General features: G+C 36.2%; 1 protein-coding gene, 1 non-coding gene and 1 pseudogene across 3 annotated transcripts; 1 reads left to right on the top strand and 2 right to left on the bottom strand.

The window, feature by feature from the left end:
• Positions 1-20,772: 20,772 nt before the first annotated feature.
• LOC129245694 (chitin synthase chs-2) lies at positions 20,773-99,080 on the top strand. Of its 2 annotated transcripts, none has more exons than XM_054884045.1 (12): positions 20,773-21,205; positions 73,723-73,976; positions 84,997-85,240; positions 85,318-86,547; positions 86,604-86,874; positions 86,996-88,920; positions 89,887-90,063; positions 95,565-95,765; positions 95,844-96,054; positions 96,116-96,267; positions 97,715-97,816; positions 97,880-99,080. In XM_054884045.1, the coding sequence occupies exons 2-12, from the start codon at positions 73,864-73,866 to the stop codon at positions 98,030-98,032; spliced, it is 4,779 nt and encodes a 1,592-aa protein (XP_054740020.1). In that variant the 5' UTR covers positions 20,773-21,205; positions 73,723-73,863; the 3' UTR covers positions 98,033-99,080. The 2 variants fall into 2 exon arrangements, with proteins under 2 accessions (XP_054740020.1, XP_054740011.1); XM_054884036.1 differs by lacking the exon at positions 89,887-90,063 and adding an exon at positions 89,178-89,354.
• Trnar-ucg (transfer RNA arginine (anticodon UCG)) lies at positions 51,261-51,334 on the bottom strand. The gene has a single exon. It is a non-coding gene; the product is annotated as a tRNA-Arg (tRNA).
• Positions 70,650-71,963, bottom strand: LOC129245710 (tigger transposable element-derived protein 4-like; annotated as a pseudogene).
• Positions 99,081-101,413: the final 2,333 nt, after the last annotated feature.

Here is a 101,413-nt window from a genome sequence, read left to right as displayed (position 1 = left end):
AGAAAAAAGATATAACGTAGAGGAAAAGGAGAGAGAGAGCTATACCTTATGTACATCTTAGATACACTTTAGGCTATTTTTCCTGAGTTTTTCCTTGTGGTTGTTAATTTCTAGTGAGAAATAACACTGCGCTTGTGTGTTGGTGCAAACTTGTAGGAAATATATTTTCGGTGCCTACTTTTTGGCGTTATATTTCCTTGGTGCCTAATGTTTAGGGCGCTTTTTGTTCCCAATTTTTTTGGTGCCTACTTTTTAGCGCTTATTTCCGTTTCCTGGCTAGTGCTTGTGCGTACTATAAAGTGCTATCCATTCCGGCGTCGGATTTATTGGTATTGTCTTGCAATAATTTGCGCCGTTGCTGCGGTCCTGGAATCGCTGCGTTTGTGCGGATGATAAACGCTCGGAGTAGTGCGCGTTGTTGCCACGGTTTGTGTCCGGCGTTTACCTACACCGTTCGACCCTTCTCAGTTTTTTGTAAATTTTGTCTATTTGTATTCTCTGCAAATGTTGTGAATTTATTTAGATGTATATTCTTTCTCTCTCTCTCTTCTCTCATTCTCTCTCGGGGCTCTCCCTCTTTCTTTGTCTGCATTGAAAGTTTCACTTCTGTTATGTGTACTACGCCACATGCACTTTTTTTATATTTACATTATTAAATAAAACTAACTTCATTAAAAAAAAAAAAAGAGGTTGTCTGTAAAGTCGGTTTACTGACGATAGTTTAACGTGATAACATCATAAGAAAATACTAATTGAATGGTTGCATTTTTCAAAAGAAAATTTTAATTTTATTTGTTTGATAGATATTTTGTATGGATATAGAGAATGAGTTAACATTAACATAACATAACATAACATAACATAACATAACATAACATAACATAACATAACATAACAAGGAAAAAAAAAAAAAAAAAAAAAAAAAAAAAACATAACATAACATAACATAACATAACATAACATAACATAACATAACATAACATAACATAACATAACATAACATAACATAACATAACATAACATAACATAACATAACATAACATAACATAACATAACATAACATAACATAACATAACATAACATATCATAACATAACATAATCACGTCAAAAAATAATAATAACATTAAAACAACAGGTATTATTAACAAACTTGGTTTTATTTTAAATTCTTCAAGTAAATCAAATTAATAATAATCAATAAGAAGGCATTTGCAAATACAAATACGTGAATTTATATATGCACATATGCGCATATACATACACATATACGCTCACTTAAGTAGGAGAGAGCAAGATGTCGAACGTTGCCGTTCGTTTGCTTTGTTTGCTTTGTCGTTCGTTCCGCGCTTTCGCTTGCAGTTCATTCAAGGGAACGGCAATGCGCAAGGTAACGACATATGAGCAAGGTAACGGCAATGAGCAAGGTAACACTAATGAGCAAGGTAACGGCAATGAGCAAGGTAACGACACATTTTTTCGTGCGTGCAGCCTGTTAAATCGAATTATAAGACATTATCTATAACGGGCTTAACTTGCGACAAAACTTATGACAGGACCAAGTATATATCTAGTTATATTAAATATATAATTTGTAGAAGTGTTGAGTTTTTCTTGATCTATTCCCATACGAAATTCCCAACATTTTCACAGGGCGTATAGGAATATATTCGTAACGTCGCGTATAATTAGAGGAAATTTTTTTCGAGAAAACAAGAGTCTATAATGTTACGTTATTTGCTTCAAACATGGTCATACTCGGATAGCGTGAATCGTAACAATCAAACTCAATAATCAGCACGAGCGATATGGATGCTTGCCTTGCATATATTGCGTTTACATATTGGCCAAGTATGTAATCACATCAGGCAGCAACTTACACAACAATTTAAACATATCAAGTCAAGCGACGATCGAATTCTTTCATATATGGTTAAAATGACATCAAACTCATACGACGAACATTATCCATACATGCATCATACATACATACATCTAGACATACAAAATTTCACAAGCACGTTCACACATTTTGATCAAACAATTTGCACATGTAAACTTCTAATAACCCTGTATTTTTCTAACTTACGTTTAAAACAATATACATCGCGTATGTCCCACTTAAAACCGAGTAATGGCAACTCCGCACATATGTCAAATACAACATCACAGTGAAGTAAATATACACCATGAGGTAGCTTCACAATTAGAGAGTTTTGTTGTTGTTGGGGATTTAAATTGGTGTCGGCTTAGAAACATCGTATTTTAAGTAATTAGCCGTTACATATATAATACATATGTCACATGTACACAAATGACAAAATCCCCGTATTGGCAAGATATTGTTAAAGTATTTTCCATAAAGCAAAAGATACATATTGAATTGGTGTATTCAGAGGGCTTTTCATACGCACTTTTGGACAAATAAGATGCGGCGTAAACACAATAGCTAATGTGTTGAAACGAAAAGCGAATTTCGTGAAATGGCTTAATGTCATCGTTAAACTTCGGCCCAAGAATTTCGCTGATTTTTTTTTTTATTTTTATTTTTATTTCCCTTTTTAAATTACAATCTGTTAAATTTAAACAATAAGTAATTATTTTTAAAGTAGTATTGGAATTCTTTGTTCTCTAACCAATGCTAGATAAACATTCAATTTTGCTTCAGATTATGCTACATTATATTATTTTCTAAGTGCTATAATTATTATTATTATTATTAATTATTTTTTTGTTTCTTTATTGTTGTGTTAAATTGTGAGTTCTGTTGGAGTTAATCGTTTTAATCTTCGTTTTCCCGCTTTCTCCGATTGTGGTAGATTGCGCATTTGTTCATTTTGATGATTTGTTAGACGTTGTATAGAGTAACTGCGGGTATTGTGGTATACCCATTTTATTTTCGTCTATAAAATCGTTAAATTTTATTTGATTTGAATGAAAATTTATCAATAATATGCTACCGTTATTAAGTTCAAATAAACCGAGCTTCAAAAGCCTTAGAGCCGCGAGTTTCAGAAATATTTAAGAAAGTACTGCAAAAGACGGAAACAAGCCCTTGAAGAAATTGGCGGGTAATGTGGTATACCTTATTCTGGTAATGTGGTATAGTATACCACATTACCCGCATATGAGGCCTTTAATAATAAGTCAGTTACTTTTGATTGATAACTAAAATTTTATTGCGAACCATTTAAAAAAGGATTATGAACTGAATTAAAACATATTGAACAAAAATATTTTAAGCTTCAATTGACAAAAAACGCAACAATAAAATTCATAACACTTGTAAGAGTATTACTTACCAGAATCGCAAAGAAAAATAGCACTTCGATTGGGAATACACTTTTCGTGGGCCCAAATTTGTTCGCTTTGCAGACAAGAGGTCCAAGGCTTCATTATTATATCCTCCCCATAAATTTTGCCACAGTAGTTGCAAGAGGATTCTTTTGTTGGTGGAACATCTGGAAACTCCTATTCACTGTCACTTGAATGCGAGTCAACAAACGATTTGGTAGAAATATTTTTTTTATTAGAGGGTTTTGGTTAGCATTGCGTTTTCTGTTAATGCTTTCAATGCTCTGTAATAAATTACACTTATAAGGCGAAGTTGTTAAAACAGTTGCCTTTGTTTTCCGGCCTTTCCGATTAGGTGGAGGATCTCGTAGCTTTGGTGGTGGAGATATTTCCCAGGGAGTAACGAGTCCTCGGCTTGTGCTTGCTTCTATAAACAAATTAAGTAGCGTTCCTAAAATTTCCATAGATTTTATTGCGAAACTTACGAATTTTAGGCTCAATTTCCATGGTTGATGCGCTTGGGGTTTCTTCTGTCGTTGAATTTATAGTTTCAACTGGATCCTCTGAGAAGACAATATATCTAGCAAGATTTTTTATATTTAAAACTGAATTGTACCTGATGATGATGAGTTTCCAGCTATAAAATCTGCATCTGTGAAAATATGTTTGTCAAACGGATAAATCCCCGTGGCTTTAAAGCCATTTATTGCAATTTGTCCAGTTTGAACCCTCAAATAAGCCTTAGTAAATAGTCCTGCGATATCAAAATGTGTAACTTTTCTGCCCTATTCACGCATAACTCGTCTTATTTCGTCATTATAGTACTTCTTAAAAGGTCCCATAAAAGCCTTATCCAACGGTTGAAGTTTGTGTGTTGAATGGGGTGCCAAAGAAAGTATAGTCACATTGTGTTCGCGAGCTAGATCAATAACTTCTATATTGCGTGTGTGGCTATAATGCCCATCTAATATAAGAAGCAGAGGTTCAGACGGAGATGGTTTCGTTACGCTTAAAAAATGCCTGATACATTTCGTGAAGATGGGAATCTGAACCCATCCAGACAAGTGGCACGCCGAGTTTGAGCCAGGGGAGCGTCTTTCATTAGAAGAGGGTTATGGTTTTTTCGTGGAAAGATGAAAAATGGTGGTACGAAACCACCTCCTGCGCTCATGCAAGTGATGACTGTAACAAGCGATCCTCGCTCAGCTGAAGTCATTGTTCCAATCTGTTTTTTCCTTTCCGAGCGATTATTTGTGCCTGCTGCGAAGGAACTACTGATATTCCGGTTTCGTCAACGTTCCAGATACGAGTAGGTGGAAAATTATGTTTTGCGTTTTCTTCTTCCAGCAATTTCCACGTGCACGGTCGATGCTTGTTCCACTTGGATTTCGAAAACTCAGAACATTTCGCTGTCGGTTATAGAAGCCTTTTAATCAATCCTTGCCAGCATACTCTTTAATAACGGAGAACTTATTGGGAATGTTGTTTTTTGTGGCAATTTGATAACATAATGACCGCACGTCTGCGCGTGTTAGTCCCCAGTACCTTGACTCCATTTCTAGTAAATATTTAACTAAGTAATTTTCAATTTCCGCTGTTAAAATCGGAGCCCGGCCAAGTTTAGTTGTCAACAGCTCCTCGATGGATTTCTCGCTTCTTGACATGCGCTGCAGAGTGGTATGGGGGACACTAAATGTCTTGGAAGCCAAGAAAATACCCATTTCACCTTTTCTAACCGCTTGGATAGCTTTTTTCATATCCTCTGCTTTCCATTTTCGTATTTCACCTTTCTTCGGGATTTTTTTGATCGAGAGGGTAATATGGTACACTATACCACAATAGCCGCATTAGAGTTTGAACAAATTAATTTTGAATAATTAAATAACGATCAAATACACAAAAATATTGCTTATATGCTTCACTAGTATTAAACTCACTTATTACTTCCCGATGAATAAATGCAGTTTAAAGCACAGGATTTTAATTTGCCAGAAATTTTCCACTGAGCACAACAAAATGCCAACCACACGACCACGCGATTTTTTTACAACTGACTCACTGTATGCCTTGCAAAACACAAATCAAATCACGCTTTCTTAAGATTCTGAGAATGCCGAAATATCTAACTTGGTCCCGTTATTTTCACGTCTTTAGTCTTCGAATAAAGCTGGTATACCACATTACCCGCTTATACCACAATACCCGCAGTTACTCTATGCTTGATGCTGTGTTTTCTAATTGTGTCATCTATTGTGTCGATATTGAGGTCGCTGTGGATCACGTCGTTTGGTATATTATATACCAGCCTGCTTTTGTTATTGTTCGAAGTATTTTAGATTGGGTCCTTTGAATTATTTTGATATTGGATTTTTTTGCTGTGCCCCAGATTTCTATCCCATATTTCCAAATGGGTGAGATTATAGATTTATATAACACTACTTTGTTGTTAAGGCTTAGTTTTGAATTTTTAGCCAACAGCCAATATAATTGTCTGAACTTGTTTTTGATTTCATTTCGCTTGTTTTCTATATGTCGTTTGCAATTTAGTTTTTCATCTATAGTTATGCCAAGGTACTTTGCACTAGGGTGGATTTTTATTTTATTGCTTTTTATTGTTAGTTAGTGTTTCTTAGGCTTTCTATTTGTATAAATTACTTGTACCTCTATTCCCTATTTATCGAGCCATGATACAGTGTCATTTATTGTTTGTTGAAGAATGTCAGTAGCTTTTTTTCTATTTTGTCTGATGCCATTAAAACCGTGTCATCCGCGAATGTGGCTATCATGCAATTTTTTGTTGTTGGGATCGGTACAATAAATATCAGGTACAATAGAGGGCCTAGGACACTACCTTGGGGCACACCTGCTGTCATTTGCATCATGCTTGAGAATTTGTCTTCAAACTTTATAAAAAAATGTCGGTTTTTCAGATAAATTTTGAGAATGGTGAAATGATTCCGTGGCAATATTTCGCTTAGCTTATGCCACACCCTGTCAAAAGCTCTTGCAATATCTAGGTAGACAGCTTTGCAGAACCTTTTATTATCCATATCATCTAGTATTTTGTTTATAACTCTGTGGACTTGTTGCACAGTTGAATGCTGTCGTCTAAATCCATAGCTGGGAAGGGGAGTCTACGAAGGAAGATGAGATGGAATTCAGGTCGGAAGATTTGGAAAATAGGAGAAGGTCATCAGCATATAGCTGAAATAGAACTAATTTCGTCGAATGCTATTGTGAACAAAAGAACTGATAACGGAGATCCCTAATTTAATTAATTGTCTTAGAACCACGTGTATGCCAACACGATCAAACACGCCTTTTCAAAATCAAGCGAGAAAAGGGAAACGTGGTTTTTGTTAGATAGAGCATCACAAATGAAGTGAAGCTTTGGCCTTTTTTAAAAGCAACCTGATTAGAGTGAATGAGCTTATTAAATTGGAGGAACCAGGAAAGTCTTGTAGCAACAATTTTTTCTAAGAGTTTTCCTAGGTAAGGAAGAAGAGAAATAGGACAATAGCTGGTAACTTCGCAGGAAGATTTCCCCGGTTTTAAATTGAATTGATGGTGCTGGTTTTCCAGACTTGAGGGATGATGGAGATTTGAAAAATATTGTTGTAATGTTTAAGGAGTCTATTGAGGAGAAGAGGGGGTAGGTGTTTGATGATGGGATAGGAAATTTTATCTAAGCCAGGAGTTTTACCTTTCACAGAAGACAGGGCAAGATTGAGTTCAATTAAAGACAAGTCAGACTCGAAATATTTGGCTGAATGTGATAAGAGAGGGGGTAAGTAACTATTGGAAAGAATAGATTTCTTGTTAGAAGAGTATACAGGTGAGAAATTATAGTCAGAGGAGATGTTAGAAAAATAAGTGGCGAACTCTAAGGCTATATCCTGAGGATATAGTAGAGTGCCCTGTGGGGAGTTGAGGGAGGTGATAGAAGAGGAAGTTAGGTTACCACATAATCTTTTTATGTTTCTCCAAATCATTTTGGGATCAGAAGAGGATTTTATGCTGGAGGTGAGAATCTGAAAAGATTTAATTTTTGCTAACTTAGCTTTTCTTCTAAAAATTGCATTCGCTTTTTTATATGCTACAAGATTTGATGGCGAGCGATTATATTTGAAATGATGCCAAGTTTGTTGTTTGTGAAGTCTAAGCGAGGAAAGTTCATTATCCCACCAAGGAGGGTTTTTATTGCGGGGCTTAGGAGAGGTTTGTGGAATGGATTGGTTGGCTTCAGATCTTATAATTTTTTGAATCCTGGAAGTTTCTTGATTAATATTATTAGAAGGAGGAAGTGTATCTGAGTATTTCAAACAAAATTCTTCAAACTTAGGCCAATCAGCTGAAGAGGTTTTGAAGAATATTCTAGGTTTAGTAAAAGTTAAATTATGGTGGGAAATGTTAGCTTTGATAGGAAAATGATCGCTTCCATGAAGATCATCAATACGATGCCAATCAACTTTGGGGGATAGTGAAGTAGAACAGAATGTGAGGGCAATATGAGTGAAAGTGAAATGAGTGGAAAAATGGGTAGGGGAACCATCGTTACGTACGAAACAGTCGGAGCTAAGTAGAGCGTCTTCAATTGCACGGTCTTTGGTATTAATTGAGAGACATCCCCAAAGAGGACACCAGGCATTGAAATTACCAGCAAGTAAGAAAAGAGAGGAGGAAAGAGGGAGAAGGTTCAGGAAATCGAATGAAGTAAATGTTTGCTAAGGTGGGGAGTAGGCACAAATTAGAATGATTTTAAAGGGGGAGGAAATTTCAAAGGAAATGGACGAGATGTTAGAAGGAGATGTAGGGAGAATGCTTTGAGGGATGTTTCTTCTAATCAGGATTGCTTGCTTGATGTGTTAGACGGAAGGTTATAGAAGTGACCAATGTAGGATTTTGGAGTATAAGCTGTTAAATTGTTTGCCATATGGGTTTCATTTAATAATATAACAGAGGGGTTGTGTTGTTTAATTAATATTTCAAGTTCAAAGTAGTTATTTATGTAACCGTTAATGTCCCATTGAAGGACATCATGATTCTTCTTCTTAATTGGTGCGATAATCGCTTACGCGATTTTGGCCGAGTTTAACAAAGCGCGCCAGTCGTTTCTTTCTCGTGCTAACCGGCGCCAATTGGACACACCAAGTGAAGCCAAGCCCTTCTCCACCTGATCTTTCCAACGCAGAGGAGGCCTTCCTCTTCCCCACCTCCCCACAGAGGTGGGAGGCAAATTAATGGCAGGAGATGAAGATACGGAGAGAGGAGAGAAAGGAGGGGAAGGAGAGTTATTTAAGGAAGATACTGAGGGGGATGGAGTATCAGAGCAGTCTGTAGAGATTGTATGGATGTTGGTATTAGATACGGTGTTGTGGCTTGAAGTATTAACTATAATATTGAGGTTTAGCTTGTTTTGATTTTTGTTGAAATTTGTATTTAAAGAATCGATGTTACTGGTAGCAGTTACATTTACGTAAGAAAATGGTGAAGGAGTAGTTGGAGTTTGAGACTTATATAGACTGATGGCTTCTTTCATGGAGCAATTGTGAATAGTTTTAATTTTGAGTAATTCTTTAGATAGAACAAATTTTGCACAGTCATTAGAAGAAGAAGGGTGTTCACCACTGCAATTAGCACAATTCACTCTAGTACAATCAGAGGGGGAGGCATGGGTAGAGGGAAGATTGCAGATCACGCAAGATGGGTTGTTGTTGCAGTGTTTGGTCGTGTGACCTAACAACTGGCAATTTCTGCATCGCATGGGATTAGGATAATAAGGACGGATATCTAGTGTTCGCCAGGCCACCTCAATACGACTAAGCAAAGTGTATTTATCGAATGTCAGTAGTAAAGCGCCAGAATTTGTAAACCGCAGTAACGCCTTGATCTTTAAGGGGGTGGTAGGGTTAAGCGCTAAAAAAAAACACTTTTTTTGAATTTTTTACAGAAATATGGCTTAAGATACTTTAATAAAATCAGTTGCATGTTATTGTACATCTTTTCAATAAGTTTTTAAAAAATATTAATAATAAAATATTGACAAATAAGCCCATGACAGAGTTTTTTTGGAGATATGTTTTTCGAGAGGTGCTCTGCGGTGCCAATCGGCATTCGTCGTAGAATCATCTGAAACCAAAAAAGTCGAATTTTTCAGTTAAAGTATGACATAATGCTCCCCCCCCACATTAATAAATTTTTTTTTTTTCATTTTTGTAGTTTTGGTGGCAAAAAAACGTAAAACGAGCATTTTTGGCGAAAAATTTCGCCATATTTGTAAGTGAAAAACAACCTTAAAAAAAAAAAATAAAAAAAAACAGTGTGGGGGGGAGGTATTTTTGATTTAGAAAACGTGTGCCAAATTTGAAAAGAATCGGTTGAATAGTTTCGGAGTTGTGATTGGCACCGACTTTTAAGAAGTCGTTTCGGGAAAAACGCGTTTGAAAAAATGACTCTGAAAAATTATCGATGCTCCGCATTCGAGGTAGAGTGCCTACAAAGGCTATAACTTTGAGAGTTCTGCTCCGATCCACTTAAAATTTTGACACAACATTCTTGAAATGATTTACTATAAGATGAGTGAAGAAAAAAAATTTCGATTTTGTGACCCTACCCCCCTTATTTCCTAATCAGCAAGTTGGCATATGAATGGAGCATATATCGTCCCCTTTTACTGAATTAAGAGAGTCATGGAGTGAAAATACAACAGCACCAGCGCCAGGAAGATACATATATAGTTGACAAAAAATTTTTTTTTTTTTTTACAAGTACTAGTAGACTACCATCTCGAAGAGCAGCGATTTTGTTAACGTCTTTACTAATTGTTTGAATACCTTTGTAGACAGCGAAACAAGATGTGGATGCGATCGGTTTAGTGTCGTCCTGAGATTTTAAAACCAGATACTTAGGCTCATCCTTCTTAGTTATAGGTAATTCCGGGAACACATCAAGAGTTGAGGTTGTTGGTTTTTTCCTTTTGCTTTTGAGAGATGAGGATTAAGGTGCAAGTCTATTATCCCCCAGCTTGTTGCAAAAACTTTAAAAAGCAAACTTAGGTTAGTTAGCCCAGACAGAAAGTATCGAGTATAAAGCACAAACGAATTAAATGCGATCGTACGCTTTGACAGTTCGGTAGCGAATGTAACTTGCTACTATATAAAACCGCTTATATGAGACATGTATAATTTCGTTTCCTTGCTCCTTATGAGTTTTTTGGTCAAAGCGGCCCTGGAATTAATGCATTTAAAGCACAAAGGAACCAATTTGTTCCATATTTAGAATATATATTAATTAGTTGAGTGAAAATATGCTTCCAAAAACTGGGACCACTAAGAGGCTCCGAGATTCTTATATGTTTGTGAAAAAGTAAATTTCAAGGACAAATCGAGCTGGAGTAAACGAAGTGCAAATGCAGTGATTAGTCCAAGTTTGGAAAAGTCTGAAAAAGTTTTTACACACAAACATATACTACTGTGGGCAAAAAGTAAGGTGAATTTATTTGTCAAACTTCGCGGGACTAAAATTTCGCTCTAGTTATTTTTTTCATGAGTTGGTAGCACTGTTAATAACATCTGGACCAACTTTCATGTGAATGTCATTATCAGTAATATATTTACGCTTGTGTTTACCAAACGACCAAGAGTGCATTTTTCGATTTTTACAATGTCTGATTTGATTGAGCAGAGAAGTGCCATCAAATTTTGTTTGCGGAATGAAATTACGGCTGCGGAAATGTTTAGCATGTTGCAGAAGACATTTGGTGATTCGACCATGTCGCAGAAAAATGTTTATAAGTGGTACAAAGGCCTCAAAGAGGGTCGAGAACGTGTTGATGACTTGGAGCGCTCTGGACGACCATCGACGTCAACAGATGACCAACACGTCAATAAAGTGAAGGAGTTAGTGCTCAAAAATCGTCGGTTGACTGTTAAAGACCTTACTGATATGATCGGAATATCAGAAGGATCTGTGAAAACCATTTTGAAAGACCATTTGGGCCTACAAAAAGTCACCGAAAACTCTCAATTTCTTGGAAAAAAGTCGTCGCGTTGATGTGTGTGAAACAATGCTTTCAGACTATCAGGACAAGCTCAAATGCATCATTACGGGAGATGAGACTTGGATTTATGCTTACGACCCTGAAACAAGCGACCAATCGTTCCGCAACCACCGTATTCGCCTGATTTGGCTCCGTGTGACTTCTGGCTATTCCCAAAACTCAAGAGACCACTCCGGGAAACGCGTTTCGAGTCGATTGAGGAGATAAAAGCTGAATCGAAGAAGGTGCTGATGGCTATACCGGAAATGGACTATTTGGCATGTTTCGGGGATTGGAAAAATCCTTGGCATAAGTATATTTCATCGAGAGGGGATTATTTTGAAGGGGATGAAATTGATTTACAAGAATAAAAAAAGATTTTTCATTTTACAACCAAATTCACCTTACTTTTTGCCCACAGTAGTATTATATGAAAAAGAGCCAGTCAAACATTCATAAACCCCATTTAAAGGAATTGGCAATATTCAAATTAAAAAACTAGATGGTAATGTAAGGCTTGGGGGAGGATCAAGTCGTTTGGTTTGTGCCCCACTATAAGGCACTTTCTCATTCTCGAAGAACTGAACAAAACCTTTTAATATACACCTGATATGGCTCCGACTGACTTTTTTCTCTTTTCAATCCACTTCCAAATATCCGTGATCTGACATGATCACGGAATTCTCCCACAATTCTCTCTCAAAATTCGGAAAATCAGTATTATTAATTTCGAATGAATCGCAGCTTTAACAGTTTTTCGTAGCAAAATTATATTATATGTATGCTTTACTTTGTCGGCGAAGACTTCAATTAAATAAAAATAATGAAAGCCTGTCATTGTTTAAAATGAACAAAAATGTAAGGAAAATGATTTATTGGGAAATAAAAGGGCCATGATAAATTGAAATTAATTAATTGATTTAAATAAAAATAAATAAATAATTGGCGCGTACACTTCTGTTAGGTGTTTGGCCGAGCTCCTCCTCCTATTTGTGGTGTGCCTCTTGATGTTGTTCCACAAATGGAGGGACCTACAGTTTCAAGCCGACTCCGAACGGCAGATATTTTTATGAGGAGCTTTTTGATGGCAGAAATACACTCGAAGGTTTGTCATTGCCTGCCGAGGGGCGACCGCTTTAGAAAAATGTTTTTCTTAATTTTGGTGTTTCACCGAGATTCGAACCAACGACCTCTCTGTGAATTCCGAATGGTAATCACGCACCAACCCATTCGGCACGGCTGAATTTTATTTACACTTTTAAAATTCAATTAATTAAAATAAATTTTGTACAAGTACAAGCTTACTGAAATGAAATGAATTAAAATTAATTTATTTATGTATATGTATACTCTTACAAAACAAATGATGAGATTGATAGCTGCATAGTTACACATCAAGTGCATACAAGGTGTCCTACGTCAATTATATAGGGTGGGCCATGTAAAATTTGCTTTTTGAATCGGCTATAAAAAAAAAACTAATCAATATTTTTTCAAACTTTTTTTTTTTTATTTTGAAGATTGAACATTGTGATTTATGAATGAAAAATAATATCGTTCAAATGACTGCCACGACTGGCTTTACAGTAGGCCATTCGATCAACCCAATTTTTAAGCACATTTTCGATTGTTTCAATTTCCAATTTCATGAATGGGAACTTCGATTTCGTGTTTTAAAGCATCAATCGTCTCTGGATGGTTCGCATAGCATTTGTCCATAACGGCTCCCCACAAAAAATAGTTCAACGGGCTTAAATCACAGCTCCGAGGCGGCCAATTGATATCGGAATTCAAAAACGGTAGCCAAAAGTTCGAGTGTAACTTTGGCAGTGTGACAAGTTGCACCGTCCTGTTGAAACCAAGTGTCGTCCATGTCATCCTCTTCAATTTTTGGAAACAAAAACTCGGTGAGCATGTCACGGTAACGCTCGCCATTTACTGTAACCGCGGAAGAAGAAGAAGACTCACCACTTTGGAAATGGGTTTTCAATATTTCCCAATTTTTTTCAAGCGTATAGCGTCCCATTTCGTAAATGTCAAACCTTTAAGTAAATTATGAACACATTTGACATGTCATTTGTGTTACCATTCTCAAAAAAATAGGTGGTTCATAAAGCAAACGCTATATGGCCCACCCTGTATTTGACACATGTAAACTAGACAGCTGCAGTATAAAACAGGTAAGCAATGGAAGGCTAAAGGTCAAAATAAGGATTTGCATCACCCAAAATCATTGTTTTCTATTTGGTAGAAAAGTTGTTCAAAAACCAAATTGGATGATTAATTTTGAGCCACCATGAATTTAAAGGCACCTTTTGAGTCACCATAGCCAAGTCAGTTTGTGTGTGGTTAGCATTCCATTGGTATCAAGTTGAATGACGACTGTGGGCATAAACTATTAAAAGATGCAACAATTTTTTTGTTAGTGGCCGCTTTTAGGAAGGCAATGTCAAATCTTCGAGTGCATTTCTGCAATAAAAACGCTTCTGAAGAAAATCATCTACCGTTCGGAAGGGTCCCTGTGGGTCCCTCTACGCAAAATCCATTTTCTGAAGCTTTAAGAAGCTTCAGGCCAACTTTTTAGTTTTAAGTTCGCAGCTTGTAACAGCTCTGACCAAAAGCTATAGGAAATATTTATCATACCGCGATAAAGAAATTGGATTGTGGTTTACATAAAAGCGAGTTTTAACACTCCCTGCTAAAAAAGTGATTGCTTTTATTTGCAGGCCGCAAATAACAAGATATACACTCGAGCATTTACACGTATTAACAAGAACTCAAACAGCCCAACTAAAAACAGCAACTAATGCTCGTAATTATGCCAAACAGCTGAGTTGGCTCAAAGACCGCCAGGGCAATGTGTCCACTTAATTTGCGCTTAAGCTGCATTTTTTAGTGAAGAAACTGGAATGGTCACTCACAGCAACATGTAACCATAAAAGAATCGAAAAAAGAGGGAGCAATATATGTGAAAATAAAAACAAAAGGTGGAAACAAAACCAAACGACCTCGACAAAACTCGCATAGTGAGTCTATTACACATGCCGCTTTTCTGAATATACGTATAAATAACCAATAGCACCTAATAGCCACAACCAGTATGAGCACACATGTACATATTTTATGTGTGTGTATTTTGGTCTCTATGTGGATTAAAGAGTTTCAACTGCTAATGCGTAAAGAAGAAGAAAAAGAAGTATGGCGAAGAAGTAAAAGCTAGACAGTGACTAAAATTGTGAAACAAATTGAAAAGTAATCGGTTTTTGATGTAAAAAAACCTTAATTTTTTCATAAAATAAATCATTTGTATCAATTTACACAAAGCAACATTAATTTTCATCCTAAGCTAACATTTTCTTTTCTTATGTAGTTCCGTCTCCAAATTAGGAAACCTGTAAACAAAAAATGTATGGTATTCACATTTTTCCTTTAGTTTTTTTTATTTTTGTTCGTTTTTTAAGGAAGTAGCTCATATACATATGTAAGTAAATGTTCGTATTTTGACGGTTCTACGACTCGGATTGAAGTTCGGCCAATGACTGTCTTCAGCGGATTTAACCACAAATGTTTGGGGATTGTTTTGTGCTGCAACAACAAACGGTTGCGTTGATCGATAGAAACAGTAATAACCTTTAATAATTTCGCACGAACAGTGGCTAAAATTCCTGACATGAAGAATGTCTTACCAGTTCCACCAGGAGCATTAAGGAAATATAAACCACCATTTCCATCATCAATTGCCTTCATTAATGTATCATAAACTTCTTTTTGTTGGCGATTCAACAGTGGTACATTCGTTTGAACTACTAAATCTACTTGTTGATCTCTGTTATTCGCTCGACGATTTCGCATTGCCAACCGAGCCGTTTCACGGGCTGCCTCGCTTTGCTCTTGTAATTGAGAAGCACGAAGTCGAGCCATACTAACAAGGCGCTCTTCACAGGCAAATCCTTGTGCTGCTTCAGTCGTTTCATTCGCAATGTTTCGTATCCTTCTCGCATTATGGCATTGTCGGGAAAGATTCGATCGTCTTGGTCGCGGCATTGATAATGATGATTCAAAGAGAATACAAATTACTGTGATTATATATTTCTGACAAAATTTATATTATCAAATTTTCTACTAACCATAGACAAAATTACGTTTAGCTGTCATTCGCGTTCGAATGAGATAAAAAGTATCCTATGTCCGTCTCCTGGCCCTAAGCTACCTCTCCACCAATTTTCAGCCAAATCGGTTCAGCCGTTCCCGAGTTATAAATAGTGTAACTAACATGACTTTCTTTTATATATATAGATATACTCAATAATAATATCGGAACCTCTACACTCGCACACATTTGTCTACGCGAATTAAAATTTTGCCTTTGAAATCAGATTGCCATCATGAGCACGAGCTATCAAGTTAAACAATTTTATTAAATACATGATATACTTATCCTTTTCACGAAGAAAATTTAGTCTGAGGCTAAATTAAAATTTTTCTATTTCTATGTAAACTAAATACACTTTACACCAGGGGTGGCCAAACGGTCGATGGCGACTATTAGTCCAGTCGATCGTGGCAAGTCAAAAAAATATAAATACAATATACATACGTGGAACAGACTGCGCAACACTGCTGCACGCATTAAAGGTGGTAAACTATCGACACTATCGATGGTTGAGCACTATCGAGTCGACCTACTATTGATAGTTCTGCACTACTGATAGTGTTCGATAGTGCCACCGACAGTTTTGTTTACATATCACTGAAATAAATTGCGCGTTTATTCATTTGTAGCGTCGCTTGGCTTGTGAAAGTAATTTTGTTGAGTGCAGTGAGAATTGTTTTACTTAAAATTAAACAAAAAAAAGCATCATCTTGTATCATTTTTCAATCGCCGTTCCATCACGTTATTTATCTTCTCTTCTACGCAGTACAGCTCTCTTTTGTTTTCAGCTCGTTATCGCCATTTTCAAGCCCTTAGTTGACGAGGTCTGGTTGACGACAGACTAGCGCGAACCGATATAATTCACGATTAGACTGTATCGCCCCTCATAGGTACCTACGCTATGGATAAGTGGTTGAAAAGAAACGCTGAAGGTTCATCAAATGAAGTAAGATCATATTTTTGATATTTTTACTATTGCAAACGAACCTCTTATAAATCCTACCTATCGATGCCGTTCAAGATAAGGAATTCAGGGAATTTATCTAGAAAATCTAGAAAAAACCCCCTTGCTTATCTGTTTTCAAGGAATTCAAGGTGGCTGCCTTGATGCTGCCTTGAGCGTTCTAGGCCTTGTCGTTGTCTTGACTACATCCTTGATTGTTGTCACAATATTTCTGCTACTGACTGGAAGCGTCCAGTTAAAAGGATAAGTATTGCAAGCTCTTGAGAGCCCTTACTCGCTCTTATACTTTGAACAAATTATAAATAAAATATAAAATTAAATTTATACTTATTAAAGTTTTAATAAATATAATTTTATTTTGAAAAATGTTGTATTAATTATTGTGATTTATTGTGATGCAAAGGTAAAATTAAAAATTTTAATGTTTACGTATAATTTATTAAATCAAGTATAATTTGGTTTAGGTAAATGTCTTAAAACAATGTAAGAGTTAAAATTTAGTACTATTTTCTGAAATTTGTTTGTCTGTGAGGAAAATCAAGAGTAATTTAAATGTGAAATGCATAACATTTAAACAGTAACAGAAATGATGAGTTCTATTGCAGCATTTCAAAGTCAAGCAGCGTCTATGATAATTGACATCGAAAAGAAAAAATTTCAACAATTTGTAAACATCAAGGATTATGTTGAGAAACATACTACTTACAATTTCATTCCTCACAAGTACACGGCAGAAATTAAGGCAGTGGTATCAGACTTCGAAATTCGCTTTAGTGATTTCAAAAAAATTGAGAAGTTGGTCGAATTCATCAGTTATCCGTTTAATAATTCCATTGATCATAGTGATATCTATGAAATAGCTACAAAATTTGCAGATACATTTCAAGTGGACCACATGATACTTCAAAACGAAATTATAACTCTGCGCTGCGACATATTTCTAAAAGCAAGATCATCCTCAGGTCTAGATTTCTGGGCAGTGGTTTCCAACGAAAAATATCCAAATTTGAAGAAATGTGTTGAACAACTGCATTCGTGTTTTGGTTCAACATATTTATGTGAGTCAACATTTTCGTACTTAAAATAAACCAAAAATAAACATCGTTCTCGCTTGACAGACGCTCATACATTGGACTCTTTAAGGTTGGCAATTTCCAACTACAAACCTGATTTTGCTAATCTAGTAGAAGATGCTCAGACCCAGTGCTCACACGAATGCTCAACTAAATAAGTAGTTTTTTAGAGTAATTTTTATGTTTTTCTTCTTAATAAAATAAAAAGATAACATAATTGTGTACTGAACTATGCTGTTTTATTAAGGTTTTCAAGAAGTATGTAATTGGTAGATCCCACAGGGTGTCGTCAGTGAACAGTAGATCTTGGGTCTAAACAAGTTGGCCATCCCTGCTTTACACCATCACACGAGGCACTTCTTTGAAGAAGATTATTTTACTTTGTTTTGAGGCCTCGTGCCATATTAATTCCTCCTTCACAAGAGACCGAAAGACATACAGATTATTATTCTGATTTTTAACTGAAAGGAGTTTATCATGTTGATCTGCCTTTAGTTACTACCTCGATGTCTAGTATTCTCACAGAAACTACAAGGAGTCTAATATATTGGTCTAAGAGACAACAGGGAGGAGGTCCTGACGTCCTCTTCAACCAGACTTCTAGGTCAGTGTTATAAAACGTTATTAGATCTTTCAGCTGATAGAACTTTTTTACCATCTTAATCAACTCACAAGTAAATAATGTGGAAATAAAAATCTCAAATTACTGCAACAAACGAGTCTCCACCTAAAGAGTAGAAGTTAAATTAGAAATTTATAACTCAAAGTTGCATTTTTTATTAAGTAAGTCGCTGTATTGATTTTTAAACTGAGATGGAATAAAATAGTGTAACGAAGTGTGTGAAACTTATTGAGGTTCTCAAAACGCAACATTCGACTTCTTATGGAATTCGAAAGGAGCACCGAGGCATTGGATATACAATCATTATTTCTGAGAAACGTTTCAAGATTTCTGAAAGCGCTGAAGAGATGAGAATAAATTGGAATCTACGAAAGAACTACAAATACCTGATGTATCAATCTTCGTAGAACTGGCCAGACTAAGCACAGTCTAGTCTAAAATACTGTTGAGAAACACCAAAAAATCGGAGTGAAGAACACATAGAAACATAGAAAACATTTTCTCCTGCGTACTATAATGCACCTCTGTAGCCACCGAGTGAAATATTTCTCCCCATCTCACCTGGGGTAACTTATCCTACATGGCAGTATGAGCTACGTATGATTTGGCACCATATAGTTGGATTTCATGTTCTGTAGGTGGAACTGATCGAATTTGCGTCATATTTTCAAATAAATATGGCCGTTTAGGAGTAAACAGAAACTCAATAGTGGCTATTCTGTTTATAAGCAAAGTCATTCTTCACAATTCATTAATTCACAATAAATTAATTTTAAAGATTGAACTTTATTTTGACGCGAAACTTTATTCTGACGCGTCTGAAAACATTTACATAATCTATTACCAAAAATAGAGTTTACATATTCGGGTGAAAAGCTGTGATATTTTTGTCTGCCTACAGTGTAAGGATATTTTGCAAAACATAATTGATGGACTACAGCCAAGCGTTTGTTTGTTTTAAACCGCTTCTTAGAACTTTTCTGCAGCAGTTGTTCCAACAGAATCAAGTTCAAAATAGGTAAAAAATGTAATGTCTGCCTGTGGTAATTGTTCGAATAAATGACCAGTAACTGCGTCATAACCAGGGGTATTTTTTGTGCTCAATTTCCAATTGCTGTTTTGACTTCTCCCTTACAGATTTTCTTTCATTTATTTTTACTGTTTACTTTGGAAAAAGCCTCTTATATGCATAAGGCTTTGACCATTTAAAAAATGAACTGAATGGAAAACTTGAACATAACAAAAATGTATTAGAAACTTGAGTAATTTTTTTTAATAATTATCTTTTTGACAATGGGTCGGACATCAACTGGCAAGTCCCTCCTCTTTTTTTGAGGATATGCTCCATTTTCCGCGTTGCATTTTTTAATGCATCCTTTAACCTACTCTTACGGTTCTTGTATCTGGCCATAGATCTGATGAATGGCAGACGACAAGGAAAGAGTAACCAGAGGTGTGCCTTTATTTGATAATCTGGCCTCGAATTGCTCCCAAAGCAGTACTTTCACTTCACAAATCTCACCAATCTAAGTGGGAACAACATAAGCTGAGGAATCAGAGGTCGTGAGGGTAACTGAAAGCCCTCCAGTTTTAATAGAATTTTGTTCTATAGCTAGTAAGGTGCCTGACTATTATTAAATGACAGGAAGTGATGTTGCCGCTGTATAGGCAAGAGTAAGGCATACGTTGTTCCCCTGGACCCGAATCAATTTGCGGTCTTATCGGGTCTACATCTAAACTAAAGAAGTGTGGGTGAACTCAGAGTGAAGTAAGTAGTAAGCTGCATTGGAGCGTGTATTTGGTTACCCCTTTAGTGGGCATGACGTAAAACATGCATGGCATGGTGGGGAGCTCCCCATCGAGCTCAAATTTAGGCCACCGGGCCACCCCAGTGTTTCCCAAGCAGAGGTAGCCGCAACTAAAGAAGCAGTGGATTGGTTGCTTACTTCGGTAATTACTGTAAGGGAGGTATATATATATCTACTCCGACAGCCAAGCGTTAATTAGGACCCTGGAAAAATTAGTCGGGGAATGTCTGATTGCTCATTGGGTCTTGGGAATGCTTCAAGTCCTTTCTGCCGAATAAATATTTTATATGTGTACGAACTTCCAAACAATACTAATAAATTAATTTTCATTTTCAGAGAGTTCATATAAGCCACTCGAACAGAAGCAGCCAAAATTAAATTTTTGCACATTTCTAGAAAAATATGCAAGTCTCAGCAATAACGATGTTCAGAGTAACCGGTTTACCCAAATACATATTAACACATAACTTTGACTAGTAACAAAAATAAACATAGAGACCAAGCAGCTCACCGCAACGAAGAATCAAAGTTGTGTATGAAAGAAAAATAAAAAGAAGAAGCAGAAATACAACAAACGAAAACAAGAAACAGCAAAATGAGTAATACGAATTCAAAGCGAATATCCAAGAAGACCACAAATCGGAGAAACAACAACAAAGAAGACAAACAGCCAAGTACACAGCCAGTTAACCACCTAGTGATCCAGCGTTCCAGTGCGGTGGTACCGAGTCAGCAAATTGACAATTGGTGGGCCAGCTATAGTAAGCTAGCCAGCCAACAAGACAAACGAAAGACTTCAATTTAGTTTGGCGAAGACAACGAACTCGAACAGAGCTGTGCACTAACGGTGAAGCGGAACGTAAAACAGAGTTTAAGAGTTTAAGCGTCTAAGCTAGTAAAACGAAGCCGAACATATGGAATAAGGCGAAAAAAATTAGAAGAATAAAGAAATCAAATAAATTGTCGCTAAATGCGGCCAAAACGTTGACGGGAACTTTGGCGTAAGTGAAGGGGCGGGCTCAAACAAAATACACAAATACATGCAAGAATATGCAGTGAATTGCAAAGTGAAGTGAATTGAATTGAAAGTAAAAATTCCAAATTTTCATTTGGATCTCGATTATTTGGGATAAAAGTGTTGTATTGGATTGACTTTGCAGTGCAAAAACGCGATTTAGTGGAGGCGACCAGCAGGGTGCGTGCGTGTGTGCGTCTGTGTGTGGAGTGACGACAGCAACGACAACTTTGAAGCGAGGTGAGCTGAGCACTAAAATATATTTGACCAGTAGCTAGGTGCTGCTTTAGTTTGCGGATGCTCTGTATGAGGCGATGTTTGTGTGTATATGTGTGCTGAATATTTATGGAGACAAAAGTAGCAAATATAAACTAATATCAAACTAATTAAAATATACGCGCACACACACGATATGTAATGTCCATATACATACCCACAGACACCCTCAAAATTGTTTGTAATTGTATGACCAGGGTGTATGAAGAGCCAAATGTGGGCTGCGCATGCGCAAATCGTTTGTCGAAAAAATACAAAGCAAAAGCAAACGAAAAGCATTGGAAGTTGATTTAATACAAAAATCTAAAAACATAGCAGTCAACTAACAACAATAACAATGATGGTAGTAAGTACGTATGTTTGAGAAGTCAAACTCATGCAAACTTTTCGAAATGAAAGTAAAATTTTCGCTCTTGTAGAAAATCTAACAGTGAAAATAAAAGTTCCATACAAAAGCAAAGCGCAAATACAAAGAAAAAAACAAAAGTAACCACTTTTTAAGTGTGTGTGTGTGTATGTGAAGCTATGTATATGTGTGCTAGGCGCGAGTGTGTTGTATGTATGAAATGATACAAAAAAAATTATAAATTTGGAATTATGAAATCGTTACCAACCAATAGTTTGAGTGAATGAAATTTTACTGACAAACAATAACAATAACAACGAGTAATGAATAAAGATATAACTTCAAATTAAAAACTTGAAATAAATAAAAGAGGTTAGCAGTTGATTATGAATTCTCATTGATGTATACACTGATTGGATACATTCCGGCAGAAAAGCACCCGGAACTGGTCAATAAAACGCAAAATATGTTTATTGATTGTGCATTAAAATTTATTAAATTACCTCCAAAGCAGGCAAAGTAACATACTCACACCAAAATTGACCGGGAATAATTTATGCTGTTACAAAAACAGAAACAACAAAACTCTTAACAAACAAAACTATTTTCAAACACATTTTCTTCAACTGACTTATTAGAATGAAAATGGGTTTCTCGTAGTGGTAATTTTGGGTGCGTGGAAAAAGGTAGACATGTGACATATCACGTGAAAATAAGTTGGATCTTCGAAGAAATAGTTCTTGCCCAGAAATTCATGCAAAATGGCTGCGTTGTACGTTGGTGCATTGCCGTTGGAATTTTACAGCGAGTTTCACTCTCTCGTCACCTAACACCCTGTATGGATACTTTTATTACCGTCTGACCCTCTTTTCTTTAGATTTGGCAATCTCTTTAAAGGGTTGTTTGAGCGTTTAATAAATTTCCGGCACTTTTGTGACAGAATATACAATTAAGTTTTTTGCTGAATATTCGCTTATGTATAAATATATATATAATTGGTGTTTGGCGGAGAGTCGAACCTACATTCTCCGAATGGGGGTCACGCACTTACCCATTTGGGACGGCGGCCGCTTACGATAAGCAAATTGAGTAGCAGCACCAAAGAGTTATAATTACTATCTTCACATCGGTTATCTTCTGTTGTAGTTACTGAGTTTCCAAAGTATTTCACCAAATTAGCCTCTCAATTTTGGTCTCTAAATTTGTTGGTTGCATTCCATTCCGTTTCCTTATCGTGTATAAAATCCTACCTTTTCTTTGGTTGCTAATTGTGCAGTTGTTGTTGCTTTTTCATGCCTGCAAGTGTTTGAAAAAAAATAAATAAAATACAATCTAAAAGTCTGGCCGCAAAGTTTAGTGAAGCACTCCTCTCTAATGTTGCTCATACCACCTGTGGGGCGGCAGCGAAATCAAATCAAAGCAATCTAAAGACTTTTCTTCAATAGTTATTTATTTAAATTTACTTTGCAACTATGCAGCACTTTCTTTTTCGAATTTACCGCAAACATCTTCTTCTTCTTTTTCACGAATTAATTTTTGTATGAACTGATTGAAAGTGTGAATGTTTGTTTGGCTTTTGTTTACTCGCGTGTAATCATAACTCACACGCACACACCTATTCACTCACATATACATATTATACAAAAGCATATGCATGTGTAGGCTCAATGAATAATGTGAAAGTTAACAACAGTTAGTCGCTACCGCTAGACCTGCGTTTGCCAAATTTTCTGTTTCGATATTGTTGCTTTCAATCGCAAGCCTTTTGCCTCCTTTAGAAAAACTTTTAGTTTCAAGCTCATATGTATGAATGCCCCTCATGAAATAATAGCTGAAAATCTTTTTTCGAAAAATCCCGATTTTTATTGGCACTTAAGAAATTGCAGTTAAACTTGTATTGCTTGGCTTATTAAGCCACGTACAAGAATTTTACATTCATGTGCATTGATGCCGTAGGAAATTATGACTTCGTTCATATATAGTAATGGTTTTGCTCAAAAGTCTAACGGATTAGCAGGCCAATATCTATGTATGATATGTATGATATGCAAGTCGACTTGCCGTCTCTACTCATCAAGCACAAAGTGACAAAAAATTAAGCAAGATAAAGTTTTCTTTATCAAAATTCCTCAGCTACGCAAAAATATACTTGAATAGAAAGCTCGGAATGTCTGCCCGCAAAATAACACTCAATTAAAATTTTAAATATTTAAACAAAACTTTGTTCATGATAGCTTTAAAATGGTATTGAAAATGGGCCAAATCGACTAAAAACCAAACTCGTATCCACGTGACGGCAATTTTGGAAATTGCCAAAAAATGGGAATTTAAAAAAATGCCGAAATAATAAATAAGTTCACAGAACAATTATGTCAAAAATTTTAAAAATTGTGTAAGCAAATTTTTGAAAAAATTTAAAAAATGTTGCATACTTCTGAAAATTTCTAGTAAATATAGTATACTTCCATCAAATTCAGCCAAACCTGGTGCTGAGTCATTTTCAATTTGGGAATTGTTGAAATCGAACAAAATCTTGTACAATAAAGTATGAAAGTAGTTTGATAGATATTTAAGAAAAAAAGCTTAATCGGTCACTTTCAATTGATTTGTCAGAGGTCATTTGCCTATGTCTATGACTATGACTCTGTCTTTTTTGCGAATATATCCATTTCAATGACTATGTCTGTGACTATAACTGGATATGATTATGATTAAAACCGTGGCTAAGACTATGACCATAAATTTTACAAAAAACATGTGCTGGGTTTAACCACTGTTTTACTTATAAAAACTCGTTTATTTCTTCGTTTGTCATTTCGATCATTCGAGCGCTTTCTCATGCATTGTCTTAGGCTAATAAAATTAATTAAAAGAAACAAAAAGTAATGCGAAAACCAGAGCAAACATGAAATAAGAAGTAAATAAGCAAAGACGTTGTGGAATTGGTGAGCCAAGTACTGCTATTTTAATAAAAAAAACTCGTTTTCAGAGTAACTTAAATGTGCTCGTGTTTATTTCAAAGCATTGAAACTCTGGTAATGTAGATTTTTTTTGTATCCATTAAAGTTGAAAACTAAATGCCTAAGCACAATATTAGATATTTGTATTTGAACAATGGTAAATTCTGTGGAATATGTAAATTGTTTACACAGCAGTGAGCCATAACATATTTTGATCATATAAAAATTATTGTATTATTATTTCACTTTTAAGTAAGAAAAATTTCTTAACATTGTTGTAAGGTTAAAAAATAATTATAAAGTTAATTCGTTCCTATAATCGTTATTAACAGTGCATGTAAAAATCGAGTTGTTCCGGGCTTCGGGTGGCATAAAGAGCAAACATCACCTGTCCCTCCGTAAACACTCAATTTTGACTTATGGCTGTGCGACTATACCAATTAAGTCATCAGAATCATTTACAAGGCGTAATTCTTCGCGCTGTAATTCCTCTAGCACTAACAGTACTAACGAATCAGCGCAGGCGATGCCACGAACTTCACAATCAAAAATGTAGGTTAGCCAATGCAGATGCTATAGCAACAAACCTAATGTTATTGGCTCGAACCAGCGTATGGTCCTTTTGTTAAAAGAAAATCAACTGTCTAAAATCTCACAATATTTTGCCGAAGATGGCTTTGTGAGTTTTGAGGCTGAGGTTTGAAAATGTACCATACATACTGGCTTTTCTGAAGCGATTGATAAAATCTCACATAAAATATTGATCACTAAATTAACTTACTTAGGGTTTTATTCAAAGCTCCTTGAGTGGATTAACTTTTATCTGCGCGATAGTTACTACAATATTGCACTTGAAAATACGTTTTTCCGTTTATTTCATGCAAGCTCTGGAGTCTCTCGGGGTAGTGTCCTTGGCCCAATTTCTTGACAAAATTTCTAATGTATGTGGGTGACCTCAACGTATATTTTGTTATAAAAAATATTACAATTCCAATTCACTCTAATCAGATCTTAGTGTAAGAGAAACCATCTTAGTGTGAATTTCAATAAATGTGTTCAATGTTTATTACATAATACCGATTCTGCACGAGCGTTATTCATATCAGATCCCCTTCTTACCAGTTCATCTGCTTTTTCGTTAACTTCAATGTTCCAATGTCCCGAGACCCGGATTAAGGTAACTTCATGGTTTTCGCTCAAGGTGGAAAGGCTATTTCCTACTTTGTTCTACCACCATAGAGGTTGTCGTAGCTAAGTCCAGTGCCTGGATTGCAGCTTGGCTATCCGAAAGAATAGCGATAGTTATTGCACAGGCAGATCTTTGTATTCTGCCGAGCAATTTAGTGTTGTAATCTCTCCCTAGAGCTTTCCACCAGACTACCAAGCCATACGATCAAATTGGCAACCATAATGTATGCTTAGGTTAAAGACCCCATCTTCTTCCAAGCATACGTTTGCAGGCATATAAAGCAATATCTGCTTCCCTTACCCGTTCTTTGACATTTAGTTTCCAACTAAGTTTGGGGTCCAAAGAGAGAGGGTTTGTCCGTTAATATTTGGTAGGGTAAAGATTGGTACCTTATATCTGGTGATAAAAAGCATAAACTTGTGCCCCAAGAGTTAAGCTCGCCTAATGCCCTTTGAATGATCCTACTAATCGTATCAGGGCACAGTCCCCGTATTAGCTTTGATGATCCTGGTTTCTAGCATAGAGATTATCCAATTGCTGATACAATTTTCCACCCCTAAGTCTATTAACGTCCTTTGAATAGCATCAGTGCTAACGTTATTAAATGCGCCTTCTACGTCTAGAAAAGCTGCCATGGTCTACTGTTTGTTTACTAGAGACACCTCTATTGTTCAGATTACCTCGTGAAGCGCTGTCTCTGTAGATTTGCCTTTGAGACAAGCGAGTTGTGCAACTGATATACTAATGTGTATGTCTAACGGCCGTTCAAAAGTTTTTAAAAGGACGGATAAAAGACTAATTGGCCTAAAGCCCTTCGCTAATTCATGCCCCCTTCTACCTTCCTTTGGTATGAAGACGACTCTAACAAGTTTCCAACTATTTGGGATTTGATTGTCCATGCAACCTTCTCATTCTTAAGGGGTTACATGGGTTTCGTTGGTTCAAAGAATTGATTTATGTTTTTTTTGCTTATTAATTTCTACAACATCTCAAGAATATTATCCTAAATTTTCAAGTCGATCCGATTAATAAATTCGGAAATACAGCCTTTGGAATGCGTGCGCTCCAAGCCACTTTTATTGTTACTCAAAACTTTAAACGCGTTTTTCTCGGAACCGTGTTTTCAAAGTCGGTTGTCAAATGTTCTCGAAAACTACTCAACCGATCTTGATGAAATTTTACACGCGTGTTCGAAATACAATTTACTCATGCTTGAACGAAGGATTTTTTTTTTTTTCAATTAAAACTATTTAAAAAAAACAAAATGCCAAGCAAATTTGACCGAAATTTTCATTTTTTTCGGAAAAATGTCTGCCAAAATTCCAATTATTACTTTTCTTTTCTTTCCTTCGTTCAAGCTCGAGTTTATGGCCTTAACTAAAGCACTTATTTTTGTTTTTCCTTTTTTTATGAGCCTGTCAGGAGTTATGCTGACAACGCGGACGCACCTTTTTTTCGAGGGGTCACCGGAAATGACGTCACAGTGGAGGAGTTTTAATTTTTTGTTTTGTTGAAAATTTCAGAAATTATTCTTTAAATATGTATCTATAAGACAGAAAAAAGTTTGAATTAAATAAATATTTTTTTACATAGAAAAAAAATATTGAAAATAGGCCTTTTTTTACCCGACGAAACCCATGTAACCCCTTAACTATTACATCGACAAGATGTTAGATGTTATTACGTTAGTTGAGTGACATTTTCACCATCTTGTTAAAACTAAACATTGTCAATATCCATATTATCAGCAAAAGGCTCAAAATGCATTGTTAACAAATCTTGATATCGCATTAAAGGGACGGACACTAAACAGACTCTGCTGTTTTCGAAATTGGGTAATAATTTTCATAGACTTATTTTGACAAATTGTAGCATCTGTAAAAGCAACTGCCATTGAGCTGTGACAGCTCTCAAAGGCAAACACACTAATAAAAGACTCGAACTTGTAAGGCCCTGTGTATACAAATAAAGTAAAAAATCAAGGAATATTATTTTTAATATCGTTCTCTTACACCAAACTTTTTCCTCTGCTTATCTCTTGCCATATTTGCCTACATTGTCATGCACCGTTCGACGTCGAACTTCTCTTTTTGTTCTCCCTTGCTGTTTTTGCATTGTTTCTTCTTTACTTCGTTTACATACATATATTTGTATTTAGCCGAAATTTTTCGTGGTGCATTGAAATTCCGTTCTCATCAAACCTGCCAAGCATAAATAAGCACGCGAGTACACAATCGTAATTCACTGCCGGCTGTCTCGTTACCCTTCCTTCCCAGTGCTCCACCAACTTCTTCATTTATTCATTTGTTTATTTTCTACGAAAAGCGTACGCGCAATCGCAACTTGCATACTACACTTGTAAGTCCTTCCCCTTCTTGCTTCACACTCTCTGCTACCATACAATATAACTGTCTGCGTGGCTGTCTGGTTCATTGGCTGCCAGAGTAACTTCTGTGGCTGCCAATTTTCGTCACTCACTTAATGAGCCATTCAATTAGTCAGTTCGTGAGCAGTCTTCTTACTCGCGTACACTAAAAATACTCGCCGCAGGGAAATTAGGTTGTCTAACTGTTCAAGCCGCAATATTCTCGATATTAGCATGCGAAATTCTCCCACATGCCGAGGAAGAACACGCTATTACTTTGTTTTTGTTATAGATTACAATTGATTTTATTGTTCGCTGAGGTTAATACGAACCAACTAAAGTTTTGAAAATGCCCAGCAGAAAAATGTATTAGTACCCCCCGATCCTTGCCTTCTTCATCGAAGTTTAACTGTGTTTTATACAGGACGATCCGCCAAGGACTGTCAATTGTCACCTGCCATATCCGTTTTCGATAGTTTGGTATTAATAAACATTAAACAGATGAGTACAATAAATAACCTACTTCCTTTTTTCGATAGTTTCGAACCGGTGTTAAATTTAACGAACTACAAATATATCCATTGGACAATAAACTGTGTCTTAGCTTACGTTGGTGCTGCTGTTTCAATAGTCAATAAAGAAGAGCATTGGCTTACCATTCAGCAAGTCTCAGGGTTGATTCTTGGGAGTGGCAAACCAATTGTCGGTTTTTATTTTTTCGATTATTATATATAACTGTACTCATTAACAAAACCACATTTTCTTCCGACCCCACTCGAACCAATCATGTATGGTAAGATCGGCGCTCGTTTACATTTACTCTTCTGCCAAGAATGATAGAAAACAAAACTAAACAGATTGAGGGGAAAAAGGAGAATAATTTTGCTGTGACATCATTGTAGATGAGGTGTCTGAGAGAGCTAAGAAGGGAGTGTCAAAATAGTCAGCTTCCGTTACAGAAATGAAAAATTTTGTTTTGGTTTATGTAAACAAGGAAGATAATACAAAAAAAATTATTTGTGAACGAAATTATCTGTTCAACAGCTGATTCTGTCAAAATATTAACAGCCGAGTAACGGAATGCGGAATGCGCTATATTCTCCCAGCCATGCTTTTCTGTTTTGGCACTGTCATACTTCTGAAGATAGAAGCCATTTCTTGCAAGTTGAGTAGCGTAGTGGTTCATAATTGAGAATATCGTAATACTACTGTGGGCAAAAAGTAAGGTGAATTTGGTTGTAAAATGAAAAATCTTTATTTATTCTTGTAAATCAATTTCACCCCCTTCAAAATGATTCCCTCTCGATGAAATACACTTATGCCAACGATTTTTCCAATCCCCGAAACATGATCGTGATGCAAAAACCAGGAGTTGTTGGCCCATAATTCTGGTCTTTTTAGACGAATTGCTTCACGTAAACGACGCATAACGCTCAAATAATATTCCTTATTAACAGTTTGGCCAGGTGGAAAGAATTCATAGTGCACCACACCACGAAAATCGAAAAAAACTATCATAATGACCTTTATTTTTGAACGACTTTGACGTGCTCTTTTCGGTCTGGCCTCGCCTTTATCACGATATACGCTTGATTGGTCGGTTGTTTCAGGGCCGTAAGCATAAATCCAAGTCTCATCTCTCGTAATGATGCATTTGAGCTTGTCCTGATAGTCTGAAAGCATTGTTTCACACACATCAACGCGACGACTTTTTTCCAAGAAATTGAGAGTTTTCGGTACCAGACGAGATTTGAATGCCTTCTGCAACATGCCAAACGTTTCCGCAGCCGAAATTTCATTCCGCAAACAAAATTTTATGGCACTTCTCAGCTCAATCAAATCAGACATTGTAAAAATCGTAAAATGCACTCTTGGTCGTTTGGTAAACACAAGCGTAAATATATTACTGATAATGACATTCACATGAAAGTTGGCCCAGATGTTATTAACAGTGCTGCCAACTCATGAAAAAAATAACTAGAGCGAAATTTTAATCTCGCGAAGTTTGACAAATAAATTCACCTTACTTCTTGCCCACAGAGTTATGTTAGTTATAGCATTTTTTTTTTACTAGTACAGGTTTTCCCTGCAGGTTATATGTTATTGCGTTAACAAATGCACGACTAGCTACAAATGTTAAGGTGCATATTTTACGACTCAAAGGAATAAAACTAAAAGGCACCCCTAATAAATTTACGCCAAATTTCACATAATTTATAAGTCACATTTAAGGAATTCTTTATCAATCACTGCAATGATTCCTCCTGAAGTTTCACGTACAACCTTCTTTGACACTTCATGTCTAAGAAAACAATTTTTTCAGCAAAACCATCCTGATTTTTTTGAACGAATTCAATGAATTGAGGGCACTGCCAATGGTGGTATGGATTTTAATTATTCTTGTACGATTCTCGAACGAAATCAAACCCATTTTAGTTAATTTGAAATTTTCCTCTAAAATCTGTGAAGGGAGGCATCATAGACTTATCACAGCGTGCAGAAAAAGTAAGTAATACATATCCATATATTCACAGGGAGAAAAACAAAAGATTATCTTCCACATTACGAAGCTTTTTCTTTTCACCTGCAATTGATACGGACGCAGCCAACCAGCAGCAAAGCAAGCCATTGCAATGCATACATAAATACAACTCGCCGCCAACTAATGCATCCGGTGTCGAATTTCGTTCACAGCAACGCATCAACTCTGCATCTCTCTTGGGGGAAAAAAGCTCATTGCTCACCATGGTGAGCTGCCATCCATCCACAGCTTCTTTGCATATGCTTCAATTCTCATTACCTTGGCATACCAACATGAGCAGCAATCAAGTTTTCCATTGTTGTTGCTGGCACTAATGTCTCACAGTCCAGATTTTTAAATGATTCCACAATATATGGCCGGTATGCCCCGCTTTGCTGTAGGTTTTACCAATAAACCTTTGAACCATACGTGGAGTCACCTTCATTTAACGGTGTTTGCAATTAATTCTTTTACCATTCAAGTGACTCAACACTTGAAGTGATGACTCACAATGGTGTTAAAAATTCTGCATGTATATGTCAACATGTGTGTATGTATGCAAGTTTGATAGCGATGATGATGAACAATAGCTTTGAGCCGACTGGAGCCTGTACCAACGACCTTCTTCGGCACTTAAATACGTATTTCGAATTGATTTTCAGTAATACTGTGAAATCGAATTTCAGTTGAAATGACGAATATGGACTGCGCATTTTGCAATACAACGTTTTTTTATATTTTTCAAGTTCCTTTTTTTAAATTTTGCAGTGTCTCGACTTGAATAAATATGCGCTTGAATCGGGTTTTGAAGCTCAAATAAACCAAAACTGAGGAAACAAATAGGCGCCTGCGAGACCAAATATTTTCTTTTTTATTTTTACAATATAAATAGAAACAGAGAGAGTTCTTTAAATCATGTGTATGACGAAGCAAATTAATATTGTACCCTGTACGAAAACAAGCACTTACTTAAAAAACTTTAAAAGAAATATCAAAAGAAATTTACCACTTATCGAAACGTTCCCGGAATATGTATATTCAGAAAGTTCAAAATACAAGTTTATTCCTCAAAATTGATGTAATCGCCCTCAAAATACGCCCCATCAACTGCAAGGTACTAATGCCAGCGTTTGATCGAGCTCTCGAAACATATGTTCGCCTTCGGTTTTTCCATTACTTTTTTTCGGCTTTTTCCCCGTAGTGGGTTTTTGACTCCATTAAACAGAAAAAAATGGTAGGCAGCCATATCAGACGAATGGTGAATCCAATGACTGTTGGGCGGTATTCGTTTCGTTCCTGGTCAAAAATTCACGGATAATGATTGTGGTGACGAACCGATTCACGTAGACGTCTTATAACGCCCAAGTATTAGTCTTCATTAACTGTCAGACCTTCTGCCGAAAACTCGCGGTGAAAAATATCGTAGTAATCCGATAGTAACCGTGAGCATCGCTTTCTTTTTTGACTGAAAACGACGTGGTTTTAGTCTTGCTTCATTCGCAGCTCTCCACTCACTTGTCTGATGTCTGAATTGCGTGTCGTGCTCATAAACCCACGTCTCATCTCCAGTAGTGATGCATTTGTCGAATGTTGGGTCCGTTTTTTGCATGCGATTCAGGTCCTTTGAGACCAGCTTTGTAGCAACACGGCGCAAACCCACATCGTTAACAAAAATGTCCTCAACGAATTCATAAACAATGTTCATATCATCTGTCAGCTCCCTGATGGTTAGTTTGCGGTTATTATTTTCTCTCACTTTATTGATGTTTTCTTCAGTTGTCGATGTCGGCGACCTACCAGTACGTTCGTTATCCTCGATGGACTCAGGATCTCTTGTGAAACGTTCATGCTACTCATAAACGGTTGTTTTCTTAACGAAAGCAACGAAACAATTTCCCAACATTTCTATGGTTATCCAGCACTTTTCAAGAAAACACAACTTTAATTGCTATTAGATCCGTATATGAATCTTTGGTGTACCTCCATTTGAAACAGACGCTTAAAAGTATTTTCGTAGAAATAGAAAAACTGCATTTTCGTGGGCTCATTACCACCACGCAAGCCAAACAAACGCTTAGCTTAAAGATAATTTATAAACGACTGGAAATAACCATCATTTTTTACTCAGTTCCAGTGCGATTGCACCAGCACAAATGCAACCATCTTTATCATTCAGTTAAGTAGACATGGTAAATATAGTAAAGTGAATGAAATTAGACTATCGGCATGGGGAAAAGTACCAGCTTGAGGAGGTTTCAAGCTTACCGCAAGGATCAGTGATTTCAGTTCTCTATAAATATTGGATGTGAAAATGTAATTTGCATGAAGAGTGTCGCTTTTCCTCATAATTGACAACTATCACAATCGCTTTACGACTTCAAAAGAGTGTATGACGATGTTCAATAGCAGTCCAAATAAGTTTTTTGGTCGTTTTATAACCGTGGATGAAATGTGGATTCATTATCACGCCACAACGAACAAGCGGCAAGACAGTTAACTTTACGTGTTGACTCGAAGCCGAAGAGGAGGGAGGTGGGTCTTTTTAACACACTTTTATTTCACATAGATTAAAGTAAAGCATATTATGCAGAAAGCATAAAAAGCAAAGCATATATGCAGAATGGTTTCCAAATATTTTGTAAGATTTGGTGCGAATGAAGAAGTCGTCAATGAAATAGGTGCCTTGTTTAGATCACTCGAGCAATCATATTATTACTTAGCGGGTATAAAAAATTGCAGAAACGTGTGATAAAGTAGAAAAATAAATTTTTTCTTTGCCGGATAAGATGTTATTGGTTTTAATTTGGCTTATTGTTGCACTCTCGTACTAAGGAATAATTGTAAGCTGCGTCGTAACTAAATGCTTACGAATTCTTGACTACAAAAAATAAAAGCCTTTGACTCATTAAAATACCACTTATCGTAAAAATGTATGTATGTATGCATTTCCTGGGGTTTTAATGAATTTGTTTGCAAAACCGAAAATCAAAATATGGTATTTCAGTGTATGGAGATTTTCCAAGTGAACGGTAAACAATTATTTTCATATAATTTTTTTTTGCTTACTTATGAATACAAAATTGTAAATGCATGCACACATACTTTGAAAGATGTAACTTGCGGGTATGCATGCGTTCGTACGAAAAAAGTCACGCAGAGGATATGCAGCTTATTCTGCTTGCATTTATCCCTATGCATAGTAGTGAGCAAATAATTGGCACACCCCTTCAGTATCAATAGGATTCATATGTATATTAATAATAGCGGAGAGATTTTTTAAATTTACGCCTAAGCATTTACGCAAAATCACCTCATTTAATTAAGAAGCTAGGCCACTGTAGCGGCGGAGCAAATAAGTACTTATACATTTTGGGGACAATTAAGCATATTTTGGGAGTTTTTTCAGAACACAATCAAATGCATAAATTTAAATTCTGAATAAATATCCTTCATTGTACATGTTATAAATGTTATAAAAGGCAATGGAGGCTGCATAGCTTTTCTTCGAAGACAGATTTACTATACTTGAAAGTTCTAATTTGAACTAAGCAAACAAAGGATCTTGGCTTATGTGCTTATAAAATACAGCTCGTGCAAGAATTGAAGCCAAATGACCATCGTTTGCGTCACATTTTTGCTAATCGGGCTCATTTAGAATTACCATTCAGATTTATTGGAAAAAGTAGTTTAAAATTGGACTGATACAATGATCCATGCCATAGCCGCGATGAACATATGCCACATATCATATTCAAAAAATAATCGCCATGAAATTATCTACCAGATTATAATAAAAAAAATTATTCCTAAAATATTTCAGTTTTGTGTTATAATTTTAAATTCTCAAACTCTTAAAAAACACACTTTATATATGAATAGCTTGAAAAAAAAGGAGTTTTGATATCTCGATGTTTGCAAAAATGGTGGGTATAAAAAAATAATATAGTTTAAAATTTTCTAAAAACAAAACACAAAAATTATTAAATTGTTTAAAAATTGTTTATGAAAGAAATCTTAAATACAAAGAAAGAAATCTTTCGCACGGAATATAAATGTTTTGCTTGTATGTCAAGATTTATTCGAGTTATGAATCCGACTAACTTGAAAAATATAATTTTGGAAACAACGAACTTATAGTTTTCGTCTCGATACGTATCGGGCCGAGAGGAGCTACGCCAAACTTGAAACTAATTATTATTATTTTTTGTTTTGTGAGTTTTTTCGTTTGAATTATTCTTAAGCGTATTCTTTAATTAAAAAAAACATTTTTTGAAATTCCGATAAAAGCACGATTAAAGGTTTTGCATCGCCTCGTAATAGAGGATTTTAGAAATGTTACTCCATTTCAATGTTTTTACAATATTTTTTTTTTGCATGCCACGTTCGCGGACGTGAATGCTATAGCATTCATTTTTATAGTGATGCAAAATGGCGGGAATGCTTAATTAATATACATTTCAAAGTAATGACCACTTGATTCATTAATTACTTTCATATACATAACAGTTAAAATACGATGTTCTGACTACTCTTATAATATATGTATGTATAATCAGCTCCCTGAAATTTTTAGTGTCTGCGAATGTGTTAAGGTATTATTGTTTTTGTTTTTAAGAATTTTTGAATTTTTATACTAAGCTTCATTCTTGTACTACTAATTTGTAGTAATTAGCTGACCGTTACTGTACTTGCTACACGTAAGTATGCCATGCTTAAATGCATGTAGGCATATGGTATGTGTATGTGTGTGTTTCGCCATTGCAAATAGCAAGTCATTTGTCGTTTCTTGTAATTCTCTTCCTCTGCGGGCAATTGCTTAGCTGTTTAAGCAGCTTATCGCATTTTTCATAAAATTTATTTTTTACATTTTTTGAATTATACTGGGTAGTTACATTGCAATCGAGTTATTGGCTCTCCTTATTCGGCAAACGTCGAACGATAAATCCAATCACTTTAACCATTTCATGCGATAATTGCGTTCGCTTGACTCAACCATTGCGTGATTATTTATGTATTTATATACGAGCACCAACAATCATATACATACATACACGCAGAGTTATATACGTCCATGTACTCGCTTTTTGTCGGCTTTTTAACCGTCTACTAGTTGCACTCCATTGGTGGGTTTAATGGATACGTAGTCGTCGCTACTGTCGCTTCGTTTTATAGCCGAACTACGGCTTCTCAAATGTTCAAGCAACAGCTTTTAAGCTTTGACTTTATGCTTGTGCTTGGTTTCACGTTTCAGTTCCGCTCTGCAGCGCTGTCTCAATATTTACTTTCACTTTTTATTTTCCGCTATGTAGCCCGACGAACTAACTGAGTCGACTTGTGGGCATTGTGTTGCGCTGCACACACATTTTTCATACATACTCGGATATACATACATATGAATAAGTATGTTTGTACGCAATACAATGAAAATTCGACTAGTGGATATTTTTATTAGGGCAAGGCCTGCCTTGGAGGTACGAATTTCCTTAAACAACCTTTTTAGGAGGGCCAACAAATCAGGGCCTTTCTTTTGTGAACAGTTTACGGGCCGATCCCGAGTAAGCATTTTTGTTAAGTTTACAAAACAAAGCTCTTCTATTTATACGGGAACTCCTTATCGAGAAATTCAATAATTTCTCTTGGCCTCCATATAAAAAAATGCGCAAAAATATAAAGAAAAAATATGACTGCATATAACTGTGAAGCTGTGAACTCCTCGTAAAATAATTTTCGCATTCAAAATAAATTTTAACAAATAACAAGCCGCTCACAAGCGGTTATAATTTCTAGAATATAACTTTTTTTTTTAAGTGAGCCAGTTCAAAGCACGGAAACGAATACCTAATGGAACAGAAAACTTTTGGCCGTCAAGGTTTTCCAATTGCTGAATAAGCTACTAGCAAAGTATTTTAGTGAAACGAAAATTCTAAATAAAGGCAATCAGTGAATACCAAATGGACTACGGTGTGGTGCAATTCCCTTAAAAGCCTTCTTTGTTCCAGCTACTCCTCTCATTTAGCTAATATAATGCCGCAAGCATGCAATGTAGGTGCATTAGCATATACAGTATAATATATACATATGTATATAATTGACGTGTACACCCTTTTTGGGTGTTAGGCCGAGCTCCTCCTCCCATGTGTGGCGTGCGTCTTGAAGCTGTCCCACCTACAGGTTTAAGCGCACTCCGAACGGCAAATATTTCAACCTAGAGGACTTCCTATTCGCTCCACCAAAGCAACTCGCCCCCTAGTTGAGCTTCAGAGGCTTTGCGAATCTGGGCGAATGTGAAGTGCTCACTTGACAAGAGAGAGTCACCTCGCCGGGTGCACTAGACAAGCATCCAAGTGCGTGGAGCTGTGAATCACGCGCAACATCTAAATAAAAAAATAAATAAAAAATAAAAAAAATCTAATTAATATATTACATACATGCATATATACAGTAGGTTCTGTTTTTATGCGGCTTTTTTTTATGCGGTTTTGAAATAGTGCGGTTTTTTTTTAAATTACAAAATGCATGTCGACCTATCGGGAATTGTACATATAAACAAGATTCTAAACCAGCTAAGCAAAAACTCATCACAGATTCATGCGGTCTATGGAACGTATCTATAGTTATAATATGGGACTAGTGCCCTTTTTTATGCGATTTTATTGCATTATTTCAGATTTATGCGGTTTTAGCATTTGAAACGTATCTATAGTTTTACTATAGAACTAGTAGCTTTTTTATGCTGTTTTTTTTTATGCTGTTTCTTGTATTCATATATTTGTATTTTTCTATAATATTGTATATGGTTTACTTTTTAACGCATTTATCCCAAAAATCAAAAAACAATAAAAGACAATCATTAACCCAAAAATGCCAATTTCTTCATTTGATGAACAATTAATTGGTGCGTTTGATTGACTTTTGTTTATTTTTAATGATCGATTTTTGTTTTTTTTTTTTCCTCTTTGAAGCGATAGGCAAGCCAAATACGTTTAAGGAATTACAAGTACCAGTTGCTGCTTAAACTAAAAAAATACACTTCAAACGCAGTATGAAGGAAAATTATGCCATAACAACAACAAAGCACTTGCCAACAATATCATTAAAAACAGTTTACTTGGCGACTGATACAGTTGCCCATTGACAAGCTTATTAACACTTTGCCATGAAGGTCTTTGGCGACTTTAAATTCGATTGCATTGCTAAAATTGTCAAATAAATTGTATGCATGTAGATATACCCCCCGGTGTGTGGGTGTTGCTTGTGTGGGTGAAGTAGCACAAATTTCTTATAAGTGCAACTCTGCGAAATTTTGATTACATAAACTGTGACCGGTCCTAAATCGCTGCAGGTTCAACTGACGTAGCAGCGAAAGGCCCCTTAGTGCACGTGTACTCGTATAAGTGATTGGGTACAAGTAAATATTTCTGAATAGTAAATGATTAGTTTCGCATTCTCACTGATATTGTTGTTTTATTGTTTTATTTTCTTGCGCAAAATCGAGCACATACATTTCGCTTAACTGCTACAAATAAAAGCCTGCAGCTGGATTATTTTGACTATTATTATATTTCTTAATGAATATACTTTGTGCATATACACATAAAAACATAGTGTATGTATATGTATATACACATTTTTATAACAATTTTTTTTGCATTGAATTCGATTAGTTGCCGATCGAGTTTGGCTCGCGCTGTCTAAAGAGACGGAACGACTGGGCTCTATTATTTGGGCATAAGTACATATATACATACTTATATATACAATATGGGGTAATTTTATATGTGCAAGTGAATACCCTGCAAAAGAAATCAGAATATCATAAGTGGACTAGTGTTAGATTAACCAGTTGAAAATAAAAATTCCAATATAGCAGTGAACAATTTGATGCCTAACAGATCTAAATTAATAAAATTGTATAATAGTCAAATTAGTTCCTGGTCCTTAAGATCCTTTCACTTAAGATAAAATCAAGATTTATTTTTCATTCTACCGAGTTCACCAAAACGCACAAGCAATAGAATAAGAAACACCAAGTATGTATCCATTCAGATTCCGCCCACTGGTGTTCGAGCTGGCTTGCTTTAGTTGCTTGAGTCGGAGAGACGAATCTAGGCTAGAAAATTAAACAGGATTTTTACTATAAGCTAGAGAGCCATTGGGTTCTCTTAATCTCGCAATATTTCGTATAAATTCACTTATTTAAGTAAGTATGGATGGAATGGAATATATGTAGAATTGCGGATGGCCGGAAATTTACCAAGCACTCGTGCAATACTACTCGTTGTACTTAAGGTCAAGAGGTTAGGAAGAGTCAGGGGAGGTGGCGACTGCTGAGGGCAAGAGAGTGTAACTCGTCAATTCTCAATATATCCGACCTAAACATGCTCCATCTAAGTCTGGCAAAAGCCGGACAGTGGCAGAGAAAATACTCTGTACTATTCTCGACGATGCTTGTGGTGGCCACATGTTGTCCCCATGGATGGTGCTTCATAATTAGAGCTCATAGCTTAGTCCCCCTCTGTTTGAAAAAAATTTTGCGACTTTTTCAGGAAACACTTGGTTCTGATGCAGGTGTTAATACTACTGATGTATCTGAATGTTCCCGCTGCGTCTAGTTGAACGCTCCAATGAGCTGCAGTTCGCCAATTCGGCAGACGGTGATGGTGGAGGGGGTGTTGTCTGAGTGATACAGCCCAGACCCAATAAGCACAAAAGAAGCCATTTTTATACACCACTTGTAGAACCGCTCTTTATTTGACTATGAACCTGCCTATATCGCCTATTTTCTTTTCCACAATTGCTTTCAAGTTAACCATCCAGAATTCTCCCAACATTCTATGTCGTGGAGCACCCAGACTTGGGCACTCAAACAGATAGTAAAAGACTGTTTCCTTAGACTACTTTTTGATTGCAACTATCGATGTACGGTCACCCCATATGCCTCGCATGGTCTCCCAAAGGTTAGTAGCCGGTTATTGTTGTCGTAATTCTGCATATGTTTGCACGGGGTTTTCTTAATAATTCGTCAGTTCTGGATTTGTTGAAATTGGACCCCTTTTGTTTGGTTATTTTGCAGATGGTACGCTCCCTTTAATGCACATACAAGTTCAAGCTCATTCCACATTCGAATAGAGTTTAGCCTCAACTTAGACACCTGGATTATTTTTTAAGAGCTGTGAGCGGTTTCTTAGGCCTTTAGAGCAGCTTGGCTATAACTGTCGAACACGAGTATGCTTTGTTTTAGTTTCGCCAGAATTAACTTAAGAAGTGCACTCATGAAGTAAGTGCAGCAATGTATTTCAAGCCGAGTTTCAGAATTGACTTGATTAGTTCAGTCATAGGTTAGGTTAGGGAGATTACTGCCCTCAAGGAGCTCACTTATACAGTTAAATAACGAAACTGTCCAAAGTGATAGCATTAAAAATATAAGTGAGAGTAAGAAAAAGAAGGCTTTGTTTGAACGGTTATTATTAAAAATTATGGATGGATCGCTGCGTGCTGATAACAAAGTTCTGAAGGGGGCAACTATCCAAGCTCGATAGTTTCCCTGGCATATGAAAAATTACAGCAAAGGTACCTTGATTTTGGACTCGCCAAAGAAGGCTTGTTAAAATGATCCATCCCGAATCAACCTCTATGCAGCTACTGCAGAAGGGACTCCAAGTTATGTAAAGACTCACCACTAGTATTGACCGATGGAAATCCTAGATGAAAAGTTTGTTTAAAATACCCATCACTAATGATAGGCTATTCAGTAGCCATCCCTTAAAAGTCTGGCGTATAATTTATGCTGCTACTTTAAGAACAACAAAACCACGACAGGATTAGCTTTCTTTATGAAATGCTAACTTTCATTTGGTTTGTTTTCCTTCATCATAAGATATGTAAATATTATTTTTTAGAGGTTTTCCTTATAGCAGGTATGCTATTGTATGGTTCAAATATTAGCCACATTTTCGCACGGCGAAGTTGTTGTAAAGTAATGGTCTGAGTTATATTGACTTTCAAGGCATGAATTGATTGTGTCTTGTTGACATAGACTTGCAATTTCAGTAACCTCCACAAATCACACTTGGTAGCCAATTCACATCAGCTCCACGAGTTATAATAAGCCCTGAAATCGTTCATAATAAAGTTGTACTCGTATCATTTGGTTGTGCTTCTCGATTGTGTAGCTTGTCATGGTGATTTGGCCATTTGGCACCAGTCACTGAATAAGACAAAACCGATTTGACAAGCGGAGCCACAGCTCGTCCACTTCGAAAGGTCCCTATAAGACCTATACAAGTAAGAAAGATGTGTTATTTATGTCAATATTTTTATGAGCACTTTTCATGCTCTAAACACGCTTGGATATAAAATATTTTGATATGCTTGAAAGGCATACAAATTTTATGTGTTAAATTTGTTTGCCAAAACTCTTTTTTCCTTTGCCAAAAACTTGCTGTTTCTGTGTTTTATTGTTTTTAGTTCGTTCTTTGCTTTTTGCTAATTTTACTTCTTTGTCGAACCGGTTCAACGACTGGCCAGAGCAACGCCTGCGCCTGAGGCTGTTGCCGCACAATGGTCGCCGACGCTTATCTGGCACGTTCAGATCAAAAGCGCAGATACGAAAAGTGTCGCAATGCCCTAACTGTTATATGCTGTGTAAATATATATGTATATATCTGTGTGTGCTAACAGCAGCTGCAAAATGTAAAACGAATTCTAAGTCAAAATTTTTTATATTTGCACGACGTTACGTGGCTTAAAGCTCAGAAAATGTATAAAAAAGTAGCCTTCAGCTACAAAGGTGTGCTTGAATCTGTATGTTTGTGTATCGTATAATGAGTACATGCATACATATAAACAAACCAAAGCAAATATTTTGAAATGAAACAAAAATACAAGTACTATGGTATTAGGGAATTTCCCCAATCGGAGCTAAACTTTTTTCTTCTTTATGTTATTGTTGGTGATCGTGTAGGCGTTGTACTGTTGCATGAATTCGTAATTAAGGAGTTTTATGTAAATAAATCTGTACTTTTAGTTTTTGTTCTCTATGCACTAACTGAGTAATAAAGCCTCACAAGAAGCAGCTATTCACGAGAACGACATCAGTCCAAATCGATTTCGGCGACTTTGCCGCAGAGGTCAAAATTAGTATGCCGAACATGAATGTCGTGTTACTCACGCGTTTACTGTTAACTCAGCACAGACACACTCACAAATATAAACGATCATATATGTACATGCCTATACTCGTATAACCACTTGTGAAGGGATTTTTACCCTGCAGTCAAACCTACCAGTTATGCGGTGGCTCACTTTAAGTTTGCTTTGCAGCTAAAATTGTTCGTCTTCTATTACTTTTCAATGCTAGCAACTGGTATTTTTACCACCTTGTAGCGCTGTGTGCCATGCATCAGCATCATATCGGTTATCGAAGTAATATGCAACTGCAACACATTGTACTAGTTCATATTGGACGAAGAAAGCAGATGATTCTACCCATGACTCCATCAATATTTATATTCTCTTGTATCTTGACATTTGAATCTCTCCTATTTATAGTAATAGAAGCGCACGACCCTGATCAAGAAATTTCCAGAATATCTTCAGAAAATTCAAAATACAAGTTTTTTCCTCAAAATTGATGTAATCGCCTTCAAAGTACTCCCCATCAACTGCAACGCACTTATTCCAGCATTTGATCCAGCTGTGGAAGGATTTCTGGAAGTCTATTTTCGGTATACCCATCAGAACGTCTTCTATTTTTTTATTACTTCTTGTCGGCTGATAAAACGCGTTCCCCGTAGTGGTTTCTTGACTCGAATAAACAGTAAAAACTTCCAGGGAGCCATATCAGGTGAATTATATGGCTGTTGGATGGTATTTCTTTCGTTCTTGGTCAACTTTTCTCGGATAATGAAGGCACTGTGAGACGGAGCGTTATCAGTGTACAAGATCCATGAGTGATTATTAACTGTCTGACCTTCTGCAAAAACTTTTGATATACAATACAGTTGTAACCCATAAAACCGTGAGCATTGCTTTCTTTTTTGACTGAAAACAACGTTGTTCTTAGGCTTGGTACATTCGACGCCCTCCACTCATTACCCTGATATCTGGATTGCATGTCGTACTGATAAACTCACGTCTCGTGTCCAGTAGTGGTAGGATTCAACCTTAGAAATCATGTATTCGTAACGGCGCAAACTCAAACTACAATATCCTGAACGAATCCATAACCAATGTGCAAGTCCCCTGCCAGCTCCTGCAATGATTCTGAGTTAGTCTTCTCACTGCAAAAAATGAGCATACATGCATATTAGGAAGGCCCAAAAACAGAGTCACGCTTTTTTAATTTTTTAAATTTTTATTTAATATTTCCCCTTGTCGCCATGCTTTGTAAATTACCATTATATTTCAATGCACTTTTCCTTAAATTCGGTATAAAATGTTTACGAGTTGGGTACACAATTTAAATAAAATAAAAGAAGGCATATCATTTGCTTGGTCACAGAACACATTTAAAGGGTACATCTAGAAAACCAATTTTTTTCGGGCCATGCTAATGCATTAAATGCATAAGCCTGTATACATTTAAGCGATTAATTTCCTATGCGCTTTTGCATGCGCACTCAAGCTGAAATAAAATAGGCTTCAACAATTACCGAAATTGATTTATTGAGTCAGTAAGTTTTTTAAAGACTCAACCTCACTTTCAGACCAACAAAATAATTAATTAATTTTCATGAAAATCAAATTACCCTCTCCTAAGTAACACTTCATTAATTATTGCATAATTCATAATTTTCGAGATACCCGAACAATACTTCAGTGGCGCAAAAAATGGTCAAACGCACCGTTTTGCGCACCAAAATCTCATAACGGCCTTCAATTAAGACTTTTTATGAAATTGCTTTTGAATAGATTTTAAATTGGCTGCTACACATATACATACATACATATGTATAACAAATAATATATATAACCAATACATTTGTACGAATTTTAGGTGCGGCCCCAAAAGCGCACATTCAAAGTTATTGAAGTGTTACTAATTAGAAATTGCAAAAATTTTATTTCAACATATAAAATTTAATAACAAATAAACCAAAATAAATTAACGGGATTTATAGCTGAGTTATATGGCGCAATTAGTGCTATATTCCAGTAGTGGGTATTCCAGTGCAACAATACATCCGTACAGTAATAAAATTGATAAAGAAGAGACTAAGCTCGGGCGGAGCTAAGCTTTTGCACAGAGGGATATTTTCGGTGCAGGTTCGTAGTCAAAATCATATAAGGATCACCATTAGTAACTTAAGTTGCCTTCAGATGTCAACTCAACTAATTTCATTTGGACCCGAACTGGTCCCTAGTGTTGTCAAGCGGTTGTATGTAGGAGTAGGCCTTATATCGTACTTACAATGTACTATACCACAAGTTCTACTAAATGATTAAGCCTCTGGTTCTCAAGGGGTATTTGCAATTTTACGATTGTTTAAAATGTGTAGAAAATTGTAGTACATATTTTTTATTACACGCATTCCGGCACATTAAATTAAATCGTGCAATTATTTTTTAAAGCAATTACCGTTACATAGATGTTGGTACACATATCATCTCCTTGTCGATATCAAAGTCATTTTCGACACTACAGAAAGGAAGTGTCTATATGCTGTGATATCTGTGGGCAAAAAGTAAAGTGAATTTATTTGTCAAACTTCGCGGGATTAAAATTTCGCTCTAGTTATTTTTTTCATGAGTTGGCAGCACTGTTAAAACATCTGGGCCAACTTTCATGTGAATGTCATTATCAATAATATATTTACGCTTGTGTTTACCAAACGACCAAGAGTGCAGTTTTCGATTTTTACAATGTCTGATTTGATTGAGCAGAGAAGTGCCATCAAATTTTGTTTGCGGAATGATATTTCGGCTGCGGAAACGTTTGGCATGTTGCAGAAGGCATTTGGTGATTCGACCATGTCGCAGAAAAATTTTTATAAGTGTTACAAAGACTTCAAAGAGGGTCGAGAACGTGTTGATGATTTGGAGCGCTCCGGACGACCATCGACGTCAACAGATGACCAACACGTCAATAAAGTGAAGGAGTTAGTACTCAAAAATCGTCGGTTGACTGTTAAAGACCTTATCGATATGATCGGAATATCAGAAGGATCTGTGAAAACCAATTTGGAAGACCATTTGGGCCTACGAAAAGTCAAATCTCGTTTGGTACCGAAAACTCTCAATTTCTTGGAAAAAAGTCGTCGCGTTGCTGTGTGTGAAACAATGCTTTCAGACTATCAGGACATGCTCAAATGCATCATTACGGGAGATGAAACTTGGATTTATGCTTACGACCCTGAAACAATCGACCAATCAAGCGAATATCGTGCTAAAGGCGAGGCCAGACCGAAAAGAGCACGTCAAAGTCGTTCAAAAATAAAGGTCATGGTGACAGTTTTTTTCGATTTTCGTGGTGTGGTGCATTATGTATTCTTTCCACCTGGCCAAACTGTTAATAAGGAATATTATTTTAGCGCTATGCGTCGTTTACGTGAAGCAATTCGTCTAAAAAGACCAGAATTATGGGCCAACAACTCCTGGTTTTTGCATCACGATAATGCACCGTCTCACACTGCACTCGTTCTTCGTGACCATTTCGCCAAAAATTCGACGCATATCGTTCCGCAACCACCGTATTCGTCTGATTTGGCTCCGTGTGACTTCTGGCTATTCCCAAAACTCAAGAGACCACTCCGGGGAACGCGTTTCGAGTCGATTGAGGAGATAAAAGCTGAATCGAAGAAGGTGCTGATGGCTATACCGGAAATGGACTATTTGGCATGATTCGGGGATTGGAAAAATCGTTGGCATAAGTATATTTCATCGAGAGGGGATTATTTTGAAGGTGGTGAAATTGATTTACAAGAATAAATAAAGATTTTTCATTTTACAACCAAATTCCCCTTACTTTTTGCCCAATACTGCTATCTAAAACGACTTAGCAATACCAGCAGCTCCATCAGATTTGGTATGTGTATGAAGATTTCTAACAGGGTGATTCGCTATCCTGTGATTTCTTTTGAAAAATTAGAGAATTTTAGTTAGCGTACACCGAAAATATTGGTGTCAAAGACTTCAATAACCACACCTGGTACTATTTCAGACTTTTCTAAATTATCTAATGAAGCAAAGCGAATGGATCTGGTCGTGAATGAAGACAAATGTAACCAAATAAACACTCAGTGCACACGCGATTCCGTTATGTTTATGTCTATCGCTAGGTAGCTTGGCATATATAATGGACGAAAAAGCTTGGCATATATAATGACCTTTTTCTTATTCCTCTTTATAAGCGCAGTAACTCCTAAGTGATTTTGGCTCAGCACAATGGTGTGCGCTAACCGACGCTATTCGCATACACCAAGTAAAGTCAAATGCGGCTCGCCAGTTACATATTTCCTTGCCGATGAAGGGTTTTACATAAAGCAGTTTTTTCCATTGATAATGATGAAAATTAAAAGTTTACTGCACAGGCTTTGGGCGTAGTTCAATTGATTAACTTTCAAAATCGCACTTAATGAAATCAAACGAAATGAGTGTACTAAATTTAGTACAGTTTATTAAAAGACCACTTACTAGACATGGCACCACAGATCCAGAATTTTTGAAAATTCCTATATGTGGTATATCTTGATGGCACAGGAACTGTCTGAGCAGGTCATAAGTCTCTTATTATGAAAATTCACCAGGTAGCAGTGTTATGGAAATATGTCTAAAACAATTATTAGCTAGGGGTAAAAACTAATTCTCCAGAAACCATGTATTGGGCTCTCGGATCGAGGATTTTAAAAAAATACGATTTCCACTCCGTCCTAGTTTACAGTCATCTATATAAAAAGAAATCTACCTGTTTAATGGTACAAATTAGAAGGCATCCGGTTAAAAATATTTCATAAAATTTAATTTATAGTTCGTTGAGTGTCCAGCAAAAATAGGTCATAATACAGAAAAACTTGCAGAAACTTGCAGATGGAGCCAGTTGCATCTCGGGGAATAAGGGCAAATGCGAGAGTGTTAAAATTTCATGTTTATGACCTTCAAAAAAAGGGTGTGCGGTGTAATAGTTGTTAAGCGCCCAATCTTGACTCAATTGCACTCAGTGGTACACAAGGAGAAATACAATAGATACGAGTATGTAAAGAAAATAGCCAATTATTCCATTTGTTCAGAAATGAATATTTATCCATTTACAGAGTGAAAGCTTTCCAAGTGCAAATTTACCTGTGCTGTGTCTATTTTTATTACAAACAGTGACAAGAACCATTTAGTCTTGTTCAACAGCAAAAAATTCGAACCGTTCAAACCACAAAATCAATTTTTGGACCATTGAATTTCAAAAATCTATCTAATGATGCAGTTTTAGAGAGAAGTGTTTGACTAATTAAAATTCACAAACGTCTATGTAGCTGAAATACACAAAAATTTATTGAATATAAAAAGATATTGAAAAAGTGGCTAACATAGTAAGCACTGCCAAGGCAAACCGAATAATTGATTTTTTGAATTTACATATTGTTTTAGTTAGTCGCTTATAATAAAGCTGTGAAGTAACTCGTTGCGTTTAATTCTCGGCTCTGTTAAAAGGATTCACTGTAGATCGTTTAGGTCGCCTCATATTAATAATAATAAAATTCACAATCTTGTCGCAGGACATTTTTAGTTCAGCTAGTAAAAGATTGTACAACAAAAACAGATGACATTTTTGATGCTCTATATTTCTGACGCCCTATGCTCCACAAGGGGTTACAGGAAAACATATACACTATGAAGCAAAAGTGATCACAAAATTACAATTCAGCTGTATTATAATCAATTTCAGCGCTATGCATGGTTTTTTATTAAAACTGGTACCACCTTTTTTGGAATTAGTGTGTTACACAATACTAGGAAACAAAAACAACAATTTCTGTTGCGTTGTGGTTTCCATTCGTTAAGGTTCATTTTGTGAGTAAAATTTATATTTTGTGAAAAATGCGAAATATTAATAATGAGAAAGTGGTAAAAGCTGGAGAATTAATTTTAGAAGGCAAATAAACGAGACAAATTGCTTCTGAGCTACGAATATCTCAAGCTATGGTGATGAAAATTAAAAAAAAAAAAAATTTGAAAGGGCCAAGTGCAAAAAATGGCTGCCCTCGTATCCTATCTGACCAAGATGCAAGGCACATGGCCAGAAGTTGAATGGCTGGAAAAACCAAAACACCAAAAAAAAGCTGCTGAAAGCATAGGAAATAAGGCTACTGTTTGGACCGCGCATCGGGCACTAAAAAAAGTTAGATGTTTTGCCGCCAAAAAGCCAAAACTTTCTGTCAAAAACAGAAAGGCTCGAATGTCATTTGCCTTAGCTCATCAGCATTGGACTATAGAAGACTGGAAACGAGTGATATGGTCTGATAAATGCAAAATTAATCGGATTAACTCAGATGGCATACGATATTTTTGGTCTGACACAGGAAGAGCCTCCCAGAGTCATCAGGTAATAGAAACGGTTAAACATGGTGGCGGATCACTGATGGTCTGGGGATGTTTTTCCTATTTTGGAGTACGACCGATAGAGCTTATTAGAGGAATCATGACGAAAGAGGTGTATCATCAAATTCTGTACGAAAATATGCCGGTAGCTTTGGGTCAAATGGAATTTCCAGAGAATGAAGTAATTTTCCAACAGGACAATGACCCCAAGCATTTCTCAAAGCTCGTCCGCAATTTTCTAAAAACCCAGAATTACGAGACAATTGAGTGACCATCTCAAAGCCCTGACCTCAATCTTATAGAAAACTTGTGGTCTATAGTGAAACGACGGTTAGGTAACTTTGACGAGGCCCCAAATAGCATTCATGAACTGTGGGAATGAGTTCAAATAAGTTGGGAAGAAATACCGGTAGAAACATGTCAAAACTTAATAGCAAGCATGCCGAAACGTGTGAGTGCAACAATAAAGGCAAAAGGAGGAATAAGGAGTTATTAAAATTTTAACTATTTATATTTAAATTCGAATTTCGAAGCGAGTGCAAAACTGAAAACATGTCCTTTTTTGGTTTTTATTAATTAATAATATAGAATTTAATGTTAAGTTTATAAGTATAATGTAATCAAGTTCCTGCACCTAAGTATAGTAATATAAAAAATAAATAATGCTAAGAACTTAAAAGCGGTATTAAAATTTCTGCTGAATCTTTTTAAATACCTTTTTTGTGCTCACTTTTGCTCCATAGTGTATATATTTTTTTTAACAAAATTTTATTTTACTACAAATAAATTAAATAGTCCGGTTAATGTGTGCATGTTATGACACTTGCAACTCTTTACTTCGTTATATCTTAGAAACGGTGGTATTTAGGGAAAAAATCATTGAAACCTTTATTGATCTACAATTTTTGTCTGAGTTAATTTTGCGATAAAACTGACCGTTTTCGAGAAATTCCTGAAAACCCCATTTTTTTAACCTTTGACCTCGAGTCAATTTTTTCCCCCGGCCGGATCGATTGGGAGCTTTAAAATTTTATTTTTACATATGTTTTGAACAATTTCATCTGTTTTCAACTTGTTATGAAATTTAGTAGCTTCACCCTTACGTTTTGGCCTAATTTGACCGGACTAAAAGGGGGAAAATCTGTTCTTTTGATTTACATAAAAAATTCATCGTCTCTCAGCGGTCGCTGAACAAACTTACACATTTTCTGATAACGGTCAAGAAAATTTGTATTAAAATACTTTACATACTTTGCGGCTTATAATTTTTTATTGAACATTTTTTGTAGATAGATTTGGAGCAAGACGAAAAAAGTGTGTAACGGAAACAAATCAAATGATTTAATAAGCGCCGTCAACTGAATTTATAGTTCAGTGTAGAAAAAAGTAGAGCAGCAACCTTAAGAGTAATTATTAAAATGAGATCTTTCCTATGATTTAAGGGAGGAAATTGTTAGATGTGGTATAAATCATGAAATAAATATAGTGATATGCCATGCCGTCATATTCTGCTCGTCTCATGCTTTTAAGTCTCAAGTCCTTAGAAATTCGTAGGTCTATACTGTATCTGTCTTTTACTCATAATATTATTACTAGAGTAATTGATTGTGCCTACTTGTTGGAAAGGATTCGATTTAATGTTTCCCAGCGATCTCTTAGGAACTTCTACCCTTTTTATGGGGAAAACTTTAAAACTAAGTATGCCAGTAATGCTCCCAATACTCGTGCCTTACGGGCATAATGATGTTGCTCTCGATTTTTCGCTTTCAAGAGTAGCACTTTTAAATCTCCTGAATTCTATATTATAGTTGTTTTTAAAAACATGTACATATATCTGTAGTTTAGTCTAAGCGACTTTTGTATCATAGTCTGTAAGGATTGTAATTCATAGACTTAAATAAATAAATAAAGGCATATTCAAAATAAATTCCTTCAGCCACGCTGGTAAACGCTGTATTGGAAGAACAGCCACTATGTTTCGTCAGTTATCTTACTGCACATACCATACATACAGACAGTTTCAATTGAAAATTGAAGCAGAGGAGATTTTCATTCAGAAATCTCAGAAAAGCGACATATGTATCAGTGTGAGCTATGGCATGAATTACAAATTAAATTCAAAAAAAGCACTAAGCACAACTCAGAGCAAAATATCATATATATGTAGGTATGTCCATACATACGTACGTGTGGCTTTCGCAACACATACCCAAACTTGAATTGCGATGATTGGTTGTTAATTTCAAATGAAATTTGCAACTGTCATTACCCTAACGGTTTAAAGCAATATAAAAACCACGTCTAATATAAAATCGGTATTCAACCTCATTTATTTGCGAAGTTGAAATGGTAATATTCTTTTGTGAGTAATTTGCAACAACACTCAAGGCATCGCAACTGCAGTCAAGGTATTGCTTAGCAAAACTCCCGTGGAAGGCGCTAGAAGGGAGGACGACAATATTTGACATTTGACTTGAAGTCAGAAAGCGAATTTATTGGCAATGCTTTTTGGCAAAGCTATTAGCGCAAAGATTTTATGATTTGCCTTTTAAATGAATCGAATATGAAATTAAGTAATTTGTTTTAATTTTTGAGAAAACTGGTTTTTTTGCAGCAACGAAGTTCATAGATAGATGCTTCAATGCGATAACAAGTAAATAATATGAAATATGGTATGATGCAAGATACATAAATAGACCAAAAAAGATTATATAAAATAAAAATGTCGCTGAATAACAAAAAGTCTGAAACAAGAAGCACAATCACCTAATAGTGATTCATTAGCCAACTACGAAGTACAAAATAAAATTAATATAAAAATTGCTGTTGCTCCTACTTCATTGGCAAATAAAAATTACGTAAAATCACAGCTTACAGTTGCTAGTTAACGCTTGCTTACAAATATGCCAATAATTGAAAGTTTGAGTAACAGTACTTAATTAGCATAATTATATTTCCACATTTATAAAAAAATATTTATTCAAAAGTTGTGTGCAGTTTAAAAATGCAAAAAATGTTAATAGCAAAATAATGAATGCATAACAATAAACTTATGTATGTGTTTTTAATAATTTCTGTTAAAAAAATACTTTGGAAAAAAAACTTCCTTCGGCCGTGACAGGACTCGAACCTGCAATCTTCGGATTCGAAGTCCGACGCCTTATCCATTAGGCCACACGGTCCTTGTTGATAGTAACTTTCATTCAGCTTATAAGAAGGACGAAAATGTTCCTTTTTCCTGCGTGTGCATATGTATATGTGCATGCGCGCAACACACGACGAATCCTAACATCATCATAACGGGGTGGATGCTCTCTATATGTATGTACATGGTCAGCCAACCCACGCAGCGGTGAGAAAACAACCCTTACTATCATTTTTTCTGGGCTTTGCCGCCACCCCAACGAAGCTAGTGAAGCTGAGCATGCAGGCCTGGTGATGTGAGTATGGTAACCCAGCAGAGAAATCTACTAATACTGAACTGCATACCTTACAAGCGGTTTGCTTTGCAGCTAAAGCAGTTCGTCTTCTGTCTGCTTTCAATACCAATGTAACATGGCAATTTCTTACGAAATGTCTATTGTTAGCCTCTGCATTAAAATTATATCAAGTAATTAACGAGTTTATTGTAGGTCCAAAAAATTGTAGGTTCATTTGCGGTCAAATTAACCACTTTTTACTAGTTGGAAAAGTAAATTGATTAATGAAATTTCAAAAATATTTTATTATAAGTTAAGAGATTACGCGAAATTGTTTCTTATCTTTACATTTTTTTCTCCGGCTCAACTACAATACATTTTATTTTTAAAATCACATTTCTAAAAAAATTATTTATTTTGAGCCTAAATGAAGTAACTTCAAATAAAAATTATTAAATAGTGCTATTTAAAAGCATAACTGCAGTTAAATATAGAAGGATATTTGTTTTGCACGCACCTGTAATTTGTCATTTAGCAACCGGTACAATTCCTCCATCGAATACCAGCTCATTAACTACTCGTATCACACATCGAATGCTAGCTAAGTGGTTTGGCTTTTCGCTACATGAACATACCTTTACAGAGAACACTGTGGCTGCGAACAATAATAAAACCGAATGCGTCACTCGGGTGCAATATTTTGTTCGTGTGTGTATGTGTATAAAGCACCTTTCGCCATAACGTATTTTCATAAATCAGCTCGAGATGCGGTATATGAATATTCACCACTGTGGGTGTTTCATCTCGTTTACAAGGATGGAGAATGAATTGAGGTGAATTTATTTTCCATCTAAAACTTTGATAGCATCTTAGAAACGACTATGAGTTAATGGAATGTATTAGCAGCATTAATAGAGGAAGGTTTCTAGCTCAAAGATTCTTCTGATATAGTACAATATTATAGGTACAATTTACTCTCACAATCAAACCGGCATTAAATTTCTAGAATTGATTAGTTAGCACCTTTTCGTCTATTCAAAGTTGTCAGTTTAATGTGCGAGCGGAGATAAAAAAGTTCACGAAATGTACCGCAAGGTTTAGAATGGGAATGGTTTTATTTTATTTATTTTATTTATTGAAAAGAGTAATAATTATAAATAATTATACCACTTAAAAGGTAAGAAAAAAAGGAACAAGCACTGGCTGCTAAGGTCTTCGGCTATTGATTTAAAATGTTAATAATATATATAAAGGATTTTCCAATAACCGGTGCTATCTATCGCTATCGAAAGATAATTAACGATTTTTTATGGCCGGAATTTGATGGTATTGATCTGGACGTTCACTTTCAACAAGACGGCGCTACGTGCCGCACAAGCAACGAAACCATTGATATTTTACGGAAAAAGTTCCCGGACCGCGTTATCTATCGAAGAGGTGATCACAATTGGCCACCGAGATCTTGTGATTTAATACCTTGTGACTTTTTTCTTTGGGGCCACAAGAAAGAGAAGGTCTACGCCAACAGCCCAGGGTCGATTCAAGACCTCAAAGACGGAATTCGTGAGGATATCGAGGACATAGGGCAGCCACTTTGCAATTCAGTTATGGAAAATTTCATGAAAAGGATATTGTCCTGTAAGCGTGGCGTCGTGCAAATATGATGTTATTTTCTACTATTAACCGCATACCTTCTCTTTATAAAGAAATAAACATCGGATAATTTATATAAAAAAATAGCATTTTTCTTTTTATATCAAAATGATACCTCTTGTTTGAAAACCCTTTAGGTAAAGAAGGAAAAAAAGAAATAACTATATTGTACTAAGTTTACTAGATGATATTATTCCTTTACTGGAGAAGATGGAGATAGTACAATCGAAGGTATGTGGATGTAACCAGTACTATATCGTCCCCTTAGTATAAAAATAGCCTATGTGCTCATAGGCTATTATTTTTTTATTGAATTTTTGGATTCTCCATCGTCGATTTTATATGTGGTCAAAATTGTATCAAATTCTAGTTCCACAAAGTGGGTCAAAACGTCAGTCAAAAATAAATAATAAATATTTACAGACATAACGAGATTTGAGTGAGAGCTACTTTCGACAAAAAGTTTGAAATTCATTTTCTCAAAACATCAAAAAATTTATAGGCTATTTTAATACTAAGGGGACGATATATACCAGGTAATATAGAAGCCTATGAAGTTAAATTTTTAATTTACAGCGAGATACAAATTGATTTATGAAACTAATATTATAGTCCGTTGTCTGCTTCAGAAGTTCAGATGGTTTCATATTTTTAAACACCGATGATCCAACTTCACACTGCTTGTATCTGTAAAACAGCTCATGACATCAACGTCAAAATTGTTCTGATGACAGTTCAATATATTGTTTATAAGCCATCAAAAGCATTTGCGTCTCAGTTTTGTTAAATTTTTTTTTCTGTGATGGAATTCACACGTAATAGTGTGATTGCGTTATATTTGGCTGGAAAATCACAACCAGCCATTGTTCGTGAGTTCAGTCACCTCAAAGTGCATAAAATGTTTATGTATCGCACTATAAAACGTTACAATGATACTGGTAGCATTGCAAAACGCTATGGAGGTGGACCAAAAATAACCGCAACAACGCCAGAAATGGTTCGGAAAGTGAAGGCTCGACTTGAACGAAATCCACGTCGAAGTGGAAGAAAAATGGCCAAAGAACTGAAAATGTCGCAAGACAGCATTCGACGCATATTGAAAAATGAGCTCAAGGTCAAGGCTTACAAGTTCCAAAAAGCACACGATCTTTCACCCCAGCAAAAAAAAGTTCGGTGCGAAAGAGCAAAGGAGTTGTTGCGCTTGCACGAACGTGGCGAATTTCCTAACATTGTGTTTTCTGATAAAAAAAATTTCCCAATTGAGCAGTTCATAAACACTCAAAACGATCGTGTTTACTTGACCGAACGATCCTACGAGAATTTGAGCCTACGTATGGCCACTCGAAGCAATTTTCCATCGCAAGTAATGGTTTGGGCCGCAATGACCGCTGATGGACGCTCTCCAATCGTTTTTATCGAGCCTGGTGTCGAAGTAAATGCGACTAATTATCGGGAAAATATTTTAGAAGCTGCTTTAGAGCCGTGGACACGCAAACATTTCGGTCGTAGACCATGGACGTTCCAACAGGACTAGGCACCGTCTCATAAAGCTCGTGTGAACCAGGAATGGTTAAAAAATCATGTTCCACACTTCATTTCGTCCAAACAATGGCTTTCGAATTCGCCAGACGCAAATCCGATGGACTATTCCATCTGGTCCATTTTGGAGAGCAAAGTGAGGACTAAAAAATATGCCAGTATGGATGCGCTGAAAAAAGCGATTATACGAGAATGGGCCAAAATACCTCAAGATCACATTCGTGCAGTATGCAACTCATTTTTTGACCGTTTGAAGGCTATAGTCAAGGCAAAAGGTGGTCATATCGAGCTAAAGTGAATATATGTTCAAATTGTAATCATCTTTGAACAATTTTGTCTTTGAAATCAATAAAAACTAATTTCACACAAAAAAGTGATGGTGTTTTGAATAGGTAACACTTCATATCGTCCATGAAGTGAGATACGGTGAACTCGCTGAATCCACAAAATGGGCATGGGGGTTTCGGCAAACCATATAGCACGAATGGGTTGAAATTGTATGGCCAATTCTCAGACAAACAACGGTCTTAATATTCCAGGATGATGAATTTTACGGGTATTGGTTCTTGGACCTCGAGAGATTGAAGGACTTTCATAATTGGTACGCCTCACCAGTTTTTTTATATCTTCTGGAAGAGTGTATTCGAACATGTATAATGGCTTTTTGGTTGCCTCCTTAGCTCTACTATCGGCACGTTCGTTACCTTTGATGCCACTGTGGCCCGGAACAAACATAAGTTCGACTGAAACTTTTTGTTGTGTGAACCTGTGGCGCATTTTTGTGATTACTGGGGAGTCAATTCATCAACCTTATTTCTGCAATATAAAACTCTAGGGATACACATCAGCGTGTTATTTGATACCCTTTCCACAAGGCTAGGTAAATCAGCTTCCGCTAAGATGGAATAATGGAAGATGGATATTGAGGGGAAAGTACACTTATCTTTACGGCAAATGTGAAAAGTGAAGCTTTTGTTAATAAACTTACTTGCTCCTGATGATTTCGACTAAAGTTCGAGTTTAGAGAGGATGTCAGTGAATGAGTTTTTGACAGTTGTTAATTCGGTAGTTTTAGAGAAAATCAGCACGTCGTCTGCATAAGCAAAGTGTTCAATATTAGCGTTTAAGGATATGATAGAGCTGACTTCTTTGCAAGCTATTATGAACAAGATTACAGAAAGAGGTGACCCTTGGGGTATTCCGTTGAAAAGTGGGAGAATGTTAGACTCCTAGTTAGGCTCCTCATAAAAAACCATTTGCCGTTCGGTATGAAACTGTAGGGCCATCAATTTGTGGAACAACACTAAAACGCATACCACAAATAGCAGGAGGAGCTCGGTCTGAGCACCTATCAGGAGTGTACGCGCCAATTATTTATTTGCTTTTATTTTTAATTGAGGACTCAACTCAACACTATAATCACTAACTCAGGTAATGGCACAAAGAAGGTGAAGTATCGCCTAAGAAGTTTAAAATGCCGCAATCGTCTGAAAAGATGATGGTTACTATTATTTGGAATGCAGAAGGAAAACAAATCCGTGGATTATAAAGGAAGCGGTGCCAATAATATAAAAAAAGAGGTTGTCTGTAAAGTCGGTTTACTGACGATAGTTTAACGTGACAACGTCATAAGAAAATATTGAGGGAATGGTTGCAATTTTCAAAACAAAATTTTAATTTTATTTGTTTGATAGATATTTTGTATGGATATAGAGGAGAAGGTAAATGAAATTGCAATGGAATAGGTCAAAATGACGAAGCATTTATCAAATTCATGAAAGATATCTTCAATTTCGATTGTGCATCAGACGTTAATAAGTCAACAACACTAAGAGGCATCATCATCGATTTGACTTTCTCAAGACACATTACACTTGAAACACTCCCTTTCATTTCCTGTTTTTCCTATCATCGTTTATTCTCAACAGAGAAATGGTTCATTACCATGCACACAGGAAGAAGGCATATGCAAATACAAATACATATGTGAATTTATGCACAAATGCGCATATACATACATATACATATATGTATATGCTCACTCAAGTACGACAGAGCCAGATGTCGAACGTTGCCGAACGCGGGGACCGATTGTGCTCTTTGTCGTTCGTTCCGCGCTCTCGCTTGCAGTTCAAGCACATTAGCTTACATTTGCTTGCGTACGGAATAGATTCGTATATTTGATATGTCCATATGACTTCTATGCATCTTTACATATAGATTTGTTCTTTTTGAAAATTGCGCGAAATTGTATATGTATATGCATGTTTATATACATATATTAGTATACAACATATCTTATAAATATATGGTAAATATTACCATACATTTTTTCCTCCATATATAATAAAAAAATTAATAATAATAAGATTAAAACAACAGGTATTATTAACAAACTTGGTTTTATTTTAAATTCTTCAAGTAAATCAAACTAATAATAATCAATAAGAAGGCATATGCAAATACAAATACGTGAATTTATATATGTATATTACATATGCGCGTATACATACATATATACGCTCACTTAAGTAGGAGAGAGCAAGATGTCGAACGTTGCCGTTCGTTTGCTTTGTTCGTTCCGCGCTTTCGCTTGCAGTTCATTCAATGCAATGAGCAAGGTAACGGCAATGAGCAAGGTAACGACAAATGAGCAAGGTAACACTAATGAGCAAGGTAACGACACATTTTTTCGTGCGTGCAGCCGGCTAAATCGAATTATAAGACGTTATCACGTCAAAAAGATGTATTTCAAGAAAAGAAAGAGGAAAGATGCGATTCGTTTCAGCAGTCATGCGCCCATTAACAAGAGTCATATAGCGATGGCTGTTCCATACAAATATTGTATGGTTCCAAATAACAATAACCAACCTCCCAATAAATCCCAGATGTACATCTTAAGATTTTACTTTATTCACAAAAATTTAAACAAACAATAACTTCGATGAAAATGTAATTTCTGTTTACTTTTAAGAGCTAGACAAAAAAATTTTGACTAAAAATTGGCACTTGAAAAAACCACATGAGTTAACCACTGGCAATATCACGTGGATTCCGCCGCGCAAATGATAGCATTTCGTATTCCGTCGGCTCAAAACTTAGATTCGTGTAATTGAAGCAAGCGCCATCTAGGTGTGATTTCTGACTTCAAAGGTAAACATATACTTTTACAAAAATATAAATTTTTTTTCAATCGACTCGAATATTTATTTGGGAAATAATAAAGTGGTTTTCCACATTCCTCAAACACCTTCCATCTTTGTCACTTTCGCTTCCATGAACTCTAAAGCACCGGCGCGTAAACAGACCGCAACAGAGGAGGAAGGAAACTTTAGAAAGTCTAAATTTTCTGCGGTAATAATTATTCACATTTTTTTATTATTTTTAAGATTTCGTTTTTTCGTGAATTCAGTAAACTTTGCCAACTAACTACATACATACGTACACATCTCATACTATCGTTGCTTGCATTCTCAGCGTTCAATGGCCCTCAGTTATTCGACGCGCAACCACAAAAATCAGTTTCTTCATGGTTCGCTAGTAAAACAAGAAAACAAAACAACAGGAAAAAACAGAAAAACACGAAGCATGAAGGCATTAAACTCGATTTCGAATTAAAACGCAGCTTAGGAGGCTGCTGCCTTAGTGCGACTAGTAGTATGTATGTATGTATGTATATGCATATATACATATTTAAAACTTATGTACATACATATATTCATATATGTACTCACATATAGAAAATCAGACTTTTGATGGAAAGCCGAAATTTATTTAGTAGTGATTTTTAAGTTTACCAATAAATAGGCATCAGAAGCTACACAAAATGTTAAAAAGAATATGGCAGTAATCGTTGTTGTTATCTGTCATAATAACAAAAACATTAGTCAAATCCTTTAGTCTTAATATTGCCTCATTCATCTTTACATCCTATAAAATAAAGACCCGAAATATCTATTCAGTGTAATAACTTCGCACAGCGTGTTCCGATTGGCAAGGGGTTTTTGTATTTGAAAGCTTAGCTATCCGGCAATTTGGTAAAAAATCACCAACTGTAGCGTTACATCAAACACTAATCGATCTATTGAAACATATCCTTTAGTTTGTTAAACCTTGAAATGTTTACTTTCATTCTACATAAAAAACAGCTAATTATTTTCAACCAAACTTTTTGAAACAAAAGTGAGACTTTTTCACAAAACAAGTTCTTTGTGTGCCAAATATGCCGAACTGCATTCAGTAGGAATCAGCAGGCAAAGCAAAGATGATAAAATGTGCGCCCGCATAGCTACTCATTTGTTTTGTTGCTTAATGCATTTTCGATTTTTTGCATTTGGCAATACGAGTACCACACAATTTTGCTTTTGCATCTCTATTATTTTGATTGTGTCCTGCTTTTTTATCATTACACTAACAAACACATCTCACCATATTAAAAAGCAGTAAGGTCAAATTAAGGGGTTAGGGGTAGTCAGAGGCCCGAAAAAATGATGATTTTCACGAAGTTTTTTTTGCTACTTAATTAATTTATTTAACAAAAATAAAAACATAGCATAAAAACATCATGTTTTAATTTGACTTCACAAAAATTTCAAAAAAAAAAAATTAATAATTGCAAAAGTTATCGCTGTTTGTGTGAAGCCCGTTTCTCCAGAAGTCCCTTGCGGTGAACATCACAAGTCCTTGCAGATTCATCTAAAACCAATCGGACAAGAAAAATTAGTTTTATTAATAGATAATCTTGTGCCTGATCGAAGCTTTTTTTTTTTTCAAAATGAACAAAATGGCGGCCTCAGAAAATTTTTTCCAGATTTTAGAAAAAAAAACCAACAGTTAATTGTTAAAAAAAAATCGAAATTTTTGAAAAAAAAAAATCCTTCGATCAGGCACAAGTTTTTTATGTTTTTCAAAAGCTGTATAAATTTTATTGAAATCTACGTAGCGGTTTTTAAGTTACAGTGTTCACCAGTTTGAAAAACATAGTTTTGAGAAAAACGCATTTAAAGTTTTGCTATCGGCTCCGGAGCGGCCGAGCGCCCTTTGTTAATTGTTGAATAACTTGAAAAGTATTTGTCGGATTCACTTCAAATTTTTACACAATATTTTTAAAACATTATACTTTAAGAAAATGCAAAAAAAAAATCGATTTTTTGAAAATTCTGACTACCCCTAACCCCTTAAATCAAATTGATGAAAAAGTCTTTGAGAATTCCTACTTCCGGAGAAGATAATGCTCACTTTGCGAATAATTTGCTGAAAACAGGTAGCGAACAGCGTCCAACGAGAAGTAGGCACAAGTGCAGTCTAACGAATATTTGCATTATGATTCAAAATATTGAAGATCTGATTGAGAAAATAAACCTTGAAATTTGAAATCTTGCAACGAAGTATTTGGATTGGTTTAAAGAGCGCGCAATATTATCAGCAACCAATAAGCAGGTGGATGCAGTTAATGCCTTAATGCGGAAGCGCAAACTTTCTATCCGATAGACACAGCAGTAGATACTAATGAGGCAGTACATTGCCCAATTGAATTTTTAAATTCTCTGGTAAACTAATTATTAAAGTAGGAGCTTCTGCACTACTACTACATAACCTTAATCCGCCAATACGAGGGGTGCCTTTTATATTTCGGGATTTGGCAACCCTGGTGTTGCAATCTGGAAACTGACAGCTGTATCGTAAAGTTTGACATTTTTTGGCTTTTACGTACTCAGAACGTTTTGAAATACCAGCGCTATTTGTGTTGTTTACAGTAACGTAAAAGATTCATCTCGGTCCAAAAATGGAATTAAATCGTGAACATTTTCGTGCGATTATTTTTTACAACTTTCGACGTGGATTAACTCAGCAACATTGCATGGATGAACTTAATTCATTTTTTGGCGATGAAGCTCCATCAAGGACCAGTATTTATCGATGGTTCGTAGTTCACTCCAAGACGAATTTCGTGAAGGTCGTCCAAAATCAGTTGTTGTTCCGAAAACCATTGATGCTGTGCGCGAACTGATATTGCAAGATCGTCATGTGACCTATCGTGAGATTGAGACAATCTTAGGCATTAGTGAGACCAGCATACATTCAATATTGCATAAACATTTGGCTGTCAAAAAAATTTGTTCGCGTTGGAGCCCACACAATTTGTCAATCGCTCAAACAAAGGCTCGTGCCGATTGGTCGAAGGAAATACTCAAAAAATACGATCGCGGGGCTTCGAAACACGTCTATGACATCGTGACAGGTGATGAATCATGGATTTACGCGTATGAGCCCGAAAGTAAACAGCAGTCGACTGTATGGGTGTTTCAAGATGAGCCAAATCCAACAAAAGTTGTTCGCGCACGAAGTACTTCCAAGCAAATGGTCGCCTGTTTTTTCGGAAAAACTGGACATGTCGCAACCGTAACACTAGAACAACGCAGAACAGTAAATTCTGAGTGGTACACAACCATTTGTTTTCCAGTTGTCTTCCAAGAAATAAGAAAACCAATCGCCAAAGACGGATCACTCTTCACCAGGACAATGGGAGCTCTCACACATGGCTCAAACAACTGCATTTTTGAGCACCCAAAACATCGAATTAATGGGTCATCCGCCATATAGTCCTGACTTGGCACCGAATGACTTCTTCTTATTCCCGTACGTAACAAACAAACTGAGAGGTCAACGTTTTTCGACACTTGAAGAAACGGTTGCGGCATTCAGAATGCATGTTTTGGAGGTACCTCATTCAGAGTGGCAAAAGTGCTTCGACAATTGGTTCAAACGCATGCAAAAGTGTATAGATCTTCATGGAGAATATTTTGAAAAACAATAAAGTGATTTTCGATGATTAAAATTTGTTTTTGTTCTCTAATCCCGACATATAAAAAACTGTGCTATAAAAATTTCTCCCTGCCAAAATAAAATATTTGTTAAGCTGTTTAATCAATCTGGACATTCTGGTAATGAATCCAAACAAGCTCGGATTACCATTTTCTAAGTTTATACTCCGAATATGATCCAAACTAAACTATAATATATTTTTTTTTAACAGGTCGATAGCGTTACCAAAACTCTCGTAGCGGTCCATAGAATATACTTTAAAATTTTGAAATTTCCATTTAATTCATTTGTTTTGCACGCACGATATGAGATTCAAGTTTGTAGAGGAGGTTCCACGCCCCCTCTTTTAATACCTAATAAGTTTCGGTTGGCCGTAGCCGAATGGGTTGGTGCGTGACTACCATTCGGAATTCACAGAGAGAACGTCGGTTCGAATCTCGGTGAAACACCAAAATTAAGAAAAAGATTTTTCTGCCATGAAAAAGCTCCTCATAAAAAATATCTGCCGTTCGGAGTCGGCTTGAAACTGTAGGTCCCTCCATTTGTGGAACAACATCAAGACGCCCACCACAAATAGGAGGAGGAGCTCGGCCAAACACCCAAAAAGGGTGTACGCGCCAATTATATATATATATATATAAGTTTCGGTTGGTCCGTATCTTAATTGGTTTTAGCGATATATTGATTTTCAGATTTTGTTCTAACCTACATGTCAGATGGTTAACATTTCTGCACTAAAGAAAGTTATTTCATTCAAATCAGTGCATATTTCAGTAAAAACGGTACACTCAAAAAAGGGTTAAATATTTAAGTGTGTTTTCAGTACCATTCAAATTGTTCATTTTATTTCAAGATTCATCCTAGCCTGAAAAAACGCTGAATTTTCATAAGCGAAAAAAAAACGTTAATTTAAAAGTTGTGCGTTTAATATTATTATGATAAAAAGAGGTATATACGTATATAAAAGAAATAAAAATAAAATCTCTCTAACCTCGAACATCCATTGCAAGTTAGGCCAATCCTTGATTACCAACATTTTGTCGCAAACAAAGAATTTTATATAAATATTTACAATGATTTCTGTTCTCTTACGCCCTCGGCTACCTATAATCTTAAGTCTGGCAAAAATCACTCATTACCATTTGAAAATTATATATAATTTTATCTTTATTTTTGAAATGAATACTCATGCTGCGGCCTTTCTTACTATGAGTGCTGTTTAATGCGCAAAATGGTCAGTTATATTTGCTTGCACATTTAGTACACACAAACTGGCTTCATTTCAAGTCGAGTCCACTTTAAACTCGTTCGCCGTCATTCTGCTGCTTGTCCATTGCGAAGCCAGTTGACCTTGGGCTAAGAATTTATTCTCGCCTTCACTTTTGCAATACCGATTGAATTTATATACGAGCACAATAATTGCCAGCATAGTTTGCTTAAATAAATAAATGAAGTAGCAGTGGTGATAAATGTATTATAATAAATGCATATATGCGTATGTATATACTAGATATGTGCTCGCATGCGTATGCAAGGGCGATAATTTTAAAAACTTACTATTATACTACATCAATATTAATTAACATGCAGGAATTCAACCACTGACTCTTTTACACATGCGCTTGGCATTTGATTCATACCTTTCCCAGCACTCAGTTATGTGCCAATGTATGTATAGTATATCTGCAACTAATAACAGTCAGATTCATTTAAAGTAAAACTATTAGCATACTTTGTAACCACCATCCACTGTATAAGAGCATTATAAATGTGGTCGTGATCCAGGGAGTGCAAAATGTTAGTCACGTAAAAGTTTAAACAATTCCTGTACACAATGCCAAGAGTTTCCTTTAATAATATATCTTCTATAAGGTTAGATACTGCTTAGAATTGCCTACAATCTCCATATACCTCCCAGTTGGCTGTAAACTCCAAACTCAAAAGCTGTGAGGCAACAAAACTCAAATAAAAACTGGTTGGGAGATATAGCAACAAATTTTCACAAATCCTCTAAGTGTCCTAAGTTGTTCAATATGTAAGTTCTGCAGTTCAATAAGAGAGGGCATTGCTACTAGCCTATGTGAAGTTTCATTTCAATCTGTCAGTGCATTCTTTGTTTACAAGCCTTTAGTAACGACGTGTCACAGTATTATGGATGGAAAAAATCAAATATCAGGCAGTGATTGAATTTTTATTTTTGGAAGGTTTAAAAGCAAAGGAAATTTATGAATGAGTGTTGAAAGTGTATAAGGATTTTTCGCCATCAATTAGTGCAGTTGAAAGATGGATTGCTGAATTTCAGCATAGTCATACAAGCCTTGAAAACGATCCATATCAAGGGCGTCCAAAAACAGAAACAACATGATAAGAGATTTAATAGAAGCCCTAGGCATCTCATTCGGCAGTGTTAGCAATATTTTGACTGAAGTAATAGGTTTTAGAAAGCTGTGCGCACAAATTCATTCGAATGCGTCTTTGCCAGCAACATTTAGAGCATTTTCGAAAGGATAAAGTGGATTTCGCGCATCGATTCATCACTGTGGATGCGACTTGGATCTATTACCATCTATGAATTGTTGGAGAATCCACCGCATTCACCAGATTTGGCCGCTAACGACATCCATCTATTCCCAGACCTAAAAAAATGCATGCCTGAAAAGCGTTGTTCATCAAATGAAAGCTGTGGAGGCGTATTTTGCAGCCCATCCAGGTTTTCATTTCAGGGATGGAATTCATAAATTGAAATATGGAATAAGGAATGAAATGTTTTTCTAATCAAGCCCCAAAACTTATTGAACAACCTAGTACTCATATATGTTAAAGCACACATACATTGGTCATCACATGAGGGATCATCGAAATATTTTCGTGAAAAACATAATAAGTGATCAATTCTGAAATTTTGGGACTACATTGAAAATGTCAAGTAACTTGAAAACTGTTCTACTTTCCTAATATCTGACTTACTATCTGGAAGCAATGCCAAATTTTACATGAGATGACTGTTATCAAATACTACATGCCAAGTAACTTTTTAAATTTGTAAAATTCTTTTATTCAAACATGTTAATATTACTTAAGGAATTATTTTCAGGTTAATCGGTTTTTGGATTTTCATATCAAATGAAAAAGACACCGCTGTCCTAAATAAATTATGCAATCAAATTACACTGTGCAACAAAACAAAGCAAGGGTCCGACAAGGGTCTGGTAGAGGCAACAAAAAAAAAATACACGTTCATTGGCTATTTCTTAGTTTATGTCTGAATTTTATTTTAGTAGAAGTCAAAGTGTTTACCCTCTTGCACATTCTTGTGGTAAATCAATAGATGAGTTTTTTTAGCTCTTTTGCTGTAAAGGGCGAAAAATATTCATAACAAAGGGATATAACGGGTTAAAATGTAGCAGACATCATAAAATTTACTGTGGGCAAAAAGTAAGGTGAATTTATTTGTCAAACTTCGCGGAATTAAAATTTCGCTCTAGTTATTTTTTTCATGAGTTGGCAGCATTGTTAATAACATCTGGGCCAACTTTCATGTGAATGTCATTATCAGTAATATATTTACGCTTGTATTTACCAAACGACCAAGAGTGCATTTTTCGATTTTTACAATGCCTGATTTGATTGGGCAGAGAAGTGCCATCAAATTTTGTTTGCGGCTGCGAAATTTGAAATTTCGGCTGCGGAAACGTTTAGCATGTTGCAGAAGGCATTTGGTGATTCGACCATGTGGCAGAAAAATATTTATAAGTGGTACAAAGACTTCAAAGAGGGTCGAGAACGTGTTGATGACTTGGAGCGCTCCGGACGACCATCGACGTTAACAGATGACCAACACGTCAATAAAGTGAAGGAGTTAGTGCTCAAAAATCGTCGGTTGACTGTTAAAGGTCTTACTGATATGATCGGAATATCAAAAGGATCTGTGAAAACCATTTTGACAGACCATTTGAGCCTACGAAAAGTCAAGTCTCGTTTGGTACCGAAAACTCTCAATTTCTTGGAAAAAAGTCGTCGCGTTGATGTGTGTGAAACAATGCTTTCAGACTATCAGGACAAGCTCAAATGCATCATTACGGGAGATGAGACTTGGATTTATGCTTCCGACCCTGAAACAACCGACCAATCAAGCGAATATCGTGCTAGAGGCGAGGCCAGACCGAAAAGAGAACGTCAAAGTCGTTCAAAAATAAAGGTCATGATGACAGTTTTTTTCGATTTTAGTGGTGTGGTGCACTATGAATTCCTTCCACCTGGCCAAACTGTTAATAAGGAATATTATTTGAGCGTTATGCCTCGTTTACGTGAAGCAATTCGTCTAAAAAGACCAGAATTATGGGCCAACAACTCCTGGTTTTTGCATCACGATAATGCACCGTCTCACACTGCATTCGTTCTTCGTGATCATTTCGCCAAAAATTCCACGCATATCGTTCCACAACCACCGTATTCGCCTGATTTGGCTCCGTGTGACTTCTGGCTATTCCCAAAACTCAAGAGACCACTCCGGGGAACGCGTTTCGAGTCGATTGAGGAGATAAAAGCTGAATCGACGAAAATGCTGATGGCTATACCGGAAATGGACTATTTGGCATTCTTAGGGGATTGGAAAAATCGTTGGCATAAGTGTATTTCATCGAGAGGGGATTATTTTGAAGGTGGTGAAATTGATTTACAAGAATAAATAAAGATTTTTCATTTTACAACCAAATTCACCTTACTTTTTGCCCACAGGTAAGTCTCTTAATATAATACAACAAAGCAGAAAATGCAACTTAAACGCCAGAAATAAGTCAAAATGGAAAATGTTATCTATTTAATGTATTGAAAAAAATGTTTTGATAAAATTTCAATAACTATTCATTATTACTCAATTATTTCAGTTTTAATATATTATACATATTTCACTCAATTTCAGGCTCAAATCTACGAACGAACTTTAAAAATTGTAAAAGACCTCAAAAGGAAAAATTTATAAAATAAAATTGCAAAATTTCGCTGCTTATGAAATTTTAAAATGTTAAACCTTTTTTGCAAGCATTTTGAAGCAATTAAAACCACGCATGCGCAACTAACAATTCGAAAATGTATAACAAATAGTCGTGAAGTCATTACCTAATCAATTGGAAAATTACGAACATTTGCGAATCACTGGAAAATTGCTTAACGTGGTTTGCGGACCATTAGATTTTAATTGCAGCGCTATTACAAAAATTTGCAGTGGTTATGCAAACAAAAAATAAGCTATGAAAAATTTAATTTGAAAAGAAAAAACACTTTTGTTCGAAGACTTATTGAACAATTAAAAAATTATATGATGGAATTTCGAAAAGCGCTGAGGGAGCCTATCCTCGCTGCTTTAACTCTAAATGCCTTAAATCGCCGAAAATTGCACGCTCATTTTGAAAAGAACCAAAAATTAAGAAAAAAGTCAATAAATTAACGCTATTAATAACTGATTTGTGAATGTTTAATAGTTATTAAGTTTACCTAAGCTGAGGTTTATATACTTGGATGCTCGTTTACTAGCGACACACAATAATAAAGATCAGCCAATTGACGCAAGCTCGCAGTTGACTTGATAGATGGAATGCTGATTCCTAAGCGCGAACTGGATTTCGAAAAGATGCCTGCTGGTAATAACTGTGATAATTCACTTTTTTGTTGGTTGGTTATTATAATAATTGGAGATTTCGGCTAAAAATGACTTAAATAGAGCAATTATATTATATTAAAGACTTGTTTTTGAAAAAAATTAAGAAAAATTACCTTAAGGTCAGACTTTGGCTGAATACGAATTTAGTATGTGGCGATATAGCTCACAAATAACCCTGTGCTGAACGAATTATTTTTTTTTTTTCAAATTCATAAAATTCACCCAAATTTCTTTCAGTTGGAGAAATATTCACTTTACAGCCAGAGAAAACATGCTTTAAAACCAATCAAATTACAGGTTATAACAACAGGTTTCACAGTTAAATCACGTCAAAAGGATAAATCTATTTTTTCTGTTGGCAAGAGGTTTAAAAGTTTTACAGTTGAATTTACAAGTGGGCTAAGCTTTCTGTTATTTCTTAACAGTCTCGTTTGTTCTTTTACCAAATATTATATTCCTGTTAAGTTTCAACAAACGCGACTGTTGTTTTACAACAAATTTATGTCAACTACACTTGATTAGAACTGTTAAACTAACAGACAAACGAAATTAACATATGACAATTTATTTAACCGTTCTAGTTGGCAAACCAACTCCAATTTCTGTCAATAATAAATAGTACTGATCTGTTGAATTAACAAATGCATTCAATAGGTTAAAAACAGAAGATACAGGGTGGGCCATATAGCGTTTGCTCTTTGAACCACCTATTTTTTTGAAAATGGTAAGACAAATGACATGTCAAATGTGTTCATAATTTACTTAAAGGTTTGACATTTACGAAATGGGACGCTATACGCTTGAACAAAAGTGGGAAATAGTGAAAACCTATTTCCAAAGTGGTGAGTCTTCTTCTTCTTTTCTGATGAAGCTCATTTTCACATCGGTGGCTACGTCAATAAACAAAATTGTCGGATTTGGGGCTCAGAAAATCCACACGTTGCTGTAGAGAACCAAAGGCATCCACAACGAGTCACTTTTTGGAGCGGTTTTTGGTCTGGCGGCATCATCGGGCCATTTTTTTCGAAAATGAGCGAGAAGTCGCGATTAAAGTAAATGGCGAGCGTTACCGTGACATGCTCAACGAGCTTTTGTTTCCAAAAATTGAAGAGGATGACATGGACGACATTTGGTTTCAACAGGACGGTGCAACTTGTCACACTGCCAAAGTTACACTCGAACTTTTGGCTACCGTTTTTGAAAACCGAATAATCAGCCGAAATTCCGATATCAATTGGCCGCCTCGGAGCTGTGATTAAAGGCCGTTGGACTATTTTTTGTGAGAAACCGTTAAGGAAAAATGCTATGCGAACCATCGAGAGACGATTGATGCTTTAAAACACGAAATCGAAGTTGCCATTCATGAAATTGGAGCCCAAAAAATCGAAAATGTGCTTAAAAATTGGGTTGATCGAATGGCCTACTGTAAAGCCAGTCGTGGCAGTCATTTGAACGATATTATTTTTCATTCATAAATGACAATGTTCAATCTTCAAAATAAAAAAAAAGTTTGAAAAAATATTGATTATTTTTTTTTATATACCGATTCAAAAAGCAATTTTTACATGGCCCACCCTATATTATAGTGCAAATTAACAGAGTGACTATATCAACTGTAATGTCTGGTAATAACAGATCTGTTGAATTAATAGATAATTTTACCAGGTATTTTTGTTAAAGTAAACTGTTTTTAAAATAAGCGGCCGCCGTAGCCGAATGGGTTGCTGGGTGACTACCATTCGGAATTCGAAGGAACATAGGTTCGAATATCCGTGAAACACCAAAATAAAGAAACAGTTTTTTCTAATGGCAGTCGGCCCTCTAATAGCAGTCGCCCCTCGACAGGCAATGGCAAACCTCCGAGTGTATTTCTGCCATGAAAAAGCTTCTCATAAAAAACCATTTGCCGTTCGGAATCGGCTTAAAACTGTAGGTCCCTTCATTTGTGAAACAACATCAAGACGCGCACCACAAATAGGAGGAGGAGCTCGTCCAAATTAAATGATATTACTGCTTTTATTTCTCTGAGTGTACTTGGCGAGGCACCAATATATACACATATGTACATAAAATAGAAATATTTTTTTTATTTACAGGTTCAGGAAGCTAATCTTTCCCTTCCAACTGTGCCTAGACTATCCAGAGTCTCATAATTTGAAAACCCGTATTTCGAAGTCCAGAGCATTACAAAGTTGACAAAAAAAAGTGAATTTTGTGAACCTTATGAACCTTGTTATTTTATTATCTTGATTTTAGATGCCTGGTAATTCATAAATTTTGAAAAATATTTGGTTTTCTGTTGAATATTTTTAACAGATATACTTATGGCATAAAAGTATTAAAGTCTAAGTTTTCAAACTGTAAAAGTTAGAGAACTTTTGATCACCGTCATTTAAAAAAACGATCAATCATCGGTGTATTATATTTCATGAGTATGTATAAGATATACTGAAAAAGAAGCTTAAGCATTGGCTGAGGTTTAATGCCTTCTCTAGGCATATTAAGTGCTTTATTTATTGCAACTACTCAATTTACATTCTTCCACTTTAATTCCATTCTACGTAGGATGTTACATTACACTCGCTAAGTTACATTGACTCTACATAATTATTTTTAGCGGCCAAGGTCAGTACTAACACGGTCGCTGGCTCCACTGATATGCTGGCTGAAACAGCAATTTGTCAAAATGAATCAGCGACTATCTTTTTGAAAGCATACAAAGTGGATGCTGCTCAAGGCATATATACCAATGCACGTACATTATACCATACAATACTCGTATACCATACAAACTCGTAAGAATTTTATCATACTTTACAAAAGAGTTATCAAATCGTCCACAGCCATGCTTTAAAAATAGCGCTCTTGAAATATCCAGTTGCAACAACTTTTTATTTCCAACGATGGGTACTAAAATTTAAATGGCAGAAAAGAGTATTATTACAAAAAGAAAACATAAAAATCCTTTGAAGTTGTAGATAAGCGTGCATGCGTATATTGATGGGTAAATTTGCAGCCAACTTTGATGTGTAGCACTGCTCAATGAAGAGCAAGAAACGAGTTGAAATATTTTAAGTGATCAAGGCAGTGGCTTTGATATCAGAAAACATACGCACCTATGTATGCATATACAGTGAAATTCCTTATAACCGGACACTCACCGTCGCAGTGTTTTTGTCCGGCTATGGGAGATGTCCGCTTATAAGGGATGAAGTCAAAAAATATATACCACACATGTAAATTGTATTGTACATATGTAGTTTATTTAAGAAATTTTTGGAAGTAAAGAATATTTGCATACTTTAGTATTACATATAAATACATATATGTACATATATCGATTATGTACATTGTACAAGTATTTACATTTCAATACTAGTGTTTTAAAACTAAGCTTCTATACAAAGTTTTAAAATTTTGGATTATACCTTGATCAAGGGGTTGGCTAACTGCCGTTGTATTTGGCGGCAAGAAAATAATTTTTATGTTGGTTAAGTTTAATTCCTTTGGATGAGAAGTCGCGTTATCTAAAAACAAGATAATTTTTCGATTCTGGGCTTTCATTCTTCGATTGAACTGCTGCAGCCATTCACTCATTACTTCTTGAGTCATCCATGCTTTTTTATTAGACTTCCAATCCACTAGCAGTTTTGCGATTGGAACATGTTTCAAAGATCGAGGTCGGGCTGCTTTACCTATAACCAAAAGCAGCTCCTTATCTCCAGCCATGTTAGCACAGAACAAAATTGAGAGTCTTTCCTTTGATAGTGTACCGCTCACGCATTTTTCGGATTTAAGAGCGAGGGTTTTGTCAGGTAAGGCACGAAAAAAATTCCACTTTCGTCTGCGTTGTAAATGTCTTAAGGCTTGTAACCGGTCAACAGAGATGGCAGTTTTGTCCTAAACTGTTCGACACCATCCTGGTTTACATCTGCAGCTTCACCAGATACGCATTTGAAAGCAACATTATTCCTTATTCGCCATTTGTTTAACCATCCATCTGAAGCATTAAAATTAGGTACACCCAGTTTGCCTGCAATTTCCATTGGCTTTGCTTTCAAAATGGGACCAGAAATCGGAATGTTTTGACTTCTAGCCTTAGCGAACCAATTAAAACACATCTTGTTTATTTCAGAGCCGCCTTCTTTAAGAAAGCTTCGCTTTTGATGAACATTAACTCCAGACTCCCATTTAGAACGAATTTTTTCTTTATTTTTATTGATTTCAGCAGCTAGTGTTTTGCCAATATTGAACCTTTCAAAGCAAAAGAAACGTGTACTGATAATTTATCTTTTTCGAAAACATTAATAATTTCCATTTTTTCTTTAATAGAAAGTACCTTCTTTTTCGGCGCCATATTATTACGAACTTTGAACGCAACCATTCGCATGCAACTGACTTAACAAACTAAATGGAAAACTACTCTTAATTTAAAACACAGGACTTGAATGTGTGCATACATACATGTTAAAAGGGAAATCATCTATTTCATTTTTATAATGAACAACAAAGCTTGCTTGTGATATTTTTGAATTTTGTCCGTTTATGAGAAATTTTTTTATGAAAATGGTTTGAAATACTTTGTCCGCGTCCGGTTATTAGAGTGTCCGTTTATTAGGATGATATTTGTATGAAAAAATGAATGAAAAACCTGTGTGCCCAAAATTTGTCCGGTTATTGGAGCTGTCCGGTTATAAGGACTGTCCGTAATGGGGAATTTCACTGTAAATACTTTTCGATGTATCGGGTGATATTTCAGCTGCATGAGAAGTATCGATATCGATAACTATTGACCGACCAAATGGAGACCGACCCCTATGAATACTGAAAATAGACATCATGTAGGATGTCAGCGCTTTTGGCAAATCTAAGCAGAGCTGGGAGATCCATTTTTCGGACGTCATCCAGACCCTCAAACAGTGGGCCTCCCAGGTATATCAAACGCGTTTTTAATAATGCCGGACAAACCCACAGAAGGTGTTCTAAAGTTTCCTCAACTTCATCTCGGCATTTCCTGCATCTGTCCGTGTTAGCAATCCCTATCTTGTACGCATGTGCAGCCAATAGATTACGGCCTGCCAGCATACCTATGATAGTTCCGCAATCCTTTCGCGAGAGCGTAAGTGTGAATTGAGTCAGTTTTTTGTCGTTAGTCCTACACATAACTTTTCCTGTTTTGCATATGGTCAGATTAGTCCATCTCGCTTCCAGTCGCTTTTTCGTATAGTCGTTCCCTTGTTCAAATGGTAGTCTAATCTAATTGCTACCTCATCTACTATTTCGCTTACCATAATGCTTTGTGACCAGGTACCCAATAAATATGCAGTCTTCTGTTTGCGGCTGGCCTTTCTATGGCATCCTTACTCCTTTGAACATTTTTGGACTTGAAACAATACGAGCTTATTGCTTTTATTGCTACTTGACTGAAAAAACATTAACTCTCTACCGTTTTAAAAATGGGTCAGTATTGTCTCTTTCAGGAAAAAGAGAAAAAAGAGCTTAAAAAGGTGTGTAAAGACTTGGAATAAATTACAAAAATGTTTTTCTGAATGAAACAAAAGTAGTTACCTAACCACATATCGCCCAGACTGTTATGAAATTATATTTTCTTTCAAACTATTCCGCCTGAATTAAACTATCAAGTATGCATCGAACAAAATTAGAATACACCGTTAAGCGCACTTCTCTACCAATACTTCCCTGCTACAAATTAAGAGTTTTTAATCATTTTTAGTAGAATGTTGAACTTAGAATGGTTTGATCCCGTTGTGGGCTGACCTTTTTGACTAGTATCGTTCTTCTATTCTTTAACTCCTTTTATTCTCCTTTATCGCCTGAATCGTCTCAAAATACTTGTCGCTAGTTAAATGGTGGGGACAGGACAAGTTACACGGCCTTATATCACGTAAATATGGAGCTTTCGGTATGAACGTTGTTGTGAGCCAGTGCATTGTCGCTGCGTAGAAAGTTATTTCTCCATAATTCGGGTCTCTCAGTACACTCACATAATACTCCTTGTATGTACTTTTAGAACAGATGGTATGATTTTGTTATTTAAAAAATATAAACACGAATGTCAGAATTGTGAACGTGGAAATATATTATTTTCGCTTAAATAAAAACGATGAAAAAAAATTTCCAACTGTATTTTATTTTTCTACCGATAACTCCAAATTTCTCTGAATCGAAATTCACGCTTGCTCATAAAATTTTCTTATGAGTTAGTAAGACCCCACTGTATTTGCATGAATGCAAGCACCTTTGGTCACACATACACGCACGTGCCATACGCAAGTTACATACTAAGAAGAATCTTAGGATCATAAGTCAATGCAAAACACAAATCCCAGTTAAATTCAAAAAATGTCTACCTTTAGTCTTTGCTAACACCTGAGATATGTTACGATAAAAGCCATTAGGTTCGACTGAGAAGTTTGTACTAAAATGTATTTTCTTTTGTTTTCACGATATTTCAGCTCCAACAGACTCGTTTAGGAAGCTCACAAGAAAGAGCACTGAAAATTCAACAGCAACAAATCTACTACAAGCATTCGCGGCAACAGCAGCATCTACAAACAGAACAATAATTTTGTGTTCAAATTGTGAAACCGTGGGAGATGTCTGCAGTTAGACATCGGCCCCTAGTACCGCCGGGTAACACCGGCGATAGCGATGACAACTTTACAGACGACGAGAGCACACCATTAACCCAAGATATTTATGGCGGAAGGTAAGCTACACACACACTTTCATGTTAATATTTTTCCCCATATCTACTCTATCCATGTCACGCAAAACTCGCAAGCCCGCACGAGTCGTATCGCGTAATAAATGTTCAGTTCCAAATGCAGTTGCGTCGTGCGCCGATTGTTGCTTGTATGCCGGGCGCAGCCGCCTTAACAACCAGAGCAACAACATGTGTATGCATCGCATTTGCGTAAAATTGCAATTTATGTTAATTACTGAGTAAGTGAACTGATAATGTGAGTGAAATGAAAAGGGGTTAAGTATAGGGTGCCGTTTTCAGGATAAGCAGTGCGGAAAATGAATTTTATGTTATGGGATTAAGATATCTAGAGACAAAATGCTACTTTAATTAATGTCTAAGCGTCATATCACTCATAGGAAAAAGTTATACGAAAATTGAGGATTTCGACACAAAATTTTCCTTTTTTAAAACACTTTCAAAATAAGTGTTCAAAAAAGTTGGGACTTTGGAAAAATTAATAAAAACTTATTGAATGCTTTAAAGGTTTCATAATACAAACAAGTAAGAAAGCTCATAAAAAAAGCCAATATATTCGCAAAGAGTAACAGTTTGGTGCCGATTCAGTAGTGATGGGACCAAAAGTACCGACTTTTTGTGGACAAAACTTTCCGATATTAGCTTGGACGATCTTCAGCTTCAGCAGGATGGTAAACCAAGTCACCCAGCTCAACGAGTCCTTTTGAGCTTGGAGTTAGGTAAGTTGTGTTATACGCCGGTTTTGCGATGTTAGTTGATCGCCTTGGAGCTGTGATTAGATACCGCTAGACTTTTTTGTTCTGATGAAAGACAAGGAATTAAAGAAACGATTCAGCCGAGATGTGCCTGAGATAGAATGAAAATCCGCGCCTTAATGCGGCTTTTAAAAATCGGATTGACATTGTGGGTTACTCTTTTTTACACTTTTTGGAAGATAGATCTCAAGAACACTTGAACTTTCACCGATTTAAATTTCTAACATACGAGTAGAAAAGTATTTTCTTCTTATTTGTTTAGACAAATGCCACTTTTTGAGTTCCGTTGACAAAATTCGTAAACCATTTTTCGCAGATCTTTTAAACTTAAGGGGGGCAGTTCCTACAGCACTTTCAAATTTTCCATTTTTAAGCTTAATAGAAAGTCTAAAAAGCCCTTATAAAGTCAGTGAAGTGATAATCGTCGAACGAAAGATGAATAAAAACGAAAACTGTAATCGCATTTTTCTCGAAATACGTTTTTTTCGCGCTGTCGAATATAACTCAAAAAGTAATCAAGATATCAACTTAAAATTTTACAAGGATATTCTTTAACATATTAGCCTTTGCATGTACCTCAAATTTACTATAGGGTGATCAATTAAGAGGAGTTTTTTTCATTTGCGTTTTTTTTTACAGATCGCGCACGAGTTGTGGCAAACTGTCATCGTGGATTTGTTGAACAGCGTTTGGCATTTCATCATGGAAAGACTCACACCGCAACAACGTCTACAAATTGTTCAACTGTATTATGAAAATCAGCCTTTGAAGAAGATCCGCTGTTTTCGAGCAAAATTTTGTTCAGCGATGAGGCGCATTTCTGGCTCAATGGTTACGTCAATAAGCAAAATTGCCGTATTTGGGATGAAGAGCAACCAGAACAGGTTCAAGAGCTACCTTTACACCCAGAGAAAACAACGGCTGATAAACCAGCTACGATTGAAGCTCTGGAAGCCAACATTACGCGTGTTATTCACGAAATGCTCGAACGAGTGATTGAAAATTGGACCTTCAGAATGGACCACCTTAAGCGTAGTTGCGGCCAACATTTGAATGAAGTCATATTCAAAAAGTAAATGTCAAAGAATGTCCTTTCAAATGATAAATAAAGGTTTTGAACATAATTTACATTTTTGTTTTTTTTTAACTATTGAAAAAAGCACCTCATGATTGATCACCCTATATTAATCATCACTAAAAATATTTCTTCGATGAATTCATTGATAAAAAAGTGTAATTTTTTCCTTTTTTACTTTAAATATTCATTTTTTTCGTTAAAAGTAGGTAAATGCAAAGTGGAGTAACTTATTTTAATTAAAATTTGTGTCTGGTTGATTTCAGTTGATTACAAGAGGCTGTACATTCCACGGCGCAAATTAAAAGGACTCAGCAGCTGCAGCGCCGCCATTTTTTTTTTTATTCTAAAAAAACGTTTGTATATTCATTTAAGCATGAATAATAATATGTAATTTATTTTAAGGTAATAAATACTCTCAGTTTTTCGCAAAAAAAAAATATTAAAAAACTCGTTGCCTGGAGGAGCTGTCCCCCTTAAACTCTTCTATCATCTGAGTATATTTCTTTTGGGAAATATTTTTAAAAATTTATTTTACTTATAAATGCCCCGTTGCTTGCAGGTACATACCGTACCAACTCACGTAAATCCAAATGTTTTTCCAAAATATTTTGGCAAAGTCTTAATATAAATTAAATTTTGTAATTCCGATTGAATTATACCAATTATGTACAAATTTTTTGTATGTATGTATGTAGAGTGGTACATCCTAATGTACATATATTTTATAATCAATCGAACGACTTAAACTTTCCAATGAAGTAGAAACTATTGAAGAATATTTAACAGCTATTTAAAAGCATTTTTTAGAAAGAAACCGACCAGTAGCCCGTATTCTTGTTTGAACGCATTCCCCATAACTCTTAGAGGTTATTCGGCTTCGGAGACCCTATTAAGTCTAAAATAGTTTTAGTAAACATTTTAGTCCCATTTAATGATTTTTTATATGAACTATTTCTATGAACTACCAAAAAATGGGAGCCAATGGGTAATGGTTTACACATTTAATATATGATAGTACAAGAAACTGTTGAAAAGTTTCTTTCTTCTAGGGTAGGTTGTGTTTTCTCATAAAATTATGTATGTGCTGTGCAGTGTAATTGAACCTTATATGCATTATTAGAATGAACTTCCATTCCGTTGGTGGCAGATTCGATGCTCCGTAAACAAAAAGGCATGAAACATGAAATAATAGGAAAGGTTTTTCAATAGCAGACGCACAATTCTGAAAATGGATTCTCTTAAAAATAATCGTAGGGGACACCAAATTAAGGAATGATCAGGACCAAATATTAACCAAGGGCATTTACTCGCATACATACATACATATACGCCAATTTTGTAATTATATATTGTACAAAATTCCGAAGTAAGCCCAAACCAAATTCCTATCGGCTCTCATGCATTGGACCAATAATGTTCTGCCTAGCAGTTGGTGCATGCACCTTGCTATTGTCAAGTAAAAATTTAAAATTTTTAAATCAGAGATTCATTGTTATTCGCATTATTTATTGTGAAGTTAAAATAGCCATGTTTCTATTGAAAATGGCTTCCGTTTGTTTTGTAACTAATAGTTTTTCATATATCGCATGTTTGATTGAATAAAGTTTTCTCTATTGCGTTTTTTTATGTACGTATTATTTTCTCAGTTTTGTATTATTCACACAAGCGCCTGTACATTGCAATGATCTTTTTCCCTACGATGGCAGCGTAGTCGCTTCTTCTAGATTTCTAGATTTAGTAGAATGAGACAGTGCTCTTACTTTTATAGGAACTACCTGCGATCCTGCTCTATTTTATACTCATCAAATTCTTTATTTTATTCGGGAATTTCTCCTGCTCTTTAGCACTCACTAAACGATATTTTTTTTCAAATCTTGATTACTTTCGGGAAAGTTACTTTCAAGTGCTTATTCAAATCCAATAATTACTTCAGTGAAAGTAAGAAAGTGGTGGAATATGAGCTGCCCTTGCTATGCACTTATGTTGAAAAATCTTCTTAGAGAAGGTCAAGGTGCACTGGCGAGCCCCAACCCTTCAGTGTCCAACTTTCTGAGTCGATATTAAGTCCTCGGATCATGATAACGTCTAAAACCCTACAAACATACCCATGCCTACCGTCTATCAGAACGTGGTCGACCTGATTTCGTATTTTTCGACCACGCGAGGGCCTAGTTAATAATTTTTATTGGACGTATGGTAATACTACAGACCACCAAACCAACCTCTTCTATAAAGGTTAGGTTGGGTTAGTATGGTTGCCCAGGGAGTGAGCACACTTGGACGAAGAGACAAGGAAGTGAGGAGAGGGGAAGGACCGATGAGGTGCAGGGAGAGGGCGGGGAGAGGTGGTGATGGGAAGGTTAGGAGCGTGCGGATTATGAACGATGACTATGTTTGCGTCAACCGCTTAATGCTGCTGATGAAACTCGTAGTTATTTATCAGCAGGCGTGGCAAAGAAGTAAGAGCCAAGATGCCTGAATCTTAGCCCCGCCAGGGCAGGGCAGCTAAGGAGAAGGTGCTGAGATGATTCCACCTCATCCTCCATACATCCAGCACAGAAAGGACTCGAGGTGATTCCAAGTCTCACAGCACGCATTCCTCGCGCATTGTGTCCTGTGAGAGAACCCACTAGATTGGAGAGCTGATATTTTGTCAGCCTCAGAAGCTCACCCGAGCGCCTTCGGTCCACACGTGGCCAGAAGGATTTCGCGACTTTGCACGTTTGTGCATTTGCCCAGCGCTCGCTGAGTTTGCGCGATGCCCATCTTTCCAGGAGCAGACCGCCGGTAGTCAGGGGGATTCCAATTTTCTCCCTCCGCGGGGAAATCACCTCACATGTCCCTTGTCTGGCCAGCTCATCCGCCTCACAGTTTCCCGCAATGTCGCTGTGACCGGGAACCCAGATGAGGCTGATGTCAAAGAATTCGGACGCAGTCGAAAGTGGGGTCAAGCATTCCTTGACCAATTCCGAATGCACCGTCATAGACCCGAGGGCCCTTATTGCCGCTAGGCTATCGGAGTAAATATTTACCTTCTTGACTGTTAGTACACATTTGAGCAGCCAATCAGCTGCCTCCTTGATTGCGGCTACCTCTGCCTGGAACACACTGCAGTGGTCCGGTAACCTGAATTTTAGTCTGATGGGGAGCCCTTCGCAAAAGACTCCTCCACCAACGTTTCCTTCCAACTTCGATCCATCCGTGAACAAGTTCACCATGCCCTGCCCCCAGGTGTAGCCCCCCGTCCACTCTCTCGAACTAAAACTCTCCCGATTTTTTAGGAATAAGTGTGTTGGTGTATGAGTTAATATGCGAATACTTCGCGCACACTTGGGTTGAATTGTATCTACATAATATGGGAGATATGTCTTACTACATCCGAACCTTATTGTTTAGCTAGGTAGGTTGTTAAGTAAGGTAGCTGTCGTTATGATACCAGTGAAACTTTTCTTTACACTATGGGTTCCTTTTTGAACCATTCTGTAACTTTCATAAACGAGCAAAGCTTCGTTAGTTTTAGATACCCTATATCCGCTACATCTGTTAAGAATGCACCAGCGAGACATTCTTTTGGCTAACGCTTCACACTCATATAGGAAGTGTCTGATTGTTTCCTCTTCTTCCGTGTTAAGATAGCTTCTACAAAAATCGTAGTATGGAAATCCCAACATTCTGGCGTAGTTATTTATTAAACAATGACAAGTTAATACACCTATCATGTTTCTTGTAACTTATCTATTAAATTTCAACAGGCTTTTTGAGCGATCGCTGTTCTTTTTCGGCCATGTCTGTTTGTTTAGTTCGCATGTAGTGACGTTTTGCCAAATTGTATTTAATATGTCGATGACTTCCCTATCTATTAAAAATTTACAATTGGCTATGGGCATAGGTATCAACGTTTTATCCAGTTGGATATCCAGAGTTGTACCTATTTTAGCAAGTTCATCTGCTTTGCAATTTCCTGCTCTGTTCCTATGGCCCGGCACCCAGATAAAGTTTACTTTATCGTATTGAGGTATGACTATTTTTGACGAGTGTGTTCTGGATTCTAACGCTTTTATAGCTGCTTGACTGTGTGAGTAAACTAACTACTCTCGAGTTTATCACTGTCGCTCTTTTATATTACATTTATCATTTTGACATGCACATTTACATATATCGTAGTTAGGCCAATCGCAGATGGTAAATTACGCTTTCTATCAAACTAAAGGGTGATTTTTTAGCTATTATCTTTTTAAACAGTTGGTTTAAACAGCTGACGCACGTTTCGTGTTCTGTCAAACATCTTCAGTTTCACTGTCAAACATATTCAGTTTGGTTTATAATTTAACCATAATCGTCTTACAAACGAACAACGCTTGCAAATCATTGAATTTTATTATAAAAATGTGTGTTCTGTTAAGAAAGTTTATCGCGCGCTTCTTCCATTTTATGGTCAGTTTAATCGCCCCACTGAAGCGGCTATTCGAGCTATTGTGACTAAATTTAGAACCAAATTTACATTATTGGACATCAAACCACCAAGACGCTTACGTAGAGTACGAACTGAAGAAAATATCGCAGCTGTATCGGCCAGTGTTAATGATGACCATCAATTATTGATTCGTCGCCGTTCGCAGCAATTGGGCCTCTGTTACTCAACAACGTGGAAAATCTTTCAAAAGGGTTTACGTGTGAAGCCTGCAGCTGGTGCAGAATTAAAGCCGAACGACCTACCGCAACGCAGAAATTTTGGTGAATGGGCTCTTGGAAAGTGGGCCGAAGATCCACTTTTTTATTGAAAAATTGTGTTCAGCGACGAAGCTCATTTTTGGATCGATGGGTACGTAAATAAGCAGAAATGTCGATTTTGGAGTGAAGATCAGCCAGAAGAATTGCAAGAGCTACCAATGAATGTACCAGAAAAGGTCACAGTTTGGTGCGGTTTATGGGCTGGAGGTATCATTGGAGCGTACTTCTTCAAAGATGCTGTGAATCGTAACGTAACTGTGAATGGTGAGCGTTATCGTGAAATGATATCCAAGCAAGAGCTTGACTTGCATGACATGTGGTTTCAGCAAGACGGTGGCACATGCCACACAGCACGCGTAACAATGGGCTTGTGTAGAGGCGAGTTCGGTGAACATTTTATTTCACGTTCGGGACCTGTCAATTGGCCACCCAGATCGTGCGATATAACGCCTTTAGATTATTTTTTGTGGGGCTATGGACGACAACATTAAAGCATTTATATGTGAGATACCGGCCGAAACATTGGAAAGAGTATGCCAAAATTGGACTAAGCGGATGGACCATTTGAAACGCAGTCGCGGTCAACATTTGCATGAAATAATCTTCAAACATTAAATTATATGGACTGTCCTATCGATGTAAATAAAAATTTCATGCATTTTTCTGAATTTTACGTGTGTTTTTTGAAAAACTTTCTTATAGCTCTTAAAAAATCACCCTTTACTTCTCATAAGAAAAAAGAAAATGAAAAATGATCAGCCCTAAAAACTTGACCTTCAGCTACCACGAGAGTTAGCAGTGTGGAAAAAACCTGAAGATCATTCTCTAAGATAACAAGAAATTTCAAACCAGCCACCCGGAACTATTTACGTGTACATACACACCAACCTGCAGTTAATTTAACTATCAACAAGCTTCAACTACCTCACCTCTCACATTGTATTGCATATTCCCACCACAACGAAGGCGCGGCTTGCTATTCATAATTAATCACTTTTACTTTCATAACTATAACAAATACGAGTACATGCAAACGCACGTACATTCGTTCTTACTCTACAGCTACAAGCCAATTGAAATGCCGGAATTGATTTTCATTAAACCAAGGTCACGCAGCAATTAACCTTGCCCCACAACTAATTAAATACATTACCTTGAGGGAGGTAGACAAACTTGGTCGATTCACAATGAAGTCACAGCAACTCTACCGTTTCCAGGAGATTGTATGGAATCGTAGGGCTTCAGGTCCTATTTTTGATGTATTATTTCGCGAGTTATAGTAAATTTTTTAACCTTTGATCATCAGACAGTTAAGTATCTACAGATTGTTGTGACAAAAAATTGACTTTAAGGTACCCTTAGTTACTGAGTCAAATTTACAGTGAAATTTTTCTCCAGCAGATAATGTGTCTGTGAGTACACAAACTAAACACTAATCTATATCCTCCTGTTGGGAGCATTACCAGATAAATGTCTAAAATGTCCAGCGCAGTTCTGAAATAACTGAGATTGGGTAGTTGTGTGATAAGTTGACCGATGAGAGGATTGCTCTGGTTTTGTCATCACAACGCACAGTGGTCCGACCAGAAGGCGTTGGCGGACAAAATTCAAAAACTCATTTAATTAAGCTGAAAATATATATTTAGGGGTTTTAAGGATCAGTGATGACGAATCTGACCTTAGTTTTAGCAAATTTTAAATTCATTGAATACTATAAATACATTTTTACTTCATTAATTAGTAATTAGCTGGTAAGTTTATTTTTACATTTTTCACGACCCCAGAGAGTACCACGTGGAGGTTTACGGTAAGGTTATTCTCTCCTCATTTTTTTTTGTTTTTAGATTTTTTTTTTCATTTTTTTTTTTCATTTTTAAATTTTTTTTTATTTTTAATTTTTTTTTATTTTTAATTTTAAAATTTTTTTTTGTTTTAGTTTTTAAATTTTTTTTTGGATATTTAGTTGTTTTTTGTTTTTCATTTTTTATTTTTTTTTATGATTCAGAATCCTCGGTTTCTGATGAGCTGTTTTCTGAGGCTGGATCATTTTTCAAATTTAAAAGCGCAAGAACCTTTTTTGAAAATGGTTTTGGCTTGTTTTTCGGAACCTTAGTTTTTGATATTATAACTACATCTGATGAACAAAGCATTTAATAAATCTGTCATTTTGTCAGTTCTTGACATTTATCGTGTATTGTTTTGTCTAACATTTTTCAAATCCTTATTGCGTGCTTCCTGAGTCCCTTCGGAGAGTTGGCCAATACGCAGCAAAGCATGTTTATTAATTAAACTCCCATGTTGTCTCTTAATGCTGATGGGGTCTGTGATGTCTTTTTCTGTCTTTTACACAAAATTGCATAAGCCATATGTAACGTTTTGCCTGTGGGTAAATGCACAAAAGCTACATTATTTTTAATTTGCGCAACTTTGCGCAACAGGTTTCAGTTTGAGATCATAGCTGAAATATGTGGCTACATCACTCATGTTGATTTCAAGTGGACCGGTGTGGACTACTCGAAAAAATGATCTTGGAAAAAAAAATTTTCGAAAAATTTTGAAATTTCAAAAAAAAAATTGGATTTTGTACCACAACTTAAGAGAATTATTACTGTTTCCGTTAATATATTCAATTATCTTTTTATTTTTTAATATTTAGTTAACAATCAAATGGTAATATTTATTTGCAGACATGAAAATGAAACTCTTGTATGAAGTACGATTTGCATACAATTTCATGTTTAAAGTCAAAAAACTACAATGAAAATTTTTTTAAATTAAGTAATATTCTCAGGAAATCTGCCTTGAATATTTAAGAAAACATCTGCATTATCAAATTTTTATTTCAAAAATTTTGAAAAATTGAATTTTGTCCGGCCGCCGGACCACTGTGCAACGGCCCGCTCATTCACATCTACTTCTTTGTGTCCCGACACTAAGTAGACTGCAACTTGTGTGTTCGGTGAAAAGGCCGTCTGGATACCAATGAAAATATTCACACGAGAGTTAAGGATAGTTAGTTCAGCTAACTAAGCATTCAAAACTATCGTGAGCTTGTATGTATGTCTACCGAAGATCAAACTCTGAACAAAATACAGCGGCTTGCACTTCTTCAGTCATTCTTTTTTGCTGTTTCATCGCGTCATCTATTTAAAATTCGACTGTGGTCGTTGTGTTAATTGCTTTGGTACTCTCGCAACTAAGTTTATCCCGTGCCAGTTTAGTAGCTTATATAGTATATACGAGTATAGTGTCTTATAACACTTGGCCAAGTTTCTAATCCAATTGTGATATGCGGTTTCAAGGGATCCAGAACTTTATGCCACCTCGGCTGGTGGTTTTTATAATCTAATTTTCAAGAACACTCGGAAGTTCGTAGTTATTTGTCAAGTCGTGTCCGTTACTGGAAAACACTTTTTCTAATATTTGATATTCCGTATCCTGATTCCAAGCCCGTTCGTCTGCGTTGGCAGCCCGCTCTTATGGTATACGTATTTTTATCTACCGCCGCTCACCATTTCAGTATGTGTCTTATAATAACTGAGTATACCCATTGTGAGTTGATTTTATAATCCCCAAAACTTATCGAGAGTTTTTCTACCGGGGTTGGTAGCTCTCTGAATCCTTTCACCTACATTCGCAGCCCATTTAACCGTCTCAACTTTTTGATAAAGACTCTTTGTATAGCGCTGTCCACCAAACCAAGCGCATTGCAGTTTTTCTGCCTGCGTTAGGGACTTTCTCAAGGTGCTCCACTAAATTCAACCTCCACGTCAGCTCTTTTCCTTAATAGTTCATAGGTACTTTAAGGTAGGCATGTCATTTTTAAGTTTGGGAGTAGACCAAGTAGATTTCTGGTACTTCTGCATAAGAAGTATTAGGCTCCTCATATTAGAACTTCACTTCAGTTCACATTCAGTTCACCCTCGAGTATTTTGATTATCGGGTGTAGACATAGCCCTGACATGACTTCGGCCAAGTTATCTGCATATGCAATCGACTTCTGTCAACGATCTTCCATTTATAGAAAAGTATGAATAATCACAAGCTTCCAGATCCAAGATTCCAGAAAGCCACTTTCCCTAGATATGTCTCTTTTTGTTTTCCTTGGGAAAACCGAAAGATCCCACTACATTTGCAGTGTATGCCAATTCTTAAGTTTATCCCATCCAAAAACGCCTCCACGATGGCATTTTTGAAATCTGACAATATTTAAAGAAAATTATTTGTCATATTTCACGTATTGCAGCTTTTTATACCTACGGCTTAACACCATCAAGAGCTATCTCTGTGGGTTACGATAGGAGCAATTTTTTCCTTAACCTAAAATTCAACTACCCTTTCAAACGTCTGTAGTCCACACACCAAACACACTTAACCCTCAAATAACCCAACTTCCTATGAATATCAAAATAAAAACTAACATATTTTCTTTTGATTACAGCCAACGCACAATACAAGAGACAAAAGGCTGGGATGTATTCCGTGATCCACCAATCAAGGTCGAAACCGGTTCAACCGCGAATCAGGCATGCCTGGAGATCACTGTGAAGATTATGAAAATCTTTGCGTATTTCTTCACGTTTATCATAGTGTTAACAGGTGGAGTTATGGCGAAAGGATGTGTCCTATTTATGGCATCACAAATACGTAAAGATAAGAAAATAGAGTACTGTAATAAAGATTTGGTTAGTTTTAGTTGTTTTTAGGCTTACTTACTCTTCTTCTTTACTGATACTTATCTGTGACATTTCGTTTCTAATAGGGCCGCGACAAAACATTCGTAGTCAAGTTGCCTGAAGAGGAGCGTATCGCTTGGATTTGGGCCTTATTGATTGCATACGCATTACCCGAAATTGGATCCTTCATACGTTCGGCACGTATTTGCTTCTTTAAGACATTTCGTGCGCCCAAAACTGGTCACTTTCTTTTCGTAACGCTGATGGAGAGTCTCAGTTGTTTTGGCACAGCTCTACTGATGTTCGTGGTGCTGCCTCAAATCGATGCCATACAGGGCGCCATGTTGACCAACTGCTTGTGCGTCATACCCGGTATACTGGGACTGTTGTCGCGTAATGCGAAGGAAGGCAAACGTGCCGTGAAAGTTATTATCGATCTGGCAGCGATTGCGGCACAAGTAACTGGATTCGTTATATGGCCACTGCTCGAGAACCGTCCAGAATTGTGGGTCATACCAATCGCTTGCATTATGATCTCTTGTGGCTGGTGGGAAAACTATGTTTCCCCACAGTCGCCTATAGGACTGGTGCGCTCAATGGGACGCATAAAGGAAGAGATGCGCAGTACACGCTACTTCTGCCACATGTTCATTTCATTATGGAAGATTTTACTGTTTCTTTGTCTGGTACTGCTTATCTTTTGGGCGCAAGGTGATGACCCCGGTGACATTTTCAGAATGTGTGGTGATGCTCTGGGGCCACATAAAATTTTGGTGGACGAATTAGCTACCAGTTTGACTGGCAATTTGCCGGACACATTAGATGCGGCCAACATCGATAGCATAGAGATTGACGCCGCGCACAATACAGTCATCTACGTACTTTTGCTGCAGGTTTTCGGCGCTTACCTTTGCTATATTTTCGGCAAATTCGCTTGTAAAATTCTCATACAAGGCTTCAGTTATGCCTTTCCCGTTAGTTTGACAATACCAATTACGGTTTCATTGCTAATCGCAGCCTGTGGCATACGAATTGATGATCCATGTTTCTTCCATGATACCATACCAGACTATCTGTTTTTCACAAGTCCACGCAACTTCCGATTCAATGATTTTGTGACACAGCAAATGGCATGGGCGTGGATATTATGGTTGCTCAGTCAAACCTGGATTTCGTTACACATCTGGACACCGAAGTGTGAACGTTTGGCCACAACGGAGAAATTGTTCGTGCGACCAATGTATTCAGCGCTCCTGATAGACCAATCTATGGCCATGAATAGACGCAGAGATGATCAGGCTGATGTAAAGACGGAGGTAAGTAGGATACTAATCTTGAAAAAAGGAAATTTATTTTATGTGCTTCCTCACAGGACCTCTCGGAAATTGAAAAGGAGAAGGGCGATGAGTACTACGAAACAATTTCAGTGCACACCGACGGTTCAGCCATACAAAATAAGCCAACGATTAAGTCTTCAGATCATATAACGAGAATCTATGCATGCGCTACTATGTGGCACGAAACCAAAGATGAAATGATGGAGTTCTTGAAAAGTATTATGCGCATGGATGAGGATCAGTGTGCGCGTCGCGTTGCCCAAAAATATTTGCGTATTGTCGATCCTGACTACTATGAATTTGAAAGTGAGTAAATGACGTGCAAAATGAAACACACCCTAGTGGCCCCCTACGCTTCTCATAGCTTTCGCTTTCTCTCCACAAAATGCTACCTCTTTAAACAAAAAACACTTCTTTTCCCCTCCAGCGCACACTTTTTTCGATGACGCCTTTGAAATTTCCGATCACAGCGACGACGACATCCAAGTCAACCGGTTCGTCAAGTTGCTCGTGGCTACCATGGATGAGGCGGCTTCTGAAATCCATCAAACCACTATACGTTTGCGGCCGCCCAAAAAGTATCCAACCCCCTATGGTGGTCGTCTAGTGTGGACGCTGCCTGGTAAGACTAAATTCATTACACATCTCAAGGACAAGGATCGTATTCGTCATCGTAAACGTTGGTCGCAAGTCATGTACATGTATTATCTGCTCGGCCATCGTCTTATTGAATTGCCAATATCGGCAGATCGTAAAGATGAAATCGCACAAAACACTTACCTGCTCACACTAGATGGCGACATTGATTTCAAACCGAACGCTGTAACCCTACTAATCGATTTGATGAAGAAGAATCGTAACCTGGGCGCAGCATGTGGACGCATTCATCCAGTCGGCTCTGGTCCTATGGTGTGGTATCAACTGTTCGAGTATGCTATTGGTCATTGGCTGCAAAAGGCCACTGAACACATGATCGGTTGCGTGCTTTGTAGTCCTGGTTGTTTCTCGCTTTTCCGAGGCAAAGCCCTGATGGACGATAATGTCATGAAAAAGTATACTACACGCTCGGATCAGGCGCGTCATTACGTACAATACGATCAGGGTGAAGATCGTTGGCTTTGTACTCTACTATTGCAACGTGGTTATCGTGTCGAATACTCAGCTGCCTCCGATGCGTACACTCATTGCCCCGAAGGTTTCAACGAGTTTTATAATCAACGTCGTCGCTGGGTGCCTTCCACTATTGCCAACATTATGGATTTGCTCGGTGATGCTAAGCGTACCATAAAGATCAACGACAACATCTCGCTACTCTACATCTTCTACCAAATGATGTTGATTGGTGGCACCATTTTGGGTCCTGGCACAATTTTTCTTATGTTGGTGGGTGCTTTTGTAGCCGCCTTTCGCATCGACAACTGGACTTCCTTCCATTACAACATTGTGCCAATATTGCTCTTCATGTTGGTCTGCTTCACTTGTAAATCGAATATACAATTATTCATAGCACAAGTACTATCCACGGCGTATGCGCTCATTATGATGGCTGTGATCGTGGGTACGGCCTTGCAATTGGGCGAGGACGGTATCGGCTCGCCGTCGGCTATATTCTTAATTGCTATGACGACTTCGTTTTGGATAGCAGCGTGCTTGCATCCGCAAGAATTTTGGTGCATTTTAGCAGGTCTCATCTATTTGCTATCTATACCATCTATGTACCTTTTGCTCATTCTCTATTCGATCATCAATTTGAATGTGGTTTCGTGGGGTACGCGTGAAGTGGTCGCTAAGAAAACGAAAAAGGAACTTGAAGCTGAAAAGAAAGCAGCTGAAGAGGCCACCAAACGTGTGAAACAGAAGAGCATGTTGAGTTTCTTGCAAAGTGGCATTGGCGATAATGCTGACGAGGAGGGTTCCATTGAATTCTCACTAGCCGGTCTATTTCGCTGCATACTGTGTACACATGGCAAGACTACCGACGAGAAGGCACAACTTACCGCAATCGCTGATTCATTGGACACAATCAAAACCAGATTGGAAGCTTTGGAGCACACTTTAGATCCACATGGCCATTCTCGACACGACCGACGACGTACAACATCGAGCGGCTCCAAAGACCACCACTTATTGTCCTCGGTGGCAGAAAAGTCAGGCGATGAGTCAGAGGAATCGGACTCGGATACGTCAGCGGAACCGCGACAGGAACGAGATTTCTTGACGAATCCTTACTGGATTGAGGATCAAGACTTGCGCAAGGGCGAGGTTGACTTTTTGTCCAGCACTGAACTTCAATTCTGGAAGGATTTGATTGACAAGTATCTATTCCCTATTGATAACGATCCCATCGAGCAGGTAATTTTCAAATTATTCTACAATGCGGCTACGTTGCGTGTTGCCGTAAGTGAAATTAAAAGGTGGATTGAAAAAATCATTCGTACACCAATATATTCCTGAAATTTTTTTAATTGACATTTGAAATTTTTCTAAATGGAAAACTCTCCACTTTCCAGCGCTCTTCGTAAGCGATTATGCTTAGTTAAAAAGCATGGCTATATTTTTCTCAATCTTTTAATTGTTTTATTTTTTATTAATCGACATGAATTTTCTAGGCTAGAATTGCTAAAGATCTTAAAGAGTTGCGCGACTCTTCGGTGTTCGCCTTTTTCATGTGTAATGCACTTTTCGTTTTAATTGTGTTCTTGTTGCAATTAAACAAGGACAACATACACGTTAAATGGCCCTTTGGTGTACGCACAAACATAACCTACGATGAATCCACACAAGAGGTAAATTTCGGCAAGGGGATTTCGCGCGTAGCGTCAAATGACGTAAAGCAATAAATACATGAAAAAAAAGTTAATAAATCAATATTTCAGCTAATTTTGACAGCTGTAGATTTGCCGAACAAAGTTCAAGCGCATCTTTTGCAAACCCCTTTATAAGTACGCCCTTTTAAAAAGTATAGCTGCATTTGACGTTATCGTAAAAGAAATCCCCAATTGACAATAATACTAACATATTTCTTTTTTCTTTTCTCCTTTTTTCATATTTTTACAAATTATCCAAACAAATGGAAAATTAAAATTTCATAAAAAATTAAAAAATAAAACATTCAACAAAAATATATATTCTTAAAAAATAAATGCTTTGTGCGGTGATGTGATAAACCAAAAACAAAAAAACAACAACTGAAACTGACGATAATCGTACGATAAAAAAACGCTAAAAACTCTTAAAACGAAAATTGAACGAAATATTTCGAAAACTGAATTCGAAATTTAAAAATTTAATAAACTTAACCGAAAAACCAACGAACAGGCACGGATCGCATCCGATCTTATAGAGCTGAGGAACAAGTCCGTCTTCGCGTTTTTCATGGCCAACGCCTTGTTCGTCTTGATTGTTTTCTTGCTTCAACTGAACAAGGATAAATTACATATTGTCTGGCCACTGGGCGTCAAGACCAATATAACGTATATTGAAGAAACATCAGAGGTTCTTATCGGCTGTATTTTTCAAATTCAAAGAAAATCTGTGTTTTTCCTACACTCTTTTTCTAACTGTTGTGTCATCGTTATGCTGTACATCTTTTCGTTTTTAACTTTTAATTTTTGTTTACATTTAATTATGTCTGTACATTCAATTTATTGTAAAAAGAACTTTTTATATACTTCTTCTAATTGCAACAAATTTTAAAACCAAAAAACTAAAGTAATAACTAAAACCAAAACTAAACTTTACTTACCTACCTTACCTTCACGCTCACCTGCTCGTTTCCTTCTTTTAATTTTTAATCAATTTTTTAGTTGATCTGTATTGTATGTATGTATTTAACAATATTAAAAACCTTTCGTTCCGCTGTCAAAATTTACTTACACGCCAAGACACACGTTTCGAGTGCTCTTAATTGGCAAATGGCTTTTGCATACGCAAAATTTCGGCTGTGGCTGTCAAATTCAAATTAAATATAATCTCATATGTCTATGAGAATTCTCACCCTGTTTATTAGAACTACAGTACATTCAAACTGCAATAATTTGATTACTCGATATTGTCAATGTTTTTTAAAATGGCATCACTTATCAAAAAATGTTTATAACACGCAAACAATTTGTTTACTAATTCTTGGTGCTGGTTGGCTGCTGTAAATATATATAAAAAAAATTAAAATATGTTCACTAAATTCACTAAATAAAAAAGTGCTACCTACATATTCTTATAAAAATGGCATGAGTATATATTTTTACACAAATTTGCATGCATAGAATATTTATTAACTTTAAGTCTATTCCCAATTGGAAGCCAATATTTTATACAAAATATTTCTCACTTTTACTGCACTTTTTTACATCCTTAAATGCTCACCACCTTTTCACTTTGTGTTCGCTTTGTTTGTGCATTTGTATGTTGCAAATTAATACTACTTAGATGATCAGAGAACAGTTTTTGAAAACAAACAACAAATAAATAAAATAAATCATTTTTCATTTAACCCTCTGGGTTAGGTTAGGTTAAGGGGGGAGCCTGGTTTATAAGGTCAAAAAAATCTATTTTTTTTTTCGTTTTAAGCGATTCCTAATATATTTCAGAATATTCACACAAAGTTACAGAGCCTAATTCTCAATATTTCCGTAGATACAAAGCCATAGGTAGGCGAGCGTTAGGTAGTTACGCTGTGATCGGACAGCTATAGTACAAACTTTATCCGTTTGAATTTTTTGCTTTAGATAATAATTACGAGCTGTATCTTGTACGCCAGTTGGAAACTCCAGCGTTGCAGCGCTCTACTAATTTCTATGTTAAACATTTTTTTCAACTTATTTTAACCAGTACAAAAATTTTTTATACTTTTTAAATGTTAAAAGATAGAAAAAACTTTGCAGTGCTAAATTAATTTTTTCCTTAAAAAAAAATCGCAAAGAGATGCAATTTTTAGACCTCATAAACCAGGCTCCACCCTTAAGTGGCTGTCATGACACACTTAGTCCTGAATAGTCCCATTGTGACATCACTGGAGTTCATCCTTTACACTCTTGAGTTTCTCTGAAGCAACCTGTGAGTTTAAAATTTTCTTAATTTCGGCAACCCTATTTGTGAGTCCTCTTGGTTCCATTCTAGCCAAGTTTGCCTACTTATTGGCAAAAAGGTAATTGCCTCCAACGGCCATTAGGAGTAATTATGGAGTGTCTATATATTAATCATTTGACTATCCATACTATCATACATATCATTTGAATACTTCCATCGTAGTTAGGGGTCTTTTCTTTAAGCGCAATAAGCCCTATCTTAGGCGATAACTTCTGCCTGAAAGACACTGCAGTGATCAGGCAAGCGAAAGGATGCACTGACTCTTTTTTCATAATTTGTCGCACCACTGTCCCAGTCCTCTTTTGAAAGTAATATTGTATTGTAGTAAAGAGTTTATTAAAATCTTAAAAAAATCTGTAGTAACTGTAATAGCGGACAGTTTTTCTAGTATAGTCGAATGACCTTTATTGAATGTTTTGAGGAGGGCAAATTCCCTGAGCCTCAATGTTGAGCAGTTAGTTGTTTAGTTAGTTAGTTTGTTGTTATGTAAGTCAATTGGTAATAAAAATCAAATTACGTTTAGTGCTTCTGTAGAAGTGGTTCTGCTTATACATAAGCTTCCTGCTCTTTGAATACGAGCCAATCTGTTCACAATAATATTTTTATCAAGTGCCGGGCACCAAACTAATATTCCGTATAGTGCAAATAATATTCCCCAGTAAATCATACCAGTTCAGTCTTGGTAGGGTTTAGGCCTAGTCCACATGACGTTGTCCATTAGTCTAATGCACCTAATGTGCCCCCTCTACTGCTATAATTTTTTTAGTGGCTTTGGCGTGAATTACTATAAATGTATTTCCAAAATGGGATAATCTAATGTATAGCATAACCAACCCACTAAATTTATTTTCGACATACAAGCCAGCTGATATTGATTGATCTATCAAAATGTTTTCTTTTATTGAAGCTATTAAGGAATGGGGGATGTTTATTTGTTAAGTTGAATTTACATTGCAAAGACTAAAATATAGGAAACAAGCCAAATTAGGCAGTTAAAATATTAGCAATTATATAAATACCATTTTAAGAACTAAATTTCAAATTTTTACAAAATTTTGCACACATAGAGAAAGCGAATTCAAGCAGGTGCGAATTAGACAATGCATTAAGTTCCGGAGTACTGCATTTATTATTCAACAAACATCTTTGGAATTCAACACCACTGAAAAATTTCAATAAATGACAAAAACTAATAAATAAATAAAAATTAAAACTTTTAAAGCTGAAATTGAAACCCGTAATAATAACTTATAAGCATAACCCAGGGAATTATGAGCAAGTTTTAACAAAATATTTATTTCTTGTTTAATTCTAATAAATTTTCATGAAAATATAGTTCATTCCAATTCGACGAATTTTCATCTACATCTTAATTCAAGTTTTTAAAAGACTTCTGAGTATGCAGTATTATAGCCCAATTAAAGATTGGAGTGCCTCCAAAATTGGCTTCTTTTTTGACAGTTTTGACGGTATTGCCTGATTACTCCCAAATACAAAAAAATTTTAAGTCTTCGTTATAAGAACAGAAGAAAATATGCATGAAAATTTATACGAATAATCAACGCGATTCTGATTAAAAAGTATGAGATTTTTATGGCAATTTGTTGAATTTCTTTTTTAATTTTCACAATTGTGAAAACTTTGATTTGTATGATTTTTACAGTAGAACGAGACATATTTTCATGAAAAAATTATTAAAATTAAATAAGGAAAAAATAGATTTTAAAAACTTGTGCGTAAGTCGCTATGCTGTAATTATGAAACGCAATTTTAATTCACTATGTCGAGTATTTTATTAATTTTTTACATCTTGAGGTCAGCGTCATGTTTTACCTACACATCCTGTTAATGGGCTGTAAAGAGATAGAGAAGATTTCTAGCTAGTCAAAATGCCTGAAACTACACTGCTTTGGCGCAAATATACATATTACAATGAGGGATTTGAGCTAAGAAACGAAAACTAGTTCAAATTAACATCGTTTTGTTCATAAAAATCACCAAGCAGCTTAAAAAATAATTCAATCAAAGTAATTGACTTTAAAAGTTAATACCCTGAGTTAACCTTGTGAGTTGGAGGATCACAAAAAAACAGGAATATGAAAGTTAGTGCAGTCTTCAAGTAGGAGCTCCAAAGAATGGCTGAATATAAACCCTTTTATAGTAAGACTCGAATAGACATCTTGCCTGTTGAGGATATATCATTTTTAAGTTAACACTTTTAATGAAACTCCACCTTTCTTATGTAAGCTCATAAGAGCATATCCCTCAAGTACCTTCCTCCCATAACTATCCACCTTTTTTGCTTCATTTCTAATTCAATCTTACGCTTAATTTCGCTCAATGTTTGAATGTCTTGGCGCAGCCACTTAATTAATCCGAATTGTGCAGGATAGTTTCTTCTCTTCCCGTCAGCCGCATAAAAAGTAAATTCATCGACCACACGACTTACCATCGATAAAGACAAAAGTATTTTCGTGGTAAGCATTGTTAACCTCTCAGGCAGTATACCTAATAAATAAACAGGAGTTCACCTAAAACTGAAGTTTACTAAATATATTGGTACCTTGTTATACTACCTCGAGAAAAATTGAAGTTCTAGTTCTCATCTACCGAATTTAGTACTAGCTCCGAACTTGCGAAAAAACAGTTCAACATTGGGAACAACTGGGGCTCCGTAATGCATTGGCGTGCGAAATACACAAGCTGTTTAATTGAAGAAGGGAAAGATGCAAAATAATCGAGGTTCTTAATTCACTAGAAGTTTACTAGTTAGCTACAAGTTTTTTCCTCTAAAGAGCAGATATCGAAATATTTGTTATAGTAAACACCTGGGCATCACATTGCCCTATCTTGAATGGCGTAGCTGAGTATTGTGCGTGACATACCGAGCGTAGATTCTAAGTTCAGTGCCCACCGTTAGGCAGCTAGGAAAAAACTGTATTCTACCGCCACTCGATAGAAACCATGTAAGGGACACCATCAAGATACACAAATTCACAAAGGGCATAGAAGCGTAGCCAAAACACTCTGCGAAGAATATATGCATCCAACTTTCATCATTAATTTTAAGTAAAAGTAATTATTTACTAGCTTTAAAATCTTAAATAAATGTTTCGAAAATCACAAATCAAATTTAAACTCTGCACTTGCCAGCTTATGCTAAATCAGCTTAAATGCTCTCGCTTTGTTAGTCAATTCAATGAGTCTTATTATACGAGTATGTAAATTAAAATTATATTGCGTAAATTAAAAAAAAAAAAAAAACAGTTTCTAATTGCAGTTGAAAAATTCTAATACGAGCATTTCTTGAAATCTGTCTTTCAAAAAACAAAAATTATAATTTGACAAAGCCAGCACAATGTTGGATATCTGACATAACCTCCCAAAAAAACCTGATTTTTCTTACAATAAACACAATTAATACCACCACTACCTCAACCATGTCCAGTTCAAGCAAAGTCCAACAACAACAGTAAATCCTCATCATGCCCTGAGCATGCATACATACATAAGTATTTACATTCCATCAAATACACCAAACACCGATGTGCCCGACCCCTTGTAAGCAAGCCACCCCCACAAAACCATAATTCTTAACACTGGCATTACTCAAACGAGCATTTACGAACCCATCACCCAACAAACAATCACATCAAATGAATGAAAAAATTTACTATACTTGAACATATCATATTACTTTATTTCGAAATCACACACACATTGCACATAAAATGGTAATCAGAAGAATTTTTCTAATTCTCATTTTATTAAAAAAAAAAAATTATAATTAAATTTGTATATTAAGTTATGTAACTAACCTGAATTCTCAATTTCTAAATTTCATGCATACATCAATATTAAGTAATCTTATCGGTTGTTTTTGTTTGTTCACCATTGCCAACTTTTAGGTTCATATTTCCAAGGAATATCTGCAACTGGAACCGATCGGTTTAGTATTCGTTTTCTTCTTTGCGCTCATTCTGTTCATTCAGTTTACCGCTATGTTGTTCCATCGTTTTGGCACACTCTCGCATATTTTGGCCGCAACCGAGCTGAATTTCTGCAAGAAGAAGTCTGAGGACACTTCCCAAGATGCGCTTATAGACAAGGTCAGCATTTCCTAGAATTAGTTTCACAAACTTTTGAATGCAATTTATTCCTTCGCTTTAACTTTCCTCGATTTTCAGCATGCAGTGGAGATCGTCAAGAATTTGCAGCGTCTTCAAGGAATCGATGGTGATTACGACAACGATTCAGGCAGTGGTCCCGATCGTATTGCCCGCCGACGTACAATACAAAATCTGGAGAAGGCTCGACAACCGCGTCGCCAAATCGGTACTTTGGATGTGGCATTCAAGAAGCGTTTCCTTAAACTAACTGCAGATGAAAATAATCCAGGTAAAATGGAATGCACTTGTGAGGCGATGAAACTGCCATAACTAAATATTTTTTCATGCAGCAACTCCGATACTGACGCGTCGCTTGACTATGCGCGCCGAAACGATACGAGCGCTGGAAGTGCGAAAGAACTCAGTGATGGCGGAACGGCGTAAGTCAGCAATGCAAACATTAGGCGCGAAGAATGAATATGGAATTACAACTACAGCAGCGGTAAGTGACTTACTTGATGGTTAAGATTAAATAAATTGGATAGACCTTAACTTCGGCGTAAATATTAAATATCAAAACCTTTGTGCTAAATTCTCATTAGGCTGATCCATGCTGAAGATGCAATTGTTCATTACTTGGAAGATGAACTTTTATTATCAAGAACTTTACCCCCCAGTCGCGAACAGCAATCCCTTTATTTCTTTAAATCCATAATGGTATGTTTATTAAAACTTACAGGCGATATTGGTAGACCCTAAAATGTTTTGTTCGAAACAAGAAAGTACTCCTTGGCGGCTAAATAAAACCAACGTACAAGCCTCTATAAATCCATGATCTTTATAAAAGCATTTTCGATTCGGTTGGTGGTAACACTGGCACAGAGGCAAATACGAAAATGTGGTCTGATTTTCCAGTAGTTTTATGGCTAAGCAAATGATGAAATGTCCACAAGCCATAGGAATTAAGAAACTTAACCCTTAACTGGTATCGTAAATTTGACTAACGAGACTAGTATCGTGGGGGCCGCGCGGTCCCCTATTAAAACTAGATTCTAGGACACAAATGTCTACAATTTTTTTCAAGAATTATTTTGATAGGACAAATAACAAGCTTGTTTTATGAAATTAATAAGTTTTTATTCATATACTTCTTTTAACTTATTTACTACAAGAGATCACAAAATTTGGACACTTTTTTGGTATTTTTTTCTTACCACTATAAAAATAAAAAAAAACTAATATTTCGAAAGTCTTTAGCTAACATATGTATGTTTTCTTATTTCTTATAAAATCAACTTTGAAAAAATAAACTAAAACATAAGTATTTCAACGTATAGTGGGGTCCGCACGGCCCCCGCAACGTACGTAGCTCCGCTCTGGTAAAAGCTTCAGCGCCGAACGTCCGACACCCGCCGCGTGTCGCGACGTAATGAGATTACTCAAAATGGCAGCCGCGTACTATGCGTAGTTTTTAAGAAATTCAAAAAAATAAAACGCGTGGGGTCTGCGCGGCCCCCACGATACCAGTTAAGGGTTAATATTTTTTCTGTTCACCTCTCGGGCAGAAGGACACAGAAGGACCTTTAGAAATAAAAGGCTGCACACTAAGCAGCTGCGGGTCGCTGGCATTTGGCGCCTGAGTACTTCTTTCTATAGCAGCACCGGATTCTTTCTATCATCATCTAAAAATGATAGATTACATGATTGCAGCATCCAGGAAAGTGTTTCTGGCTGTGTCGTCTCAAAGAAATTGAAATAAATGACCAATTATCACGTCAACAAATCAACTGATTCTATCAAATCCACTGACAGCGGGATAGCTGTTCGCGGATGTCACTCCCTTCTATGTTCTTTCCATCAACTACTCTCATAATTATCTACTACCTTCTTTATAGGAAAAGCGTTCACTTCATTTAATCACTTTATTTCAACTCTTCTTATCATTTCAGTTAAACAACAATGGCGCCATACCGAATCAGCGCAGTGGTCGTATCTCCAATGCCGGCATTAGCATCAAGGATGTTTTCAATTCAAATGGTGGACCAAGCGAGGTATTTCTAACATATCCTACAGAAAATTGTATTAACTAAACCCATTTTTATTTACTTATCTAGCAAATATATGGTTCTAACGGTGGTGGCACCATCAACCAGGGCTACGAGCATGTACTCGAAGACGACGACCGAAACTCATTGCGCCTGACGGCGCGCAATCCAAATCCACAAGTGTCATGGGGACAGAACAGCAGCAACACAGGACGCATGTGAAAATGTGCATTTTCGTTCATATACCTATGCCAGCCTGATATCAATTTTGTTGTTGTTGTTGTTGAATATTAAACAAAAGGACTTGTTAGTTAATATGATTAGAATTTTAAGTTCTCGGCACTAGACACTCCTAAATGTCATACCATACTTAACAGTACTTGAGAAACTTCTGTGGCTCGAAATATTACAACTTAGCATTTTCTTTTAAATTTTCTCCGATGTGTCGTCGCCCAAGTTTAGTCAAGCTACCAACACTGTCACAAAACTCGTTTACTTGTTCTGCGAGGCATCTGCTAATCAGAAACTTGTGCATAGCTGTTATAATATTCTTAACAACTGCCAGTGAGATAGAAAAAAAAGTTTCTTATTACTCGAATATATTTTATATGAATTTCTACTGTCTTCATATTGTATTGTATTATATTGTATTTTAAAATTATGTTACCTATGTAGTTATGTAGATTAAGAGACATAACACATACGAGTACTTATGTACATACGTATGTGTGCAAAATTATATGTACACTTCGTGTATTGTAAATATGACAACGAATATTTTAGCTAATCACACTGCCCGCTCACGTGAGAGACTTGTTGATGAACACATACATATGCGCGTATATTGCATATGCAAATATGTGTGTACGCATTTCGTCAGATTTACTTAATGAATAGTTGGTCGATTTTGCTTAGGCAGTTATTTCAATGCCAACTGTCTGTAAATAAAAAAGTATACAACGTTTTACGAATAATTTAGTTTATATATTTTAAATTTTTATATTTTTTATTTGAAAAAAAGGAAAAAATTGTTATTATTGACACATTTTACATTAATCTGTATAAACTTTATATGTATAGATTTGTTTGTATGTGTTGTCAAGGAATAACAATACCCGTACCAATGTATGAATCATGGAAATACTCATTTGTGTGAAATTACGTAGTTTATGGAAAAAAATTTACTTTTATTTGCTAGTTTTAGTAAGCATGCATACATGTATTTTTGTATGTGTTTAGCTATTTTAATATACAATTCATAATCATATAATACCCTAATAGGATTATAACTTATGCGAAATTAGAATAAAACATTGTTAAATAATGAGAAATGAATTTTGTCTTTTGATTAGTACATTCGTATTTTAATTTTGTTCACATAAACTCAAGCGTTTATATTATATTACATATTTTTTTTGCTTATAAGTCCACTTTTTTAAATGTTATAATAGTTCACGGGTCAAATATCCAACCACCAATGAAATTGGGACCAAACCGTGATAGTTAAAAATGGCTGCTTGATAAAGCAAATTTACGATAATCGCTGTATACTTTTAATTTAATGATTGATTTACTAGATCTAATTTTTTTTTTTTTTTTTTATTGAAATGTTATAAATTTTTATTTACATTCCATAAAGAATACACCTAGTATAAAACTAATAAGTAATTTTCATTTCACAATTTGAAGTAGCTTAAACAATATTGACAACTAAGTATTGAGGTTTCTTTCTTTTCAATCTTCTTTTTACAGTTGCTTCATCGCTTAGTACAGAAGCTTCTGCGTTAATGTGTTTTTTTAATTTTTCAGCATGCTTAACTGCACAGAAATTGGCTGTGTCTGAGACGGTTTTTAAATTTAAATCCTTGTGCAGATCTTCATTACGCACGTACCAGGGAGCTTTAACGATTCCCCTGATTACTCTATTTTGGAGGCGCTGTATAATGTCGATGTTGGTCTTTGCGGTACATCCCCATAATTGAAGACCATATGGTTGTATATGAGGAGTTTATTTTGAGTTGATAGCTCAGAGTTTCTGCCAATTAGCCATTGGAGTTTTTGCGTCTTTAGATTCAGCTCAGCAGCTTTGATTTTCACGTGCTCTTTCCACTTGAGCTTTACATCTAAAGTCATGCCTAGATACTTTGCACTATTAGCATTTGGCACTATTGCTGACAAAATATGAACTGGTTTGTAGATAATTTTTTTATTAGTAAAATCCACGTGAACTGATTTGGTTTCGTTTAGCTTTACGTTCCAATTTTCAGTCCATGTGACTACTTCGTCAATGGACTTCTGCAGTTTCTGGATGGATTCGTTTTCAGTTTATCCAACGGCTAAGATGCATGTATCATCAGCGAATGTAGCTACTTTGCACATTTTCGGTACTGGTAGGTCTGCGGTATAGAGTAGGTACAGTACTGGGCCGAGTATGCTGCCTTGTGGTACTCCTGCCAATATTTGTTTTATTTCCGAATACGCCTGCTTTTGCTTTACTCTAAAGTACCTATTTGTTATATACGATTCCAAAATGTCAGTGAACTGCAACGGAAGAAGGGATTTTAATTTACAAAGTAGTCCTTCGTGCCATACTTTATCAAATGCCTGGGCAACGTCAAGGAATATTGCTGAGCAGACTTTATTACTCGCTAGCGCGTCTTCTATTGTATGTGTTATCCTGTGTATTTGTTCGACGGTAGAGTGTTTTTCCCGGAAGCCAAACTGATGTGAGGGTATGATGTTTCTACATGCAATTATATATTTTAAGCGTTTGGAGAACAGCTTTTCGAAAAGTTTACCCATTACTGGAAGCAGAGCGATTGGCCGGTAAGATGACACTTCATTCGGATTTTTGCCTGGTTTAGGTAGCATTACTATTTCGGATACTTTCCATTGGAATGGTATATATTTCCAATCTAGGCATGCATTCATTATAAAAGTCAATTTCATTAGCGCCTTAGTTGATATATTTCTCAAAACTTCGGCGGTTATTACGTCGAACCCTGGACTCTTCCTTAATTTTAAATTGGAAATTTCGGTAGCAACTTCATCTATACTGAAATGCTTTATTTTAACGAACTCTTCTACAGTTGATGGCGGAGTGAAATTTATTGTTTTTCCGTGCGGTTGAAAGATTTTCTGCAGGTGGTTGGCAAATACGTCAGCTTTTTCTGCATCGCTTTTAGCCCAAATGTGAATACCATTTTGCTGTTTTATTGGCGGTTTATGTTGAATTGGTCGTTTGACACACGTCATTGCTTTCCAAAGCGAGAAATCACCTGTTTTTTCTGCAGATAAGTTTTTCAGAGTGTTTTTTGTGATATTGTTTTTATGCTCCTCTATATTTTTTCTCTGAGGAATTTCGTTAATCTGTTTAGTTCAGTTTTCTTGGAGGGCACTCTTGTTGATTGCCACTTTTTTCTTACTTTTCGTTTTTCTCTTAATATTTTTCATATTTCTTGTGGATATCTTTGTTGATGGTTATCTCGTCTAATTGTACACTGCATTAGCAGTTTTTCCAGGTTAAAGCAGTTCAAAGTGGTCGATTTCACAAATACCCCACCAAACACTCAAAAACGCCTTTTTCGGATGTTAACCTGGCTC

The sequence above is a fragment of the Anastrepha obliqua genome, chromosome 1 (assembly GCF_027943255.1).
Source record: "Anastrepha obliqua isolate idAnaObli1 chromosome 1, idAnaObli1_1.0, whole genome shotgun sequence".
Taxonomy (NCBI): domain Eukaryota; kingdom Metazoa; phylum Arthropoda; class Insecta; order Diptera; family Tephritidae; genus Anastrepha; species Anastrepha obliqua.
Note: the sequence above shows the minus strand (reverse complement) of the source record. Positions and strands in the feature narration are given on the sequence as shown.

Bases quoted from the DNA above. Each gene is read 5' to 3' on its own strand.
- LOC129245694 (XM_054884045.1), top strand. From the start codon at position 73,864: ATGTCTGCAGTTAGACATCGGCCCCTAGTACCGCCGGGTAACACCGGC. The intron at 85,241-85,317 runs GTTAGTTTTAGT...CGTTTCTAATAG, and splicing joins AGTACTGTAATAAAGATTTG to GGCCGCGACAAAACATTCGT. The intron at 95,766-95,843 runs GTCAGCATTTCC...CTCGATTTTCAG, and splicing joins AAGATGCGCTTATAGACAAG to CATGCAGTGGAGATCGTCAA.